This window comes from Lichenostomus cassidix, chromosome 8 (assembly GCF_008360975.1).
Source record: "Lichenostomus cassidix isolate B80296 chromosome 8, HeHo_3.0, whole genome shotgun sequence".
Taxonomy (NCBI): domain Eukaryota; kingdom Metazoa; phylum Chordata; class Aves; order Passeriformes; family Meliphagidae; genus Lichenostomus; species Lichenostomus cassidix.
The window spans coordinates 23,030,916-23,140,549 of record NC_139489.1 but is presented as its reverse complement, the minus strand read 5'-3'; the positions used below and the strand labels follow the sequence as shown (position 1 = coordinate 23,140,549).

Here is a 109,634-nt window from a genome sequence, read left to right as displayed (position 1 = left end):
GCATCAGGGCAGGCAGATGAGATTCACCTTGAGACAAAGCAGCTGAGCTGCTCAGTGTGCATTCTTTTCTCTCTTAAAGATGCCTCAAGCACAGCAAAGGGGAGTTGGGCTGGGTACCCAGCCTGGGATCAGGTTATGCTGCTGAACACGAGTGTAGGACCCTCTTGGGTGAAGGAGAAGCTACTAAAGACAAAGGTGGCCTCAGGGTGCCCCATGGAGGCACAGCTGCAGACTTGGCCTTCTCAGTGTGTCTGTGTGTCTCAGCAGAAGCTTTGGTCAGCTCAGTCAGGCTCAGCAGGAGTTGTGTCCCTTGGGAGCTCCATGAGTCACCATGGCTGGCACCCCTCTGGGCAGGTGCAGCAATATTTCTTGTCTTTGTCATCTGAGCAGAAGGTGGCTCATTCTTGGTGAGCCAGCAAGAGCCAAACTGGCTGCGATGGTTGGGATAAGTCACTTCCAAGCAGCAGTGTGTGAAGGTTGTAGGGATGCTGCTCTGTCTGGCTAGTCCTGGGGAGCCCTGGGACGTGTGTGCACAGCCTTCAGGTATGAGGGGTTTATTAAGGGCCATAAAATGCAGAAACATCACTCAGGAGTGGAGCAGATCCTCACACTACCTCCCCACGCTCTGCCTGTCAGCTTGGGGTCCAGGAGGGCTGCATCGCATCCCTGCTTGAATTCCTTGGATACCTTTCAGCAGGTCATGGCTTCCTTGGCTTTGGGCAGCTCTTGGGTTGACTCAGGCTCTTCCTGCTGTGCCCAGCTCATGATAGGCATTCTTGTCTGGGGAGGGATGTATTGTCACTTGGGTCTGGGCTGCGTGGATGGCAGCAGGCAGAATTCTGTAGGAGGCATGACTCAGGTCCGTGTGACAGCAGAAGTGCTGGAGAACAGAAGGGCTGGAAGCCAGCTGTGAGGATGGCTTCTCCTCTGGGCTCTGGGCTGGCTGCCAGGCAGTGCCAGAGGTCGAGGTCAGTGAAGTTAGGGAGAGGAGCCCACAGCAGGCACATTGCCTGATGTTTAGGCTGGGAACACCGAGGTCAGAGAAGCTGGAATGGCAGGAGCCATGGCAGCTTGGGCATGGCTCTGTACACAGGCAGTGGGTCAGGTCTGCAGGGGTTTTGTTATAGGCTCACTGCAGTGTTGGTGACATGGGCTCTGGAGGTGCCTTGTCAATGATGTCCCTCCTGGGGCAGGAGCAGTCCTAGCATTAATAATCCACCTCTTGTCTCCCTGCAGGGCCACATGGTGCTGGCCAGACCCTGGGTTCTCCTGCTGTTCATTCATGCCATGAGCCAAGAGGTTTTTGGATCCACGGGTCTTATATGCTGGTCTTGTGCACCTGAGGTAAGAGGTCCATCCTCTTCCCCAAACATCTGCTGTAGGGTGAGCTGTGTCCAAGACGGACAGTGTGTGGGGGTAGTGGAGCACTGGGGTGCTCAGCCATGGGGACATCCATGATGGAGCTCCCTTCTCTGCATGGGGTGGATGGGCTGGCAATGTCCTCTCCCATACAGGGGCTTTTAGGGAACCCTCTGCCATATGCAGGGGGACCAGAAGTCCTGCTGGGGGTGAACCTTTGCCTTTCTGAAATCCAGGCACGAGGCCAGTGAATCACCCAGCAGCAGGACAACCCTGCAGGCAGCTCTCAGCAGGTGCAGCCACCTCAGCCTTGTGGGCACCAGTGGCTTCCTCCCACCCACGTGGTGATGGCCCTTGGCATTTCCATCATCAACAAAGCCCTTCCAGTGCTCCTGGTGTGCTAGGCACAGTGTTTAATGAGGAAGGATAATGAGGGTAGGACATTCCCCTCAGTCTCCTCTTCTCCAGGCTGAACAAGCCAAGTGACCTCCCTGCTCCTTGTATGGCTTCCTCTCCAGGCCCGTCACCATCCTCGTAGCTCTCCTTTGGACATTAACAGGACCTCCAGGTGATGCCAGGCAGGCTTGGTGACGCTGGCACTGGTGCCATCTCCGGATGTGCTGCTCAGGGCACCTCACTGGCAGGTGCTGCTGGAATGTGGTGACTTCTGGAGAAACCTGTCCCAGCATATCCCACTGGTTCAATCATTCCCTGAATGCTGCTGATGCTCGCAGCTCACTGCCCGAGGAGCTGAGCTCATTCATTCCCAAGGGACCTGTCAATACTGCCAGTTGTGACACAGCCCTCTGTCACGGAGAGGTAATGTTTTTATCGGGCCTTGATAATCCCTGTTTTCTCTCCACCTTTTTCCCCTGCCCATGCATTCCTCTGTGAGGTGTCCAGCAGTGATTTGACTGGTGCAGGACAAAGGTCAGCTTTTCTGATTTTTATCAGAGCACTGCTAGTGAGCTGTGGGTCAAACCAAGGTGGCCTGGACACCTGAAAAGCACTGCTTTGGAGCAGGACAGGCTGTCCTGGACCTTTTCCATGCTCAGTTTGCCAGCAGTTGAATGTTGACTCACAGCAGCTTCTGCAGGGCTACCTGGGATGCGCAGGCTCTGCCCAGGTCTCCCTGCACAGTTCCCTGACCTCTCAGGTCCGTGGTTCAGGCTCAGGAGAGAGCAGAACAAGAGGGATATCCCAAGGTGAGTGCCAACACAGCTGGGAGTCCTGGGGGTCAGCCAGGCTGGTTTCCCTGGAGCCAAAAGAACCGAAGCCAACCAGTCCTCAGGGACTCATTTTTGTCCAGTTTGGAGCTTTCCCCAGAACATTCTAACAGGGTTTTCTGTCTGGGAGATTGAAACAGAGGGTTTTGCTCCCTTGCTTTGTTCTTGCGTGTCTGAGTGCTGATGGAGCAGTCCCAGCAGTGTGTGGGTGTGCTGGAAGTGTGTTGGTGAGGCAGGGCATTGATATTGGCTAAGTGGCCTCAAAACCCAGGCACTGTCACACACAGCCCCACGCAGCAGAGAGGGCACGTGCAGGATGGGATGGACGTGTGTGATTGAGGAGATTTGTATTTTGAAACACAGCAAGGTAGAACCTCGCCTCGATCACGGGGGCCAGGATTAATTACAGTGTGAAGTGGCGATGGGTACAATCAGCTGGCATCTCAGGCAGGCTGGATGGAACAGCTGCATCCCTGAGTGTGCTGGATATGAGTTAAGGGTCAGAGCAATGGACACACCCTTACATTACCCACTGGATTTCTTTGTCGTCTTCTGCACTGTTCAAACCAGGACTGATAGCCAGACCTGTTTTCCTGGCTATGCCATGCATGGGGTAGACATGGGACAGGGGTTTCCATGGATAAAGAATGACCTACTCTGTAGGTACCAGTGCTGACAGAAGACAGACCCCCTTGACGTATAGGAAAGCTCAGGTGAATCCCAAAATCTCTGACACTGTGGGAAAATGTCAGGGCCAGCATCTGCCACTGTTTGGCGAATGGGAACAGGAAGCAATGAATTTCAGCATAATATCATTATAAGTCAGAACTTGCACGGAGTCCCACTTACCTCACACTGCAGTAATCTGTCCTGAGCTTTGTAATCAGTGCCTGCGCAGCTCAGTTAGATGCAAGCTGTCCTAAACCCAGCTTTAAGCTGCTCTCAGAAGCTCCTACAGATGGGACAGACCTGCCTAGGAAGCTTGGGGCTCATCCCAGCCAGCTAACTTGTCTGACACAGTCACCTGGCCTACTCCTGGTTTCAAAAACCATTATTGGGAAGTTCTATATATTACTGGTTTTAGGAAATATTTTTAAATACATTTTTTATTCTGGCTTGGAAAGACCTCCTCTACCTGCTCAGGTCTTGCTGAAGGAGGAATGCTGAAGGGTCAGGCTTGGGGCAGTCGTGCCTCTTGCTCCCGTGGGCAACCCCGTGATGGTTTCCGGAGCATGTGCCTGCTGACCCAGGTATCATTTGACTCACAGACGTAAACACAAGTCTCACTGCTGAGGTCAGTAGGGAGACCTCTCAAATTGCTGTGCAATTCAGGGTCACGTCACAAGTTTTCCTACCTAATTAATTCACTCCCTGGGATGGATTTCCTCCTTCAGCGGATGGATGTAGGAGGGAGCTTCCTCCGCCATGGGCACATGCAGCAAACTTGTATGGTTGGAGCTGTTGCACGTGGCACTGTCACCACTTGCTGTGGCTCCTGCCAGGCTGTGTGGCTTCCTGCCATGCCAACCACATGTTGAGTGGCATGGAGTGGCAGCTGCCGAGTCCACCTCTCACTTCACGCACTCACCTATATCTCTGCCAGCCCTTGGCAGCTGCAGAAGTGTTGCCTTCAGGAGCCCTGCTGGCAGCAGACACGGAACCGTAGAGCCCAGGAATGTGGCGCCATATTCCATGACTTCAGAATCCAGCTTGGGAACACAAAAACACCTGCCTGCCGAGGCTTTGGTCTCTCTCAGCAGGATGTGGTGCTGACACCCAAGGCCATGAGACCAAAAGCCATACGAGCTGAGGCCATATCTCTTCCCACAGAGAGATTGTGGGAAGAGCTCCAGCACATACCAGGAGCATGCAAGGATCAACCACAGCCTCTATCTCACCTTGCGTACCTCTGGGCCTGATAACAAGGAAGATGATGTGTCCCATCCATGTGATGCTAAGGATCGCTGAGCTTTTGGCCCAAAGTTAGCTGATGTGTGTCCTTTTGGACTGGCAGGAGTGCCTCATGAGTCAGAGTGCTGATCTGCCAGGCAGAACCAGGCTGGAGAAAATGGGGTGACAGGGACTTCATGCAGTTCAACACAGGGAAGGGCAGAGTCATGCACCTGGGCAGGAACAGCCCCACCAGTATGTACTGGGCCACCCAGCTGGAAAGCAACTTGGCAGACAAGGCCCTGAGGGTGCTGGTAGGTAACGAGTTGAACGGGAGCCAAGAACACACCTCGGCAGGGAAGAAGGCAAATGATGGCCTGGCTGCATTGGGTGAGGGCTGACAGCAGGCACAGGGAGGATCCTTCTGCTCTGCCCAGCGCTGCTCGGCCCACACCTGGGGCGCTGCATCCAGCGCTGGGCTGCCCAGCAACAGGAGAGACACGGGAGAGCTTCCAGCGGGGGGACACCGCGATGGAGAAGACCCTGGAGCACCTCTCCTTGCGAGGAAAGGCTGGGCGCGCTGGGGCTTGTCCCGCCCGGAGAAGGCTCGGGGGGTCGCGGGCAAGGCCGGCCCGGCTCTCTGGCCCCGGCAGGAAGCGTTTGAATTGCCAGGAGCTGTGTGCGAGCAGCCGCTGGCCCGAGCGCCCGGGGTGTCCGGGCTGGGCGATGCCGCGCGGGGGAGCTGCGGCCCCGCCAGCCGGGAGGGACGGGATGGGACGGGAACGGACGGGATGGGACAGGACCGGACGGGAATGGAATGGACGGGATGGGACAGGACGGGAATGGACGGGACGGGAACGAACGGGACGGGACGAGGCCGCACCGAGCGGCGGAGCTGCCGGGCATCCCGCCGGCATCCAGCCGCCCCCAGCCCCCTGCATCCCTCGGGATTGGTCCTCGGGCGAGGGGAGCGCCCGGCCGCCCCAAAGGGCAGAATGCCGCCTGTGCTGTCCCTCTGTGCTGCCGATCTCAGCACGCCCTGACATGGCGATGAATGGCTCCCTGCATCCAGAGCCGAGGGCATCCAGGACCTTAAGCCTCCCAGCGGCACAGCCGTGGCCTGGTTTGACCCGCAGTGTCTCTCTGCTGCAGGGGCCCCTCACAAGGCACTGCCCTCGCAGGGGCCCCGACAGGCACAGGGAGGTGAGGCACCAAGGAGATGCTTTCAGTGGGCAGGTTTTGGCATTCACAGCTCCAGGCACACACATGCTCTTGAGACTGTTAAACTCCATTTTTCCCAGACCTGGTGATGTTTTCCCTTGCAGCACTTTGAAGGGCACTGTCTACCTGCATCCTTGGGCAGCCTTGGCATTGCACAAGCCCGGTCACACAGAATGGGGTCAGGCATGGGGCTACTGGGGCCTCCTGCTCAGACCAAAGTTTGGGCCAGTCTCCATCAGCAAGAGAGGAAAGCCAGAACCACAGCTTCTTGCTCTGCTGTCCTCCTCAATCTGTGGATTTGTCTTGTTTTCTTCTTGAAGGAGGAATGTTCAGACTCTAGAGATCACTGCTGTGAACCCAAAGTGCCTGTCACGTTCTCTTCTTGCTGCCAAACGACAGGCTTAAACCCATCTTTAACCCAAACGAAATACCACCAGAAATGCTTTCTTCCCCTTAGAAAGAAATCAACAAGAAATGTCAGCAACATATGAAATCCTTCCTTTTAGCTTTGAAATACTGTGGTTGATTTGTTTCCCTTCTGTTTTCCCAGCCTTTGAAAGTGATTGCTAGGAAAGGGCCCCCAAAGTTTTAGGTGCTGTTTGCTGTGGGAGGTTTCATGGCTGGTCTCACTGCCAGCCTGGGCAGTGCCATGATTGCCCAGGGTTCTGGTGCTCTGGGCCAGCTGGGCATGGGCTGGGGACTCCAAAAGCCCTGGTCTGGTGGCCTCAGGACAGCCTGTGCTGACAGATGGAGCAGCTGCCCTCAGGGAAGTTCAGCCATGGAAACAGAAGTGAAGGAGCTGGTGCGCAAGGGACCTATTATCCTCGAGAGATGCTGGTGGGGGAGGCTTTTAGAAATGCCTCCTGCCTCCCACTGCTCTCCAGTTGCCCAAAGTCTGGTTGTCCTCCTCCCAGCTCCCCTGGCTGCTTCCTCTCCTGCTCCGTTCTGCTCAGCCTTGCTGTAGGGACCCACAGGGCTCTGCCCCTGCTCCACAGGCTTCCCTTCCCAGGGAGGCCAGAGGAGAAGGAGGCACAGCGCCATCCCACACAAATCCTGAGGTCAGCATCTTCTGCCATCCCCCGTGCCACAGCCACTTCCTCTCCCACACAAGATGTTTTCCTTGTGTCTGGCAGCTCCATCCCCTCAGTGACCGTGGGAGAGTGATGGGATGGAGCAGCTGCAGTCCCCCTGAGGAGGTGCCTGGTCCCAGGGCTGCAGGCGCCACATTTGGGGTGGTTTTGGGACACTTGTGCATTAAGGACTAGGGGTGCTTGGCTTGTGCACAGCCTTGCTTCAGCAAGAGCTCACATGGCCTCTCGTGCCACTTGCTGTGTGTATGGCTTCTGCCTATGACCCATGGGCAACTTTTGAGGAAAATGTGAGCCTGTGCCATACCCGGGACATGGTGCTGGCCTTGTTGGTGTGTTTTTAAGGGCATTTCAGGTTTCCTATGTGTCAGTGAGGCCCAGCCACCGTCACAGCAGTGCAGACACCTCCGCAGCAGAAGATGCTGTCCCTGTGCACTCCCTGGGAACAGTGTGTCCAGAACATTTCCGTTTGGCAGGAGGTGAAGAAGGATACAGGACTGCCAGAGCTCGGCCGCTTCCCGACGGCGTCAGCCTGAATTTCAGCGAGCACACAGAGGTCTGCACTCATGGCTGGGAGCCTGTCTTGGAATCATGCACTGCTTGCGTGACCCCAGCGTGTGCAATGTTAGTGGAGAGCCGCGGTGTGCCGTGCCACGCCATCGGGAACGCTTCCCTGTCATCCAAGGGATGGAGGGTGAGAGCCAGGCTGTTCCTGGAGATGGAAAAGGAGCCAGGCAGGCCCTAAGGACAGCCCTCCGTCCGCCCCCAGCTCCGGGCACACGGCATGGGTGGGATGCACAGGTTCCTGGGCGCAAACCGACAGCGCAGGCCCTTCGGGGCGGTGGGTGGCGGCTCCCCAGAGCACCCCAAGAGCGGAGGCTCCCCGCAGCCTGCTCCGGGCGGGCGATGCCCGAGCGCCCCGCAGAGCCCGAGCAGCGGGCCGGGGCTGCGGAGCCCCCGCCGCAGGTGGGAAGCACCGCCCGGGGCAGTCCCGGTCCCGCCCCGCCGCCCGCTCGGCCCCGCCCGGGGCTCGTCCCGCCGCCGAACGGGAAAGCAGCGGGAGAGGAGCGGAGGGAGGATCGCAGGGTGGGAGGGAGGACCGGGAGGGAGGGCAGGAGGAGGAGCGGGGCGGGAGCCCGGGCCGGCCCCTCCCGCCCCGCCGCTCCGCACCTGAGCGAGCAGCGGCGGCTCCGCGCCGGCCCCGGCCCCGGCCCCTCCGCCGCCCGCCCATGGCTCGGCCGCTGCCGCTGCTGCTCTGCCTGGCCGCGCTGGGCGCCGGCTGCCGGGCAGGGACCACCCCCGCCGGCACGGCCGGGCCCTCCGCCGAGCCGCTGCAGGACGAGGCGGACAACCAGGAGAACATCCTCTCCCAGGTACCGCGGGGGATGCGGGGCTGCGGGCACCTCGGGGTGCTGCACCCGCGGTGTGAGGCTGGGCGCTGCCGGGGGTGCTGTGCGCACCCTGCGGGGTGCTGCCGGGCGATACTGGGTGTTGTACTTGCTCGACGGTGCTGGGTGATGCTGTGCGCGCTCTGAGCGATGCTGGGTGTACGCTCTCGGCAGCGCTGGGCGATGCCGTGCACATCCTGGGTGTGCACTCTCGGTGGGGCTGAGTGATGCTGTGCGCTCACCCAGCACCGCAGCTGAGCACTGAAGGAAGTTTATCACCCGAGGCGCAGTGAAATCACTGAAGCGCCTCTGGGAGCCGTTCACAGACTCCATCCCATCATTTTTTCAGAGGGACTCAGAAAAAGGGGAACTCCTTGGGAGGTGAATTGGTGGAGCCTCTTTGTGTGCCGAGGGGAGGGATCCGGGCTCTTTCCCTGCCAGTGGGATGCGGTGGAGGTTTCTGTTAGATTTGGCTGATCAGTCTGTGTGTTATTATCTGCCCTCGGAAATGGCTAACGCAGAGACTATTGGAAACGTACCGCCAAAGTTATTTTTGTGCTTGGGCTTTCAGAAGCGCTGTCTGCAAATCTCCGTAAAGGAAATTCCTGGCATTGTATAGGGCTAATCAGAAATACTGCTTCACCACCAGGTTACGCTGCTTATGGGGTGGCTTTCAGTCACTCTTCCAAGGTACCCTTACCCTGCAGGCCTGTGTAAAACAGTCTTGCTCTGGGTAGCAGGTGACTTACTGAGTCTTTTGCACACAGAGCAGTAAAAGAAAGCAGGATGGGGTTTGTATTTAAAATTCTTGTTTTTAAAACTCTTGTATTTAAAATTCCAAGCATCGTTCTGCGCACAGTGGAATAAAAAATACCCCGCTGGAAGAAGCCAGTTTTTATTCCCCTTATAGGCAGCAATCAGCTCTGCGCTCTCTAGAAAGCTCCTTGGCTGGCAGATTTTGGAAGAGCCGGCCAGTTTCCTCGAGGTTCAGGGTATCCAGTGTCCTTGTTTGGACCTTGAGGCGTGGGCCATGCTTGTCCCTTGCTGTGCAGGCAGAGGACAGGAGGTTAGCTAACTGCTGGTGACCTGTGCTCAGCTGTTAGGTGACTACGACAAGGTGAAGGCGGTGTCCGAAGGCTCCGACTGCCGCTGCAAATGCCTGGTCAGACCCCTGGGCCGTGGTGCCTGCCAGAGGATTAACGAAGGCGCTTTCAGAGCCGAGGATTTTTACACGGTGGAAACCATCACGTCAGGACCCAGCTGCAAGTGTGCGTGCGTGGCTCCCCCCTCGGCCCTCAACCCTTGCGAGGGCGACTTCAGGCTGAAGAAGCTGCGGGAGGCAGACAGCAGCGACCTGAAGGTAGGAGAGCAGCTTGAACTCCTGACTCTTTGGGGAGGGGGAGATCTTCTGAAGCCTTTTCTTTCTGAGCTTTTTCTAAAAAATCCCTCTTTCTTAACCTTTTTCCTAAACCATCTCCTAGTTACATTTATATCTGCATGTTTGATATAAAAATCAAGCTCAGATTAAAGGATTGAGTTGAACAGCTGCAGTGGATGATTCACTCGATTCATCCCGTGCTGCCTGGGGTCCACCGTGGCTGTCTGTGCTGAGAGCCCAGTAGGGACTGGGCTGCTCCCTGCCCTTTGTCCAGCTCCAAGTGTCCCTGGAGAACAGCTCTGCTCTGCTCAGCAGCTGCCAGCTCTTCTTTCTGTTGCAGAGAGGGACTCCCAAGGACCCACACAAAAAAGCTGTTTTGGCTTCCATGGGCCAAAAGCCGCTGATGCGTCAGCATGAGGGTGTGATGCACAGCTGGCTGATGGCAGGATGAATTTGTTGTTTTAAATGCTGACACTTCTCTACTGTTTAGTATTTTATCTCTCTAGTAATATATACTTCTTTTCCGAACGTGACAGTGTTTGTTCTAAGCACTCCTAGCTTTTACCGGATGCTTTCTTTTGTTGGTGGAGCATCTGGCAGCAGACCCTACTGGGTTTTCCAGTTTGCTACCAGTGTGGGACAGCAGAAAGTGCCACTGGCTTGGTTCAGTCCTGGGGAGCCCCTGGAGCAGAAGGTTGAGTGCTGGTGGCACTGGTGCCCCTAGATCCCTCTTGGGTGGGACGGCAGGTGGCATGCAAGGCGCTCTGGGGCAGCTGCCACCGAGGCCACCACGATGGGCTTGTTCTAATTAATTTGGAGCTTGAGGATGTGTTTCATCTTGTCCGACTGCAGACAGTTAGCAGCTTCTTGTCCAAGCGCCCCTGCAGCTAGGGAACATAAACAGGCACAGGCAGACAATCCATCATTCCCGGGGAGGAGGAGTCCCAGTCTGGAGTTGTTTGGTGGTCCCTCGTCTGGGGGAGAAGCCGGGAGGTCCCACGTGGCCTTAGATGAGAGTCCTGAGCTCTCAGCGGGTCGGGGAGGGGACACCCCTGAGGTGACAGAGCCATGTCTGAGGTCCCTTGCCGGGAGCAGGCAGAGCTCCTGCACCAGCAGCTCCCTGCTCTGTCCCTGTGCTCTGCAGAGCAGCTCAGCCTCCAGGAGGAGCAGAGCGTGCCTGGCTGCGCCCTTGGCTCCGGCTGCTCTTCCCACTGGGGAGCTGCTCACAGCCAGCTGTGGTGTGAAAGCCTGTCCTCTAGGAACTGGCCCCAGCTCCCCTGCTCATTTCGCAAGGACTCGCGGCCAGCAGATTTCACAAGGTTTATCCAAACACACACACGCAGGGGTTCTCTGTGCCGCCAAGGTCCATCCCAGGAGCTGGGGAGCAGGATTGCTTTCTCTCCAACCACAGAGCGCCTCCAGGGGTTATGGTCACTGGGAACAGCCCCTTCTTGAAGGAGGAGCTGGGAAGTAGGAGAGGACTCTCAGCTCCAGTTCTTGTGCCACTCATGAGGAGCAGCTCCCATAACTCATCAGTGATGGGCTGGGTGAGGCCACCCCATAGCTCTGAGCAGCCTCAAAGAGTTTAACTCTCTTTGCTAGTCCGATGAGCATTGCTCTTGCCCAGTCCAGCAGCAGGAAGGACACAGAGCCATTTTTTTGTTGTGTTTTACCAGGCTTTCTTATGCTCTGACACAAAAGCCCTGGGTGCTCCACATGCGGGAGAGCCGTGGGAAGTTCCCTCCCTTAAGATGGGTGGGCTGGAGGATGAGTTCCTGAGGGAATGGTGAGAAAAAGAGATGAATCCAGGCAGCAGGAACATAGCCCCGGGGCAACCCATCTCAGTGGAATGGCTGCACTGGGCTTCCCGCTGAATGTTTCAGTCCCATCTGTGCCTTTAGTAAGGTCCAGTGGGAATTCATGGGCCATCAGACCAGTGAGAGCCAAAGTCTGCAGTGGGTGAAGGGAAGGAAGCAGTGAGTTGGTAGGAATATCAGTGTGGTCTTTAGGGGAAGGTCAGTGTGGTGTTGGCAGGGAGCAGCTTCATCTCAGATCTATTTTTGTGAAACGCTGCTTGTGGGCACAGCGTGTGCTGTGGGGGTCTTGGGTGCAGAGTCAGGGCAAGGAGGCTGTGCTCAGGATCATTTGGAAGGAGGTTAATGCAGTCTGCAACCTTTGTGCATTGATGGAAATCCTCCAGCCTGGAGGGAAAGCGCTTGTCTCCAGTGGCTGTCTGGCAGGCTGTGTGCATTGTATCGGTCGTCTCCATCCAGCTCTCAGTGGAAAGTGGATGCACAGCCATAAAACAGCTCTTGTCTCTTAATGCTGCCATTTTATCTGGCCCAGAAAATCTTTCCTTTGCTGTGAGCTCCACAGGGAGACTGCAGAGGCTGGGGTGGAAACTCCAAGTGCTGCCAGCAGTGCTGCCTGTGATTCTCCCATGTTTATGAAGCTCTGTTGACCAGTTTGTAGCTGCTGGGAGAAAATGTCACTGCCCTGTAGTAGTTTCTATGCATTGAAAATCCTGCTCAGCCTTTGAGACTGTAAGGTCTGCAGCACCACGCTGGATATGTGGGGACAGCTGGGACCAGAGGAGGTGGCCCAGGAGCTCTTCCCACCAGCCTTGCCATGCCCAGCACTGTCCTCTGTGGAGGAGCACCACGAACTGGGCAAAATGCAGGATGAGGGCATTGCTGTCCAGATCCCTGGGACTGGTGAGCAAGAGCTGATGCTGGGCAAGACAGGGGCACAGGGGTGACTTAATTTCAGGGTGTCTCCAAAATGGGTGGCTGCAGAAGAGGGCAGCATCCCTCTGATATAGCTATTCTCCAGGAAGGAAACTGTTGCCAGGATGGCACTGAATTTCTTTCCTCACTTTTGCAATTTGGGAGTATTTAAAAAATTTTTAACAAGTTTCTTCTTGTTCCAGGAAAAAGAGCACAGGATGGCATGAACTCAGAGTCTGATCTCAAACTTGCTTTTATTTGAGCTGCCTTTTTCTCGTTGCCTCTTTTGCTGGCAGTCACATCACAGATGGAGTAGTTAAGCCTTTGGGCTTGTGGGAGAGCCTGCCTAGAGCTGGCAAAGAGAGCAGCACTTCTCCTTGCTCTGCTACTAATCCCCATCACCAAAATGTGCTCCCAAAACCCTGAGGCTCTGTGGAGATGGCATGTGTTTTGCTCTGCACGCCATGCTCTGACCAGGGCAGCAATGCAGCAGGGCTGTGTAAGGGAAAACTTGTTCTTTAATCAAAATTCTTGCACTCACATAGGTGCATCACCCTTGACTTTTTGGCTAGGAAAGCAAATGGGGTATGTTAGAGCAAGTGCTTCTGCCTGACTGTGTTCTCCCCTTGCCTTGCAGCTCTCCTCCATCGTTGAGATGCTGGAAAGTGCCTTTTATGGCTTAGACCTTCTGAAGCTGCACTCAGTCACGACCAAGCTGGTGGGTCGGGTGGAGAAGCTCGAGGAGGTGAGTCCTGCTGTCCTTCAGTGTCCTTGCCATCAGTGGGACTAGTCTCCTATCAAATTCCTTTGGTGCATTCAGAGCTGTGCTGCTTTGGGAAGAATTGTTAACTATTTGGCTGAAACCAAACCAGGCCAGACTCGGATGTCTGAACTAGACTGGACCACTGTGCCCAGTGCATCCCCACCCCATCAACCTTGCCTGACCCTCTCCAGCTCCCCCAGTCCCTCAGGGCCCAGACTGGGAGTGAGATCCCAGCTGTGGTCTAACCAGGAGCAGCATCTCCTTTGGGTCAGAAGGCCCTGCTGTTAAGATTTTCCTCTTCTCAGTTTTACTTGTGTGCTGGTGATGGTTTTTCTCAACCAGGAGCTTTTGTGCTGTTGGGTGTGGGGGGCGAGAGGTTCAAGACTGGTGCAGGGTACACTCAGTGGGACTGTGGGGAGCCAAGGAGCTCAGATTCCTGAAGGACCAGGTTACGTCCTGGCCTGCGTTAAAAAACAGCAGAGCCCTCAACCTTCCATTTTATTTTAGAGCAGACTTCCAGTGAAATAATTTTCACTTCCATACAGTTTAATATTTCTTTGGCTAGCACAGTGTAGGGTTTGCAGTTTAAGCTGCGCTCAGCTATGTAGCAACAGGTTGCCAGATTAAATACTGGAGTTCTCTCCCGTGGTCCATATCTGGGACGGTAATTCCACATTCTTGTCGGAGTGGAGCAGTCCTGTTCATCTCCAGCCAGGAGCCGAGAGGCGATGATTTATAAAGCCAAAATTCCACTTGCAAAGTGTTTCGGGAAGGCACGGCGTGCTCCATCCCGGGGTCAGGAAGGAGACAGCTGAGGGGAGCACGATTGCCTGGGGGGATCTGGGTTTCCAAGCATGGGAATTGACCCAAAAGTAGTTTTGAGGTCTGAAAATAACAAAGCAGCAATGTTCCCCTTTGCAATCCCACCCTCTTCCTGTGGTTTAGCGTGTTCTCCAGTCATGACTTGGGTTTGCCAAGGGATTAATTCAGGTGGGGTTATCCCTGCACTCTGCTTCAGTACCAAAGTGGCCCTGCCTACCAGTTCCTGCAGGGGGGTTCAGAGCCAGCAGTGCTGGTGGCACATAGGGCACATGGATGACCTCTGCAGCCTGGTCGCTCTGCTCAGAGTCTTGTCACAGGGAGGCAGATGGGCAGAAAGCTCAGTCTGGCTGAAGTAGTTTGGGCAGAGATGGAGCTGTAATGGTGTATGAGCAGGGAATTCACAGGTTGGGGTCTTTAATTTCCCAGAAGTGCAGGATCACATAAAGCAGCTGAAGCTGCCTGCAGGCACTTGGACAGGATGGAGTAAGACAGGAGAGGCCTGGGTTAGAGGGAGACTGCCCAGTGCTCTGGGGCAGAGCCGAGCTGATGCAGGCAAGCAGGTGTGAAATGCCTCCTGCTGCTGGCTTAGCATGGAAATTCCTGTTGAGAGGATGTGGAGGAGGCTCACACCCTGCATCAGCCGTGGGGTCTGACACAACGGACAGCTGAGATGCTGAACTAGAGCTTGGCATGGCTTCAAAGCATCGCCCTCCCAGGCGGGTGTGCTTTTGGCAGCTGCTCCCCGGCGCAGCAGCTGAGCAGCCTCCAGCAGCATCAGGGGCCAGGCTTTGGTGGTGCCTCTCCGCTCAAGGGGAGGCAAATTTTATCCCTAAGCAGGTCATAAGCCAAACATTACTCAGGAGAAGTGATAAGGGCACGAGGCTGTTGGAATCAGTCATCCTCTCCAAAGGAGGATGGTGTCGAAAGCTGTTCCTGTGCTGCTCCTGGGAGAGCATCATGAGATCCCCTGTTCTGCTGCTTACTGCAGCAAAATGCTCAATGAAGAGTCCCTGAGTCATTGGATTTGGCCTCAAAATGTCCTGGTAAATCTACTACTCGTGATTCCTGGGAAAAGACTGGGAGTTCAGATGCCCATGGAGGGGGCTGGAGTTTAGCCCCTCTGTTTTTGCAGAGATTAGAAGGTTTTGTGAATTCTTTGCAATATAATGAGGTATTTCAAGGTATTTCAGACCAATGGTGTTGGTAGAGGGAAGGAAGCTCCAATTCTTGGTCCATGGAGTGCCTTCTCTAGTGAGGCAGCTCCTCTGCTTTGTCTTCAGCTCACAGCTGTCGCATCAGCTGGTGATTTTGAGGTCACAGATGGAGGTCACAGTGGGTTTTAGGAGAAATTAATGGCAGGACAGATTGAAAATGAAAGCTCTGAGTAACCACCCCCAGTGCCTGGGCTAAAGTGCTTTGATTGATGGGCCACCCATTCAAGGCAGTTGCTGTTTGAGGTGTACAAGCCCAAGGAGTGATGAGCAGGGACTGGAACAATTCCTTGGATACAGGGTGTGTCTGTGGTTGGTGGACTGGGAAGGGTGAAGGGTTTTGCCTGCTGGAAGAGCTGCAGCCAGCCCCAGCTCCCTCCTGGTCACAGCACAGCTCTCTGAGGGTCACTGGCTCTTGTCCTGTCCCCAGATTCTCCCTCTCTTCCATGGGAGCAGAAGGTGATGGGGAGGAGAAGTCCCCAAGTGCAGGCACTGTGTGGCTAGGCCAGGAAATGCTGATCAAAATGCAATATGCTGATCAATAAATGCAAGATGAATTTGCTGCCACAGGCCAAGGACACCAGGCTGACAATGTGTTTCAGTGTGTCTTTTGCTCTTCCTTCTATGAGCTGGCAGGAGTGGCTGGAAATGGGGTTGGGGAACCTCAAGGCCACTCTCCTGTGCCATGGGAACCTGTGGCAAAGAGTGGATCTGGGATGTGCACACCAGGGACGGGGTTCCTGGATCCCACTGGAGTCAGGGCATCTTCTCAGCAGCTGCAGTGCCCAGCCCCATGGAGAATCCCCAGCTGTGAGCCCAGGATGGCAGCAGGGAGCTCCAGGGCTGTGGTTTTGAGGGCCACAGAACATCCCCTGTCGTTAAGTGGGGTAAAGTCTCCTCTCTTGCTTTTTTTAGGGCATGTCCAGGAACTTCACACAGGAAAGCCCCCGGGCAGGAGCCAGTGGGGAGGAGGCTCTGCAGGATCTCCCGGGCAGGGAAAACTGCTCCAGGCTCCTCACCAACGGCCTGGCCGACATCGAGAGCTCTCTGCAGCGGGACGCTGAGGCTGCCTACACTCACTCTGAGGTACCCAAGCACAGCTCGGTGTCACTGCTGCTGCTCAAGCCAGCCCCGGGTGTCTCCTGCATGTGGCCACTGGCCCGGGGTGATTTTCACCTCGGCTGGAGTGACCCTGTTTATGCTCCTCCGACTGCAGTCTGCACGTCTCGGCACAACCCAGCTGCTGCTGGGACGGGATGGAGCTGGAAGCAGAGGGAGTTCGCTCCCTCGGCCTCCCCCCTTCCCACGGGGCTGTTGGTTTTCGAGGTCAGCGGTGGCTGAGCTGCTCGGAAAGCGTGATGTCATTGCGGGGCCGGCTGGGAAGCGGTGGGAAACTCAGAGCCTTTGATTAGCAGGGCTTGGGGCTCGGTGGAGGGACAGCCTGTCGCCCGCTTTCCCTCCCTCCCTGCCGGGCAATTACCCCTCCACCGCCAGCCCCTGTGCCTGGCGGGCTCTGGGCAGAGGCTCGGGCATCCCCCTGGCTCTGGCACCAGCACAGACTGTGGGCTCTGCCTGGGGACATCCTCTGCCTGTGGCAGCAGTTTCTGTGCAGCCTCAGAGAAGGCTGAGAGCGGTGTTTTGGGAAAAGGTCTGTCCAGAGTGTCCTGAAGTTCTTGCTGCTTCAGTGGTGGTGTGTAGGATGGCCTGTGTTCCTCTGATCCCTGCCGGGTGGCTCCTGGAGCATCCTGCCCTCACCCCAGTGTCCCTCTGCAGGGCAGTAGGAGGTGTCTGGTGGAGGGGAACAGTCAGTGCATCATTTCCAGCCCAGACAGGGGGACTCAGCTCCTGAGGATGACAACAACCTGCTATTGCCCCCCACACCTGTGCCGCGTGTCCTGTGTGGGAGTGGGCTCCCCAAGCCCTGCTGGGGACAGGGGTGGCTCCCACACGGGCCCTGTGTGTCAGCAGGTGGGTAAATGGCACCAACTGTGCCGTGCCAGCACACTCTGCCCCGAGGAGAGCTGTGCCCAAGCCAGGCTGTCCGGCCATGCCCCCAGCCCCACTCCCCTGCTCCCCACGCCATGAGCTGAGCAGCTGCTGCCTGCTGGACAGGAGCCAGCCCCAGCCAGGCAGGAGAGTGGAGCGTGGGGCTTTTATTACCCCGAGTGACCTCATTTCCCAATATTCCCCTTTTCTCGCTGCTAATTGCAGCAGGGCCCATCTTCTCAGCCAAATGGGCACGGCTTCAACCCTCGGGCTGGCTTTCCGATTTCCTTTAATGAGATGAAATCCTTCAGACCTGAGCTGCAGCAGCTGGTCCCTGCCCCGGGGGGGTTCCTGGTCCCTGCCTCGGGAGGTTCCTGCTCCTGCTGGGAAGGTGCCTTCAGCCTCTCTGCCCTGTGAAAGCTCAGTGTACATTGCACACTCTGCAGAGCAGCTGCTGGAAGTGGCCCCTGGCATGCCAGGGAGTGGGATCTCCTCTGCCTGCCCACCCTGCATCCCACAGCACATGCCCTATGGAGTCCTGAGTCCTGGAATTGCACCAAGGATAGGCAGGAGCAGTGCTGGTCTGCTACCCTGCTGTCTCCTGGAGGGTTTCCACGGCAGAAGGGACTGAGGGAGAACTCTGAGCTCAGAGCCTCCTGCCCAGTGCGGGGCTGTGCAGCCTGATCTGCCCTGTCACCAAATCGTGGCATTTCTGGCCCATCTGGTAACAGCCTCCTGCATCTCTTCCAGGGAAAATATGAAGAAAGATTCCTGAAAGATGAAACCATCTCCCAGCAGATCAACTCTGTGGAATCCCTCCCGGAGCTGCACCTCTCTCTGGAGGACAAGAAGCCTGAGCAGCTCTTGCAGAGGAAGCTGAGGGTGAGGAGCAGGCCTCCTTCCAAGCCCACCATTGTCCGAGGGGTCACCTACTACAAAGCCCAGTCCAGCGAGTCGGAGAATGACATCGAGGACCAACGTGAGTTGGGTATGCAGCCATGGTTGGTGGGATGGCTGGCTGCATGCTGCAGCAAAACCAGTGCCTCATCCCCTGGGAATGTGTGGACAAAGTGTGTGGGAGCTGCAGGGGCAGGTGGGACAGCTGGCACCTCACTGCTCTGGAGCAGTGCAGCGTTGTTATTCCATGGAAAATCCCTAGTAGCTAAGGAAATAGGTCACTGCTTTGGTTCAAAACAGTATCAACACCTTTCCAGAAGTAAATGGAGGTTTATTAAATATGTTCCTGTTTCAAATCTGGCTGCCCAATGGCGTGCCAGGAGGTTTGTGCAGTGCTGGTGTGGTGGAAGGCAGCTTGGAGCTCATGGCCCTGGCTGTAGTGGGAGCAGGGGCTGAGCCTTCAGGGCCCAGCAGTGTGGGCAGCACGGGCAAAAGGACAAATGCCCTCTCTGTGCAAACTGGCTCATCCAGCCCTGCCCTGTTGGGGTTTGGGAGCTGCTGGAGATGGGGAGGAGCAAAGGGTGCCCATGCTGGCTGGGGATGCCCAGTGGTCCCCATACCCTGGCTGACACACCTGCTTTGGCATCGCGGGTTAGGTAGGTGGGATCTGGTAGGGAATGCAGCTGGGTCTGCATCCTGCCCAGTCTCTGGAAGCTGGCAGGGCAGAATTGCTCTCCATCACCTCCTGCTCCGCCTGGCCTGAGGTGGTGGATGTGGCTGTGATGGGGTCTCAGGGTCTCACCTAACATGGGCACCATTGGCCTCTGCAGTTCAGCCCTTCCCTGAGGGAAATGGGGAGGGAAAGTAGGGGGATTTAGTAGCAGCCAGCCTGCAGAGGTGGGCAGGGAGCCAGCTGGAGGGGCTGCAGGGGTTTTGCTCCCCTCACTGTGGGGCTGACACCTGTGCCTGTGTCTGGCAGCAGACGAGCTGTTCAGCGGGGACAACACGGTGGACCTGCTGATCGAGGACCAGCTCCTGAGGCCCAGCAGCAGGGCGGGTGAGGCCGTGAGGAAGCCCTCCCCGGTGGGGTGGCCACCCACCCCTGGCAGCACTCCCACCACCCTGCCAGCTGCCAGCACTGCTGTGACGGCCACGGTGCCCCTGTCCCCTGCCACACCGGACCCCACCGCTGTGAGCCGGCTGACCCCCAGCCCGGAGACTGTGACTCCCCCAGCTGGGCTGCTGGAGGAGGGGACCCCGCAGCTCCCAGCAGCCTTGGCCAGCACAGCGGTGGCCACAGCCACGGAGAACCTGCCCACAGCCACCCCCGCTGGGGACTGGAGCTACATGGACAGCAGCCCCGGAGCTTGGGTACAGGCGAACACGCCCGCAACGCCGGTCAGCCCGGCCATCCCTGCCACCCCAAAGGAGGGCCTGGAGGAGGAGGACATCAGGAACATCATTGGTGAGTGCCTGCAGGTCCTGCACCAGTCCAGCTGTGTGTGTGAGCTGGCTCGTGCCCACAGTGTGCCCTGCTATTCACAGCACATGTGGATTTGGCCACAGGTGGGAGGTGTCATGGAGATGGTGCCTGGATGGCACTCCCTGGAGTGCCAGGTTTACTTGTTAACTCTGAGACCTACTGCGCTTTCCTCCCAGCTTTAGGGCCTGGGCTGGGCTGGGCTGGGGAAAAAGAGACTGGACCCTCAGCTGAAGCAGAGATGTGGCTGAGGCTGTGGGGAGATGTTTGCAGGGTCTGGCCAGTGCTGCTGGGCCTCACAAGGCTTCACCGGGGCCAAGGTAGCAGGGGGTACCTGCTGGGTGGGCAAGGGGCTGGAGGGGGGCGATGCCTCTAGAGACAGTGTGGCCACCCTGCCCCTGGTCTCACAAGCCTTTCTCTGCCCACGCAGGGCGCTGCAAGGACACTCTGTCGACCATCTCAGGGCCCACCACCCAGAACACCTATGGGCGCAACGAGGGAGCCTGGATGAAGGACCCCCTGGCACGGGAGGAGCGCATCTACGTCACCAACTACTACTATGGTAACACACTGGTGGAGTTCAGGAACCTCGACAATTTCAAACAAGGTGGGTTTGCACCGTCTCTGATGCCATGCTGGCCACCACTTGGCTGATCCAAGTAGCACCCTCATTCCCAGAGATGCTGTGTTGTGGGGGGATGATCTGCCTGGGGACCAGGGCACTCACCCAGGGTCCTCTGGGTCCTGGCAGCACCTGGCGTGTGGGGCTCAGAGCACAGCACAGGCTGAGGCTGGTGGCCTGGGAGGGAATGCAGAGCCTGGGGCAGAGGCTGCTGATGGCATGGCCACCCAGCCCACAGCACAGGGAGGGTTTCACCAGCAGGTCTCTGCCCTGCAGGTCGCTGGAGCAACTCCTACAAGCTCCCGTACAGCTGGATCGGGACAGGGCACGTTGTCTACAATGGCTCCTTCTACTACAACCGGGCCTTCACGCGCAACATCATCAAGTACGACCTGAAGCAGCGCTACGTGGCCGCCTGGGCCATGCTGCACGACGTGGCCTACGAGGAGTCCACCCCGTGGCGGTGGCGAGGCCACTCGGACGTGGACTTTGCCGTGGACGAGAACGGCCTGTGGGTCATCTACCCAGCCATCAGCTACGAGGGCTTCAACCAGGAGGTGATCGTGCTGAGCAAGCTGAACGCAGCCGACCTCAGCACCCAGAAGGAGACCACGTGGCGGACGGGGCTGCGGAAGAACTTCTACGGGAACTGCTTTGTCATCTGTGGGGTCCTGTACGCGGTCGACAGCTACAACAAGAGGAACGCCAACATCTCCTACGCCTTCGACACGCACACCAACACGCAGATCATCCCCAGGCTGCTCTTTGAGAACGAGTACGCCTACACCACCCAGATAGACTATAACCCCAAGGACCGCCTGCTCTACGCCTGGGACAATGGCCACCAAGTAACCTACCACGTCATCTTTGCCTACTGAGACCCCCCCACCACAGTGGGGCACTGCGAGCCAGGGGCCACCAGCACCTTTATTATTATTTTTATTGTTATTATTGTTATTTTGTACAAATTGAAGAGTAAATGATGGGTTTTGTCTCGAGCTGGTTTTTTATGGCGGATTGTAGATCGATCCCCAGGCCAGAACCACCCCCTTCGTCTATGCTGTATCCTTGCTTCTGATTTTTCCTTCCCAGGGGAAGGAGGTTCTTCTTTGGAAGGGATGCCCCGGCTCTCCTGCCCAGGGAGGAGGAAGTGGCCCAGACATGCTCCTCCCGTTGATGTTTTCAGCTACAGATGATCAGCAAGACACCCCGAAGCAGTGCAAAGCTGCACGCACCAGGTCCCAGCGGAATGCTGATGCCTGCCTGTCCTGGTGGAGGACCTGCATGTCCCATGGGAATGTCCCGTCTCTCAGGACCATCTTCCCAGCCGACGGCCAGCAGGCCCTTAGGAGATCCTGCTGTACAACAGGGCTGCGAGCACAGCTCCAGCAGCCCCTGGTGCTGGTACTTATGCCGAGGACTGTCCCCTCCAGCCGGGGTTCTGCTCTCTGCAGCCTGCTCACGCCTGGAGGGAGCTGGCGGTGGGAGGGGGGTGCTGTAAATACGTGTAGATGGCTTTTGTTTGTTCATTTTGTAACCCAAAGTAGTCCCCCTTGGCATTTGCTGGGTGAAGGCTCTACCCAGCTGGGTGCTGGGCTGCCTGGGCAGGGGCTGGGGGAGCCCTGGGGGCTGGCAGAGCCCTCGCTGTGCCATTCCATCTCCTTCATTCCCTCTCATATCCATGCCCACCCTGGCCCTGGACCATCAGGATCCCCTCAGAGGCACAGCCCTTGCCCTCCTGCCCACCAGCATCTTGTATTTACCTGCTGTCAGTAATAAAGGATCCAGTACCTTCGCAGCTGTTTGGGGCTTTCTTTGGCTCTGCTTCACCCTCTGGGTGCATGGAAATGCACTGGGGTGTTTTGAGTGGCTTTTGGTTGCTTTGGGGAGAGCCAGTTTCTACACCAGATGGGGACAAACCCCCGGGGCCTTTAGGCTGCTTAGGACTGGCTCCAGGGCAGGGTGACATGGCCATATCCAGCCCTGAGAACAGCTTGTCTCTGTGACACCTGCAGTTGTCCTCAGGTCACTCAGGCTGTGATGAGACCCTCATGGGCTCCTCTTTGCCAGGCCCTGGGTGAGCAGCTCGTGTAGGGTGGCCCCTCTCCAGCAGCAGGAGGGGACAGGGTGGATATGCCATGGGCAGTGCCAACACCGGGCAGAGCAGAGCCACACTGCAGCCCAAGAGAGGGCAGACAGGGGCAGGTGTTCCAATAATTTGCCTAAGGAAAACTGTATAAACAAGCACAATAATAACAAGTATTAATAATAAATAAAAGAAGGATTTTATTGCCTTCAGTACTAGGGACACAGAGAACAAAATTACACAGGATGAGAGATGCTCTCCACCACCAGAGCCCAGGGGTGCTGGCTGAGGATGTGGTGCTGCAGCAGTCCCGAGCCCCCAGCCCCCAGCAGCAGCCCTTCTCAAGGTGCCAGGCTGTGCCAAGCCAGGCCACCACCTCTGTCCCCTCCCCAGCTCCCTGGCAGAAAATGCCCCCCAGAGCAGCCAGCTGCCCCTACCCACAGCTGCAGGGGAGCCATGTGCCTCTGCTGGGGCACCACTGGGGTTTTTATTTTTGACTATTGTGTGAGCTGGCCCACAGTCAGGTGGGGCCGGGGCCAGGAAAATGAACTGGTGCAAGGAGCGCAGCCAAAGCCCTGGCTGAGCCCGGCTGCTTCCCAGCAGCGCGAGCGCCGAGAGGACGGGGGGCCTGCGCAGCCTGCGCCGAGGACGTGGCAAAGGGCAAAGCTTTTCCATGGTGTTGCAAGGCACATACTTCACAGGGGTGTATTGCTCCTCGTCCTCCTCCTCACCACCCCTGGAGCTGTTTGTCTTGCTGCAGGATCAACCTTTATTTCCTAACAGCCACACACAGACACCAGTAATAATAATACTAATAATGACAATAATTAAAAACCCCACATGAACCAGTCAGTGCTCAGACCATGAAGGAAAGGCAGCTGGCTGGCAAACTGAAATCCATCATCATCTCTGCGAATTGCAGAGGGGAAAAAAAATAATGTAACAACATGCTGAAGACATTATGCAAGGCTGATGCTCTGCTGGCAGCTCATCCCAGCTGAGCACCAGTGTGCTGGAGCTCCTGGGCCCAGCTCTGTCCTGGGGCTCTGCTGACAAACATGGGATCAGTGAACAGAGCTCCACAGATGCCTTGGAATGGCAGCAGTTGGCTGCACGCAGTGTTTGGGGCAAATGGCATGTTCTCCCACTGCCTGGCATGTGGCTGTCAGTGCTGGTGAGGCAGAGAGGGGCTGAGTGTGTGTGACATGTGTGTGGCTTCAGGAGAAGGTGCTGTGGCTGAGTCCTATGGAACTGAAGCAGCCTCTCTGCCCCAGCAGGGCCAGTGCTGCTCCACAGGGTGCTGTTAGCAGTGAAAAGTATTAAATAGCACACACAAAAAACCCACGCAAACAAAAACCAGGAAGAAAAAACCAAACTCAAAAAACTCAAACTTTACAAATGCATCTGCTGCATGAAACCACCTCCCTTGGGCCAAGCCTTCAGCTGTGCAGCCACACGGGCTGGGGAAGGCAGCAGCAGGCTCCTGGAGAGGCAGGCAGGTGAGGGGTGGGCAGTGCCTCAGAGGGCAGTCCAGCCCCCGGGGCAGTGTGGGTTGTCCTTGTAGTGCTTTAGTGTAAGTGAAGGGTCCCACAGCCCTCCTGGCTGGCTGGGGCTGGGCTGCCCCACTGCATCCCAGGGCTTCCTGCCAAGGGAGGCTGCGCGGGCAGGGATTTGGGCAGGGATGGATGAGGAGTGGGGCTGTGTGGTCAGGCCCAGCACCTGCAGCTGGGAGCTGGACACTGCTCCCTCCTGCTGCCCGTGCACACTGCAGGGAGAGAGGCCTGATCTGAAGCATGGCTGTCCACTGCAGTGTCTCTGGCGGGACCCCAGGGCTCAGCACCACCTCAGGCAGCCTAACGGGGATAAAAATTAAAAACAACCCACAATTTCAGACAGTGCATAAGCAGCAAGGATGGCTGTGTCCCCCCTGCTGCATGGGGCCCAGAGGACTGTCCCAGGCAAGGGGCCTGCTGAGCTGCATAATCCCCAGGCAGGATGCGGCCATCGGGCAGGGTCAGGCACAGGAATGGGCTGAAGGGGACTGTCCCTGCCGTGCCCATGTGCCAGGAGCCCCAGGGACCTGCCAGGGAAGGGGCTGAGGCTGGCGGCAGGACCTGCTGCATGCCGGGTGCTCCCCTGTGCGCTGTCCCAGGAGCTACTGCAGGGATTTGACAATGGCCCTCAGGGCGTGGGGCGTCTCTGGGACCGAGGGGGTGGAGCTGTAGAAGGTGTCGGTGTGATTTCTGCGCTGCTCTCGGAGGTACGGAGGGACAGAGGAACTTTTGATGTGGAGGATCCTGGTGTCCATCACTTCGCAGTCGATCTGCATCATCACCTCGTAGTCCTGACCATTGATCACATTCTCTGCAAAAGTAAGGATTAAAAAAAAGGTCAGGAAGCCCTGCAAGCCAACGATCCAACAGCACTAAAAGCAGAGCTTTCTGAACCGTTTTTTGTCTAGAGCAGGAGCTGCAGTGGGGGAACTCCCTTTTTTGCAGCTGCACACATGGAGCTCCATCTCATACAGCACAGCCCCAGACTGCTCGTGACACCTCAGAGCCCAGACCACACTTAGCATGTGCAGTCACACCTAGAAATTAATGTCTTTTATTTCCTCTTCTTCATCTGCACATAATTACCGACGGAGTTTGCACTGTGTAACGTTTATTACAGAACTGTTGTTCTTGAGCCACTAAAGTATGGGAGTGATTGAAGATAAGGTTTATTTAAGAAAGCTGAATGTTTCACTTTCCGTAACCCTCTTGACACTGAGGATCTTGAGGAATTTCTTCACCAGTTTATTAATAAAAAAAGCTAAAATGTGATCTCTCAAAAGAATTAACTGTGCCTCATTCCTGTCCTGACCTGGCTGTTGTACTTGAGTGATGTAGTGACACTGGGCAAGGCCATTCCCCTGAGAGACCCCTGGACACAGGGAGACCCAGAGCAGCACACGGAACCCCAGTGTGGCCCCAAGCCTGGCACATCTGCTGCCACAGGAGCTCCTGGGCTTACAGGCTGTGCACATGGCTAGCATCTGCTGCCTGGATTTAAAGGTGGGAGACTATTCCCTGCATAGACAGCGTGCCCAGGAATGCAAGAGCTGAGATCGGATTTCCAGGCACGACCAATCCTTTCAGAGTCAGAGGACTGCCATTGGCAGGGTTTCCTTTCTGTGCTAAGGAGGATGGAAGATCACCTAATGGAAAGCGTATGGACTGGAGGAATGCAATATACATTACTAATTTTTACTGTTTTCCTGGATTAACTCTGACTCTGGATGACAGCTGACAACCGTGGCTGGACTCTCTTGTACCCCACACCACCTGTAGAAGCCATTAGATCAAGTATGTCTGGTATAGTAATGAAAAGCAGGAGCAAACCCTTGCTGAGGGGGCTGAGAGCCTGCAAGGGAAATCAAAGCTCCCACCTGCAAGAAATGAAATGGAAAAAGCTCTGTATGTGCCACCGAGAGACCAAAGCTAAGAGCAGCTGTGCAAGTCTCTGTGCCACTGACCCCAAACCCTTGACAAGCACCTTGTCCCTTCTGGATGCTGTGCTGCTGCTAAAGCCCCGCTATGACTTCAGGTGCCATGTCCCCAGCTGGGACCCTTTGAGAGGCAATCCCTCAAGGTCACCCTTTCTCTCTGCCTTTGGATGTGCACTTGGCTCCCACCCAACAGGCTCAGGACCTGTGGGGCACAAGGGGAAGCTGAGGGCCAAAGAGCCTGGAGCCAGCAAAGCACACGGATGGACCAGCAAGCTGGAAACAGCTCCTCAGCTCTCAGGCTCCAATTGATAGGACTCCAGCTATGTGAGAAACAGTGCTCCAAAGCCACAAGTGGATGAGTTGGGATGGGACGGTGGCCAGGGCCAGGAAAACCTCTTGGTTCAGCAGTGAGCTTCCCTGACTGCCCGCATCAGCCAACACAGAGGGCTATCATTAGGTTCCTGGGCACTGCACAAGACAGAGGAGAGCAACAATCCCAAGGGCTGCCCGTGCAAGGGAGGGAGCTGTGCTGTGTGGGTGGCACTGGGGAGCATGGGAACCAGATCAGCCTATTCAGGCCAGCTGGGATCCCGCTTCCCCCAGTGCTGACACAGCTCCCTCACGACAAAGTGTGCCAGCATGAAGTAAGCCACAGCTCTGCCACCCCATGGCTAGAGGTGCTGTGTCTTCTGAGTCCACCACAGCTCAGAGAGCTGGGAGGAATCAAGCTCATGATGAGCCTCTCTGGCCAGCAGGCACACAGGAGATGCACACCCTGCACTCAGACACTCACAAAAAGTACCCAAATCCTGCCCCATGGCCTGTTATTAGCCCAGGAGTTAGCGGTGGGTTTAAAGTTGGCATCTGATTCTTTCCCTTTTTGGGATGAAGGTATTGAACTGCTGCAGAAAGCCTCTACACAGGGTTTGATCTCACAGGGATGAGGGCAGTAGTGGGAATGGCTCAACACCCACTACAGGCATTTCCAGCAGCCTTTCTCATTACCATTAGCTCCAAACTGACACAGAACAGGAGGTAGGATGCTCCCCAAAGCCAGCAGTTACTGCTTGATGCTGCTGCCAGGCACCTGGACCAGCTTTGGTGCAAGGAGGGGTCTGAAAGTGGTGCCAGCCCCGGGACAGCTGGCTCATCCCGGCCCAGGGAGGGGCTGATGCTCTCTGAGCACCCACGTGATGGTCTCAGCACAACACAGGCAAACGTGACCTGAGTGCAGCTGGCACAATCCCCTGCTTGGGAAGACTAGCTCACTGTCATTGCAAAAAATGATTCCATCTTGAGCGCAATGCCATTAAACTGCTTCATGATCTGGATGAGGAATAGAGAGCACACTTATAAGATTTCTGGAAGATGCTAAACTGGAGAGATTTCAACCACCTTGGAGTGGCTAGATTGGATGAGACTGCAGCTTTGATAAAAGGGGGAAGCTGTCCAAAATCTTCAGAATTCATTTCAACACGGCCAGAGCTGGAAAACATGAGTAAAAATGGGGCTGGGCAAAAGTACTACAGAAAAACCATGAGGACTGCAGAGGAACACTGTAGATAAGCCAGCAGAATGACAGGTCTAGAAACAACAGCCCGAGAAACATATTCAAGAGAAACATATTTAACTTTGACCAAGTTTCTAATGATAATGAAATACAAGCCTTGGATTAAAGTACCTTGGGGAGATGAGAGGATCTCCATGACTGAGAGTTTGTAAGGGAAGACTGGATGACCTTTCCTTTCCTTCCTGCCCATCCAGCCCTCAGGTACCTGACCCTTGCTCCACACAGACACTTGCAGTGGCTCCTGGTCCCACCAAGCACAGCACCCCTCCCAGGGAGGCACAGGTAGCAGGGTGTCTGTGAAACAGGACTGACAGTCCCAGGCTGCTGCCTGCTGCTCGTGCGCTGGCTGGAAGGTCAGCACTGCCAATGTGCATTACACAGGGTTGCCTAACAGCCCAGACCAACACTGACACTGAGCGATTTCTAAAGTTTATTGTCTTCAGTTACCTATGACTGATGTTTTGTGGGATTACGTAAGTGAAAACACAGGAACGGATCTCCTGTAGAGGTGTCTGGATTTATAAATAGATTTATTGCTCCTCTTTGAAGTTCAGAACATACAGTTTCTCACACAGTGCAGACTCAGGCTTAAGAAGCCATCCTTGCTGGGCCAAGAGCCTGTGCTGCAGTTAATTATTTGTTAACAGGTTTAAAAGCTGTGCTTCAGATGATTGACTATTCCAAATTAATAGCAAAGGTAATTGTGCCAAGCGTTGCTGCTCTGACTGCACTTTCCCAAAGAGCCTTGCTGGCTCTTGTGGGCTGTACCAAATTCCCAGCACGAGCCTGGTCTAGCGAACAGAAACCTAATTCCCAGTGCTGCTCTCCTCCTAAAAACAATCATGTTGCAAGATCTAACAGATGAAAGCTGAAGTCTGTGGTCCAAACCAAAACCAAATAAGGCTTGAGGGTACTAACTACTGTTACAAATTACTGAGGATGATGGAAGATTGTCTGCATATTTGAAGCACTAGACTTTCAAAACTGTCTTATTGGAAAGGCCATAAACCCAAAGTGCTCCTTCTCCCCTTAGTAGCACTGACATCCATCAATCAGTTGGCTGTCTGTGAGATTGAGCACGTACTGCTATAGGAGATGCTGTCTCAGAGAAAGGCAGAAGATGGGTAAAGGGCTTGAAAGGCAGGCAATGAAATTTTTGTTCCTCAGTTAGTCAGAACAAATGGTGATGTCAACTGTCTCTCTAGACTTCAGCTTTACACGTATCATCAGGTTGTTTGGCCCTATGGACACATCTATCTTACAGCAGATGTCATTCTGATAATTTATCCTTTCCTACTTACATACATCTTCCCCAAAAAGCTTTGCAGCAGCAAAATGTTTGTTGTGAAAACTGGTGTCTGCAGAGAAACTGAAACAGAGCTCCCCTGAAAGGCAACCTGAGCTTGCTGGACTGTTTCAAGGCTGTAAATAAACACCATGGAAAAGCTCTACAGCTTTCTGAACATACACTCATGCCATAGGTACATTTATAGAGCCTTATTCTACCAGAACAGCCATGAATTTTACACTGCTGTGGGCAATGTCCCAGTGGAATACCAAAACAATAGTCTGTGGAACCAATACAGTATCATTCAGTGACATCCTCACTCCTCAGACTCCTTTCTAAGGCCTCAATTGCCTCTGAAGCAGATAACCCATGTACCTACTGGCTGGTTTCTTAGTAGGTGACTTGTAAAATGGTCAGAACTTGCCTGGCTCTGTATCTACTGTGCTCACTGAACACTTAGGGTACTCCCAGCCACAGAGATCTGGACTATATGTAAGGTACAGGGAGGAAAATCCCTTGCCCCATCCTCATTTTAACTACACATCTTTGTCAGTAAGGCCAGAGAATCATTCCCTCCTCATGGACAACAGCAGAGGGTGAATTTGCTGTCAATGGAACCAGTTTAATTGATGCCAAAAGAGGAGCCAGCGAATCATCCCTGTGTAAGGTGATCCAAATCCACCAACTCTCTGAAAGTCATCTTTGCTGAACAGCTCCCCACACTCTTTATACTTCTAAAGGGAAAGTTATCAGTCTGTGTCATTGTTAATTTACACTTGGAACCCCTTCTGCAGGGCCATTTCTCACACCAGCAGGAACCACAGCAGCTTTCAAAGAGCCCCCAGACGTGTTCCAGCACCTGGGTGCTTTGTGTGAGCTGTGCCAAGCTGACAATGTGAAAGTTTAGGTTTAAGAATGATTTAGCCCCAAATTACCCAAGCAGTTTTTACTGTAACCTGCCCTGGCCTAAATCAAGAGCTTTTGTTTAGGGTAGCAGGGTTCAGAAAGCACAAGCTTCAGGAGATGAAGGCACCAGCTGCACTCTGGCATTGGCCTGCTGAAGGGCTGCAGCTGTCCCCACACATAACTCAGGGGGCTTCTCTGCATTGTCACTTCTGCAATCTCCCATCTCATCTCCCTGGAGAAGCCCTGACTGTCCTACCCAGCACATCTGGACAATGTTTCCATCTGAAGGGTTGGTATACACTACCAAATAAGTATATAAATGAAGCAGTGTTACAGACTAAAAATACGCTCACTGCTACGACGCAGCAGGATTCCTAAAACATTTACAGACTGGCTTGTTAGACAAGATTATTTGAGGCAAGGGAGAAAGTTATAGTGTGACCCAAATAACTTCCCTTTTTAAAAGCAAATTCCCACTTGGAACTATTTCCAAACAGAGTGGTTGCAATGGTGTCACCTCTGTGAACTCAGCTGTCCTCAGTCCCTGACGTAGGTTAAGCGAAATCCCAGGCATTTCTGTCCCCAGGTCTCCTACCACCTCTCAAAACGTGAGCCAGGCATTTCTAGGAGTACAGAAACAGGGGCCACAATCTGAAACACTGGATCCACATCATCAAACTCACCTTGGGAAGCCATGAGCTGACAGCAAAGAGAGGGTCTCTGTCCAAGTCTCATCTATTGGAGCAGTGGCATCAGGGAGATCCAAGGGAGATATATACAGGCATGAGAGGTAAGCAAGAGAACTGCAGGAAACAAGCACTCTGTGGCCTCTGAAGTAAACAATGGAGCCACAAGAGAGATTTGCACTGGCTGTGGGTGAGAAGCATCACCTGTCCTTAGCTTACACCACTGTGTGATTTTTGGAAGAAGTCAGCAGCACCTGTGAGCAGCACCTGTGGCCAATCTGTACCAGATGGTGTTTGGCAGCACCTGGTCTACACTGGGATGTCTCAGGGAGAGGGAAGGAAAGTTGGCTCTTCCCAGGGACCATTTCTCACTGGATTGCCCACCTCCCTTTCCAATTTTCTTTCATGCTGCAATCACTTCCTTCTAAGAGAAAGAACATGAGCTACAGAGGAGATGGCCCAGCATGGACTTGGTGTGATGGCTCTTGTTTTGGAGAGGGAGCCAATGGTCATCTCAGGAAGGGAAGATCAGAATCACCAGTGTTGATCCTCGCAGGCACTTCATTTAAAACTCCCTCAGACAGACTATTTCTCGGAAAAATCGAGACATTTTTGACAGCTCTGGCTGTGCATATGTATGTTGTTGGCAGCACAGCATTGCTGCAGGATGACCATATTGAAAATCTAACCAGCTGTGACAATGCTAATGACAAGAGGCAAAAACCCGAAGAAAAAACAAAGACAAGGGTCAAAGGAGTTCTGCTGCACAGAAAACTCTTGGGAGTGAAGGAAAGAGGTTGGAGGAAGAGTAATGCTCTTAGTCAGAACCATCCCATGCCCACTTGGGAGGCACTAAAAGGATAAACAAACTTCCCACACTGCCTGCAAACCCAGACATACTCACTTTACAAGACATAAAACTGCTCACAGGAGAGTAGCCTGGAAAGGCATTCCAGTAAAGGCTTCTTTCAAGAACCAGGGCTGGAGGGCTTGTCCCAGGACAAGGACACTGCTCCCTGTGAGTGCAGCAGTGAGGGACTGGGAGCCAAAGCATCTCCCCAGCACAGACCTGTGTGTGAGCCTACTGCTAACAACTCCACTGCAAAATGAGACCCTCTGCTTCCACCTTTTAGAGAGACAATAATTCATGAGTGGGCCTTCCCTCTTGCCTCACAAAAGCTTGCTTCCTTATAGCAGTCTCAAAGAACTACCTTTTTCCAAGTTTTTTGAACACTCATGTGGGTTAATGTGCTGAAGAGACTACCCTTATCCTCAGCATCCTCCCTCTGGGGCCTCCAATGGAGCACTGAAGTAGGACTTTCCTCTGCAGGAGCTGTGCTCTCTTCCCTATCTGTAGCATGTGCCAGGACACACTCAATTCTCACAGATTCTGCCAACTATGTGCAAAACTGAGACTTCAACTGAAGCCATTTTTTAAAAGTTTGCTTTGTCACCTGCCATTCTCTTGATATTTATAGAGCCCCAGTGGTTACACCAGCACAGGAACACTTTACTCCTTCCTTCAGCAGTGCTGACTTCCACTTTAAGTGGAAGCTCCTTTACACCTTGGTCCTCCACAGGCACTAGAGATTCCCTGGCAGGCTTCCTCTGAAAAATATTTTTATTATTTTTTTTAATGCCTCAGGCATGCTGTTCCTCAGTATCTTTTTCTGGCTTGACTTCTTATGGTTTGACATTTAGTCTGCCAGAAATTATCCTCTTTTTTTTTCCCTATTCCCTCATTAGGTTACAATGTCTATTGTTTAAAAGATATCTTCTTACTTCTATGAATTGCCTTTAATGTGTTACTTAAGCCCATTGGATTTTTAGCGTTCTTTTAAAGATTTTTGCAGTGAGCTTTTAATCTTTAATCAAACTTCATTTGCCAGCATTTTATCCCACTTGTTTTTCCTCTAATGTTTTCCTATTTTATTAAGCCCTTACCTTTGAACTGTGGCATTTCAGGTTGCAGGCACTTGCTGATAAAATTAATTTAACTACTGGACCTAATTTTTATTTTCAAGAGGCAGAATCACATCTTCATTGACGTGGAGCTTGCCTATCACCCAATATCACTTGTATCCTGTGTTAAAGTGTTTTTAAGACTGAAGGCTGGTGAGAGCCTGTATTCCCTTACAGTTGAAATGTCTTTACAGTTTGGATGGTATCCAAAGAGTGAGCCGAATTTTCCACCTGTCTCGCTTGGATACATAAAGTTACCTCATTTATTTAGATACTGCAATCAGCTCCTGCTCATAGAGGAGTATTTTTAACACCATCTTCTGTCTGTGTGGGGTGAGCACTCTCCTCCACATGAGCTTCTGTGATTCAATGCATTTGTCAGTTAATTATGAAAGTACTGCAGAGCCTGTCTGAGCGCAGCATGCTAATATAAAGAGAGACGGCCCTTGCAAACATTTCTGTCTCCCAGCTACAGCAACGGGAGATTTACAGCTTTAATGTAGGAGTCCTGCCCTAAAACAGGGGTGCCTCCTTTCCCAGGGAAAGGGCAGCTGGGGCTGGCAGTCATTTCTTCACCCACGTTGACCCAGAAGTTGTTTGTGCTGTACAAGGGATATGGCACAGCCTCTTCCTCTGGAGTTACTGCAGAGTAAGGCAGGATGGAGGGAGATGGTTTAGTCAATGAAGTGATGAATGACCAAAAATGTTCTTCAGGTGCTCAGGATGTATTTTGCAAATACTTTCCAAGCCCAGAAGATGCCCAGGAAGCACTCCAGGAAGCACCAGGGGGCTGTATGAAGAGGGGAGGAAGCTGCAGTGTAGAGGACAGACTGAGGAGCAGGGAAAAGCCACCCAGCCCTGCTGGCAGGAGTCTCCTTAGAGACTGTGACCCAAACACTGAAACAGGCCCTCTCAGACTGCTGTGTTTTCACCAGTCTCTAGGTCTACTCCAGTGATGTCCTCAAGACAGAACTCATAAATGTGAACCTCCTCTACCAGCTCTGTTGCAGCTTTTGATGTTTTTACAGGGTGAGCTCATTATGGATAATTACACTTCAGATCACTGCAGAAATAAAGAGCTACCAGAGTTGGCCCGTGGATCACAAACATAAAACTGTTTGCCACCTATAATTTCACACCAAGAGGAATTATATAATCTTGCATTTACAACATTTGAAGATATATTAAGGCAGATTGGCTGGGTTGGAGGCTAGAATTACGACATGCTGCACGCAGCACAACGTAGCCAGGATGGTGATGGTAACCTCACAGACTGGGGTGAAAGCTCTCTCTTTGCTTTGCAGCACAGCTCTCACCACAGGGCTCTTTGTGAAGCTTGGGAGAGCACATCTCCACAGCAGCATCAACATCCAGGGCTAACAAATATCCAGGAGACACAGACACACTCAGTTCAAACCAATTCTGCAACTCCACACTGGCATCCGTGCTGCCAGCCTGTGTCACGGGTTTCTCTTTAATTATACTTTGTGAATTTTATAGAAGTGTGTCACTTGTATGGAAAAACCAATCTGCTGTAGTAACTTGCCACTGGCATTGGAAATACTAAGCATGAAGTCTAATTAATTTGTGAGTAATTCTCTACCCCCTTCATGAATGGTGCGTTCCCAACAAAATGCCATCTGCAGCAGTTATCCTGTCTGCACAGGGAACACCAGTCACACTGGGGCTTGGCCTGCTCTAGCAAAACCCATGAGATCCTCTTTTTCTGTATTAATTAAGGGGCAAAAAGGCACTGAAGATCCTCTGAAATAACCTTCCTGTTATTTCGAATGCATAAAAATAGATTACTCATTTAGCAATTTAGGTAAACAGCTCGTTATGAAAAGTCATTAGGGAATAAGCCTTCATGATTTCATTTCTTGATCGTTTCCTGTCTAAATAAATAAACATGAACTCAAGTGACACAGATTCCATTACTTTTGTGCACAGATTCTTGAATGATTTCTTTCATATTTTTTTTAACAATTTAATCTCTTCCTTTCTGTCAAAGACAACATATTAACAAACACGGCTGGGGAGAGCGAAGTCTTTCAGAGATAACAAATGCTGTTGAAAACTCCTATTGAAGATTCAATCTAGGCAATGATCAATTCTGATTCAAAGAAATGTCGGAAAGTTTGAGGGAGTATTCTGTTTTGATAAAGTGTACTTCTATATCACTTTGAGAAGAGAACAGAAATGAGAATAGTAACATCTTACAACATTACCTAAATCTGTTGTTAAAATTCCTTGTTCTACCATCATTTCAATCCCGACCTCTGCAGCACAGCTTTACATGAACATGGGAGCAGAAGTACATCTCCAACATTAGCTAATCCTCCTAATTACAGGAGAACCACAGTAACCTGACATGCAGCTTGTCCATGGCTGCACACAGGAGACTGCAGACTGTCCCCCTTCCTCAGTCCAGGCTCAGTAATCCGCTGTTGCAGTGAGGTCTAGCCGATAGCTAACCACAGCTCTGATTTTGCCCTCCTCAGACTTCACCAAACTACTTTTATTCCTCAACTGGCAGCTCAAGAAGCAGAGGAGTGGCAGTTTCAAAATGATTTACAGCATTGGAGACATTCTCAGATTTATTTCCCTACATCCTGCTTTAGAGAACTTGATGGGTTCTCAGTGACTTTCCTGAAAAATCTTAGCAGCCATACTCTCACATCTAAGTTATAATCCCACGTACACAATTTCCAGAGCTTTCATACACTAGTTTGTAAGACTGTGCAAGAGGGAAGTATCTCTACAGTTCATGCTTGTGGAGCCAAGAGATGTGTCCTCCATAGCTGGTGGAGCTGTATGAGCTGCTCAGCCTGGTGCCAAGGGCACTAACATTTGGCTTTTAAGCACAAGGAGGACAACAAAGGACAACAGCTATAGATAGCAGGGGCCATCACCCCCCTGGAAACCATTCTAAAGCTATCCAGTGAGAGAGAGGCTTCCCAAAATGTCTAACAGTAACCTCCAGGGAAGGCAGTTGCTGTTCAGTCAGATATGTATTGTTTTAGACCTTCTTCAATGACTGACTGGGAATTCTACTTCTTGCTCTGCAAAAACGGAAATGGCATCTTTTGTTTGCTTGACCCTGAAAGGCAGAGGAAGTTGAAGACTTTATTTATTCAACCCTAAGACATGGGAACTTACAGACCATTGTCACTTCCCAAAGAGCTTTTGTTTTTATTTTCCTCCTCAGCCTGTGTGGGTTCTGTTTGCCCTAGAGATTTTTCACAGACAGTTTGCTACCAGCCTTGGACATCTGTGAGTTGCTTGCACATGGCTGTCACTTGAAAGGAGGTTCTTTGTAGCAGCTTGCAAATGCTGCTTGATGACAGAAATTGCTCCAGTTTTGATCAAAAAGCCATACCACCAGATTTGTTTTCCACCTTTTTAATTCAAATGTGTGTTATTTCAGAGCACTTTTGAAGTCTGTTACATCAGTATGATGATGGATGGCAAGAAGGGAAGCTGAGGGAAGTGGTCACGATCAGAAGTTGGCCAACACAACAGAGCACGTGGGTTTTGCAAAAGTCATCATTCCATTCCATTTGTGCCTTTACGTTATTTAGCTGTTGGATTTCATGACAAAAAGCAACCCTTAAGAGAACAGGGTGTTTTAAGGGCCTATCCAGAAACACTGAGGTTATCAAGGGTCAAGCATGCAAACAGCTGTCTCAAAGGCAGACTGAAGACAAGCCCCACTTGGCTACATCAGACTAAGGGCCTATCCAGAATATTTGTAAAAAATGCAAAACTCTCTCTGTCACAGTTGCCAGTTCCAAGAAAACGAGCCTCAGAATTCACCAGGGGCTTTCTCATCAGGTCTCTCTCTTGTTCTGGCTGAGAGTGCAGACACCAACCCGCAATTTAGAGAGAGCAAATGAAGGAAGGACTTTCACACATAGGGAACTGTTTTGCACAGGGATCCTAAGAAGAAAAAGGGCCTTTTTGGTCTTTGTGCTGCTGCTAAGGCCATACTCCTGGTGAGTACACACCTGCACAGACACACAGAGCTGTTCCTACCACCAGCAAGTGCAAGCTGTGAGAGTCCCTCACCTAATCCTGGGGATAACTGCATTCCTAAAAGAGCCTTATTGGGCCAAATGTTGAACTGGATCTCTGACACTGACAGTCTGTAGGCATGCTGTCACTTCTGTGTGCTGCAGAGAGCAGTCCTGCTGGGCTGTGCAGAGCTGCAGGCATTCTGCAGACACAAAAGGCTTGTGCTCAGGGTGGGAAGAGTGGCTCAGCTATGCTGTTCTCTATAGGTTACTTGGATCCAAAGACTGATGCTGGAACCCACTGCATTTTTTACAGCAGTTAAATAAATAGAGGGCTAATGGCAGATGGTTTCACTTAAACTTCAAGAAAGGCACCGCCTATATGTCAATTTGGAATTGGTGTAATGAGCCAACAACATTTTGAATTACAATAAAAGCAAATTTAGGAATGAAACCTACTGGAGACTTAACTGGTCTCAAGTGCATAGTTAGATTTCTAAAATAATAGCTGCAATCCAGCATAACAAACATGACTTGCTTGAAAACAAAAGTCTGAGTTTAACTGTAGATTGCAGTTTGTTTTCATTCCCATGAGAAACTGCAACATATTTCTTCTTGGAATAACTTCTCAGGAAGGCACATCAATGGTGCCTCCAAAACCATGTAGAGCAGGACTAGGACTACCTAATTCTGCTTTTTTCCCTTCAGGCTTATCAATGCTGAGGTCCTTAGTACCATCAGGCAGATTTTCTGTGAGTACTACATATGTCCACAAATGCTGGGGCTTTGATATTTGGCAGAGGCAGGTCAAAATTGGGCATGGCTGGCTGCAGGGGCCAAGGGGAGAGCTGTACCATGGGATAGCAGCCAGCAGGGACATGGCAGAAGGGCAAAGGGCCAACAGAGAATCTGGGGAGGCAGAAAAGGAAAAGCTGCCAGCAAGCATTGACTGTGAACTGGGGGATGGCCCAGCAAGCTTGGAAAGGAGCTATGACCAGGGGGGAAGAAGGAAAGGAGAGTAAGAGGGGGAGGACTAGCATGTACCAATGTGTAACAAGTTCCTACACTTAAAAAAAATACACTTAAACATATTTAACATATGTTAATATATTAAACATACTTAAATAGGCAAATATATTTCTGTGCACCTGCCCAGTGAGGATCTGGCTCTATCCTCCTGCTCACAGAGGGGTTTGGGTGATTCAGGCTGACTGCTGAGTAGGCGCACACTGCACAGTGTTACAAGGGAATGGTTATTCTTACTCCTTTCCAACATACAGCAATTGAATACTTGAAAGCAAGCTTTCATCTTGAAAATCAATAACATACTGCTATTGCCATATACAAAACCTTCTCTTAACTTCCATCTTATTGATTGCACACACATGCATGTACACATCTATCACAAGACTGTCTGCTGAGGTTTGCCATTGTCTGCTGAGATTTGCCACTACTTCACAGCAACAGGACTGCCACTTTCCTCCCAGAAAAACTCCTCAGGCTGTAACCTTGACTCTGCTCTGTACCCTGGAGAAAACTGCCAGATCAGTGTTGCAGAACCATGTCATGAACCTCCATGCAGAGCCATGTAGGATAACAATGGACAACTCATTGTCCATACTTGTTCTCTGCCCCTGCAGCCAGTGCTGGGAATGGCTCAAGCCAGCTAAAGCCATTCTCTAGCAGATGTCAGAAGGCACCAAAACAATCAAAGTGTGATCAGAAAAGGGTAACTGTCCTGAAGGGAAAAGACTGTCCAAGTAGTTCAAAGGGTTGGTTCTCAACTGCAGTGTCAGCTGTTTCATCTTTGGAAACAGTATCATGAGTAAACTTTAGTACACAGAAAAGACCCGGCAGAAGCAAGTGGTGAAGTTCTGAAACCTTCTCAAAACAAAGACCCCTTTGCTTGCATTCCTGTCATCTCCTCTGCCAGGGCTGTGGCAGCAGAAAATGAAGGGCAAGAAGTCTCTTCTTGCTCAGAGATCTGTCTGAGGCACAAGGAAAGAGGGGATGAGCTCTTTCACTGAAATTTTTGCCAATTTCTCCAAAGGAGACTCGTCCTTTTCCAGCAGCCAACTCTCTGCAGGTGCACAAATAATTCAGGTGGGCTTAAAGGAAGAGCAGACAGCTGGAAGGAAAGCTTTGTTGTCAGCAAACTTCCAGATGCTTGTGCAGGACGTATTCAGTCCCCACGGAGGCAGAACAGGGTGGAGAAGCAATACTCTCAAAGGAGAGAAATGGGTTCTTCTCCAGGCAGAACATTTTAGGGAATCATTTCCTCCAGGTTATCAATAGTCAAAATAGAAATCAAGCCAAGTTACCTACTGGCTCTTGTGTGCCTTGTAACTTCTTTCCTAACACCTGGCTGGGTGTCACAAAGGAATCCATGTTTGATGCTGTTGTTTACTGAATGCTATTCTTGTGTCTCATCTGTTTCGACATCTCTGCCCAAATCCCTAGACATTTTTTTTATTTCCTGGACTATGCTGATGTTCCAAAGAAAAATCCTGAAGAACTGATGAAAATATAATTTCACAATGTTTCATTTTTAATGAAGGATAAGAGTTGTCACTGGATTCTGGTGCATATTTTCCAAATTATATTTACTCCAACAAATGAAAAGCTATTTCAAGTAAAACAGGACTCAGTAAAATGTTAAGAAGAAATCCTTTGTAATTTAGAAATAGTGTTTGCACTTCAAGTGATAAAGTGCCCGCTTGCATGTGATAATTCAGGACACCCAGAAAAGGATTCTTGTAATAAATATAAGAAGAGAGTTTCAGGCAGATAAATGCCAAAAATAATTCTGATACATCTAATAAAAATTCCCCTAGGGGCAGCTGTACAGATTATCACACTCGGCTGTACTGCATGGGAAAGTGCAATTATCAAAATGCCGAAAGCCTGAACTGATTCTTTTTCTCTTAGTTTATGGAAATTCGCATCATCAGATAATGTTTTCGGCATGCTGGGATTTAACAATAACATTTGGGTTTATGATTCACATGTACTGTAAAACACAGATGTCTTAAAAAAGATTATGCAGTTATTCAGAAAATAAAGTTTATGCTGTTCCAGAGTTCTCAATGCATTTGATGAGCGTGGCAGTGACCCTGTGCCCCAAACATGTTCTAACTTGGCAATTCCTCACGATCTGAATTAATGATATATTTGTGCAAGTCATGTCCTGTCTCTCATGTGGGACTGAAATGCTGATCCAGAACATTTCTGTGCACTAATCAGCCTGTGCCCCAGTGCAAAGCTGTTTTCTCCGCTGTCCTGCAGCACTGTAACGTGATGATTATTAATCCTGACCATGCAGTGCTGAGAGGTCCCACTCACACTGAGAGTTGTATAATAGCGTGGTAAACAGCTGAGGAAGGCTAGGGAAGGCAGTCAGCATCCTAACAAACCAGCAAGGCCAAGGAATTTGCCCTGCTAAGCAGGCGTAGGAGGAACCCAAACGAGGAGATGAGGACAGTCTCCATGGGCTCTTTAAGCACCAAGTCAGAGAAGTTAAATCCCATTCATGTAACCCTTCATCTGCTGGGTACAAATCTCCAGGACTGGAGGGCACCCTCCCTGTCCTTGAAGGAACCAGAATGAGATGCTGCAGAACTGCTGGCCAAGTGCCCCACCTCTCCTCACAGTCTGGGTGATCAGCCAGGGGTGATTTGCCAGCTCCAATGGGAACCCTGGCAACTAAACCCCAGTAATGACCACTTTGACTTCTTACAAAGCTGCAATGACAGACATTTGGCCTAAACTTGCTTACCACGTAAGAGTCAGGCACATCTCTTTGAAACTCTTCTCTTATCGTTCTCTTTCTTCTTTTGGACTTACCATTGATGTTTACAGCTGGCAGCACTATAGACATCTTTGGTCTCCTGGTCTTGTTATGTGTGGTGGCTGGCAGTAACAGGTGGTCCTGGAAAAAAGCAGAAGAGATGTGTTAAATCTACTCTCAAAGCAGAGAGCTGGGAAAATGCCTTTCCATTTTCTCTTACTGGCATTCCACACTGAACTGTTTACAACAGCTCAGAAAATTCATATTGTTGAGGGAGTCTTCCAAAAGTCACAGCAATTGCTCATGCTGTGTAACCAAGAAGAAATGCCCATTGCATGCAGCAGAATATGAAAAAGCCTTGATCATGTGGAAAGAGATGGAAACTACTATTAGGCCCTCATTCAACAGAGTGCTTATGTATATGATTAAAGTAATTTAACTTGACTTCAATGATATTTAAACATGTGGTTAAGGACCTTGCTGAATTGAAGGTCTGACTTGCAGAGCTGTTTAGTTTTTATGTAAGTTATCTTGATGTCTCTGTCAAGCTCTACACCACCACATGCCTCCTGCAGCAGGACTGCACTGGTCAGAGCTGGGATGGGGTGTGAAACACGAGCTCTGCTGACAAAACCCTTCATCAGCTGGGTACAAATCTCCAGGACTGGAGGGCCAGGGACGCTGGATGGTAGAACTGTGAGCTTATCTCTACTGGGTGCTGCTGGAAGGCAGCAGTGCTCAAACTGACCACCCTGGCTCTGACCGTGGAAGCTACACCTGCAGGAAATACTCTGGATATATGGACCTGGCCTGCAAGGGAAAATTTAGCCTTTCTTCGGGGTTCTCTTGCTGTTGTTGAACTCAAGCTGCTCAACTTGCTGCCTGGAAAAACATGGTTCTTCCCTTATCAGCAGAACTTAAAAGCTCTGGTCCAGGCATCTCTCATATTATTAAGAAAGTCTCATGCTCTCCTTTCATGCTTTCCCATGCTTCTCCCATACAAACATCTCATACTTTTGGGCAAGGTTATCTTCTTGGCAGACTGAATTAGACTTCCTTCAGGACACATTAATTTTTTAATGTCAGGGTAACTGTATTTTTGCCATTTTAATATATAAACACTACATGGTTATATGTAAGATTCAGGGAACTGAGTTACATGCAAAGCTAGGTGTTAAATATACCAAGATATTCTGCAGATACATTGCAGGAATACCACTCTCTTTCTCTTTTTTCCCCATCAAAAATTTTCCCCCGCAGAACATCAAATGACTGACCATGAGAAGAAAACATTACTTAAATAAATGTCTGCAAAAGCCATCTTGGTACAAAAATTATAAAACCACTCTGGTATAATTCTCAGATCACATATGTAATTCCCATTTCACTTTTGAACCACTAAAGATTAAGACAACATTCACTAAGACAATGAACCTTCCATTAAAACTGCTCTTGAAATCCAACATTCCCAAAGGAACAGGCCAAAGATAAGATGTCCATTAAATTACATTTTGTAACAATGCCCTTGTCATGATTTCATTACTATTTTTAGCAGAGCTTAAAAATGCTGATACTGTTGGTTTTTTTTTCCTTTTTCAATGCTTCTGAGAGTCCATCATTACCCACCAAACCACAAGTACTGCACAGATGATCACCTGAGAATCATTATAAGTAGCAACTGCTTTTTGCTAACCTATCTGAAGATCAGTGCATTAATTTATGCTGCATTATAATGGCACCTTTATTTACTGTAAGTATAAATTGTATTAAGAACTACCACAAGGACTTCACAGCTGTATTCGAATGTGCTTTGGAGTTGCTGCACAACCTCCCAGTGACTCAACACCCACTCTGGAGAAGACAGACAAACAAAAAGCTCTAAACCCAGACTGACACCAGGAGCTAATGTGCAAGATGCACAGATTGTCTGGAAGCTGCCCATCTATAAAGAGATGTTTTTTAAAATCTGGAATTAGGGAAATTTATCCATCTCCCTAATCATCTTTATCTTTCATACGGAGGAGTATCCCTCTGACAATCAGTGCAAACTTACAAAGTTTCCTAACTACCCTCATTCTACATTGAAGTCAAAGGGTATGATGCAGAATATCAGATATTTTGACCACAGCTAGCCACCCACAACGTTCTCAAGCCCAAAAGACTTAAAGTAGTCCAAATCTTTTATTTGAAAGCAATGCATAATTATTTCTATGTCACAGAAATGAGTGTAGAGATTAGTGATTTGGAAGAAATTAGACATTTAGAAACATTGCTTGAATGCATTTCTAAATTGTCCTATGCCATTCTGAAGGATGCTGAATTGCATCCCAGAGGGGGGTGTGACACTATTACTCATCCCTAATTTTAAGCAGTGGACAAAAAAAACCCCCTAAATTAAAATACTGTTTGTGATATTAACACATGGTAGAAAGCTGAAAATGAATAGAAGCAAATTTTGCAAGTCAGCATCTGGCTCAGGAGCATGAGTGTCAACCAGAGGCAGAATAAATCAGAGCTATTACCCAACAACAGATGGCTCTGGCTTGCACCAGGAGCTGCACTTAGAGGACAGTTTAAATAGACTAAGCAGACCTGGACTGCTGGCAGAATGACTGGAAAAATATCAGCCTGGAAAGAATATTTCAAATGAGACCCTTGCTTCAGCATTCTCATTTTGCTTTTGATCATCTCTTCAGTTCTGTGATACTGAAGCCAGATGAGATGGACAGATAGACAGACAGAGATACTAAAAATCCAGCCATGAATACATTACCTTAATTCAGGAAGTCTCAACAACACATGGAACTGCAATAAGGATTCTGAGGTTTCTAGCATATCAGATCAGTGTTATCAGAATTCTAGCAGGGATTAAGCTTTAGAGCCTCATGTATCTCTAACCCCCACAGCCAAATGGCACTGGAAATCCTGTTCCACTGTGCTAGAATATTCCAAAAGTCCTGCTGCTCCTGCAGCTTCAGCCTCAGTCTCATGACATGTGGTTTGGTACTCAAAGTCCCTCCTACCTAGTGCATGAAAATAGGCAGGCATTTAAGCTTTCATTTAAAAAAATTGTATTAACTCTTATAGTTAAAGGACATAAACAAAACATCATGACTGCATACCACGAAGTTTCATTAAACAGAGAAAAAAATGCTAGTCATAGGTCTCTTTGATTTCATTTTGTTTCTTAAACTATCATCACTTCATAAGCTGGAGTCTTAGCTTTTAAATTAATACAACTGGCACTATTGCTTGTTTTGGTTTTTGCAATGCATGTCCCAGCAGCCACAGCATCTCCCTGGGAGCAGCCCTGCACCTCCTCCATCCCTGTCTCAGTGTGTGACAGAAACACATAGGAATTAATCCTCGCAGTATGCCCATGATGGAGGAAAATATTACAGGGGATGTTTGGAGGAGAGGTGCAGGCATTTGAGGGAAGCCCATGTGACACGGGACACAAAGGAGCGGATTTCCAGCCCCGCAAGGCTCTGCACTCTCAGCATGAGCTGTCTTTCCTCCTATCCCAGAGGTTACTATCTGTCAAATCAATTCCCCCAGATTTTTCTTACCTTCTTAGTTGTTGTGCTTAGGTATGGATAAGTATTTTTCAAAAGGCTTTTCTGGGGTCTTAATTAACAACCCTTGATTTCGATGTGCTTTGTTAGAACATATTTAGCACATCTGCCCGTGTGAACACTGCTGGTCATGCTGCTGCAGGGCAGGCCAAGCCTCTGACCCTTCCCAGTGCCTTGGAGCTTGTACCCTGCACAGTACAGATGTGATCCATGCGGGAGCCAAGGCTCCAGGAACACAGCCCCCAGCCCACTTCCCACAAAGACTTTGTCAAGATGTCCCAACGAGCCCTGCTCTTCATTAAGAGATCCATCTCTGACAAACCAAGGATAACCTTTGCAAAAACAAATGACATTTGTTGCTTTACAGCAATAAAAGCTCCGAGGAGACTGGATTAAAATACCAAAGGAAAACTTTAATGTGCTGTTCTGGTAATTTGCCTTGACGAGGAGATTTGATCTTTACCAGTGCCTTGGAGACCAGCTCTGTGCTAGAATATCGCAACCAGCAAAGGCAGCTGCCAGAGCAGAGGGGGCAAACGGAGCCAGGCGCCTCGGTGTGCCAAAGGGCACTCTGTCCAGCAGCTTCCCAAGGCTTCTTACAGCAAACAAACACTGGAGCTGGGCATTTTTTCATCTCTGTTTATGACTACGAAGTCTCCCAGGGAATTGTGTGCCTCAACCTCTTCCAGCCTGAATCTTCCTGCTGTGATTCTAGGACCACATTACAGCCACTGCCAAGCCAGGCAGAGGAGCTCCCCACATCCCATTGAAATGCCATTTTTCTTTAATGGCACTACTGCTGGTAGTGTTCAACACCTCCTGACAGCTTAAAAGCTTAGCTGACCACACCTAGTGGTCTTAAGATGGAGCAGATGGACAGCAAGTGCTTTTTGCATCATACAAAAATTGTGCACCAAATCCATGCATTGTCTTTCAAACCTATTTTTTCTGAACATCTTCGGGGATTTTGAGTCAATGACATGACATGGGACCTTCTTTGCAGGTATGCTTTTGACAGTGCAAAGAATGTGAAACAAGGATGTGCCCAAAAAAGTGCATGCCACTTCAGAGACATTCAGAGTACAAATACTCCGAGAAGCTAGACTTCTTAAGTTCCTGGGCTGACAGAGCCCATGAGCTGGCTCCTTTCCCACAAACCACAGACTTCACACTTTTTGAAAATTTCAGGATCATTGTTTCAAGCTTTCTGCTGTTGCCAGAGATGTGATGTGTCTGTCCTGCTCTCCTACACAGGCCACTGACCTGCCCCTGAGCAGCGTAACAGCCTTTGGCACACAACTCCTGGCCAAGAAATGGTACCTGAGAACTTCATTCTCAGGGATCCAGGGCTGGATTTCAGCAGCTCTCCAAATACAAAAGGAGGCTTTTCTCCAGGAAAGAGAATACAGTGTAGTCAGGGCCAAGGGGCTGATTCTCATCTGCCCCAGCAGTTCCCAACACTACAAAGCACAAGGCACACATCAGGGTATAAATGGGAGTCAGGTCTTGGCATTTCTTGTTTCCTCTGCCAGTTCAAAAAGGACGTGTATGAAAGTTTACAAATTTGTAGAGGAAATGGCTGTATAATTGCATTATTGATTCATTTGGGTGATGGCAACCATATGGTGCCCTGAGGTTACACCACACTGGATGCAGCACTGGTCCATCTGAAGATGCCAGAAGTTCCTGAAACATTGCCTTTGCTATCAGTGGATGTTAAACAGGCAGAAACTGCAGAGGGGAGGGTGCCTCTGGAAATATTTCTGACCCTTACATCTGAAAAGCATGGGGATGGTTTTGAGAACACAAAAAAGAGAGTAAACCAATTAAAACCTCTACACAAAGTCTGACTCATAGCCACCACTCTTGCTCATCATACCATGAACTTAATAAAGCTGACTTGTTTTTAAAGCTGATGTGTTGAGTTTTGTTGTTTGGTTGGTTTCTGAGGTTTTTTATTTAAGGTAGACCTTAGAAATCCAAGATTTACTCACCTCATCATGGATCCTTTACAGGGAATCCATGACATGGCAAGATGAGCATGGAAGAGGTTGAAAGATGGGATAATGACTGCAAGGAACCCACAGAAAACCCACAATAAAATTTCACAAGGTATCAGCCTCTCTGCACCAGCTCTTGGCAGCACACCCTGAGAGCCCCCAGAAGCTTTACCACTTTGAGTTTAACAATAACCATTTAACTTGATTTGCAATTGTACCAGTTCTACCTATATTAACTTTGATGTTAGCCAGCACATACTAACACAGTTTGATTTTGCAGCACACTTACAGGAGAGAGTTTGTAATTGAGAATTCAACTCAAAACCCTTAATCATAGCATCTAATTACTTTTCTACTTTTTAAGCCTGTTTTGAGGGATGGGGGAAGGTTGTCCCAGAACAAGAAAACTCCAAAAAACGGTGGGAATAGAGATTCTTTTTCTGCTTTTATTTTTGCCAAAATTGCTCCTTTTCCCTCTAGTGCTGTTCCAATCCCTGTATTTCTGTGCACAGGTGGTTTTAAAGGCCAATATTCTGCACACAGTGATGGAATGAAGTGATGAGATATGATTTTTATTTAAGTGTTTTACCAGAAATAGCTCAATCCCACAGTCAATAAAATGTCCTGTAGCGTAAGATTACACCTTTCTGCCATTCCCAGACAAATTTTTATAAATAATACCTAACTGTACTCTGGAACATTTTCTGGTCACTGTCCCTGCAGAAGAAGGAGTTGCTATCCAGTTTAGTTCCCACGTGAGAGAAGTCTTTAGTGCCTTTTACTGTAAACTGTGCTACTGCCAGATGTGATATGTCCTGGGCTCCAAAACCAAACTAACTGGAAAGCACCTCGCTGTGAGTAAGAGAGCCTTGTGAAAATCCCAGAGACCTCAGAGGAACGGAAAATTCACTCTGCCACAAGCTTCCTTTGGAGGAGTTTCCCCCACTCCCTCTAAAGGTTGTGCATGGGCAGGGCTCAGCTTTGGAGCCTTTTCTCAGTGTAAAGGAGAACCAGCAGCCAAGGATCTCTCCTGGATTAAGAACTAAAAAGGTTATGGGGACCAGTAAGGATAACAGAGAACTGCTGGGAGCTGTGTCCTTTGCAGTTCACAAACATGCAAGGGCAGTGAAGCAAGTGTCCTATAAAGGTGAAAAATATTGATACAGTATTCAGTTTTTCTATTTTCATGGCTTATAATTCCTTTATTCAACATCCAAGGCTGAAGAGGAGGAATTAAGCCTTTAGATAACACTGAAATACGCTGCTAATCAGGTATCTGCAGATTCTACCCAGGCCTGTGAGAAGGCACCATGTCTCCCTTCAGCAACTGGAACACAAGCACACTTTGAAAGACAGGCTCTTTAGCCTTCTGTCCTACTGAAACATCTATCTTCATCCTGTTAACAAAGCGACACCAGAGCTGCAAAATTACCAGCTTGTCTCAAGCTTCCCATTCCTCTGCAAATGCCTCATTCTGGAATTACTCAAGATGAGCCTGCCTCATTCCTATCCAAGCTATTTCAGTATCATTTTTGACTTGCAAGACATCCTAAATAAAGAGGCACTAAATACCATCATCCTTGCCCTGTAGATAGGGAATGCTCCAGGAAATCAGTTTGCAGTAGCTCGAATGAGGCACAGCAATGCCAGTCCAATTGCAAGGGAGAATGACACAGACACTCCATTTGGACATTATTTCTATCATAAATGTACTTTTCCTTGTAGTTTTGTCTCTTTTAATTTGAACAGGAAGGAAAAACATGTGAACAAGGAGGGCACAGGACAGAGACTGGACAGAAATCCTGCCAATTAAACTTGTCTGCAGAACTGCTTTGCAGGCCCAAAAGTAAAGAACAATGCATGCATTTGCTATGATGTAATTTTGGTTTGGCAGCAGATTAAAAAAAAATTCCTAAACGCGAAGTAAGAGGATGTGAGGGACAGAATTCTATGTTTAAGTAAACAGTTTTGGTTAAAATCATATAGGAAGGTTCTAAAGGACTTGAAAATGCTTTGATAATCTGTGTGTGTGTTATTTGTGGAAATTAGCTGAGTTTCAAAGCAAACTGCAAAAGGTATGTCTAGCTGACTTAGTTCTGTGCTTCTGTGAAGGAAAAAAAAATACCAGCTTGTACATGTGGAAAAGTTCCTCCATTATGTTTGATAAGCATCAGTTTTTCTTCTAAAGGCTCTCTCAATCAAACCAGCATCACAAAATTAAAACTGTTTGCTTCAAATTATTTGAAAATTATGCTTCTCTGCCATTTTCGGTCCTTCCCAGGGGCTATAGAAGCACAGAAATGCAGTTAATCTGTAACTCCCAGCTGAGTCTGTCAACTATCTTTGCAGATTTTACAAAGTTGTAAGACCCAAAAGGAATTAATTGTTTTATTACTACTACCCATAAAAAGAAATTCCCCTCCTTCTATAATTCACTGCAGCAGAGTTCTGCTTTTACATAGCATCTGCATGCTATTAGTTTTGCAACTGCAATCTGTAATTGCAAAAACATGTAATTTAGGTAGGGCATGTGAATCCAGTCCAGTAAAACCAAAAAGGATATAATCCAGATCCTTTGCTTCTCTCACAAAACATTAACCCAACGTTTCTATATTTGTCGGCAAGACTTCAGGTCTTCTACAGAAGACAAATCCTGGATTCCCAGAATTACTGCTCAGCTGGAGACTGCTCCAAAAAGCACACACAACTCAAACTGTAGTGGGGAATGTTACAGGCAGCAAACACCTTTTTCCTGCTGTTCTGCCTTTTGCAGCCCAGCCACACAAGCACAGAGGCAGCCAGTGCACAAAAACCATGCAGTTTCATGGGCACACTCCTCAGAGCGGAGCGTGATCTCCTCAGATCACATTCCCATGAAACAGAAGCTGCATGGGTAAAAAGAAATTTATGTCTGGCTTTCTCCAAATGCTGGATCAACGTAACACTGCGGTTCCAAATCCATTCACTAATACAGCTGTCCTCTGCTTTCTCTTCCAGCTGACTTCAAAGGACAGTGAAGCACTAGAACACTTTGATCTCGCTTTGTGGTGAGATCTCCATCCTGAGAGCTCTTCAGAGCCCACTTGACAATGCCATAGCCAACCTCACTCACTGTCAGCAACAGCCTTCCTCCACACAAGAGGCTGGACCAGAGGGCATTTCCAAGATCCATAAGGACCTGGTCTCAAAATTTGGCAGTCTGTCAGGACCATACTTCTACCTTACCTTTTTCCTGTCTTGCTAACTTGCAGACCTCTCGTGAAAAGACAATGAAAAAGACGCTGATAGCCATCAGGGTTACACAGCTATCAAACACAGCAGTCAGGGTAAATATACCTGAGAAAAGTTCAGGAATAGCTACACAAGTCCAGGAAAGGTCACCTGGCCTGTGATTGAATGCTCTTCTGGAAGAACAGTTTCATTTCAAAGCAGGAGAAAGGACGCTTTCTTACAGAGCAAAAATGCCCTGTATTTTTATACATATGCAGGCAGCTGGGAATGCAAGAGAACTTTCAAATCCTAACCAGAAACAACTGTTAAGCAGAGCCAAGACTTCAATCTTTTTTAAATCAAGGCAATTAATTTGATCACAGTGTGTTCACTTCTACAACCCACATGGCACAAGATCCAGCCCTGATCTGAAATTACTGTCTTCTTGCCTTCTGCAGCAACAGAAATAATTGAAATCTCCCATTCAAGCTCCACACTATGTAAGACAGCTGCAAGCCAAGGAGATCACTTGCAGTTTTCAATGCAGCAGACTCGTCATCCTGGAGAGCTCAGGTAAAGAAGCTGAGACAGTCAGAATTTGGACACAAGATGCAGGATTCAATCTGAAGGGCAACTTTTAATTAAATGGACCCAAACATATTCCCATGCAAAGAGCAATTATATATATTACTTGTGCACAGGTGAATATACATTGAGAATTTTGGATACAAAAACTACTAGACTGCAAAACTTCATTTTACAGAAGCTGCTAATTATTCTAAAAAGTGTGACTGGTCCATCATGTGGTACAACAGGACCCAACTGTTGAGCAGCCCAAAAACTAAGAATGCACAGACACCTTCTTGAATTGAACACCTGGGATCTACCTGAAAACATATTTTAATGTCTGCACAAAGAGCATTCATGTCCTTTGCAGCCAGGATATCAGGTTCTGGCTTCAGATCTGGATCTGGATTCAGATTTGGTTTGAGGGAATAAAATGACAACTGCAGCTTACATCTCACAGTCAGTGTGACTTTCTCCCTTTCCTGATCCATCCACTGATTTGTGATTGTTGCCAGCTTGCTGGAAATATATTTACTGGGGAGGGTAAGCAAACAAACTGAAAGCAAGGCGAATGACAGGAGAGAATAAAGTCTGAATTAAATTCAGACGAAACCCAGTGGGAGCCAAACTCAGGGTGCTCCTCTCCATTCTCCCTGCTGGGACAGCCACAGCTTGCTGCTGTTTGCCCTTGAATGCCTGTCCTGGTTTCAACTGGGAGAGAGTTAATTTTCCTCTTAGCAGCTGGCAAAGTGCCTGTTTTGAATTCATGTAAGAATAATGTTGATAAGACATCAATGCTTTGGCTGCTGCTGAGAAGAGCTTACCCTAAATCAAGGACTTTTGGCTTTCCCATGCTCTGCCAGTGAGCAGGTGCACTGCTGGGAGCCTGGACAGTTGACCCAAACTGGACAAAGGGACATCCCACACCACAGAATGCTGTATCCAGTACACAAACTGGGGAGAACTGGCTGGGATTGCTGCTTGGGACAGGCTGGGAATCAGTCACCAGCTGGTGAACAACTGTCCTGTGTATCATTTGTTTCTCTCTCTTTTACCTTTTCATTATAATTATTACTACTTTTATTATCACACATTTTATTTCAATAATTAAACTGTTTTTATCTAACAAGGAGTAATTTTTTTCCAATTCTCCTCCCCACACGGAGTGAACAAGTGGCTGCATGGTACATATTTACTGGATGGGGTTAAACCATGTACTGCCCAAGAGCAGAGAGTGGCAGCTTGATTTTCATCTGCAGCCAAAGAGATGCCGCTTCTGAGAGCGCAGCAGATGTACAGGAAACTAGCAACAAATTTCTCCTAATTGTGGAAATTGCCTCAGTTACAGAGAAATACATCAGAGGACTGGAAAGTCTGGGTTAGAAGTGTTTGTGATCCCTCAAATTCTTGGAAAAAGCATCTGACCACAAGTTAACTTTCTGGAGATCTCCTCCTGCCCTCCATCCTTTAGCCTCATGTGCTCAGGGTAACTGAATATCTTTCCTAACCTCTATGAAGTTAACTCCTCTTCACTGAGATGGAGGTAATCACCTCCAAAGCAGTGGCAAGAAATGATGTTTTAGGTCACAGGCAGAAAGCTGTTTTATAAACACAGCAAGTACTTTTAATAAATTACCTTTGACCTGGTTTTTAAAACACAGGTCTCATTTGCACTGTCAGTACGCCCTGGGTAAAGTGGCTTTAAAAGCACCTTTTTATGGAACCTAAAGAAATGGGTGCTCTTCTCTACCAGTCTGCCATTTTCTCTCTTCTGATTTCACTGCTGAAAGTGGTTTCCACCTACTTCCACATTATGTCAAAAAGCACACCTTTATATAAACATAATTACTCACAATGCAAATGCCACTGCCAAACCCACAAGAATAAAGCAACACAAGAGATAAGGAAAGAAACACACCCAGATAACACAGAAATAAACACTCTCCTCAGTCAGCAGTTGGTTGCATTTTTGCCTGAACCCTCCAGATTAACCCAGAGCTCTGCAATGGCTCCAGCTCAGACCTGGGTGGGTCTCTGCACATCTTGGCAGCAGGGACAGGCAAAGTTCCTGGGCTGCCAATGGCTGAATGGTGGTCTGGCACACTCAGGCCATGGCTGGGGCTCCAAATCCAAGCTGCCTCCTGTTTCCCCCCAAAATGCTGGTGCACAGACAGCAAGGTTTTAACATCAGGATGCAGTGGGCTGAATCCAAATTTGATGGCAGCGTTTTAGGCTCTGCAATGTGTATTGCATTACAGCTGTTTGTAGGAAAGATGTTTCTCATTCTGCAGATCCCGGGACATCTGTATGGCTAAGGATTCATCAGCTATTAATAGCTTCTTCTAATTAAAGAGACAGTCAATATAATAATGTTAAAGAAGTTATTGCCTCTGTTACTAATAATCTCAGTTAAGAGAGTATGAAGATGAAGTTTCCTTTCTTTTTTTTGCCTATTGGTTTGTATTTACCCTGATGAGCTTACTTCTTTTCACATTTGTAGCTAAGTTTCACTTCTAAATCACAATTCTGAGTCGAGATTTTTTGCCAAACGTCTGCTCTTTTTGAATTTCTAGTCTTGCTGAGGAAGACATAAATCAGTTTTAGAAACAGAGATCATTTTATAAGGGAACAAGGACTATAAACACTTAGCATTTTCTCCTAAAAAGAGCCCCTCAAACCAAAACAAGAAAACAATCTGATGGAAAATGGTCTTAAAAGCATATACAAGGTACATGATTAACTCATACTTGGAAGCAAAAAGGACCTTGGATGCCTGACATTGAGGATTCTTCCTTAATCACCCCTAACCTACCTTAAGTGCACTTCAGAATGGCTGGGCATAGCATGAGCAATCTGATCCCCATGATCACCTAAAACAGGAAGGTTCCTTCTCCTTCCCTGCCAGCCTCTGGCAATTGTCAGACTCTCTTGAATGCGCCCTGAACTCCTCAGGCTGTTTTCCCACCAAGACAATAAAATGGCCCAAGGAGGGATCTGACCAGAGTATGCACAACCTGTCATGGACAAGAGGAACCCTCCTTTCTGGTGGTGATAAACCATGTAAATGACTCACTGCTCTTTACCCTTAAGAAGTCCTGGGATCTGCTGATGTAGTTAGGGAAGAAATCATCCGGTTTTGAGCAGTGTGAGAGTACTACAGTGCTGCACCAGCTATCACAGAAGCCACTTGTACATTGTACAGCTTGTAGAAAACAGCAGTTTCCACAGAAAAAGCTTCCTCTTGTAACAATAGCTTACTTGGATCCTGGTCTAAAGCCTGATAATGGATAAACAGAGGTATAAACTGGTGCATGAGCATCACACTCCTTGTCCATCTCGTGACTGTGCATGTGAGTAACTGCCTGTCTGCCACAGCAATTGAATTAGCAAGATCACAGGCACCAGATTAGATGAAAGAGAGGGGAAGGTCAGCTGCGGGAAGATAAAAACATGGAGGAGCTTGCTTGCACGCTACTCAGAAGACACCAGGCTATAGCTTTCAGGCTGGGCCTGTCTCTTCCTGAAGAGCAATATGTTTTCTTCTATCAGTACTTGCCAGCTCCCCACATTTAGAACATAATGGCTCAAGCAAATAGAAGCCTTTCATCTCCCCACTCAGGGTGAGATTAATTTTTTCCAGCTTCAGCTGTCTCACAGAATTGTCTGGGCTCCCTTTAAAACCTACAGAAGGAAAGGCACCTCCAGAAAGGAAATCCAGTTCACGCAATGGTAGGTGTTTGGGATAGGTGGGGAAAATTGGGAAGAGCTTTTCTGCCTCCATTAAGCAGAGAGGGAGCCTTGAGTGGTGCTTGAGAATTTGTAGTGCCTGGTAGTCTGTAAAGTAGCAACAGCAATCTGTGAAATTACTTAAGAAAGCAAGCCAAATGCGAAGAAATTAAGGAAGAAAAACAAAAGTATGAGAGGAACACTGCAAATTAAGCAAACCTAAGCCTTCATCAGTGCACTTCTCATTTCACATGTGCCACTAATTTAAACATCTAGAACTACAATAAGTGCTTTTGCCTGCAAGTATTCTAATTATGTTCATTTTGCTTGTGAAACAAGTCTCAAATTAATTTCAACATTTTCTGCAAATATCCTGCAAAGTATGGCGCAACCATATCAGAGAACCACAGAAGCTCTGTTTTCATAAATGTGGGTTTTAAAAATGAAATGCTCCATTGACAACATTTCACCAAGCCACTGAAGTTTCCAGCTTTTTTATTTCAAAATACAGTGGACTTTGAGGTCAAAGAAAGCCCTACTGGAATTCTAATAATAGAATAAAGATGTGAGGAATGATGCAGGAAAGGTTTTGGATCAGTACATACATTAGTGCTCTCTTAGACACTGAGGGTACAAATAATATGGTAAAATAACTGATTTCACTACATGGATAGCATCCATTGCATGGGCACTCTTTTAATCACCTAAACTATGTTTCCATATGAACCTCCCCTCTTTTCTTACTACTGTACTGATTTTAATTCTACACAAAAAGACTGAACCTCTTGGACTCACCACAGTTTCTGCAAAATATCAGAGGTGCTGAGCACTCTGAAGGCACCAATTCTAATCTTTTCTTCTAGCTGGAGGGCCACTCAGCTTGCCATTAATCACTTTAGTATGTGTAGTCACTACTCTCTTTATTACCCCAACTGATCAACAAAAATGCCTTATCAGGCTCTGAATGTGCAGGTCTACAGAAGAGCAAGAGCCTGGGGCTACTTCCTCCTGGTGGCTCTGCTCCCTTTCACTTCCATTCCCTCTTGCCCTCTGAACCTCTCCTGGCTCTGCAGAACTACCCCTGACCTGCACAAAGGCAACGTGAACTCCAGGCAGTCCCCAGGCTGCGGATCATTTCCCCCTCTCGCTCTGATCCCACACAGATCTGTTTGTAAGCACACCAAAAGCACACACAGCCCTGTAACAACTGCACATGCCATTACTGGGAGGGAAACCCAGAGCAGGAGCACAGCAACACATCCTCTGATGGGCCAGATTGAACACCGGGACTTCCTAGGAGCCAAGGCAGCTGCATCAAGGCTTCCTCAGGACATTTTCAAACAGAAAAAGCACCACAAGCAGAGGTGATTTGTAACAGAATCAGACAGAAAGTGCCACAGCTGAGGCACAGGGTTCAGTGTTTATTCGTCTTTTAATCCACACCAGTCTTGTTCTTAGATGCCTATTTCCTATGAGAATTAAGGTACTGGAAGTGACTTTTAAAAGCAAACAGGTAAATTCTTAATCACCAAGATTTGGAGAGACTAAGTCATAGGGTGTCAGTTTTGATCCATCTGAAGAGCTTCTACTCTGCTGGATGGTGACAAAACTGCCAGAAGAGCAGAGGAGGGATGGGAGTGCTGTAGGGAATTAAATGGTAGTTATTTGAGAACTTGTAAGATTTCAGGTTCTTCTCTCTGGCCGATCCTGCACTCGTTACAGGCACCTGTGTGCATGACAACAACACTGAGGGACATACATACTTTTTACATGCATTTCTTACATCCTTTTGACAAGTAATGCTTGCTTTGCTGTGGGTAATGTCCTCCTCCTGGACTGCCACAGCAAGCCAACACTAACCAACTCTACTCTGAAATGGAAATACCCTGTCACGACATTGCCGTTTACCCAGCTGGCTTCACACCCTTTTTTCAGCATTTGTGGTACCACACCTGTGTTTAGCATGAACCTAAAGTTTCTTTCTGCTTGTATAAATGTAGTTCTTTACACTTTTTCTTACTCTCCTAGAGCTGCGATTACCTGCTTTTGCCAAAACTTCACACCAAGCAAACTGTTGCATCTGTTGCTTTTCTCCAAATGACAGCATGTTTATGTCCAGCTTCATTTTTGTACATGTTTCTCTCTGCTGGCACTTCAGAATCTGAGCTTGAGAAGTCAGGAAACTTCATGCCTGGATTGTATGCAGCACCTCTGCTGCCTGCTGGAGAAAAACAGCTAACAGCTGGTCAGCAAGTGCCAAACAGATGGTCCAGCAAAAGCAAAGAGAAACCCACGGTGGTACTTTCCTGATGTTAAGGAGATGCCCTTCTGGAGATGCTGGTCCTGGATTACCTGAGACAGCAAAATGGTACCTCTACAGCCACCTTTTCCAGGAGTCAGCTGCCCACTGATTACCTAGGGTGTTCCTGATTAAAAACTCCAGGTCTGAGCACTCAGGACTGTTCTTAGAAAGGAGAAGAGCTCCACGCTGATTTCCTGGAAAGGAGGTTAAACTAGGGCCTCCCAGATGCTAACAAGTGACTCAACCTAAGAACTTCACCCTGAGGAACAGCTTGGGAATGTGCACTTCTAAGGCCTCAGAGGAGAGCACTGTTTAACACACAGGAGCCTGGCAGGGCTCAGATGAAGAGAGGAAGGCCTGTGTACCTTCCTCACAGAGTGAGACCTCTCTGAGCAGAGCTCAGACTGCTTTCCTCATATTGGAAACAACCCTCTCAGAGACAGCTGACACTTCAGCCCTTATTTTGGATAGTCATGAAACCAATAACAAGCACTTATGCAATGCTTGGTGGCACTTTGCCAACCAGCTCCAAGGGCAGTGGCCCATGGCATTTAACAGAGGCAATTTCTCTGCAGCATCCTCACAGTGCAATGTGCTGCTCGAGTTGTGCAAGTGCCCCTCCTGCACAGCTTTGCCTTCTGTCCATGAAAAGCACTTCCAAGTGCCAGAATTATTCACAGGCACATTTGAACATTTGCAATCAAAACACAAAAAAGGATTTCCTGAACAGTGGTTTCCAGCGTGAAGGATCTCTCAACTTAGCCCACGGCATTCCAAGCTCTTAATCGCTAACGCAGAGCCTGAAAATCTCTATCAAATGTGCTGGCAAGACTGGAGTTTATCCAACTACATGGTGAGGAATAAGCCATACCAGGCACGAGGCAAAATGAGCTCTTCCCAGACCCATTACCATCCCAGTATATAGACCACAAGCAACTAGGAGACCCAGAAGTAGAAAACAAGTTTTATGTTCACCTTTCAAGCCGTTTCAAATCCAGTTTTAAGATTCAAAGCCAGTTTAAAGATAAAAATGTACAGTTAATTCTATCACACTCCTTGTTCTAGGAGTGTAAGCTATTTAAAAATAAAACCTGGAAGCTGCAAGAGTTCTGTTCCGTCCAGTGGGAGGTGATGATAATCTGCACACATTCATAACAGCACCTGGGCTCTTACTTCATAAAATAAGCTTTGTGTGCTGTCCAGCTAAAAATCTGGCAAAAGGATTAATTCAAACTGGAAGCAAATAACCTAATCGGACCAGAATTAACTCTAAAACTGTGCCTAAGATTTTAAGTAATGGTCTCAAATGAGATTGTAATTATTAACATTTGCTAATGAAATCAAAGACATCTCAATTCTGCATGCTTTACTTTTGTAAAGACTCTGCACAGAGTGTCAGCTATAAAAACTGAAAATGCACAGAAAAAAAATCACTGGTCACTGTGGAAGTGTAAAGTACAACTAAGAAAGCGAGCACAGGCATTTTAAAGCGCTCTCTGCATGTATTACCATTCAAGGCAAATGAAGTACCACGAAGGTCATTTTTTCAAGCAGCTCATTCCTACCAAACTCAAGTCAATGTCTTACTGGCTCCTGCAGTTCCAGAGCTGAAGGTATCATCTATATCTCCACACAGTTAGGGCTCAGTCAGCATCGATCCCATAATTAAATACTGCTACAGATCATATGCAAGAGCCCACTATTCCCCTCTGGGACCTGTTCAGAACAATCTGACCAAAATTTTCTTCAATGAATACCACGTTAGCACTAAAGAAAGATGCACTATTATCTGGCATAATTAAAGCATTACTAATGCATTATTGAACTTGGGTTATTTCCTGAAGGAAAGGAACTGCTTCAGAGCTGCATATTTTCACAGCCTGCTCTAATTGAACACACATTAATTGTTTGTGGATAGACTTATGCTCCTGCTCACTTTGTTGTCAGCAATTTTATGTTCTGTACTCTTATTAAGTGAGATACTGCTGTCACTTCCTTTACTGAGACAATTCCCACTGTATAATCACATCTTCCTCCCACACTTCCCAATTACACTTCTCTAGCCTATGTCCACACCAATTTCATAAGCAGTGGGTTTTTACAGAGGTTTTCCAAAACCAACAATCTTCCTTTCCTTCTTGCCCACAGCTCTTTGTCTCTCAAGCATGCAGCACATTTTAAATACATGTATGCTATTGCTGGTCACGTCTGTCTGCAACCACTTTGGGTTCTGGAGACATTTTTTGCAGTATGTTTCATTTTCACTATAATTATCTGCAGTGTATGTTGTCCTTCCAAATACTAGTTTAAAAATAACAAAGTATTAGTTAGATCTGGGACATGTAAAGCTGAAAGAAGTTCAGTGAGGGCATTAATATGATTCATGAAGTTCCAGCAACCATAGAGGACAAGTGAATCAAGACCTATACACACAAAATCCAAGAGCAGCTTTTGCTCCATGCCAGCCATATTCGAGTTGACTTTTCTGCCTCTGCTTATACATCTGTCCTCAACACCACATCCATTCTCAATTTTATTTGGAGGCCAGTGAGGTTCAAAGGGACCCATGGAGATAGAAATCAGAGCGACTGAGACTTTGCTTCCAAAATGCCTTGGAAGAGATTCCCAAGTAGGAGCAGCTCTCCAAGTAGGAGCTAGGAACAGAACAAAGGAAACAAAACCCCACGTGATGTGACAGACATTGTCAAAAACACCATTCTGCATTGCTGGTGTGCTCCCTCCTAAGCACAGTTTGCACCTGGCTGAGCCAGGAGGCTGCAGGAGATGCTGCAGTGCAGCTGGCACTCATGGCTGCTCCTCCCTGCCTTCCACCCCTGCACATCTGGGGTGTCTCACTGCCTGGCTCCTTCTCTTCCCCCTCCTCTCAGCCTACTTGCTCTGCACAGCACACACACAGCCCTTTCCTGCTTCAATCCCCAAAGGGTGTCCTTACAGTGAGCAGTGATGACACAGGCAGGTTTTCTGCAAAAACGAGAAGCTGTTGCCAGAAACACTTTTTAAAGAATTGCTGGCCTTTAGCTGGAACTCTAAATTAATTTATTTTGAGCTTCCTTTTACCTAACTTGCAGTTGTGTTGCTCTCACATACAAGTATTTTGAGAATCCCAGGACTGAGGTGAGGCCAGTTGTGTTCTATAGACCAACATACACTTTTAGACTTAATTTTAGATTATTAAATTTCTCTCTGGAGATTTTTAGACTAAGCTCTAAGATGCTACCAAAAGCAACATCTTCTCCAGCTGAGTAACTGGAAGAGCACAGAGAACCCTTCTCCCCACCACCTCTCAGACCCTTTGAAAGTCATCTCTCCCTGCTCCTGAAATATTCCACATCAGAAAGAAAGACAGTTCAAGAAAAACTAGGAAGAAAGCTTGCTTCATTGTTTTCATATGGACACCAGGGTTTTGGAAGGAGAAAATTCTCTGACATGGAGAGAATCCAAAGTTTGGCCAGAAAAGAGGGAATCTGTGAGAATGCAGCATGCCAGACTTCATTTTCACTATCGACACTTAGACAGAAACAGGAGGTTTTCATAATGGATTTTCAAATTTGGAAGTCAAATACAGCTCTAATTTGACAGAGGCTGACGCACTGAGCTTCAGGGCATGCTGAAGCACAATCACACACACTGTTTGCTTCCTCAAATTTTCGCAGAGAGGCAAGAATTGGCCTCACAGGGAAGACAGGCAGAGAAGACCCCTGCTTTGAAAAGGACAGACAATTTTATCATGGACACTATGCCCCGATTCTCAGTTCTTTTAGCACATATTATTCTCAACATATGTATAAAATGTAGGATAAGATCTTAAAATCCTACAATCCTGGGATAAAGCAACCTTTTCCCTCTGCATAGTTAAGGTCAGCCTCCCAAAGAAAAAGGGCAGTTTCTAAAATCTTTCAAAAATCTGCATGTTAACTTGCAGCAGTTGCAAACACACGGGACTCAAACATATAAAATAGCTGCTCTACCTCTAGGGGCAGCAGGACTATGTGGGTCTAATCAATATTTCTGAATGAAACACCAAATTACACATCCCAGTCCACAGAAATGCACAAAGTCAACAGCAGGAAACTTCATGTTCAGGAAAAACCACCCATTGTCAAGTGCAACAAAGTAGGAGGAAAGTATATGTTAGTATTGAATTTCTGGCTGTGAAACATCATCTGAAGCCAACTTTTTATATGGCAGTTTTGCCTGCAGGATGTAGATGGCATCAGGAGTGCAGTGAATTGGAATCTGCCTCGTGCTCTCTGAATACATTCAAATTCTTGTTGCCAGAAGTGTGTGCAGCACAGCAAACTGCTACTGCACAAGCATGTCAAAGCAGGCTTTATAATCTTTTGCTTCCTGGAAGTAATATATCATCCCAAATGCAATTATATCATCCTAAATACAATTAGCACAGTACAGGCTCATTACCAACAGAAGCACAACACAAACTAGACATTTTCATTGCTAACAAACAAAGAACAAAAGTTCTGACTGAAATTTGGCTTAATCATTTCAGAAAAAAATTGTCTGCAGAACTTAAGCCCTTAAACGCTTACTGCAGATGTTGGCTTGTAGGACCAGAAATTCACTTTCATAATAAGAGGTTTCCCTGAAGCTCTATGGTTTATGGCACTGAAGTAGAAATTTATAAACTCAAATGCTGGTTTTCCCGAAATGGGTAAAGGCTTTGCCATTGATTCCCATAGAGTCAGCATCACTGTTGCTCTAACAAACAGAATCAACATTTAATATCTACTTTTTAATGCATTCTGCTGTAAGATACTGTATATGCACTGCAATAAATGCATGTGGCAAACTTTGATATCAGGATATATTTGTGCTTTGAAATAGAGAGACTAGTGAGAGGAAACGCCTGACGTCCTCTGAATTTCCCAAGCAAATCAAACCTTAAACTATGTTTTCCTTAAGAACAGTAATTACATGCTTACCCTAAAAAATGTCACTGTCCTCAAATAAGCCTGCAGAGATGTCATCAAAGGGTCACTGAGTGAACCTTTCAGGATGGGGAAATCTACTGCTTAATCACTCCAAGTTGTGGGGACTGATCCTAACCACACGAGAGTGGAATGATCTGAAGCAGCATTTACAGGCCAAAGTAAATTGGAAGGGATTTGTTTTCTCCAAAGATTTACTTAATTACTTTTCAAATTAAGCTAGCTATTCAGGTAATTCTAGAAACAATCTCAAGGCCTGAGCAGTCTATGGCAAAACAGATGTGAGCTCTGAGAGAGTGCTGTGTGGGTGCCAGGCTTACAGAGAGGCAGCCAGGTGTTTGTTCCCTGCTGACAGAGCACCTCAGATCCACCAACTCGAGTTTTGTATGCACACTCCACTGGGATTTTAGAACACATCAAGCAGACTTGGCATCACAGACACTGCAGAGCAGAAATCAAAGGTGTTGGCAGAGCAGCAACTCCTCCTGTTCAAAAATGACATTACAGATTTCCCTGATAATAGCAGAAAAAGAATTTCTTTAGACACCCACAGCAAAAGCCCTGCTTCTTGTATGGACTCAGCTGATCCAAATGCTACTTAATTTTCCTCCCTCCTCCTCAAAAAGGAAAAAAAAATCCATGTAATCTTCAACTGCAAATATGCAGACCTGCAAGCCTTCCAAAGCAAGGAAAGAAAATACAATTGATGAGATCATGTGAATCTCAGTCTTACAGGTATCAAGCATCACCAGAAGAACCCACAGTGCACAAGAGCTTTGCTTCCCAACCCTGCACTTCCAGAAGCCTTGGCTGAGTCCTACCATATAAGAGGCATGGGTAGCCCTAGCAAATCCAATTTCCTAGAAAATCCAAGGAACTCAGGGCACAGCTCCTGCAATGCAAGTGAGAACACACAAAAAATGCTACATTTTATCACTTGCATCCAGGAGAAACGCTGGGGTTTAGTGAGGCTGCGCACAGAGCAGAAAAGCGGGACAGAGGATCCAGGGATATCAGGTGGATGGGACCTCCTGAGATCCATAGTCCCACCTTCCACTTGGAGCTGGCTACCACCAGAACCACCCACCCCCTGGAACTTTTAAGTGGCTGATTCTTGTTCTGCTGTTATGTTATAGGGCTGCGAGCAGCTTATTGAGCGTGTGGGAATGTCTGTGTGGCAAACAGCAAGAGAGGAGAACTAAGCCTTCCATCCCCAGGCCTTGGCTCCTCACTCGGACAAGCACAAGCAACACAAGTGAACTGTGGGACAACACCGAGGAGGAATCAGTCCCCCCTCAGCTCCTAATCATCAGTGAAAAGGGAGCTGTGGTCCAGAGAAAATGAAGTCAGCAGTCCCCAGGAGGAGGTGAAAGGGCACCTCCCAGGCTGGGGCCCTGCTGGTGGCACCCCTCGAGCTGTGCAGGAGCTCTTTCTTCTGCACTCACAAAAGAATCCAAGCAAGTCATTTAAAAGTGCCTCAGGGCAGAGCTTGCTGCTAGATCAGATCTGCCCTGCTAAAACAATAAATGAGGTAATGCATGAAAGTGCCTTCTATTTGAGGACATTTCATTCATAAAACAGAAATACCAAAAGCTCTGCTACCAAATAAACTTCATAGATGGGTTTAAAAGCCCTCCACACCTCTCCCTGCAAGAGAGCAGAGCCAAGCTGTAGGGGTTCTGTGGCACAAGGCACACTGTTTCCAAGGACAGCTCTGTGAGTTGAAATGAGAGCTGACAACTTCCAGGTCATTAACCCGACAGTGTAAACAGGACCTATGTACACCTACATGCTTTCAGGTGGGCTGGAGAAATGACCGCAAGTGCAGAACTCTACAAACACTGTACCGCTTTGTGTTCTGAGTTTCCAGGAAAACTTTTATTCTCTGCTCCCTTCTCCTCATCCTCAGGATATGTGGAGCCTGGTGCTGGCTATATTTGTGTTGCTAGCTGAAAGAACAGCAGAACATGCCAAGCATTTAATAACAAAATTCCAGCCTTGTGACACAACCCAGTAATCCCAAGACTGGAAACTAACCTCATATTTCTACTCAGCATAAAACCTTAAACCTAAGAAGAGCACCGCTCTTTTTATTTTGCCCGAACCTTTTCTACAGACATGCATCTCACAAATTAAGAAATCTTTTGTGGAACAAGGTTGTATTACCTATGTTCCTACGACGTCTATAGATTGGTAGAGTTATGACAATACAGAAACTGCTAAAATTAGTCATGCTTGTGTGTGTGCTCTTACACAGAAATGGTTATAGCTGTCTGAGTTGTGGCCACTACAGGTCCCCCACGACCTTGGGACCCCTCTCAGGACACTCCTATGAGGAAGAAACAAATGGAGCTTTGCAGGGTCCTGGGGGGATCATGGCTGGTTGTGAACATGCACAGAACAATTCTCATCTAACATCCCAACTGCAAAATAGCAGGGCAGGATCCTCAGCAAGCCAAGACCCCAGGTTCAGCCCAGGGACAAAAGTGCATTATAGACATATCTAATGACTCATCAAATCCCTGCAAAAGAGAGGGAATAAACTCTTCCAACACCACTGCTTGCCTTGATCATTTCCATCACCAGATCCCAAGTAGATGTCTCAACTCATAAGATACAAAGCAGAAAAACTGTGGCCCTGCACACAATCCTGTACAGCTACAATATGTGACACATAAAACTGCAAATGCAAGAGTTTTAGAAGAAGATAGAAACTGTATTATGTTAACAGTAATAATTTGTGCAGGGGGCACATTTATTCCTACACCCAGAAGCACAAAAGGTTTATACACCTATTAAATAGCTGTAATGTATGTTTAACCACAGGGTTCATGCAATTTTGGGCTGACTTACCCAGGCACTACAATGTTTCCTGCAAAGCTTTTTCCATTCACAATGTAATGAGCATATTTTGTAAAGACCATGACCTGGCCATATGACTGTGAAGCATAAACAAAAGCATCATTTCAGAAGAAACAAATTTACCTTCAACCTTGACTAAGTCATCTTTTGTATCTCTGTCAGAAGCAATTTTATGAACACACGTAAAAGGCCACTATCAACCACTTCTCCACTTACTCTGCGGAATGACACCACATAGAATGTATCTTCCCTTCGGTGAATTGCTTCAAAAAAGTCTTGATAGCTCCTTGGAGAGGCATAATATACTTGCAGCTCATTCCCTGAGTTCCTGCTGAAATAAAGAAGGCAGAAAGGTAATTATTTTAGACAAGACAGTTAATTTCAGAGAGACAATGACTTTGAAGAGCTGCTTTTTCACAGGAACAGTAGCTCTTCATCCACTGAGAGAAGGATCAGAAACACAGAACACAGGTGAAGACATTGAAACTACTCAGTACTTTTCAAATTTCAAGGTGCTTTAAAGGTCTTACCGTGGCAAAATTTTCCATATTTGTTTTTGTTCATGTTTCTCAGGCTGGTAAAAACCTGCTTGCTAGCTCAACAGGAAAAAAGAGTTTCAACCTAAAGTGTCCGAAAAATTGTGATGACTTCTGAAAATAAATTTTGGGATGGAAAGTCATTCTGAAATAAAATATCAAACCATTTAATAATTCAGTAATTTTCTTTTACTGCTAAGAATCCAAACCGCTGAAATTGAAAAAAGTGCAAAGTTAAGCATAAACAGACCTTTTAATTTACTGTCAAATGACAAATCCACCTTTTTTCTCTCCCACCATTTATTTTTTTTTCCGTTTTGTCCTCTGGTCAACTCAAAGATTTTTCCCATTGTCAACTCAAAGATTTGTTCTTGATTTTCAATTTAGACGGTGGAGCAAAAATAAGACATTCACGTAATTCTGGCTTATCTTTTCCACAGTTCTCATCTTACACATATCAGACACAAGGAAAAGATGCTCTAAACCATTCTAAGCCAAAACACTGGCAAGTCCTACAATCATGGTACTTATCCATTGTTTATCTTGGAAAGGTGAGAATTTCTTAGCATATACTGCTGTCATTTATACTTCCCCAATCCCATTCCAAAATAAGATATTTAATCACACTGGGAAGCTGTACTCAGGGAAACCATTAGCTGGACCTGCAACCTGTCATTTTAATTTCCCCCACTTTAATAGCACACTGTGTGTTTGTGGCAAGGACACTGATCAGGCTATCCCTCCCCTCCCAAGCTGTCTTCTGCTGACCCAGGCTTTAAACTAGGGTGCCTAATTTAGAATATTGTAGTACGTTTCTAAAATATACCAAGGCACAAATCTATCATCAAGTGATTTTCTCAAGCAGCAGTAATAGTAGGCTGTCATTATCTTTTCTTCCACTGCTAACAGAGCCCTGTTGCAAGAAAAGGACTGCAGCTGCCAGGCCATAGGATTGGGGGTGTAAGTCCTGGGGGGATCAGGAGCAGGCAGTTCTACACCACACATCCCCTTCTGCAGAACTATGCAAGAGAGGAATCAGCTCCCATCCTTCACACACAGGAAACAAAGACTGGAGCTAATTTGAGCTTGATTACTCATTCATGAAAACACGTAGGCCCACCAAGCCACCCCTGAGATTCAGCACTGAAGCTGGGCTGTGCTAAAAGGCACTGCGCCCACGCACCGCTCGCTACAACACATCCTGAAAGCTGACACTGATCTCTTTGCTCACCCACACTCCACAAGATACAGCTAGACCTAAAAAACAGCTATGGGGGAAAACTGCTCCAAAGCACTTGGAAACCACTGGGCCTTTGCAAAGCTCTCCTGCTCGTGGAACAAACTGAACACCAAGGGATACCAGGGGATTACAGGCAGTACATTCCATCTACCTTTGAACATCTTCTGATAACCACAGTGGACCTCTCCATCAAAGGAAGGGAGGAACTTCAGAGCCAAAACCAGGTGCAAAACTATCAGTTGTTTTAGAAACACCTTTGCATATTACAAGAAAGCATAATATAAAATTTTGTATCCAAAACAATGGTGCTGAACCTGGCCATTTATTGGGAGATAAATAAATCTTTTCTTTTAAAACTTTGAAGGACACTGTTATGCATAACAGAGCACTGGGATGTTGCACATAGGCTTGTTTTGATAAGAAATGAGGCAGAACACAGTGCTTTATGCATCAAGAACCAGAATATTAATAGTGCAAAACCTAGAAACAGGAAAATAACTGAAGAGTCTCAGTTTGATAGCTGAAGCCTTAAGAAACACACTTAGAGAAGCCCTCAACAAAATCACCTCTGAAGAAAGCTACATAAACTATAAAGAGATGAGGTGTGTTGATGATTTTCTTTGAAATCATCTTAAATTTTATCTCCTTCACTGCTTTGACTTCCCTGAAATTCTTTGCAATCCTCAGCTTCCTGATGGAGCTTACAATGAGATGGAGATTACCTCTCCTAAGAGAGACATTCAGTAAACCTGACATTAAACCTACTTTGAGCAGGAAGCTGGACTAGAGATCTCCAGAGGTCCTTTACAACCTAAACTACTCTGTGTTTCTGTGATTTCATGGAGCACCTAATAGCTGGTGGCTCTGGGAGGAACTGGAAGTCTGTTCTATGTTCTTAGCAGTTCCAGGACAGTCACGGCATGCAGCTGCCATGACTCACTGGTCCTGGTCATATAAACATCATTAATCTGAAATAAAAAAAAAACCCAAACCCAAAAAATCTCCCTTCCTTAGGAGCACAACAGATTATTCCATGCAGAGCTACACGATGTTGCACACTGTTTCCAATAATCCAGTTTATTTTTTTTCAAGAGTAATGCAAGCATGTACATTATGCCATGAGGCTTGTTCATCAGTGCTCAGTTAAAACAGCTACCCTTCATCTGCCTGTAGAACTCAAAAAGCTTTTTCTTTTTTCGTTTATTCTTATAAATCAGGATGTATTAAAATTTGACAGCCTGGTTTCTGTAACATTTGCCTGCAGCTTGCTCTTTTCCCCCAGGCTGATCCTGCTTTCAAAGCAGCAATGCAAATGGAAAGGCCACAGCTGTCTTACTTTCCACAGCAGTATTTCAGGTGGTGTTCTCACCAAAAAGTCCCCTTTATACTCCATTCTGCTCTTACTCTTCTCTTTAGCACTTCAAAGCAGAGAACCTCCTCAACAGTCTCACAGAATTCAGGAGAGAGAAATTTTTGTTTCCTTTATCTTTTCTCTCCAGTACTTCCTGTCACCAGGGAAATGGGACAGGATGGTTATGGGGAGGGATGTGCAGGGGACATCAGGAAACTCTGCATTAATGTGTTCCAATAATCAGCTGAGAAAAATCAGGAGATGGAGACAAAGAATGTAAATAAGATATAATGGTACTTTAAGCTCATCATAATAATTTGGTGCTAGCTATAATGGCTCTGCTCTTGAAAAGATAATGAGAGAAAGCTTTCTCTTACCGTACTCATGGTCCTTTGAAACCTTATAAACTAACGATGTTCCCACAGATAGCCCCAAGTCAGTTACCCCTGTTTTTTCCTAAATATTCAAAACTGTTTAGAAAGGGATTCTGCAGAGCAAAGTAAGGATTTTTTAAAAATTCATTGGTATAAAGACTTCAGGAGAGTGGAGCTGTGATACAGGGGTCCCTTTAAATGTAATATAAGTACTTAGAAGCATTTATAAGCATGCTAAGGGACAGAAACTAGTCCAAGAAAAGTAGCTGCATTTGGCTTAAGAATCCTGGCAAGATGGAAATGGGCATTCTTTACCAACTGTTGGTGAAAAATTAGGTTTTCAAGTAGAAAGCAATAACAAAGGAGCTGTTCTGCCTTACCTGAGACTGGTGTCTGTGTAAGGCATGGCCATGAGCTGGGAATCTGCTTTGTCACTGAGGGAGCTCTGAAAATGGGGGAAAACGAAATGACACAAAGTGAAACCAATAAGCATTTCCTTGGTTTGCCACTACATAAGATATGACACACAGAATCAATTGCAGAGGTTAATCAAAGCCCTGCATCAGAAATGTGCCTTTTTCTACTGGTGAATCCTGAGAAACTGAAATGGTTATTGCAATCAAGCTGGAACAACAAAACCAGCATGAATTTAATACAGCTGAATTTGAAATCAACATTCAGAGACAAGAAAGGAAGCTTGGCACCACACACAATTCTAAATATTCTACCGTTCTCCTGTGTACATCAGTGAGAAGAATCTGAAGTTTAATACACAACACTTCTTCCCTAGAAAACTGCAGTATTTCCCACATTGTAATGTTCAAATCCTTTTAAAGTCGTTACCACCTCCAATCAATTTAAATACTTTGAAAATTCATTGTCTTAATTTCAGCCTTGATATCAGTATTCCATGTAGATAAAAGGGATTTTAAAAGACGGGAATATGAGCAGAAGTATCAAAATTCTGTAGTCATACCAAAAAAAAAAAAAAGAATCCCTCTAGCAAATTTAAACAATAGAAATATTTCAACAAAACCAATCAGCTGGGGCCCTTAACAGTGAGTCAGTGCTGTAGGTTCTATTTCTCTCCATTAAGCAATTGCCTATCATTAGAGAGAAGCCATAAAGAGGATAGCTGTTGATTTCATTTTAGAAAACCTATTTTGATGGCTGCTAAAAAAAATTACAAAGTTCTACCCTGAATCCAAGAGCAGGAATGGAAGAACAACTCTGACAACATAATAACCAACCAAACCCAGCAATTTAAAAGGGGAAGTGTTGGGAGCCCTAATTACAGGCACCATTGCTACTTTTGTCCATAATGACAAGTGCAAACGAGTAAGAGAGGATATTTCCTGTGGCCTGGAATGATCTTGCCATGCCACTGAGGCAGGAGGGTGAAGGGACTCACCTGTGTGACTCGTGCTTTCTGCTGCTGGGTGTTGGACAGCCTTCGCGACCTCGTTCGCTCCACCTCGTGCCTGTGAACCCAGCCTCGCAGCTCGTGGGTCAGCCTAGCAAAACCAACAGCATTGACAGACATTTCACACACCACTGGCAGAACTTTTCAGTTGTATACAACAGTTTAACCACTGATAGGCACTGAAGATTACTATTAGTTAATCTTATAACTCATTTTTAATACAAGAGTAACAAAATACGGTTTTAAGATTACATTTATGAGGGGATTTGTAAGGAATTATCTATAAAATATTAAGATTCATGGATGTTTACTCATAAAGTAAATACAGTCCTTTCGATCAATTCAAGACAAATTATTGGCTAAGAAGGCTAAATTATGGCAAGTAAACCTGAGAGAAAGAATGGACAATGAAAATAGTGATAAGGTTAGTGACTCATATAGAAAAAATGGAGCTAGGTGTTTTCTAACAGTGAACAAAACATCTGCAATGTCAGGTTCAGTCTGTTTATATCAGAAGCTGAAGAACAGAAGGCCATCTCTTATGTAATTCAGATGGAAAAGGCTTTTAGCTGGACTTGATTTCCACATTGTGAACATGCCTGTATATGAAAAAGCCTCCATACAATCAGAAAATTCTTATTTGGTTATTGCAAATGACCAGTGTGAAAAGAAAGTGAAAATCATTTCTAAAACCATGGAAAGATTACAAAGATCCAAGTGGATCTGTTCTTATGGCAACAGATACTGGACAGTAAGGACCCTTATGAGACACTGATCATGTACTGGATGGACACCATGAATGGACAGTAACATCACTCACAGCTGTCCAGTAGCACTCAGCCAACACAGAATGTATCTCTCAACTCCTAATAAACTTTACATGCTCACAAAAGGTTGCTTGCTCACCTCAGCGACTCTGTCCGGTTGATCAGAGGCCGGCAGGGAGGTGGTGGTGGTGAAATATATAACAGTGGTTCTTCTGAGACTATCATTAGTGCTTTGTTATCAGACACAGAATGGTCATACCTGGGAAAATCGAGAAAAGCACATCAACACATACCTTAAAAAACTTTTTTGTGACCCTTTTACCAAATCCAGAGAATGAGCACTAACATCAGCACACCCACAAATGTTAGAGCTGCTCCCATGAGACCTCTGAAACAGGTGAGTAACAATTCCTATCAAACATCCAGTGTTCTCAGTCAATCCCTCAAAGGGGGCTGACAGCCCTCCATGCAGGGAAGACAGATGAGCATTAGCAGATGTTGGATCTCTTCCCAAGAAAGCTAGATATTGAAAGAAAATGTAGTCTGTAAAATATTCCTGATAGTATGCAAACTATGTGACCTCTCCAGACACAACTTTCTTTTTCATTCCAGAGCTGTGCAAGATCTGCTACAGAAATACTAAATTTATTATCCACTAAAAACACGCAGACCATAAGCTATATGACAATTGGGCAGCCACAAACTATATTACAACTGAGTGGAGAGGATTTACATCTCTGTCTCCAGAATCTAGCTTGGCTTTGATAAAAAGTGAAAAGGAGCATGTATTTCTCAGTCCAAAAATCTGTAAAAGTCTCAGGAGGGGTTAACTCTCCTGAGGGGTTAACTATTTATCACCAAATACCTAATGTAGGTTTCTGTCTTGACAGTTATCAATGTAACAGCCTCAGTCCTCCTGGTTTTGACAGACTTTTAGCTCCTGAATCTGAACTTCTTTCTGAAAAATCACGTATAAAAACTTACAAAAGCCTTATTTATATTTCCCTCCCTTTCCCAGCTTTCTCTCCATCTTCATCTGCTTCTCCTGTCTGCTGCATCTAGGACTGATAAAGGAAAATATGCAGCAAAGAACTCACAGCTTGCCAAACCCAGGGTGAAACAGTGAAAGAAAAGGAGGTACAGGCACGAGCACATCCTCCTAAGAGAACCACTCTACTCTTATGCCCCACAGGTCATGGTCTGAAATGTACCACATAGGATACAGAGCCCTCACCATGGCTACAGCCTTAAAATGCTCCTGATTTATTGCCTTCTTTCTGCATGGCAAAATACATTAGGGCTTTCTGCACATCTGTGCCTGGCTTTGTTCAACCAGCCAAAACACTCTACTGGAAAGGGACAGTCTAATAGGATAAATCTTGTAAGGGGAAAACATGAGCTGTATTAGCCAGACTTCAATCTGGAGACAATTATATGTTCACTTACACGCTGCATGCTCGAGATCTAGGAAGCCTGAAAGCCAGTATTTAATGAAATAATGGATAAGCACAAGGATGGGCTCAGATGGACTTTTTTTAATGAAAAAGTACAGTGCTAAGCGTTCTTAGTCGTGAACTTCCTCAGTCTTCTCTGGAGCAGCTAAGAAAATAAATACTCCAGCTTGAAAAGTAAGAAGACACAGATAATATGACAAATATCACAACTATGCAAGCTAAAATACAGACCAGTCGAAAAAAGCAAACAGATGAACTGAAGAAGATCCTGAAAGTCTCAGTGACATGCACTTGTGGATATTCTCTCTTCCCTAACACTGTGCAGCACAGCCACGTGTACACTTCTGAGGCTCTGTAAATTGGGTACTCTTGGAGATAAAACACTGTATTCATTTGAAAAGCAAACTGAGCAGCTTTCAAAACCCTGTGTTTAAATCAGCTATTCTGTAAAAGCAGCAATGGCACTGGCCAAAAGGTGAGCAAGGTAGTGAGAACTACAAGCACCACTGCCCTCAGCCACCCAAAATCTGTTAAAAGCCTTCATCTTACCTATCAGTCTTCTCAGGAATGATGCCCTCAGGTATTTTCTCAGCTGTGCTGGACTCCTGGCCAGCTGAGAACTCCAGAAGATTTCTGGTCCGGTGGTTAGAAGTCACAGTGGAATCAACTCCATTGGGATCCTTTTCAAAAACACTGGAAAACATAATTAACATAGCAAAATGCATCACACATAAGGGGTCTGCAAGGCACCTTACTGTAAGGCAATAAATAAACTTCTCAGGTGGAGAAGTTTCTGCTGTTACATTACATGGATAAGGTTTATATCATATCTAATATAAAAAACGGATGTTTTGTGCCATTATAATACCATTGTTTGAAGAAGCAGCAGTCAGAAAAGCAAGTCTGTTCTCTTTTTCAGTTTTAATTATTTGAAGGATTTTGATGCTCTGGTTTTCACATTCCCCCGCATACGCTTCACCTGATGAAATTAAGAACACTATGCTTGTAGCCCAGGTCTACAGGCATAAGAAAATCACCTACATTCAAATCGAAGCACTCCGAACTTAAACTTTCATCAGCCTCAAAGTAGAATTTACATAGTTTATATGAATACAATATGTAAGGAAAACTGAGCTATCAAATTCCATGCAGCTGCAAGTCTGGAATGTTATGCCAGACATCTACCAGAACTGTACACAAACTTAAATATGTTCAATTCTACTTGGATTTAGAACAACTGGCAGGGCAAAAAGCCCCATTGGCAGCAGGCTGTGGTGCCAGACAGCAGACTGGTGTGTGCTTGCATGGATTGAAGGCTCCTGGCCTGGAAGCTGCTCAGCCTGCCAGCCATGCAGCACAGGAGTGTCTGTGCTGCTCCCCATGCAAGGAGAGGCAGCAGCACTGCACACGTGAGCTGCAAACACAACCACACAAGTGCTGTACCAGATCTGCACCCCCAGTCAGAAGGGTGAGTTACAAGGGAGAACTCCGGAAAGCACAGAAGGAATACTTCAGTTTCTCCTCTCCAGAGGGTGGCTTTCCTCTTTCATAACATGGTTGCTTCCTGAAATATGCATGTTTACAAACCCAAGTCCTAACCTTCTTGGCTGACAGCAGCAGAGCCTCACCAGCGGCAACGCAGCGAAAAAACAAAAATGCAACAAGCCCCCAGCACGTCGATGAGATCTTTGCCATTCATGCTGATCACAGCCCACAGAGTACATTTTAATTCATGCCCCACCCCTCCAGTGCAGCAGAGCATAAATCCTGCAGGGGAGTATTTCCTGGTTTTACATGGCACCACTTTGCAACAGGCAACAAATACAAATAGAGACAGGCAAAAACTAGCAGGGAGAGCAGATGAAATGCTCCACAGCTAAGCAGAAGGCAGACAGAATTGCCTAGAAATTCCTTCTCTTTTGCCAACACTTTTGCACTGCTGTTAGTAGTAACCCAGGTGTCCCTGTGAGTAATTGTGTGATGTTCTGAACCACAGGAGTCAGGACAATCCTAGACCCAGACTGATGTTGCTTTGATTGCCTCCTCTCTCCCAGGTTTCTAGGCAGCAGCACGGAATGAGGGCAGCAGAAATGCTACAGGCTCTGCTTTCACTTGTGCCAATGGGCAGAAAATACTTACAGTTTCCTTACTGCCTTTGTACACTGATATCCAAACATCTCATTGCTTCTGCTGCATGGAAAGCTGGATGGTTTATTCATAATCTCCTATCAGGCAACACCAGGCCTATCCAATTTTACAAAAACAATCTCCACTACATACTAGGTTTTATGAGATCACATTTCTTCTCTGCCAATGAAAGCATCAGCACAACTGGCAGTGTCTCAAGCCCATGAACCAGAGCTCAAAATCTAAGGCTGATGCTTAAACAGATGCCTCACGTTCCTGCTGGAAGCTGCTCACCTGTGAAATGCCTTTACTCTACTTAATGTGGAGTCATGACAGCCAGAAGTACATGATAGTTTATTCACTAGACCAAGAATATCCCTCAGAAGATCTGAAAGTTGTCAGCTGTGCTGCAAATCCTTTCTCCACAGCCTCAAGGGTATCAGCCATCCAGTGTGTTGCTGGACCTCCTGGATCTGGTGTTTCAGCCTATCCTACTTCTCTCCTTTCCTGTTCAAAATGACCCATGGAACTGGAGAAACTTTCTATGTGACTATTTAGATAGAGTTGACAAAAATCTAAGCAGAAGAACTGTAATAAATCTACATTTTCCATGATGCTTCTTCCTTCCTATTTGTCTCATTCTGTAAAAACGATTCTTGTTATTTCAGGCTCCAGCTTGGCAAGGTGAAGTGTCACATACAACACATTCCTACTGCAGTTCACTCTGAACTCTGAACAAGAGAGAAATCCAAACCAAGGATAAAGACACACACTGCTCCACAATCACAGCTAATCTTCCGTTTTTGTGACCAAGTTGTTTTAGCTACACACCCATTCTAAACCACATACACCTCACTTTATTGCATCAGCTCTAGAAGAGAGGAAATGTTTATTTTCCCTCTTCTCAAGTGCAAAACATCTTTATCTTTTCATCAAAAATCAGCTGAGTGTGGCATGTTTAAATCCGAAAGAAGATTTCTTCAGCAGCAAAAGACAAAGAATAGAGACAAAGAATAAAGTATGTTTTGCCATTCTTACAGGCATAAAGCATGGCTCTCACTTCTGACAAAATGGACACCAACTCCAGAACAAAATATGATATTAGGCTATTTTTTTTCCAATGCCCTTTCCTTTATCAGAATTGTTATTTTTCTTTTGAAGCAGTGCTAGCAGCAGTTTCTGCTACATGGCCCACATTATTCCCCCCTTTCCCATTCTTTTTCTGGGATTTTGAAGACAACTGAAAATTTCCTTCTCAAAGTTTTGAATATATCTGAAAAAAAACAGGCAAAAAAAGCAAAAACAAAAATCCCCTTTGGTGCTCCTGTGGTTTGTGGCAATGACCCAAAACCAAAATAACTTTCATTTCAGATAAGGAAAAGCCCCACAACTTGAAATACAGCCCCACTTCCACCTTCTAATTACTTAGGGAATTTTGTTCGTTTTTTCCTCATCTGAACAGAAGATGTTGTTGTTCTGTTGTATCATTTCTTCCTCTTCCCTTCTCCCACGAGAGAACACTAGTGAAGTTTGTCTATAAATAGGGCTCCATCTTCAGGAAACAAATAGGAGAGGATGTGCAGGTAATGGTCCAAATCCTGCAGCTTCTCCAAGACCTTTCCTTGCCAAGTGGGTACCAGGGGGTCTGAGACAGGGTATCAGAAATACTCTTCGTTCGACATCTCAAATTAATATGGGGGAAAAAGCATTAGGAACAAGGAATCCCTTCAAGCAGCTGGGATGAGGATGGACCTCTCCTGCAGAGCTGCCTCTGGAAACATCTGCCAACCTGAGGCATGCTGAGCTTTACAAGTGCCAAGCAGAACAGCAACAATACAAGCTGCAACAGGAAGGGTTAACAGAGCAGATCCCAATACTGTGACACTGAAGAGGAAGTAAATATTGGGCATTTAAAAGCATCAGGCAGAAGAGACTAGAAAACATGAAAGAGAAAAGTAGACAATCCCATTCAGTGGGAAGAAAGCTTCAGAAAAACACTGTTTTCAACTAAGATATCAACAGCTGGTTTAAGAACTGGTTTAATATGACAGATGGCAAAAGCATGGACAGTTTTTTCATCCTGTTGAGTTACAAGATGAGAATTTGGAAAAGGAAGAGCACTTTGGCATACCTGCCCTGAGCAAGACCTACTATTTGCAAGAACCGAGTTACTGCCCCACTTTAAAAGTCAAAAAAGACTGAGAATTGGCTTTACTGGACAAGACAATCTTTTAGAAGTTGGAATCTCTCCTGTTTGGCTCACTCACACACCTGGGGTGCCTAGCAAGGCTTTGGAGCCTGCATTTGGACATCCCAGATACCATGAGCATGAAAGGGTTTTCACAAGCCACAAACACCCTGTCCAAGCTGGCTGAGCTCTCGGGCTTGTTTCAGATGCAAAACCAGATCCAAGGAAAAAAGCAAGAACCACAAAATACTTCATGCAGATGTTTGTTCAGAAGTGTAGATAAATTTGATTATAAGAGGGAAAGAAAAGCAGCACCCCTGCCATGGTTTCTCCAGGCATTCAACAGCACCTGATATTTTAGCTGTATTTTTACTTCTTTGGTTTGAATGTCAGTTTGATAAATGTGAAAGCAAGTCCTGCCAGGAGCCCAAACTAAATTTCATTTGTGCTTCTGGCTGAACAAATCCTGTGCACTTCAAGTTTTGAATACTGACATTTAAGTTGTACAGTAATTTGTAGACGAAAGCCAACAGTGATATCATAACAAAGAGTTTTCTGGGGACAGAACCATCTCTGAGCATGAGCTGGGATGTTTCCAACAAGCTAAAGTTGACAATGCAAGGAGACACCAACCAAAGACCTCGTCCTCTTCCTAACTGATTCCAGACAAGGCTACCATAGTGCCAGACACTCTCTGGAAAGTATTTCTTGTTCCTATTCCCAATGAGTGCACCATCTGCTGACAGCAAGGCTCTGCCTTCTCCTGAGGGCTGGGCTGGAGAGAGGAGCCCAGCCTTCTTCCTCTGCAGGGAAAGAGGAGCAAAGCAACACAAAGTGGAGGGATGATCTCTGTGGTTCTGTTGTGTTTTGCACGCTTTAAGAAGCAATTTATTTTTAATAAAATCTCTGGCAAAGAAAGGAAGAAAGCAAATATTGACACCCAGAGGACTTTTTTTTGCTTGGAAAACTCTATAGCATTATCTGGCCCTTATTGCCAAAGCTTGTGGCTGTGATCAACAAAGGAAGGAGGAAGGAATACCTTTCTGCTCCTACAGTTGTAGCTTGTGAGAAAATCAAAGGTATCCAATTTTATTTAAGCAACAACCCACCAAGAGAGGTACTGAAAGGTCTGGAACCTAGACCTAAGTTCAATTTACACAGCCTGTCCTTTTCCTCTTGATTTCTCCCTCTGTCCTCAAGAAGAAACTACAACACAAGACCAAAGGTGTGCTGCAGAAGCAGTTTTTTACCTCTGGGCCATCTCCAACACAAATGTACACTCAACTCAGCACTGAAACATATTTTTCCAGTGTCACAAACATTAAATTGAGCTTTCTGTATTACAAGTGTTAAGAGCCACAAACGTCTTCTGATGCTTCTGCTGTTTTTGCTAAAATATCCAGAGGGCTTCATTTTTCCTTGGCAGCCAGAGGACATGGAGCTGGCTAACATGGCACATGCGTCATGCACCCATGTAAAACCGTTTTTTCTTCACATTTCATCAGTTCCTCTCTGCTAGTGTGTAAGAAATTAACAGGCATTTGACTGTCATCATTTGTATGTAGGTTTATTACATATCACAATTAAGCCTATCAACCTCCTGAAGACATATGTGAGGCTGCTGAGGCTTGCAAAAAGCAGAAAACCAGTCCTTTTCTATCCTTTACCAAGTGCAAAAAAAGCCCAGGATTGGATGGACTGAGAAAAAGAAACTGACCCTGCAGTACAGCCCATGGTCTGTGGTTCTCTGCTCTCAGAACATCTCTATGAGATGCTTCAAGCAGTCAGGGCAAGTTTGGGGTTCCTCTTCCATTCCTCCTGCAAGCCATTGATGGTGCCAACTAACCTGCCCCACTTTGCCCTGGAATGGAGGGAAGGAGCACACACAGAGTCAGGAAAGAACTGACAAGGCAACAAACTAATATAAGGCAAAAATAATACTGTGTTTGAGTTGTTAGTCACTACCCTTCATTTTGGGCAGGTGCCAGACACATGGCTTTAGTCTACTTAGCACATGTTATTCAAGAGGACATTTGGGATGTTTTTGAACATGCCCATGACACTGCTTGGGGTGACCTGCCAGGGCAGCACTGAGGTGACTCCAGACCACACAAGGTTGGAAACCTTGGCCTGGCTGCTGTGGGTGGGATGTGCACTGACAAAGCTCAGCACACAGCACACAGCTCCAACATCTCTGCAGCAGCTCAGCACTTGCTGCATGTGATGATATGGGAACGAGGTCAGCTGCTTTGCCCACACACAAAATGCTCCTTATAAGGGAAGTACAACACTATTTCTCTAACTTTCCAACATCCCATCACTGAGCTATCCCTACTCTCCTGCTTGCCATAAAATGGGTCTGCCTCTTTCATCAAGGAGTGCAGCATAAAGTCTCACGCAACAGAAAACTTGCACAAAACCACTGCTGAATGCAGCAGGCCTCAGAATAATCCTGCTCTCCCACGCAGCAACTCAAGATTGCTCAGCTTGAGTAAGGGCACTAGACCATAGCGACACCAATACAGGTGTTCTTTATGGATGGTACTGTCAGCAGCCCAGATCCTTCATGCTCCAAAAGCTTAGCAGACCCCAGTAGTGCTGGCCAGCACCCTGCACAGTAGGTGGGATGCTAATCTGGGTGCTGCTGAAAGACTTGTGTTTTTATTACTTTATCCTTACAAGCAGCACATCGTGATAGATGGCAAGCTGAACAATCCTTGGGCAATTTCTTCATTTTTAGTAAAAGATGATTAATTTTACCACTTCTGGGTTTTTTTTTTCCTGTTTGTGCTACGAATTTAAGAAACGAGACACACCCCTAAGTCTTTCAGGAATCAAAAGTCACTGCTTCTTCATTTGCTGTACTCTATGACAACAGCAGACAAATCACAGCAAGCCAGGCTGGTGTCTTTCATCTGCAGACTGCTCAGTGGTCTAAATTTTTAATAGATTATTCAGTTTCCAGGATAGTCCTGGAAAGTAGAAGAAAGCCCATCAGGACACCCTAGAGAGGAGCTGCACTGAAGTCTCTACAAAAGGCCAACCATTGCAGTGCAGCTGCTTGAGATCAACAGGACACCAGAGGCTTTGAAGCAGAAGCAGCTTTGCTGAGCTGCATCAATCACCACCTCAGTCATCCTCCGCCACAAATGCAGCTTTCTTTATATCACCAAGTTTGTTTTCCAGTTTGAAAGGGGTTCCAGCCAAAGAGAAGTTGCCAACTTGTAAGAAAACTAAAAATTAATAATACTAAAAAAGTATCATACTACCATGTCAAACCTCCTGTTCTAATCGCTTTGCAAATCTGCCTTTCCTCTCTCCAGTTTCATATTGTAATTTGTTTTCTGTTCACTACATGTCTAAAATGGTACTTAGGACACATTCTGGCTGGCTGACTTCTTAATAAATGCTCTAAGACTACTGCTAGGTGACAACCACCATGTAAGCTTTAACAGACGGATTACGGGGAAAAAAACCATATTTTGTAGCCAAAAGAAATGCTACAGCCACCAGCAAATACCTGGCTTCCATGCTTTGCTGCTGCTATCCTAAGAGATGTAGAAAATTTATCTTTTGCATCTTCTGTGACATTCTCCTTTCCCTGCTTTTTATACATTAGTTGGGTTATCTTCCTGCAAATATTTTACTATCACATGCAGGATTTGCATTAAAAAAACCAAAACAACACACAAGACAGTTCATATTCAAATGAGAACAAGGAAGAGAATCAAAATAAAAATATTCCCAAAATAAATACATGGATTGTTTAGACTAGAACATGTGCTTAGTTTCCATTTGTTTCAACCTTGTTTGCGCTTGTTTAACACATTTTCAGATCTGGTTACTCTACAAGCACAGTCCAACACAAACGTGGAAATCAAAGAAGGAAAAAATGGCATGTAGGAGCTGCAATAATTTGAAAATGACCAGATTTCATGTTGTAAGTGCTAAAAAACCAGCCCAGCTAATTAGCTGTTTCTCAATGCCAGAAGTCAGCCGTGTCTCAGGGATGCCATGCCAGCTGGGAATGTGACCAACAGCACAGAAGGCACATGTGGAGGCAGGAGAGCCTGGCTCCCAGGGATACCTGCCTCCAGATGCCCTGGTTCCAGCTGCCAGCCCTGCTCTGTGCCAAGGCCTGTGTGCTCACTGCCTTTTGTGCAAACACCACTGGTTGCCAATTCCTGTCTTGCACCTCACGGAATGCAAGGCTGGGGCAAGGGAGTGACCTCTGCAACAAACTGAATCAAAATGTACCCTTTTCCCTTCACACACCTCACCAATCACTCTTAAATGATAATAAAGGGAAGTTTTTATACATGTTGGATCCAAAGCCAAATAATTCACAAAGATTAGAGAATAGTTCACTGACACACAGATGGGAAATTCCTGGGCGCCTTTCTTCTAGCATAAAACAAGCAGATAAAATAGAAACACTAATAGAATTCCTGCTGAATTACTTCTGCTTTTAATAATTGAAAGTTTCGGTTTTCAATACAAAGCAGCAACAAACCCAAAAGAGTTTAGTAACACAGTACAACCTAATGCAGAGTTACCACTAACTCCACACAAGTCACTTTCACATCCTCAATTCACACTGCTGTTCAATTTATATTTAATTAGACTTGCATTCTTTTTTTAGAGATACCATGGTGCCGTGTCCAAGACTGAAGGATGTTCTGAAAAGCTTGTTGGTAATCAAGCAGACTGGACTGCACTCTCCCTCCAGTGTTTTCAAACAGATTTCTAGTGTCACCAGGCCAGCTCCCCTCCCAGACTTTCACCTCCACCCCCATATTTCCAAGTTCAACATTACAGATTACCCCCACACATATCTGTCAGCATGAAAAAATGTGTCAGCAGAATAATTTTATCTGCTAAACTTGTTTGCCAAGGGCTGCCACATCCTGGACTGCTTCCCATCATCTTAAAACAGCTGAACAGCAGTCTCGGAGTCCTCCATAAACCTCACAATTTCAAAGTCCGCTACAGAATTTAGGGAGTGAATTTCCCATGATTTTCCTTTTTTTTTTGGATGTCACTCTCTCTTTGCAATGGTTCATTGGTTTTAAGTAATAAAATATGCACTGCTAATATGTTTTAGTCAAAACATCCTGAGCTCAAATGCTGGCACACCTCCATTCAGGCGGGCAAGTGAAATGATTTCTTACATAGAAAAAATGGCAGCACAAGGTTTCAGAACATTGCACAGAAATTAGATATTCCACAGTTAGCTAATCCGGGGGGGAGTGTTTTTGCTGGACTATAAGGTAGCATGGATATTATCACAAAAAATTACTTATTTCTGTAAGAAGTTGCAGGGACTGAAAAACAGTGCATATATTGGAAGCTTCTGTTGTTAAGGACATAGCAGAACAGCAATCCTATCATGTTTGTGGAGCTACCATTCAGTGATACCTATACAAAAGGAAGAAAACCTCTATGGAGGAGTGAAATCTAAAGAAATGGTTTGTATTTCCCACATTCTGGCTCTTCTAAAGAGCATTGCACAATCAACATTCATACCACCTTGATACAGCCTAGGATTCTAATTGCAGTGCAAGCATTTTTTCCGCTATGGAGAAAAAAAAAAAGCAAACAGAAAGAGTAATTCCTTACAAATTTGCAATTACATTTCTCTTCATTGCCTAAATCCAGTACTGATGCAAACCACCTGGTTCAGGCACAGCAGTTCCACTGGCATGCTCAGCTACTGCACTGGCCAGGAACAGTCAGACATCCAAGGATTTCTTTTTGCTTTATCTACTTTATTAAACATCAAACACGTCAAGAAGTTAACCCTGTCACATTCCTATAGTTGCTGACTGTTGCACAGAAATGAACACAAGGTGACCTTTTGGGCTGCTGTGACAGCAGTGCTTTGCTATCAAGCTCAACACCTTACTCATTCCTGGGGTAGGGAAGGGAAGATGCCACAGGAAATTCAGAGCACTGTGCTAGAAGAATTCCCACCCATCTCTGTGTTTCCAAGCCTTTCATCACTACCAAGAGTTTCATGCATTCCATCATCTCACTGTAATGCAGACACAAGTAAATTTTCCCTCAGCTTCAGAAAGATGACTGGTTCTAGCAATTATCACTAAGTGTTTCTCTCAAGTGAGTAGCAATGTTTGAAATGCAGATGGGATGTACAAATCAATTCCTTAGTATCTGGAAGATGATTTTTCTGCCTGATAGTCAAAAATGACAATACAAACCCTAAATACACTTAGAAGTGGTCTACCTTAACATTATCCATATCAAAGTAAAATTATCAGCTGCATTTCTCTTCCCGAGACAAACAAATGCAAATACTTCAAAAGCTATTTCAGCTTTAGCAAATTTTCTAGTATTATTAAAAATACAAAATACATTCTAAAAATTTATCACAGTCAGAAACAAAGTCTTCCTCCATATTTATCCCACCCCATTCCTTTAGTTTGACTGGGGTTTTGAGGAGAAATGGAGACACTGCTGACTGGGAATTCACTGAAATATTATCCCCTTTTGAAAAAGCAAACAGCTCCATCTAAAAGATCTTTATGTTCCAAAGCCAAGTTAAATAGACAGGTATGCGCAAGAAGTATTTCTGTATGTTCTCCTTTCTTCCACGGATTTCTTTACAAAATGCGTGGGAAGAAATGCAGCTTTTCCCTGCTGCTCTCTGGCTGCTATGCCCTACTGATAAGAGTTCAAACAAGAGAGGTTTCTGATTACCACTTCAGCTAATCAAGGAGGTGGCACAACCACTTCACCAGACCTGGAAAACAAGCAATACAGGGCTTACACTGTAATGAGGTAGACTGCAGCTGGACACATCTAAGGGTCAGGATTGCAAGGCATGGAATGTACAGTGGGATTTATGAGTATTTTGAATACTAAAGCAGCTACAGGCCATAGCTACTGAAATTAGCACAGATATGAACGAGCACATGAGCTCTCCTAGTCTGACTTTTTTTCCTAAAAGGATTCTAAACACAGTTCTTAATCTCTGCAGGTATAAATGGAGCAGACAAACTGCTGTATGCTGCACTGATCAACAAAATGCCAAACCAAGAGAAATTAGAAGTACAAGATCTAGCTCTTATTGCCAGGAGGATTGCAGAAGAGGAACAATTATACAGATGCATCTTCCCCTAGGCAGGAGGAAAATAAAGGATAGATTTCACATTTCAAGCTCAAGGCTTTAAAACACAACACTGCCTGTTATTAATGATTCCAATAAAAATCTCAGGACAGTAAATTTGCTATGCAAAGAGGAACTTCTAGGCAGCTTACCTCAACGGACCATAATTCAACATTATAAAGGCCAGTATCACCATCACACACAGAGTCCTTCTCTTTGGAGATGATACTTTGAGCTTCTGGTTCTAGACAGCAAAAAGAAAAGACACTGAGTAAAACAGAGGCACATATATTCAGAGGTATGTCAGAAGCAAAATACACCAAATTATACTTGCTTTTTAGATCTATATTTGCCTAATTATGTATTAATATATTCCCGAACAACTTAAAAATAAAACTTTGCTTTATACACTGTATTCAACTTCTATCCAGTGCAATCTTCAGAAGCACCATGAAGTAAAGAATTAAAGGTCTACCAGATAATATGTCAGCTGTCCTGACCTAGAGTTGTGAAAATCATGCTTGGAATGGGATGCTGGGCTAGAAAACCTCCAAGATCTTCCAGTCAACACTTCCACAATTCTGTTCTAGCACCTTCCACCTGAACAACTGTCTTTATATACAATCAGACTTTCATCACAATCTCTTACCTCTAATACCACTTCATCCAGCTGCCTCTTCAGTGTGCTGTTTTCTTTCTTGAGTTTCTCATTCTCCAGCAAGGCTGCCTCCAGCCTGGCCTCCAGTCCCAACATGTATTCCTTCTTCTTCTTGCGTGACTGAAAGGCTGACTCACGGTTTTTGATCATGCGCTGCTGCCGCCTCAAGACATTGACCTGAACAGACAATACACAGGCCTGTTAACAATCCACAAAAGTAATTCCCTTTCATACAGAATTTCTGCTTTTCTACTTTGTCAAAAGTCTGCAGGGATAGTTTTCCACACTCTGCTTCCAGTGAGCTGAAATGGTCAGCACAGAGGCACCTCTGGATCATGGCACAGCTCTCAGTCATAGCTCATGGATAAGGGAAAAACAGGTCCTGCACTGTCTTGGTTTCCTCCTGCATTCTCAGTCTTCCTTATGCATAAGTATGTGTTTTGTACACATATCCTTGAGCAGCAGCTTGATTTGATCAATCAAATCACACAGACAAAAAACACCCATTTTCAGGTCCGCAAGACACCAAGAATATCTTTCATCTTCATTTTACCTTCATTTTACAGGCTACAATCAGTCACCTGCTTTCCTAACAGGAAATTTCTATGGTTTTCCAGTCTGTCCTGTATGGAAGCTATTTCCACACTGATTACACTTGCTTCTGTACCTTTTCCAGATCTGCTACAGAGTTTTTGAGATTTCAAATAGTGTTGCAGATGTCAGACTGCATGTCCTATGTGTGTCAAGCACTTACATGGCAGTTTAAATGCACTCCCTGGGCGCATCTACACTGACATTTTAATTCACACCAGGAGTGTAGCTTGGATTCACATTTCCTGATTGTCCCACTAAATGTGCTTTGGGTTCACATCACAGAACAGTCTCTGAGAGCACACAAACTGGATTCCTTCGGGATGAAGCTCAACCAGCAAACATATTCCAAGAGAGCGCATAATTCACTCTAACCACTAGCAGGCATTCAGTCTGCAAGACCAGACTGGGACAGTTCCATCCTCCCCATCCTCCAGCAGTCCTAATGACTGATTTTTTTCCCAAGCAGGAACACTCCATCATCTTTTACCACTTACTCATTTTGTGGTTTGCACTGAGTGGGACGACCCAGACCGAAAGCATCTTGCTGCTGACAAGGATAACTATGATGGATACTGCAGAACTATACAAAACTACTTGAAATCCCAGGTTTAAGCACCAGTCTGTTGATTTCCTTTCTCTCACAGATTAGCAACTCTATTTTCATTAAGAAGACTTCTATCACATTATTAAGCTACAACTGGATGTGCCTTAATGACAATTACATCGACAGATAACTGAATGCTCTTATCTTACACAGACCTGAATATCCTTCAGTACCCACCATCACATGTACTGGTGTAACCTGTATCTCTCACAGCAGGAGCATTGAAGAAAAAAGATGAGAACTATTCCAGAAGTATTATTCTTGGGGAAAAAAATAAATTCACATAATAGTAACATTAACTAATTCAGATCTGAGTGCTCAGTTAAGGTTCAGCTGTGTAACCACAGCTTTCCAATTCTCTCCTTGTATCTACCTGCACACAGCCAAAATGTTGTTCAGGGCACTGGTGTCTGCAAAAAAAAGTGGCCACAAGCTGTTTGAAGACAACATTCTTCTTCATGATGCTGCAGTCTGGTGACAAAGATGAAGAAAACATGCTACAATGCATTACCATTCTGGGCTGCCTCCGTGTTGGTCTAATTGCTTTTTATAAAGATCATTTATTATATGTCTAGTCTGCTGCCACCAACAAAAGTCGGTGGAAGTGAAGCTGTTTGTACTTATTCCAGTTTCTCTCTTTAGCAGGGAGTGGAGAAGGAAAAGATTTTAACATATTTTCATTAACACTAAGCTTTGTCTAGAATTTTTTAAGTACTACAACATTTAACATAAAAAAGCTTCTGCAGACATATAAAAACCAAACCAAAAAAAAGATTCAGGCTAGCCAAGAACTGCAGTATATAGAACACACCAATCTGGGGCCAGGATCACTTAAACTGTTCAGAGATGAAAAAATAAGGAATGAGTTCATGCAGCAGCTTTGGCTCAAGTTGTGCGCTATTCCAAACAAGGAGTTCCATTCCCCTTTTTAAAAAGAGGTTTTGCATCACGAAGCCAAAGAGAGAAGGCCAAATTGTTTACACCCATTCTTGTTTGCAGACCTGCTCAGGATTATTCAGTATTATTACTGAATAGCTTTTAATTACATGTCTGGAACCTCTGGCAAATCTGCGTGCTTCCCTGAAGAAAAAGCAGTGTTAGAGCACCAGGGCAGTGTCTGGACATGAAGAGCACACCCTAAGGTACATCTGTCACTGTTTCAGAGTGACAGTGACTGCCATCTACATTTTATGTGGTATTTGTCTAGACTGCCCTCCTTTACTCACAGTTCTCCAAATGCCATGAGGAACAGCAGCTCTCCCCAGCCTGATTCAAGGTACTCTGAGCAATAACTGCATTTCAGTCTATGCCACACCAGTTACACTTTGACTCATTTTTTAAGCTTGCTTAAATGAAATCCAGTATCTGTGTCCTTGAGTTATTTTGCTTTAATTTACAATCCCTAAAACAGTTTAAGGCTCTTGGTCAACCCTCCAGCCCTTGCCTGGCTTTTCTTGGGGAACATGCCACAACTGCACCCCCAATCCCACCTAAACCTGATGCAGGAAATGGAAGGAGCTGTGTGAGTGAAGTAGTGCAAGAATGCTGAACCTGGAAGCAGAATGACAATCAGCATTAAACAGCTGGCCTGGCACCAAGATAAACATTCCCCCTGCTTAAGCACTTTGATAATCAGGAAAGAAAGGAACTAATTTATAATGTCAGTCTGCTTGAGCAACATTGCTTTGCACAATTGCTGAACCAAGATTAAACATAGTAAATATTCTGCTAACTTCTTTGTAGCTTCCAACTTTTTAAGTTGTATTGTATTAATTTTCTGCTCAAGACAGCAACTTCTGGTTCTAAGGAAACACAGACCATAGAGGGAGAACATTAGCATTAAAAACAATCAGTAATCAGTGACACAACTTCTGCTTTCTGCCTTTGAAAAATAGCACAGATACACACAAAAATGCTGTAAATATGGAGGACTGGAAGGTTCATTGCAAGCCTTTGCTTCAAACAACACTAACTAGACTCAGATTGTCCTCTGTCTTCAGAGGTTTTACAAAGAGTCATGCACTTCACAAATAAACACTACTACCTCAATTTACTTCCAAAGAAAACTCAATTCTGAGCAAAATTTAACCTCCATTCCAACACAAGCTGTACTTCTAGAAGTAATAATGTCTCTCATACTCCAGAGAGTTTTTTGTACACATGCTGGGAAAGTTAACAAAGAGCTGAAAGTACAAACCATTCAACTCTGCATTGGCTGGCTTCTTACCTCAGCTTATGAAAGCTGCTGTCTTTGAAGAAGCATCTTTAATGCAGGAAGACAAAATATTTGCAAGGTTTTTTTGTTCTTATGGAAGTCCTGGGTTTTCTTGTCTCTAACTCAACAGAACACAACTTGCCTAATGAGTTTGTTGGAGATGAGTATTATACAATGTACAGTACAGAAAAGAGGATTCTTCAGTAGAAATCCACACTTATGCTGAAGTAGTTTTGCATAATTAGTCTTTTCTTGATTTTCAATATTCTGGCGTTTCCCCATGGCTGGTAAGCTGCACACAATGTGTGCCACCAGGACACACAGGGCCTCATGCCTACAGCTTGCCATCAGCCCATCCTGGTGTAATCCACTGGAAGTCTGAGTGTTAAGCTAACAGTTTATCCCTCCTAAACCCAAAAGAAAGTCCTGCAGTGTTTCTTTTTATCCTGCAACATCTGCTTAGATTAGCAAACAAAAACACGTGTTACAGAGCTCAAATGACAGCTCCATCTGCATGGCTCTGAGCTCCACATATGGTGTCCAAGGCAGTTGGGAGATGTTTTAACCCTGCTGGCACCAGGTGCATCCCAAAACATTTGTTCTTTCTCAAAGCACTGCTTCACAGTGCCAAAGAGCAACTGCAACTGTTTTTTCGTGTTTTAACAAACACAGGTAAGATGTGCAGCATTTCACAAGTCTTAAAACTGCCCTTTTTTGGGTGGAAATACCCACACAACCATCCTTCATTACAAACACCTGTTTGTTACCCCAGCTACACATCTGAGTACTGATGTCATGGATGTGTCCATGGAGTATGACAAAAATAAAGTGCTTTTGTCAATTAAACCTTATATTCAGGCACTGGCAAAGTGCCATGCTAGCCCTGCCTGCAGGGAGTCACAAATCCAATGACTGCTGGCAAGTTTCTTGAGTTAACTTTGCATGACAGGGAAATATCATTTAAAAATGCAGCACCCTTAACTGCTCTGCCTGCTGACAGACCTTTGGTGGCTTCTTGTACATTGAATATCAGGTTCCCACTGTACTCTGTCTGCTGAGCTATTTGTAGCACAATATTTTCAGTATAACATGCAGCCCACACACAAATATGATTAATGAGGAAAATTTAACATCAAGCATGCGAGGCAATTCCCAGACACTAGGAAACCATACTGCAATGTCCCTCCAAAGAAACTGAGAAACAGGCTTCCCACTGCTTTTGGGAAACAGTGACCTGCACTGCTAAGAAGAAGGTGACTATACAGCAAAATTCCATGTGTTCTCACCAGTGTTTTCTCCCTTACACTGAGATATGCTCAGCTCCCAACTGTGCTTGGAATACTACACTGGAGAACAGCACTCAGTTTTAAAGCCACAAACAAGAAGCTTTGGTCCTTTCCACAAGCATGTCTTCTCTGGACAGCAAAATGCAATCAAAGCAGCTCCAAATTACTAGGAGCTAAATCAAGTCAACACCCAGCTTGCTAGCTGGTTAAGATGTCTAAGCTGAACGGGAAAAAAACCACAGACACATTTCAAAAGCTACTGTTTACACCTACTGCTTACTATGGAAAAACTTACTTATTTGCACTGTATTTGTTGAGAGCTTAAACCTCTTCCACTCACTACATGATCAAAAGTGAGCCTGCAGAGATTAGGATCATATGGAACTCAGTAACTGAAGTTTCTAAAAATCATGAGTAAAATCTGGGGAGATAAACGGGTATGGAAAAAGAATTAGGCATTAAAATTTCCAATTCATCTACTTCCAAAGGAATGTTCTTATTATGTGCATTAGAAAAATGATTTAGTAGTAACCAAAAATCAGCTATATTAAATAGTCCTGTATGTAAGAGAGCTCCAGCCACTGAGAGCTCGAACTTGAGAAGACAAGTGATGGAAAGTATGTATCAGCACTGTCTTCTGCCACTTCACTTGCACATCAGGTCAACCAGCAGGTATTAACCTGCTCCTCCCTGTTCTGTGCTAAATTCCCTGTTTATTGTTGGAAATACTTTTAACAGTTTTCCTGAGACTCTGAAAGGACCTGGTAGGTAGGCAGGTAGATAGGTAGGTATGTAACTGAAAGCTGTGTCCAAGCCTTGGTTAGTGTCTATCCCACACAGTCAGAACTTACATCCAGCCCCATGGCTGGGGTGGTGCTTTGAAGCAAGGGCTTTGTCACGGGGATTTTGCCGCTGGTTGAGCCATTCCCAGCAGTTGCAGGCAGTGCATTCACCGTGTGGTTCTGAAGTGGGGTGGCACCTCCAGTGACAGCAATGACTGGCTGGGAGGCAGGAAGCACCCCAGAAGCCTGGAGCTGTACCACAGCGGGCTGGGGGAGCACCACAGATTGACCTGGAACACAAGAACCAACAGCAGTGTTCAGCATGGATGAAACTGATCAGTACACCACCACTTTGGAGGGGCATATTGATATCCTCTCCTGCTGTGCACAATTTATCTCAAATGCATTATTATATCCCACAGAATAGGAATGGCAAAAAGAAGTTCTAAAGTTCACAGGACTCTTAATCCATCTTGCAAACCAAAACTACACATACTAAAGGGATCCAATAAAACCAGCTCTATCCCAAAAGCTCTTAAAAGTTAATAAAATTCAACACTTGTTATATACATTACTCATTTCAGTATTGCTCACTCTCGAAGCACTCTGAACAACTTTTTCATAGAGCTTAGCCAACTTACCTCAATCCTCCTTCTCCCTTTTGTCCCTACCTACTTTATTGCTGTATTCAATGGAAAACTTACTACACAGAAGTGACTCATACTACACAGAACAATTCAAACTAGCAGAGAGATGGAAGATGAAAAAAAAAAAAAACAATGCAAGTTACATTTTCAAAACTTATGATGGACCTTCAATTCACACTAAGACCACTTCTTTAGAAAAATGTCTTATGCAAGAAAGTTTATACACATGCTGAATAGAGCTTAAAGAAAAGCAGGCAGAATAAATGAGGTAATTTTGACAGAGTTTGAAATGGAATTAAAAACAGTCACTTCCAAGAAGTTTCAGTCCAACAACCACATTTCACTCAAGCAGGTGCTTGAGTAATATTTTGTTGTCTGAAAACACATTAACGTCTCTCTAATCCTTTGTAACAGGATGACCTCGCCAGCTTTCAGAAAGAGCACATTCCAGCTGAGCATGCCAACCAAAATGCACGACAATGCATTACAGCATTTATCCAGCCTTCTGGAAGGTGAAAAGTGAAATAGTTTACCTAGTGCCAAGATCTGTCACGTATGGGGTAAAATTAGACCTTCTTTTTTTGCAGACACAATCTTGAAGACATTATATTTAAGAGCCTTACATGATCAATTTGAGACTATTTCAACTCTTTTTTTAAGGTATAAAAGATGTGATGCTCTGAGATCATGCTATCTCCTTTAAGCTTCTATAAATGGGACTGTGAAAATACAATTTCTCATGCTCCTTTGAAGATAATGGCATTATTCCAAACTGGTAGCTCCAGCTTGTCATATGCAGGGGATTTTGACTGATGAAAAAAAGATTCTTATGGTTTTTGTTACGGAAGCTGCACAATAGAATTTTTAAACACACCATCAGTTAAAGTAAATGGAATGCATGGAAATACTTTCCCAAAAGTATTTCCTCTATACTGTCTCACAGAAACTACTGTCCTGACTTTTCTTCAGGGAAAAGGAGAAGCTGATCTTCAGAGTACTAGAATTATATCCAAAGAAATCCATATCCCCAGCATTCCTTATTCCAGATGGTATTTTATCAGCTGGAACATCAGAAGGGATAAGAATTAGGTCACACTGACTCCGCTGACCTGTGTTTTAAGCAGTTTAACAATCTTAGGCATGTTATAACAAATGTCAGCATCTCCACATTTGGCTGAACCCCTGATGGAAGAGACGTTAGTAATGGAGACATATTTTCACCATTGCAATAATTTCTAGATCTGTGCCCTTAAGAATTTGTCTCCTTTCCCTTCCATCCCTCAGTGCCTGTGCAATCAACCGCAAGGGACTGCGGCCATCAGCTGGTGAAACGAGCAACTGCAGCTGACAATTCCTGCAAGGCAAGCAGTGTCTCTACCGCCTCGGCTGGAGAGTGAAACAGTGCTTTGGATCCTGAAATAAAAGCTCGAGCTACCTCAAAAATCGGTTACAGGGTACCTGTAGGAATGAAAAATTATCAGGGGACAGGCAGTCACTTTTCTCTTAACATCAGCAACTTTTCTAATCTCTGACACAGCTCTCAATTTTTAGCAGATTTCACAACATTCTATTTAATGCTGTTTAGTGAGCTAAAGAGCTATAAACTCATGCTCCCACCATCCTGTGGTAGAGTTTCACATGGGTAAAAAAAAAACAAAAAACTTGTATCACCTCTCCCAAGCTTTCCAGCTTCCTTCAAGCCACCCTAACTGATTCTGCTGGATCTTCCTTTGGTTATGACAGAACAGCACTGTAATAACCTTACGTATCACCTGACAGTGCAGCAGAGCAGAGCAAAGCATCTGTACAAATCCTTCCAAATCAGCAGTTTTATTTCCACAGCTGCCAGTGCTCAGCACAGCCTCTGTCTTCCATTCCAAATAATGGAATTATATAATCCACTCTCTTCCATTCCACACGATGCCCATGTGAGTGCTGTTTCTCACATGAGAAGAGTAAGGCCATTTCCTCTGCCTAAAGCTTTTCCAATAAAGCATTAAGACCCCTTTTTCTCCTATTCATCCACTTTCATGCAGCAAACCTAACTTCATTCTATCAGCCATCCCAAGCAGACACAATGTCACCAGCAAGACCTGGCTCAGTCAAGACAATTCCCCTACCTTTAGGAGGTGCTGGCTGGATGTTAACAACTGGCTGATTTTTTGGCAGTGGCACAAGCGTGGGAAGAGTCTGAATAATGATAGTTTTAGCTGGGATGCCAATGTTAGCCTGAGCTTCAGGCACAGCAGGCAAAAGGGGTTTGGGCTGTATCAAAGGCCTGGCCACTGTCTGACCACACCTCTTCAGGCTCCTTGCAGAATTATTTGCTAGAAAAAGAAAAGGAGTCAGAATTAGACCAAAAGTCATAAAATACAGAATTCAAGCAATAATGAAGTGGCTTTTAATATTGAATATGATATTTGTTAAAAATAAACATATCTGACCAAATACCCAAGTCATAAATAACAAGATATCTAGTGTCTGTTAGTCAATAATTTGTATGCAAGACAACACAAATACCATCTATGGGGTAAAAGCAACTTTCTCTCTCATACCAGATCGAGAAGAGATGTTCACAGCAGGCTTCTTCCCTCCGTCTCCTTCAGGGGATGGAGGGCTTTTGCAGCTCTTGCTGTAGAGAGAGATCGGAGACATCTGGGAGCTACAGCTGAAGTCCATATCATCCTGCAGACAGATGGTACATGAGATTAATGCTTCAGAAACAGAGAGAAGTGTCTACTAGCAATACACAGTATATCTGCTTTTCATCACATCTGTGTGGCCGTTGCAGCCAACAGGAGAAAGGTTTTGTTCTGCAGTTTGATTCTGGTCAATGCCAAGTACCACTAAAAAAACCCAACAAGTACTTCTCCCAGTCAGCAGAACAATGGGAGGCAGAGGCCAGCAGCTGCTAGACTCAGAAGCCTTTAGGAGGCAGTTTGTTTGGCAACAAGGCTGATAAACATAGCTGAGGAAAGAGAGCTGAACATGCTCTTAATCAAATGGGTAGCAGAGAAGAGGTAAGAAAACACCACTGTTTTTGCAAAGGTCAGAAAAATAAGCTATTCCTCTTATGCCATGAATTTGGTCAGAAAAATAAATCACAGGAGTTTTTGTTTGTCAGAACTGTTGCTGTCTGTGTTACATGGGGTTTTTGCATACAGGCACATTCTGCACTGGAGAGTCCACAGCTGATGGTGAAGGGACCGAACAGCTGGACGCAGCTGGTGACAAAGGTTCTGTCTTCACGTTTGCATCTGCAAGAGGCAGGTAAAGACATTTTACTGCACAAGTTTTTAGCAATGGGATATCAGCAAAGACCACACTGCCCTACACCAGACATTTAATTCCTGAAGCAAGGCACAGCAGAAATCACAACGAGATTAAAGGTATTAAACAGCTTGGCTTGCAGGGCACCCCTCACCAGCTGCACCCATCCTACAGAAACACAGCATGATTCTCACCACAAACCAAAAGGCTGTAGGGCATCAGATAGTTCCAAGGGAGTTTTAACAGCTCACCCTTGTGGGGTAGGGGGAAAGATCAACACCTGCAAAATATAGAAGGTTAATTACCTGCATAAGCATGGCCTGTAATATTCCAAAGGTCTGAATCCCAAGACATCAAATCCAAATCAAACTGCAAGTTATAGAGATCATTGTCCTGAAATGACAATTCCGAAAAAGAGACACAAAAAGAAAGATACATTGACACCACCTGCCATTATATTCACATTCTCACAGCTCCAGAAAACAAAATTAACAGCACAACTATCAATCACTTCAGCTGCTTTAAGGTATGCAGAGATCAAAGTCCTTAAAGGAGAAATTCTCAACTGGAACACACAAAACAAAGCTTCCTTTAAACTCAGACCTGTAGGAAGAGGCAGGTCATTGCAAGATCATCACTAATTATCATACCCTTACTGATGAATTGTAAAGCAAAAGTTCTAAGTTCAGTCATTGAAACACCTCACATAAACCACAAGTTTTAGCAACTTGGCGCCATCCTTTCCCGCATCTGCCTTGAAAAATTTATTTAATGCTCTTCCACCATTACATCTCAAAGCACTTTACAAACAAAATCAGCACCAGGGACAGCTGACCAGCAGGAAAACAGACACAAGACTGATTTGTTCAAGACCTAATGAACAGCATGTATTAGGTCTCCCTATACTTGAATACAGTGATGGACACCAGTTTCCTTTTCCAACAAAAATCAAAACAAACAAACAGGCTAAAATCACTCCAAATGTATTATTTATCCTACGACCTTTAAAACAACAATTGGGGGGGTTTTCTCCCTTTTTTCTGCTTGTAAATCTGTAAGTCTCAGTTTCCTATGCAAATGTGGCACTTTTTAAGCACTTGCACAAAAAATACAAACATGACATACTCTGCTTATAAAAATATACAACTAAGATTTTCCTAAAAACTATCCTGCAAGTATATCTTTCCTTGCATTTTCAACTTGCCTTGTAAAGAGAGGCTCAAAGGTCCTGCAGACTGCATTGATATTAGTACTTACAAGAGAGAATGAAGAGAAAGCTCATCAGTGCACATTTACAGGAAGCATGACCAAGAAACCACAATGTGAGCTGTGCAGTAAGAGCCTTCACACAGGCAACTAATGCTGACCTGCTGACGGGTAATACTTTCCCCTTGTACAATGAGTCAGTGCCCACATTTTCTCCAGTGCCTGGCTGTACACCTGTAGAAATGCTCTTAAAACCTGAGGTTTACATTGGATAACCCAGGGGTTGTGCTGGAGGCGGGACAGGACACAGTGGGCAGAGAGAAGAACTTTGGAGAAAATCCTACATTAAAGGAAAAAACCAAGAAGAAACCTAATAGGCAAGGCGCTAAAGAAAAGCCTGGGTGGATGTAGGTGTAACATATCCATCCTTCTCCTCTCAGGCAGCCCTGCGGGGTTCACCTTCAGCGGGACAGTGACAACACCGCTCCTCCTCCGCGGCACCTCACAGCCTCACCCAAACTCTCTCCCCTCCCCGCTCGGCTCTCCGGCCGTGACGCCCGCAGTGTGTTTGAGCGATCGTTATCTCCAGCGCTGGCACAGGGTGAAGGCCGGGCACCGCGCTCTCCTGCCAGGCTGCTCCGGGGCTTCCCCGAGCCGGGCCGGGGCTCACACCGCCGGCCGAGCGAGCAGCCCGGTCCCCGCCAGCCCCGCTCCCTCGGTACTCACGTCGGGCTCGTCCCTCGGGGCCGCGGCGCCCAGCAGCTCGCTCAGCTCCTCGCCCAGCACAGCCTCTGCGGGAGAGACAACGGGCTCAGCGCCGGCCCGGCCCCGCCGGGGAGCTCCGCGCCGGCCCGGCCCGGCCCCAGCCCCGATCCTGGCCCCCCGAAGCCGCGCTCACCCCAGTCCAGGCCGCCCCCCGAGGCGGGCAGCAGCCCCGCCGGCTCCCACTCGGCCTCGGCCGCCGCCATCGCTTCCCCTTCCTCCCGAAACACACGTCTGCTTCCGGCAGGGCCCGCCCCGCTACGGCGGCTGCCCGCGGACAGTCGGCGGGGCGGGGCGCAGGCCGCGCGGGGCTTCCCCGGAGCTCTCGGTCTCCAGAGAGAGTGACAGAATCAGTGCGGTTGGGAAAGACCTCTGAGATCAGTGAGTGCGGCCTCTGACCAAACACCACCCTGTGAACCACGCCACGGCACTGAGGGCCACGTCCAGCCTTTCCTCAAACACCTCCCGGGTGGTGATTCCACCACCTCCCTGGGCAGCCCTTTCCAATGTCTGTTCACCCTTTCTGTGAAGGAATTCCTCCGAATGTCCAACCTAAACTTTCCCTGGCACAGCTTAAGACTTGCTCTTTCACAAGGACAAGCCTAGGAGAAGAGACCGACCTGCACCTGGTTACACCCTCCTTTCATGTGGTTCTGTACAGTGATAAGGTCTGCCCTGGGCCTCCTCCAGGCTAAACACCCCCAGCTCCCTCAGCCGCTCCTCATCAGACTTGTGCTCCAAACCCTTCGTCAGCCTTGTTGCCTTTCTCTGGACACTCTCCAGCTCCTCAGTGTCCTTCCTGAACTGAGAGACCCAGAACCGGACACAGCACTCGAGCTGTGGCCTCACCAGTGCCAAGTACAGAGGAAGGATCACTTCCCTAGTCCTGTTGACCACATTATTTCAAGAACACTTTCCCCTCTGCCCCAGGCACATGAGCACATTGGTTAGACAAAGGTGTTTATTCAGATCCAGCTGACACAAGCTCATTGGTGGAAGCACGAGTGGAGCAGCTACCGAGGAAAGTCGAAATTCCCGGTGGGAAAATGTCCAAGGGCTGGGTGACAGGCTGGCCACAACACATGGCCCTCTGCCCCTGGCAGGTGTCCAGCTGCCTTTCCTGGAGGCAGTTCTCCTCCCCGGGGCAACGCTGTACACGCAGTGTGGTGGCAGCGTCCATAACCAGTACTGGTCTGGGCTGCAGCCGCAGGCACGGAGTCCCTCTGCATCCTGGCAGCAGCTCCTGCTGCGCCTGCAGCACTGGGGACACAATGGGTTTCACCCTGGGCAGGCTGGAAGCACAGGAGAGACAGAGCTGGTGTCACTCACTTTGGTCCCAAGGGGTGTCCCCACCTGGGAGCACCCCAGCCAGGATGATGAACAGGGTCTCACCAGCCCTCACCTCACAGGTTGGCATCATACGCTGCATTGGTGAAGGTGCCTGGCGCTCCTAGGTCACTGGAAGGCAAACACAAGGGTGTCACCTTGGGACAGTGTGGAGGAGTGTGTGAAGGGCAGGGGTTAGCACGGCCCTGTCAGCCCCAGAGATGCTCCCATATAAAAACAGCCTCACACACGCAGATCTGGGTGTCAGCATGGTGACCACAGGGCTGTGACACTCACCAGGCAGAGCCACCCTAATGCAGAGCACAGCTCTCACCTGGTGGGTTTCAAGAGCTTCCTCTTCTCCTCTGATAATGTGAAATGTCCACGGGGATAAAGCACATAGAAAAGAAATAACCACATCTGTTTAGTGAAGGTCATGAGAAGCTGCAGCAGCAGCATCTGAAAATTGAGTGGCGTTTGATAAGCATGGGATGGGGCTGGGACGGGGCTGAAGCATTTGCTGCCTTCTTCAGAGTGATGATGTTTATCTGGCTCTGCCCTCCAAACCTGGCTGCTGACACTTTCAGCTGGACAAACTGCCAAGGAGCCAAACAACTCAGCAAATAAGACATAATAAGACGTGAATGGAGGCAGTCATGCTGTTAAACTGTTCTGATCACCCCAGCCTCCTCTGGGACTCTGTAACCACCTTGCCTGAGAGCCCCAGGCCAAAGCTAGGGTGGGCTGCAGGAAGCATTTCTGTACCTCTGTCACTGAGCCTCTTGGCAAGGAGTGCAATGAGCCCCCCAGAGAGCACAACACCAGCTAATGCCAGGGCTGAGCCACTGCTGTAAGCCAGGACTTGCTTTAAGAAGGCACCATCCTCTGAAAAAAAGCCACAGAGCAACACATTAGAAAGTTTTCAGGACTTCACAGACCCTGGGGAGCCCCCTACCATGGTCAAGTTGTGCTTGGAGGAAAGCTGGAACCTTCCCAGTGCTAGAGGAGCAGAGGAGTCCCACCATACCTGCACAGACAGGGGGATCCCCGGTCCAGTTCCCTGTGGCCTCACACCGGAGCATCTCTGCTCCCATCCGAACAAACCCCTCCTTGCAGGTAAAGGTGCACGTGGAGTTGTAGGTGAAGTTGCCATGAACATGAGAGCAGCTCAGCTGGCCTCTGCTGAGGGGGGCCAGCACCGGGCAGCTGATGGCTGGAGATAAAGCACAGCAGGAGCATCAAGGGGACAGGACTGATGGTAGTGGGGTTGGGATATGTGGGCTGGGAAGCCAAGGGATGAACTGACATAGCCTGGGGTGGTGGGGAACCCAGTCTGCTACAGCAGAGCCCTCCCAGACACGTGTGAGATCATGAAATTTACCTTTGCACTGTGGGGGATCTCCAGTCCAGGCCCCCGTGGCTGTGCACTCACGGCTCTCCGGCCCCATCAGCACAAACCCCTTCTGGCAGGAGAAGGCACACGTGGAGCCAAAGGTGAAGTCCCCATGGAGGTGGGAACAGGCAGCCTGGCCCATCTTGGGAATGGTCAGTGCTGAGCATTTGATGGCTGCAAGGGTGAAGAGGCACACCTCAAAAAGGAACCTGGAACCAAAGGGCTGGGGAACATCGCAGTGTCACCCCATGGCCAATGACACCCTGAGCTGTGGCAGCAGCTCTACCTTCACAGCGTGGGGCATCCCCTGTCCATGTTCCTATGGCTGTGCACTCACGGCTCTCTGGCCCCATCAGTGCAAACCCCATCTGGCAGGAGAAGGCACACGTGGAGCCAAAGGCAAAGTCTCCATGGAGGTGGGAGCAGTTCAGCTCTCCCTGGTCTGGAGCGCTGAGCACTGGACAGGCGATGGCTGCAGAGACAGAGATACATTTTCAAGCTGGAATCTGGGAACTAAAAGGATAAACTGCTGGAACAAGAGGATCAACAGGGTCCTCTGGGGAACATCCCATATTCAACACAAGGCCTGTGACACCTTGAGCAGCAGTACCTTTGCACTGAGGCCTGTCTCCAGTCCAGGTCCCCATGGCTGTGCACTCACGGCTCTGTGTCCCCATCAGTGCAAACCCTGTCTGGCAGGAGAAGGCACATGTGGAGCCAAAGGTGAAGTCTCCATGGAAGTGGGAGCAGTTCATCTCTCCCTGCTCTGGAGCACTGAGCACTGGGCAGCTGATAGCTGTAGGGCAAAGAAGCACACTTCAGGCAGGAGCTTGGGGACTACAAGGCTAAACTCTTATGATGAGAGGACCAAAAAGAGAACATCCCGTGGTCTGCCCAAGGCCTGTGACACTGAGCAGCAGCTCTACCTTCACATCTTGTTGCATCCCCTGTCCATGTTCCTGTAGCTGTACAGTCACGGCTCTTTGACCCCATCAGCACAAACCCCTTCTGGCAGGAGAAGGCACACGTGGAGCCAAAGGTGAAGTTCCCATGGAGATGGGAGCAGTTCAGCTCTCCTTGGTCTGGAGCATTGAGCACTGGGCAGGTGATGACTGCAGGGATAGAGAAAACCTTCAAGCAGGAGTCTGGGGACTGCCAGGCTAAACTGTTGGAATGAAAAGACCAAGACATTGGAGAACATTCCAGAGTCAACCAGTGTCCTATGACACCTTGAGCAGCACTCTACCTTCACAGTGTGGGGTGTTTCCAGTCCATGTCCCTGTGGCTGTGCACTCACGGCTCTGTGGTCCCATCAGTGCAAATCCAGTCTGGCAGGAGAAGGCACATGTGGAGCCAAAGGTAAAGTTCCCATGGAGATGGGAGCAGTTAATCTCTCCCTGATCTGGGGCACTGAGCGCTGGGCAGGTGATGGCTGCAGGAATAGAGAAACACTTCAAGGTGGAGCCTGGGTACTACAAGGCTAAACTGTTCAGTCTGAGAGACTGCAGAAACCCTAGTGTCACCCCATGGCCAGTAACACTCTGTGTTTTAGCAGCAGCTCTACCTTCACAGCTTGGGGCATCCCCTGTCCACGTCCCTGTAGCTGTGCATTCTCGGCTCTCTGACCCCATCAGCACAAACCCCTTCTGGCAGGAGAAGGCACATGTGGAGCCAAAGGCAAAGTTCCCATGGAGATGGGAGCAGTTCAGCTCTCCTTGGTCTGGAGTCCTGAGCACTGGACAGACGATGGCTGCAGGGATGGAGAAACACTGAGCAGGAGCCTGGAGACTACCAGACTAAACTGTTGGAATGAAAGGACCAAGACACTGAAGAACACTCCAGGGTCAACCAGTGCCCTATGACATCTTGAGCAGCACTCTACCTTCACAGTGTGGGGTGTTTCCAGTCCATGTCCCTGTAGCCGTACACTCACGGCTCTGTGGTCCCATCAGTGCAAATCCAGTCTGGCAGGAGAAGGCACACGTGGAGCCAAAGGTAAAGTCCCCATGGAGGTGGGAGCAGTTCATCTCTCCCTGATCTGGGGCACTGAGCACTGGGCAGGTGATGGCTGCAGAGTGAAGAAGTACACTTCAAACAGGAGCTTGGAAACTGGGAGACTAAAATTCTGGGACCATGGGGCTGGGGAACACCGGAGTGTCACCCCAAGGCCAGTGACAGGCTGCACTCCAGCAGCAGCTCTACCTTCACAGTGTGGGGCATCCCCTGTCCATATCCCTGTAGCTGTGCACTCACGGCTCTCTGGCCCCATCAGTGCAAACCCCTTCTGGCAGGAGAAGGCACACGTGGAGCCAAAGGTGAAGTCTCCATGGAGGTGGGAGCAGTTCAGCTCTCCCTGGTCTGGAGCACTAAGCACCGGGCAGGTGATGGCTGCAATGGGAGAGCAGATCTCAGAGATGGGATAGATGAGGTTAAATCTAATGTTTCAGGCTGAATCCAAATAAAATCTTACCCAGACTCACCTCCTCAAAAACTGTACTCAATACAGTGATTTTTCTGCCCTACAAGTGATTTCCTTGGGGTGACACAGTTGTTGCTCTGCCAGAGCCCTGTTTTTCCCTTCCACTACCCTGGACCAAAGTCCCTGGGAGGAACGGCCACAGCTGCTGCAGTCCTACTCACCTCCCTTCCTTTACTGGAGCAGAGACCAGCCTCCATCCTTGTCACAGTGTCAGGAGGATGGCTTTGGGACTGTAAAGGAGTGCAGTGGCTAACGGGGTTGTGTACCAGCCTCACCAGCCAGTTCCTAGGATGTGCTGGGGTGAATGGCTCTGCTGCCTTTGGGACCACTACAGGTCAGTGCCAGGAGGGCATTAACACCACCCAGCCCAGCTGAGACAGACTCCATTCACTGCACCTTCTGCTTTCACACTGACACCAAGCACTTTCCTAGGCAAACTTTTCCTTTCATAGCTATTTTCCAGGCAATTCTGGTTTCCCAGAGAATCCCCAGAGGTGTCTGTGCTGTGTGGGTGGGAGCAGTTAACCCAGCCCGTTTTGGAGCCAGCCAGCACTGGGCACACCATGTTTGCAGGCAGGCATGGGGCAGAGTTCGAGGCAGGGCAGGCAGCCTTGTCCTTGCAGCACCATCAGCCTTGGTTGCAGCCTTGCTTGCAGCCTTGCTCTGCTCGTTTTTGGAGCAAACCCAGCTGGCAATGCTTGCTAACACCACTTCGTTATCAGCACAGGTGACCGACTGACTCATCTGATTCTTTGCAATAAACCAAAAATCAATCATTTTACAGCCAGCAGGAAAAAAACAACAAGCTGGGAAAGCAAGCCCCTGGGAGCCTGAAAAGCCTGGAGCACACAGGCTCAGCCCAGCTCGCCCGTGGGGATTTCCACAAAATTGGGAGCCTGCTGCTACCCCTGCTGGGAATACTGGTTACCAAACAGTCCCATCACATCTCCATGCCTGTTCCCCTTAACTGCAGAGAGTTTTCCCAACCCTTCCCAATCCAGAGGGTCCCTAGTTTTGTCCCATGTCTGCTCCAGTCCTCAACTCATCCTACCCTTGTGTAAGGCTGCAGATGCACCACATAGCAGCACAGGAAAGGTGGAGCAAGGCTCTTGCACCCCCAAAAAAGCCCAGCACTTCTCTGGGATGCCTGGTGCCTGGCTGCAAACCCTCAAGCCACTGACAGGAAGACTTTCTCTGCTTCTCCAGCAAAACATACCACAGCTTTCTCTCCTTTGTGGTTTCCTGCCATGCTCTGCTCCTCCCAGCTTACATGTAACCTCATTTCAAGGGTCCTTGTCCCTGTTCAAGGTGGCCTGTCCCTGCCAGGATAATACCCTTCCCTTGGCTGTGGGACAGCAGCCCCTCTTTCCTTTTTCAAGGTGCCAAACACCTTCCCAAGGCAGGTCAGGGTGGGCTTGGGGAGAGAGACAGTGCCACAGGGTTGACAGAGGTGCCAAGGCACTGTTCTGAGCCCGCACTTGATGCACACAGGGTGCTGACATCTGAGTGGGATTCAGGACAGAGAGCAAGGGCACTGGGACAGCCAGGCAGAGCACGGGACTTATTCAGAGCTCACAGCTGCTCTGCCACTGCAGTCTCCTCAGGGCATCACACCCCACATGCAGCACCAGGAAATGCTTCCACAATGGGTAAGGGCACAGCAAGACTTGCCTGAGCAGCATTAGGCACACAGGGCTGGTCCCCTCAAAGCACCAATGCCATTGTCCCCTCAAAGCACCAGCCTCTGCCAGGCCCTACCTGTGCAGGTGGGGATGCTTGCTGACCACTCCTGGGAAGGCAGGCACTGCAGCATGCCCGCTCCTCGCCGCTCAAACCCCTCCTGGCACCCGAACTCGCAGATGGAGTTATAGCTGAAGTCTCCATAGGGATGGCTGCAGTTCATGTGCACACCCCTGGGCTCCAGCTTGGCACACTGCACAACTGGGAGAGACATAGTACCACCAGCCCGTTAGGAGCACAGGAGCCCTGCTATGTCACCAGGGAGGGAGGCATGGGGATGGATGTCTCACCATCTGCACACTCAGGGCCATGGAAGCCGGGGTAGCACTCGCAGCGGTAGCTCCCGATGGTCTCCACACACTCACCACGCTGGCTGCACGAGAAGGGCTGGCAGAAGGCTGTACACACAGGGAATGGTCATCAGGCCATCCTGCTGAGGTCCCCAGCCCACCCAACCCAGCTGTGGGCCGCAGTCCCCCTGCTCACCCCGGTAGCACAGCGCCTTTTTCCTGCGGTTGCAGGGCTCATCATTCCACTTGCCCGACTGCTGCGGCCGCTGGATGTAGATCTCCACGCAGTCCTGGTTGGAGCGGCGGTTGTTGGGCTCCCCAACTGCCCAATTCTCTGCCTCCTTAGTCAGTGCCTTCCCGGTGCCCACCCAGGTCCAGATGCCATTCAGCTTGCGGATGCCGATCCAGTAGTAGCGCGAGTGGTAGGGCAGGCTTTTGTTGAGGTACTCGATCTCCTGCTGGTTCTGGATTGCCACCAGGTCGGTAAAGAAGGTCTGGCAGTAATTCCTGGCCTGCTCCCACGTGTAGTCCCCTTGGTCGCTGTAGTGGTACGTCCAGGCACCCACCTCCACCCATAGCACCATGCCTGTGAGAGAGGATGTGGTCTGGGATTGATGCAGAAAGGAGGGAGCCAGGGAAGGGATGGGATCCTTTGGGACATGAGGGTGGGCTCAGTGACCAGCTGGGTGAAGGGATTGGATGAAGAGACAAGTGTGGATGAGAATGGGGCTCTGTGGGTACATAAAGACCTGGGTGGATCAGAAATGGCAGAAGGGGCTGAGGACAGAGGGGGATGGTATAGGGATGAGGAAGGTGGCTGAGACAGGGAGCAGCATAGGATGGGGCAGGCAGAGTACAGGTGGCAGAAGAGCCCCAAGCAGTGATGTCAACCCCTCCTCTGGCACAAAGATTGAAAGCCCAGCCCCACGGCACAGTTCCCCTGCCCACAAAAGTTTCCCAAAGGGGAAAATCCACTTCAAGATGGTTCCTTAAGCATGGTTCCTTCCTTGAGTGCAGAAGTGTACCACTTCAGTTTTCTTGCTTTACCCTGCTACATGAGAGTCAGATTGGAGCAAGGCAGGGCAGCCTCACCCCCAAAAGCACCCAGATCCCAATGTGCTCATCTGAGCCAGAGATGGTCTAAAGAGTCTTGTAAAACTCAGTGTTGCAAAACAAGGTCTTACAAAAGTCAAGCTCACATCGTGGTCATGCCCACCCAGCAGGGCAAAGCCAGAAAGTAACTGGAACCCACACCCAGAAGTGAAGGGCACTTTGCTGAAACCCTACGCTTATTTACAGCATTTCACATCAGAACTTTATGCAATCAAAGGGTTTTAGCCACAGAAAGAAGGTTCCTCCGTTCTCATCAGAAGCAGCTATCTCCACAACTGCAGAAAGTGATATGGGGATCATATCTCCATCTCTCCAGAAAGTGATCAAAGTCTGCTCCAAACAAACAGGCTGGTTCACCCTCAGGAAAAGGTCTCAGGAGAGCGTACCATACTGCAGTTATACAGACAAAGATCTGGGCATTGCTGACTGGATGCAAATACAGATCTTCTAAAGTCTAATTAGGGCTGTAGTTTTGTCAGTAATTACACTTTTTTCTAAGTAACTTCCCATAATTTGTCTGGTTTTCTCTGTGAAAGAGCAAACTGTTTTCTGTGTTCAACAAAACTGCAGCTGAGGAAAATGCGTTTCCTTCTTTACCTTTTGGGAATTTGGGGCTGCAGGACAGGAACTCAGGACCCCTTCTGGGAGCCTGCCCCACCCTCAGCTCCCACCACCCTCCTCCTGGCCCTTGCTGGTCCCCAGCACAGCTCAGGGCCACTACCTGCTACCCGCACACACCCCATCCTCAAACTGAGAAGGGCCAAAGAAGCCCATCTGCTACATGTCCATCTTCCACATCCTCTCCTGCCTCTTTCCTCCAGTTCCACCAGTTACACTCTTTCTGTGCCACAGCTCATCTGCCCTGTGTTACCTCTCCATGCCTCACCAAGTGGGTGCTGTTTTCCTGCATTTTGACCCCTATGCTCCTGTGGCAGCCTCAGTACTTCTTCCCAGGGTGGTGCTCAGCACCCCCTGCACTTGGCGTGCCTTTGCCGTTTTGTTTTCCCCTCAGAGCTAAATCTCAGCCTCCTCCTGGAATTTCTGCACTTGCCTTATTTCTGTTCCTTAGTTCAGTCACTAAGATTCTTTGGAAAATAATTCAGCCCACAGAGGATTTCACAGAGGGACAGAGTAGGCACCAGCAGGTTTTGCTCTGTGCAATGCCAGCATGTGAAGGAAATATTCTACAGGCAGCAGAACCAAATTAGCTTCTATTCCCCTGATGTCAATTAGCAGCTGTAATTCTGTGTGGTGCTGCCCCAGCTGTGCTCTGAACCTTTACTCCTGTGGCTCCTGTGGCTACACCCATGCCCAACTCTCCAACAAGGGCACGGGTGTAGGCAGTGGGTAGAGCTGCTGCTGTCTTTCCCCGGTTCACAGCACAGTGCACCAGCTGCCACACTGCATTTGGGGAACCACACACCCTGCAGGGACCCCAGGCATGACCCAGCCCTCCTTGAGGGGAGCACGGTCTGCCTGGAGAGAGCTGGCACGGGATCCTCCCAGCCCGGGAGGATCCAGCCTGGGGGATGTCACTGATGAGCCCCCAAAGTTACAATGCTACCTTTCTCCAGTGTCCTGGACATGCAAACTCCTTCGCAGCAGGGTGATGCTGAGCTTACTGAGTGGGTGGTGGGTAACTTACCCCATGTGATGGCAGCGATGCCCAGGTAGAAGCCAGGAGAGCCCAGAGTCCATGTCCTACCAGCAGATTGCAGTCCCACAGCAGTGCCCTGACAGGGAGGCAGACGTGAGCATGCACATCCCAAGGGGCTCAGGCATGCACCCACACCACTGCCAGGCAGTCCTGGCACACACAAGGGCAAGCTGCTTGTGGCAGCTTGCACACAGACACACGGTGCTCCCAGCCAGGTACCCCTCTGCTGCAGGAAGGGCCCCTTCCAGTGAGGCGCTTTGGAGGATACACTGCCGGCAATGCACTTCATTCCTGGCGAGTCCCCAAGTCCAGGGCATGTTCTATGCCCCCCCAAGCCCCTTCCTGCCCAGCCAGGGCTGGTATCTGCCTCTGCAGTAGCAGTGCCTTGTGTGCCTGGCAGTGTCCTGTGAGCCTGGGGTTACTTGGGCAGGAGGTCTCTGGCACAGCCTGAATGTGTCCCACATCCCCCAGCAGCAGCACTGATTCCTATCAGTGCCTGCCCAGAGGCCTGCCCTCCCCTAATCCCCTTTTCTAGGCAGACCCTGAGTCGTCTCCAAGGACAGGAGCAGGACTTACCATGTTGGTGCTGCAGACGCACCGTGCCCAGCCAGCGGCAGCTGTCCCTCGGCGGGCAGTGCTACTCACACTTCCTCCGAGCGTGCAGCGCATCGCTCCCTGCCCCTGGCCTCCTCCCCTCCCATCCCAGCCCCGCTGCCAGCCCACATCCTGCCCCACATCCCCTCCTCCCCCGCCACAGGGCTCTCCAGCCCCGAGAAACCCTTCTCTCAGCCCGGGGCTGGAGGGGAACAGTGGGGTCAGTGCTGGCCACGGTCCTGGTGGCACCTAGCTCGTCACCAGCCCCATGGCATGGGAGCTAAATGCATCCCCACACTTCCATGGGTACATGACAGCCACAGGAGATCACCCACAATGAGCCAGGCTTGCCCGAGCACCGCAGGAGGTGGAGAAAGGTCCTGCAGGAAGCGTCCAGCCCCAGCCCATGGTGCCCAGAGCACTGAGACTTCTCTGACCTACCATATCCATGATGGAGTGCCTATGCTGGTGGAGGACAGAGGAGGGCTGAGGTGTGATGAGGTCCCTCGTGGCCTGAGTGGGAGCGTGGCTCACAGCCTCCCAGCTCCTGTGCCAGATGCTCTCCTCCAACACAGGCGTCTTGCTCTGGCTGTGAATCTTCATATACCGTTTATAAACAGTTACTTACGTAATGTATTTTCTTTACCTTTAAGTCTTTATGAGAAAGGTCCAAGAATATGCCAGAGGAACTTCCCCTGACTTATTAACATCCTTTAGGAACTTCCACCAGTGTTTCAGGAACACGTCTAATTGTGTCCACCGCCCTTGGATCATTATAATTATTATAAATCTTTCCCTACCCTGTCCTACTCGTAAGTAGAATTGCCTTGGCTGGGTTTTCTGCAGAAATTACTCTGCTCACTTCCAGCTAAAGCCAAACAAAAGCCATGCAGGTGATAACTATTTTCCAGTTCCAAAGAAATTGATGCTGTTCCACCAGGACTCATTCTAGACAAAAGGAGGAACTCATCCCACAAGAGCCATAACCCACTACAATTACTTTATCACTGGCCAGTATAAATGAACCTTGTTTCCTGTCTCTGGATATCTTCCTTGAAAAATGTTTTAATACAGTTGTCTCTTTTTATGGAATTGTTGAGTCTGTATGTCCAGTAATTCAGGAGTGCTCACTTTCTAGCAGCTCATCTGCTGACAGTGGTCAATGACAGGAAGGGAAGAAGCACTAGGCAGCCAGAGAGGCTGAGGGGCAGCTGCTGAGGCAGGAGAGCATCTCCAAATGCTGAGGGTCATCTGGGCAGGATGGGACCTGCCTCTCCCACTGGTAGGACACCCGCTTGGGTGCACAGCCCCAGGGCAGAGCAGGCTGTGCCCCTGCCAGTTTCACTTCTGCTGAAAAGCAACATGGTAGGGCAGAGCAGTAGAAAAAATGCATAGAAAAAAAATAGTCCCACCTTTATTTTTGTAACTACAGATAGTTTCTGGTATTGCTTTAAAAATGGAATCAGGGTGGCTGAGACCCAGAGGTTGTTGCTGCTGCTACAAAGACAGAACCTGACCAAATTCAAGCTCTTTGTGGGGGCAGGTACCCCATGGCTGGGCTCAGAGAGGGGGTCCTACATGGCAGGATGGTTACTAAGGCTTGCTTTGCAGGTACTGGGAAAAGGTACAAATGGTACAGGAGGGAGAGAAGACCCGAATCAGCCCTGCTGGGAGCTGGTTAATCACCAGGAGCCCTTTCACACCTCAGGTGGTTTCCAAGGCTGGCTTCCCTGGGAGGGATTCAGGATGCTGCAGGGCACATGCTCCTGCCGGTTCCTGCTGCCCTGCTTACCAAGGAAGGGCCTGTCCCTGCCTGAGCAGTGCAGGGATTTCCCAGGTGCCAGCATGGTGCACCCTGTCCCCCCAGCCATCCATCTGAAGGCACAAAGCCAGGGCTTTGCTCAGCATGGGCTCAAGGGAGCGGGTCCAAAGACACTCTCCTGTGTCACCTCCTCACTGTCCCTCTGGACCCAGGCACCTGGAACGGAGAAGTGCCTCCTCTGCCGAGCCCCGGCGCTGAGCAGCAGCCGGGGCAATGCTCTCTGTGCCACAGAGCCTTTCCGCAGGCTCTGCCCCTGGCCAAGGGGCACGGCTGTGCCTTGTTTAGGGCAGAGGCTCCCGGCCCTCGGTGGCACAGCCTGTTCCCCTCCTTGTGCAACGTCCTCCGCAAACCGCAGAGGAACCGAGTCACCCCACACGGCCCGCTGGGCTCGGCTGCTGCCGCCGATACAACGGGCACCTTCCTGGGAGTCCCGCTCGCCCCGGCCAGGACTCAGCAGTCCGCTAGAGCAAGGAGGCACCCGATGGCACCGCGCCAGGACTGTGGGGGCGAGGACACACACGCCTGCATGCAGCCCAGCTGCTGCCACCCCCTCCATTCCTCCCTGGGGACACGGGCGGCTCTCCCTGAGGCTTTGGAGGCATCTCCTGAGATTCCCTCCCACCACAGGGCCCCAGGAAGTGCTTGACTCAAAGGGTGTCCCTGAGCCGCAGGGTGCCTTTGGGCAAGTCTCCCAGCGCACAGCTTCAGCAGCCGGACCCTCCTCCTCCACCCTTTTATCAGCTGCTGCCCTGCCTCAGGCAGCCCCTGATAAAATCTTTCTCACAATTTAAAAGTGTTTGGACTCCTTGAGATATCCTTGAGATACGTTTGAGTGCCACCCTGGCTTGGAGGGACTGAGATAGCTGCAAGGATTAACCAGGACCAGAAGTCCAGGGGCAGGTACACTGTACCCCCCACCCACAGGGACCTTGGGGCACAAGGACAGCCCCGGCTATGGAATGTAGGGGTAGTCTGGGGCAAATCACTCCTGCCCACCCCATCCAGTCCATCTCAGAAATGTTTCTTTGACCTCAGCTGTAGGACAGCTCTCTGCCTCCTGCCTTTCACTGCCAAGCTGGTGATGGAGAGCCTTTTCACTGGCTCATGGGTACCACTGCCCATGCTGCCTGCTGGCTCCCTGGCACCTGGCAGCGGCCACATGTGTGTGGCGCAGATAACAGTGTGCCAAACAGGATGCTTGGGGCACACATAACACTGACGTTATCTCACTGCTTGTGCAGTAGGATGTAAACAAGTGACTCTGCCCACCCGGGGAATCCCAGGCAGCACCTCTGCCCTGCCAGCGAGCTGGGGCACAGGGTGGGTACAGGGTGGGTACAGGGTGCTGGGGTGCAGCTGCAGGGATGTGCCATGCCCAGGGGCAGCCCTGTAGCCAGGCAGGCAGTCCTTGCCCTCAGTGACAGCAAAACCACCCAGCCTGCAGCTCCTGGGAACTGGGATTGCTCTGCTTGTGCCCTGCCTGCCTCCCCATGGTGCTGTGCATCCCTGGAATGCCAAGAGAAGCCACAGACCCACCTGGTCCTCCCTCAGTAGAGCCCATCTTCCTGGCAGGAGAGCAGTACCAGTCACACTGGCTTGGTGCAGGGGTCACCCCAGCACAGGAAACATTGGCAGCCGATGGAGCAGGCCAGCCTCATCCTGGACATCACCAGCACTTTTGTCTCATGTCTGTTTAATGCAGAGATTTCAACCTTCTCCCATCCCACAGAGCAAGCCCAGAGCCAGATTCCTGTCTGTCACCTCTGTCACCCACTGCGTACTATTGCCTGCTCCCCTCCCTGGGCCAGCAGATGAACATGCCCAGCACTAAGAGCCTTGTCTCTGGCCAAGGCCAGCCCCTGCAGCACAACATACATCCTCTCCTCTGGCCAGGAAATCCTGTGGCATCCCCTCCAGCAGGCACTGTGCCCAGCTGTGTTTTCCCTGAGACAGAAGCAACCTTGAGGCTATTCTTTACCTTTCGGTGGGCCAGAGCTGAGCTTTCCACTTCTAAAAGTTCCTCTCTCTTTCTCACCTCCCTGCTTCAGCACGCAGCTTGACCAACTTGGCTGCTGCCAGTGATACAGTGGGCACCCTCCTGGGTGATGATTTCTCCCCAGGGATCTTGTTATCTTTCTGCTCCAAGGAGCTATTTGTGTTGTCTGTTTAGATTACTGATTTATAATCTGCAGGTAGGGCAGGCACTGGCACAATGTGTTTTAAAGTCATTTTTATGTCTCAACCACTTTGCTTTTGTGGATCTACAAACTGCCCTATCCACATTGCCCCTGCTATTGCAAACTGCTGAGCTCTGCTCAGTGCAGCATGTCCTGGATGTGTGACCCCAGGGACAGGGTAGCTCCCTCTGAATCACTGCCTCTGGCCCTCCAGCTCTCCTTGCACAGGGTGAGTGGCACTTGCTGAAGTTGGCTCTCCCTAAGAGTCCTGACTTTTGGGGCAAGCCTCTGCAAGAAAGAAACAAAGGGGTGACTTCTTGTCACCTTAGAAATTAATCCCTACTCCTCTGACCTTTTGCAGCTCTGCTTTAAGAGCAAGATGGTCACAGACACCAATTTAACTGTGCTTCATCCATGGGCAGAGGGGTACAGGCTCCTTCACATCTAAGCAGCAAAAGCAAAAGGTCTTTTCTACACTTTTCTGATAGGAAACGGCAAGGCAACATAGGCAGTGCTTTCCTAGCTTATTTTTATTTTTATTTACCCTTGAAAGGCAAAGGACTGTTTTGCAGAGAGGCGTTTTGGGAGGACTCACTGGCCCGGCAGGAGGTGAGGCAGGACCTTCTACTCCCACCCACCCTGCTGCCCTGTGGGGACTCAGGTGGCCCAGCCCCGCACCGGCACCGTACCTGGCTCCTCAGGGCAGGGCGCAGCTCCCCGGGCTGCCCGGCTCCTCTGCCGCCTCTGCGGCTGTCACACCATTGTCACACGAAGGCTTCCCGGTGCTCTGCAAGACCTAGGAACCCGCTTTTGCCCTACGGGCACCGACGTCCTTCGGCAGAGGCGCGAGGCCGGCTGCAGCGTCCTTCCCGAGGGAGAGCGGCGCGGGCAGCGAGCAGAGCTGTGCCGGCTGCGCCGTCTGTCCCCTTTGCCGCGGGGGTGCCGGGAGGCCACCGTGGGGGTGCCGGGGGCCGCTGTGCCGTGTCCATTGGCCCGCGGGCCGTTGCTCTCCACGATGAGCCGAAGAAGGCCTGCGCCAGGGAAGTCCATGATGACCACCCCCCAGCGCACGGGCTGCCCGCCGCGGCGCCGCAGGTGCTGGCAGCAGCGGGGGTTCACAAAGCGGGCCACCTCCTCGGGGCAGGTGAAGAGGCCGTTGCCGGAGCAGAAGGTGAGGTACATGGTGGTGGGGTCTCCGCCGGCCGCCTTCTCCAGGTGCCGCCGCACCCGGGCCCACTTGCGCTCCAGGGAGAGCACGTTCCAGGCGTCGCTGATGTTCAGCTGCTCGTAGGGGATGCCCAGCACCTCTCGCGCCAGCGCCTCCAGCACCACGATCTTCCCGCGCACCTGGCCCAGCGTTGGCATCTCCTCCCGGCACC

At 47.9% G+C, this 109,634-nt stretch overlaps 3 protein-coding genes and 1 long non-coding RNA gene across 15 annotated transcripts; 2 read left to right on the top strand and 2 right to left on the bottom strand.

Moving 5' to 3' along the window:
• The first annotated feature begins 5,345 nt into the window (after nt 1-5,345).
• LOC146434073 (uncharacterized) lies at nt 5,346-6,210 on the top strand. Its single transcript, XR_014853626.1, has 2 exons — nt 5,346-5,678; nt 5,801-6,210. It is a non-coding gene; the product is annotated as an uncharacterized LOC146434073 (long non-coding RNA).
• Nucleotides 6,211-7,920: 1,710 nt separating this feature from the next.
• Nucleotides 7,921-21,855, top strand: OLFML2B (olfactomedin like 2B). Of its 4 annotated transcripts, none has more exons than XM_085068377.1 (8): nt 7,921-8,157; nt 9,269-9,532; nt 12,914-13,021; nt 15,988-16,158; nt 17,809-18,037; nt 18,938-19,420; nt 19,866-20,042; nt 20,334-21,855. In XM_085068377.1, the coding sequence occupies exons 1-8, from the start codon at nt 8,014-8,016 to the stop codon at nt 20,933-20,935; spliced, it is 2,178 nt and encodes a 725-aa protein (XP_084924503.1). In that variant the 5' UTR covers nt 7,921-8,013; the 3' UTR covers nt 20,936-21,855. The 4 variants fall into 4 exon arrangements, with proteins under 4 accessions (XP_084924503.1, XP_084924502.1, XP_084924501.1 ...); XM_085068376.1 differs by having other exon boundaries at nt 18,935-19,420; XM_085068375.1 differs by having other exon boundaries at nt 17,809-18,046.
• A 464-nt stretch (nt 21,856-22,319) lies between these two features.
• ATF6 (activating transcription factor 6) lies at nt 22,320-93,950 on the bottom strand. Of its 2 annotated transcripts, none has more exons than XM_085068367.1 (16): nt 93,801-93,950; nt 93,629-93,693; nt 92,002-92,089; nt 91,589-91,683; nt 90,982-91,111; nt 90,547-90,753; nt 87,849-88,069; nt 82,290-82,475; nt 81,793-81,884; nt 70,749-70,892; nt 68,885-69,004; nt 67,967-68,069; nt 66,936-67,000; nt 63,271-63,385; nt 39,902-39,986; nt 22,320-24,507 (listed from the first exon to the last, which is right to left on the bottom strand). In XM_085068367.1, exons 1-16 carry the CDS (start codon nt 93,868-93,870, stop codon nt 24,299-24,301), a joined length of 1,995 nt encoding a protein of 664 aa, XP_084924493.1. In that variant the 5' UTR covers nt 93,871-93,950; the 3' UTR covers nt 22,320-24,298. The 2 variants fall into 2 exon arrangements, with proteins under 2 accessions (XP_084924493.1, XP_084924494.1); XM_085068368.1 differs by having other exon boundaries at nt 63,271-63,382.
• A 657-nt stretch (nt 93,951-94,607) lies between these two features.
• LOC146434070 (P-selectin-like) lies at nt 94,608-104,357 on the bottom strand. 8 transcript variants are annotated; one of them, XM_085068365.1, is made up of 18 exons: nt 104,239-104,356; nt 103,651-103,738; nt 101,089-101,478; nt 100,893-101,000; nt 100,621-100,803; nt 98,586-98,771; nt 98,266-98,451; nt 97,948-98,133; nt 97,630-97,815; nt 97,310-97,495; nt 96,994-97,179; nt 96,670-96,855; nt 96,372-96,557; nt 96,018-96,203; nt 95,756-95,875; nt 95,325-95,355; nt 95,067-95,122; nt 94,608-94,956 (listed from the first exon to the last, which is right to left on the bottom strand). In XM_085068365.1, the coding sequence occupies exons 1-17, from the start codon at nt 104,329-104,331 to the stop codon at nt 95,068-95,070; spliced, it is 2,742 nt and encodes a 913-aa protein (XP_084924491.1). In that variant the 5' UTR covers nt 104,332-104,356; the 3' UTR covers nt 94,608-94,956; nt 95,067. The 8 variants fall into 8 exon arrangements, 2 of the variants coding, with proteins under 2 accessions (XP_084924491.1, XP_084924492.1); XM_085068366.1 differs by having other exon boundaries at nt 94,608-94,924; XR_014853826.1 differs by having other exon boundaries at nt 95,325-95,875; nt 104,239-104,357.
• Nucleotides 104,358-109,634: the final 5,277 nt, after the last annotated feature.

What these genes read in the sequence shown, in the direction of transcription:
- OLFML2B (XM_085068374.1), top strand. Translation starts at nt 8,014, where the DNA reads ATGGCTCGGCCGCTGCCGCTGCTGCTCTGCCTGGCCGCGCTGGGCGCC. An exon ending in CGAGGACCAACGTGAGTTGG is followed by an intron (nt 18,047 to 18,934) that starts GTATGCAGCCAT and finishes TGTGTCTGGCAG; the next exon opens with CAGACGAGCTGTTCAGCGGG. An exon ending in GGACATCAGGAACATCATTG is followed by an intron (nt 19,421 to 19,865) that starts GTGAGTGCCTGC and finishes CTGCCCACGCAG; the next exon opens with GGCGCTGCAAGGACACTCTG.
- ATF6 (XM_085068367.1), bottom strand. Translation starts at nt 93,870, where the DNA reads ATGGCGGCGGCCGAGGCCGAGTGGGAGCCGGCGGGGCTGCTGCCCGCC. An exon ending in CCCCGAGGGACGAGCCCGAC is followed by an intron (nt 92,090 to 93,628) that starts GTGAGTACCGAG and finishes TTGTCATTTCAG; the next exon opens with GACAATGATCTCTATAACTT. An exon ending in CCAGCCAGCACCTCCTAAAG is followed by an intron (nt 88,070 to 90,546) that starts GTAGGGGAATTG and finishes CTTGTGTTCCAG; the next exon opens with GTCAATCTGTGGTGCTCCCC.
- LOC146434070 (XM_085068365.1), bottom strand. Translation starts at nt 104,331, where the DNA reads ATGCGCTGCACGCTCGGAGGAAGTGTGAGTAGCACTGCCCGCCGAGGG. An exon ending in AGACAGGCCTCAGTGCAAAG is followed by an intron (nt 96,856 to 96,993) that starts GTACTGCTGCTC and finishes CTGTCTCTGCAG; the next exon opens with CCATCGCCTGTCCAGTGCTC. An exon ending in GGATGCCCCACGCTGTGAAG is followed by an intron (nt 96,558 to 96,669) that starts GTAGAGCTGCTG and finishes TCACCCTTGCAG; the next exon opens with CCATCAAATGCTCAGCACTG.